At 33.2% G+C, this 121896-nt stretch overlaps 1 protein-coding gene and 1 long non-coding RNA gene across 2 annotated transcripts; both read left to right on the top strand.

The window, feature by feature from the left end:
- The first annotated feature begins 13871 nt into the window (after nt 1-13871).
- Nucleotides 13872-120614, top strand: TFPI (tissue factor pathway inhibitor). The gene is made up of 8 exons (XM_051986059.1): nt 13872-14176; nt 83102-83224; nt 93045-93242; nt 97219-97257; nt 100965-101141; nt 102832-102927; nt 119504-119683; nt 120345-120614. Exons 2-8 carry the CDS (start codon nt 83116-83118, stop codon nt 120446-120448), a joined length of 903 nt encoding a protein of 300 aa, XP_051842019.1. The 5' UTR covers nt 13872-14176; nt 83102-83115; the 3' UTR covers nt 120449-120614.
- Nucleotides 113893-117955, top strand: LOC127554489 (uncharacterized). Its single transcript, XR_007951997.1, has 3 exons — nt 113893-114501; nt 114608-114632; nt 117309-117955. It is a non-coding gene; the product is annotated as an uncharacterized LOC127554489 (long non-coding RNA).
- Nucleotides 120615-121896: the final 1282 nt, after the last annotated feature.

A 121896-nucleotide genomic window follows, 5' to 3' on the forward strand; every position in this document is an offset into this window, starting at 1 on the left:
TAAAGGGACCCAGCTAGCCCTTTATTAACTTTGAGGTATATTTTGTGTCAAAGAGAAGTTCTGGGAATGAAAAACTAAGTAGTTTTTTGGTACCAAGATATATGGTTAGATAGCACCAAGAAGCAAAAGAAAGAACGTAAGGGAAAACATTGAGACAAAATGAAATATTCATATAAGTAACACATTTTGTTTAAAAAAAATCTTAAAATGAACAAAATGTACCAAATCTCTTTCATTAGGGAAATGACATAGAGTAATGTTAAAATATGTTTCCTTCTTTCACTGTCGGGGTAACATTGTGAAATGTACATGTGAAAGTAATTATATAGCATTTCTAAACAGGGCAAAACCTACTAGAATCCAAATGCTTTGAAGTTCCTCTCAAAGGAAGCCAATCAATTTATTTGAGTGTCCAAACATGCTTCAGACTGAAATCTAAATTCATCCTACTTCTCAAGATGCCATAGACCTTCAGGAAGTAACAAATTTAAATAGATACTTGGAAACAGAGTAATTGTTTTCTAATGCCTTGAAGTATTCCCCCATGCAGATTCAATTCATGTTGTTTCTTGGGTCTTTGCCTTTACAAAAGCAGAATGTAAATATAGATAGAACTCTATATTGCTTTATACTTTCTTTGACTTTATTCAAAAGTCATATTTCTGTGAAAAGTGAAAAATAAATAGACCATAAAAAGGTATTTATTTAATGGTTCAAATTTTTAAATGACTTCAGGAATCAACACATGATAATTTCAGAAATGCATGGAAAAAACTAAAAAAAGAAGATAAAAAGGGCCACACTACCTGTGCTAGAAACAGGTGCATTAGAATTCAATAGGGGAGCCCAAAAGAAACCTAAAATATAATGAAAAACAAGAAAAATATAATGAAAATCAGCATTCAAATGATTGAAAATTAATCTTTCTGGGAAAGAGGTTGCCCCTATGAAGATGATTAGAATAAATTCTTCAATAATAAAATTATAATTAGGGAAGGAACTGACTACAGACAAGTTGAATTGTTAATGTATATTAAAATGGAAGACACTGTTTATTTCTAAATGCCAAAAACTAGGTGTCATAGAAAAGAATCCAATATATTAATTTGATCAAAAAGAAGAGAGACAAAGTTTGGTGATAGCCCCTGAAAGGAATTGAAAACTGCTTCTAGCTTATTATATTGTTATTTATTATATCAACACTATCTTATGTATGATTGATTCTCAGAAAAAGCTATTATTTTTGTAATTTTTATTGTGAGTTACAAGGGTCAAATTACTGTTTTTCTGTCTCTACTTGATGGCTTTCCTATATTTTGGGAAACAAAAACTTCTCACCCACTTTTCTTGGACTATGTGGAATACTAGATAACTATGGGATAGGTTATCATATAAAGCAAATCAAACTGCTAATACTATTAGAAGTCAAATGTACCCCCAAATGTGGAGTTCCTGACTGGTGTCATGAGGTGTCTCAGAAGAATTTTCAGGCTTAGACCCATCCCCATATCAAGGGGCAAAATTTATTATAATCACAATGCTGATTAAAGCAGGCTATATTCCAAATGAGGATGGTAGCAAAAAAGCAAGGAGCAAGCAGGTAAACTTCACTTCTAAGTCATAAAAATAGTAGATCAGTTACATTATTAACTGATCTACTATTTTTATGACTTAGAAGTGAAGTTGAGGAGGGGGTCAGATTCTTACTTAGTATGCAGGTGCTCTACCCAAAGGTATGTTTTTAGACCTGAAACACAATTAGATTAAGAGGAGGGCATTCAATATTGTATTGCATCTGTGTGAACTTTAGGCATCTCATTAGTGATGCTCTTCACCTCCAACCAACCCATTGTCACTGGTCATCAGGCTTTTATCTAACAACTAGCAATCTTTTGAACTCAGCATCCTGGCTATATAAGGTAAATTAAGGCAAGATAATCCAAGGGAAGAAATATCATTAGCCTAGAGTTTATACTAGATTATTTTCAAGTCCAGGTAGCCTTGTGTGATGACCCGTATTTAAAATCAGCAGAGTCAGGAATTCAGGTTAAGGGAAAAATCTTCAATCTTTATTCTCAGTAGAGGTGAAGAAGGATTGTGATAGCAATATGGGCAGCTGTGACAGGAAGCCAGCTAGCAGAAGGGGATCAGAGGTGAAGGGTGGTCACAATAGCAATGCGAACAGCTGTGTCAAGATGCCAGCCAGCAGTCTCTCTTTCCGCTTCCCTTTCCACTCCCCTGCCTCCACCCACCAAAATCATCATTTCCTATACAACACATCAGGACTTGCACAAAGAGTGGGCGGGGGCCATTCTTTCTCCAAGCGTATATTTTAATAGAGTATGGTCCAATTACTATTTAGCCTCACGTGCTTGGGACCTCAGTGCATCACCTCAACCCTCAGCCCATTACATCTCCCGCTTTCTTTTGTTTTAGAACACAGGTGATCATGCCATCCCTGACTCTTCAGGGAGGTCAGAACCCCCAAGGGGAAGTGATCACACCCTCCCTGACTTCTCAGGAAAGGAGGTGAAAGCACCGAAAAGGAGGTAATCACAACCCCCCTGACTTCTCAGGAAGGAAGGTGAAAGCACTAAAAAGGAGAAAATCACGCCTTCCCTGACACCTCAGGAAGGGAGATGAAAAGCACCAAAGGGAAGTGGGAGTTGCTAGTAGGTCTCTGGGCTGAAGGGTCTTATTAGAAACAGGTATGCACAAACCCATCAGCATGGGAGGTATTACACAAGCACATAGCAATAACACAGAGGCTATTAGTGATGACTCTCCCCACAGTCAGTACAAGCTTGATGTGGTGTAACAAACATGAATTGTACATGCAAGTAACGGTATAACAAACAATATAAATCAACATGGTGTTGTAAAAGATTGCCAGAAGTCCTAGAAGGAGAGTATGTAAACAGCAGTCACACGTACACCTTCTTCAGCAGCCAAAAGATAGTCTAAAACCAATCTATTGTCCATTGCTTCATATGTCAGGGAATCCAATGATCCCCCCAAGTTTTTGAAGTCCTGCAAAAGTCTTTTTATGTGTCAGGGAATCCAATGATTCCAGCAGATTTTGAAGTCCTGTAACAGTCTTATCATTTCTCAGAAAACCCAATGATTCCTGAGGGCTTTCAAGTCTTATATCTCAGAGAATCCAATGAATCTTGAGGGCTTTCAAGTCTTACGTGTCAAAGAATCCAGTGATTCCTGAGGGTTTTCAAGTCCTACAACAATCTTATCATGTCTCAGAGAATCCAATGATTTCTGAGGGTTTTGAAGTCCAACAATTTTCTATGTCCATGAGTCAAACGCCATAACTGCCACGCTCTTTCAATGGTGAACACAATCAGCAACAGAACCACCCAATATTTCTTGGGTCTTCTCCTTCATTTCAAGGATCTGCTCCATCTCTCTATGATGGGCAAGGAGAATATGGCTCATTGGCACCCATCTGATTCCTTCTCCACCTGTAGAGATACAAGCAAACCCTCTCCCCCAAGCAATTAGTCTATCTGGTCCCTTCCATTCACCACTTTCTGGGTCTCTCCACATCACCTGGCGATTATCTAAAGATAGGGGAGCTGCTTGCACTGGACACTGCTCTTCCGGTGGGTTATACAACCTGTCTGCCAGAGCCAGTGCATCTTTGTCAAAAATCAAGAAGTTAATGTATAAAGGGTTAGATTTAGTAGTTCTCTAGGGTTACCTGTGGCTCCCCCTTTCTTTGTGATGACCATGTATTTAAAATCACCAGAGTCATGAATTCAGGTTAAGGGAAAAATCTTCAATCTTTATTCTCAGTAGAGGTGAAGAAGGATTGCGATAGCAATATGGGCAGCTGCGACAGGAAGCCAGCTAGCAGAAGAGGATCAGAGGTGAAGAGTGGTCGCAATAGCAATGCGAACAGCTGTGTCAAGATGCCAGCCAGCAGTCTCTCTTTCCGCTTCCCTTTCCACTCCCTTGCCTCCACCCACCAAAATCATCATTTCCTATACAACACATCAGGACTTGCACAAAGAGTGGGAGGGGGCCATTCTTTCTCCAAGCATATAGATTAATAGAGTACTCTTTAGACTCACATGCTTGGGACCTCAGTGCATCAACTCAAGCCTCATCTTGGGGTATTACTATATTATTCCCTAAGAGTTGCATCACATGCATGTGTATACATATACATGTATGTATGTATGTGTATCAAACTGTGCATAGTTTTTCAAAACCAACAATAACCAATACTCAAAATTAGGACATTTAACTATCCGTAGTAAGAGGTCTTGTGTTATTATACATGTTATGCATATATAATATTATGATATTACTTATATGGTATAATAATATTATTTAGTAATAATTATATAATATGATCCAGTTTTTCTTTGTCTCTTGTTAATTTAATTAATATATATTAAATGTGAAACTCTTTTCATATTTATCTATCTTCAAAATAGGAATAACAATTTGCTAAAAAGTATTAGAACACCCCCATTTTTTCTTTTCTTTTCTTTTCTTTTTTTTTTTGAAAACAGAAAAGTTTTATTAGATGGAAAACCAAACACTAGTGCTGAGACTCCCCAGGACCAAGTACAGAGGACCCCTAGCCCAGGAGAGACTTCTGTTTGAAAACTACAAAGAGAAATCATGAAGAGGACTTAGGGTCAAGAAAGGACAGGTGAGGCACAGGAGCCTAATGTTTTCCTGTTACAATTGACTACAAGGCTGGTTGGGCCAACTTAGGGTGCACAGCTCAGCCAAGTGAAGCAGTGAATACCAGCAAACGATTTTGGGAGTGAGTAGGACTTTGGCCACTGCATGCCCCTGACTGGCTCCTTCAGCAAACAGGCTCAGCTTGTGTGCAAGGCACCTGCCTCTTGTTTTGGGTGGAGTCCTTGCAGCTGGGTCAGGGTATGACCCTGTTGAAGGATGGAGTATCTGCACACAATGCAGATTTTCTCATTATCTTCTCTACAGAAAAACTTCAAGCACTCTTGATGCTCAGGGCACCATCCCTCTCTGAGGGTCTGGGACTGCTCCAGGCAAGGCTTTAGCTTCTTGGCCACCTGTACCATGCTCTGCATCTTCCAGTTGGTATGGAGGTATGAAGGCTGGGATTTTGGAGGGAGGCAATAGCATCAGAAGGTGTTCCCAGAATCCTCTGTTATAGGGTCACTGAAATAGTCCTTACAGATTGGGCAGGTCAGGAGGTCCTATAGCCCTTGGATAGGCTCCAGTGACTTTTAGCTCCTTCACCAGCAAGAGTGCCACCATTCTCCATGTCTCTTCAAAGGCTGAGTTCCTCAGCTTCTCTATGCTGCTGCCTTTGCTGGCTGGGTCTGCCTCCAGGAAGGTCTACCTCTCAGGTTCTGGCTCCATGATTTAGAACAAAAGTCCATCGGAATCTCTTTCCAATTTCATACAATTCACAATCACTCTTTGGATATTTATCTTCTTTAAGAATAAAATTATGCAATTCCTTTAAATTGAAGTCAAAGGGACCATCATCCATGAATCTTTGCAGGCCGTGTTCTTCCACAAAAATTCCCAGCTTTTTGCTCATCTCATTTACTGTGAACGCAGTTTCTGTATCCAGAGACAACAGGTTCTGGACATTCTCCAGCGTGACCTCCTGTAGAGCTCCTTCTGAGAAGGGTCCAGGAGATCCCATTCCTTCTTAGTGAAGTCCACCACAACATCCTTGATTGTCACCAATTCCTTTGTGTATCTGGCTCCTAACTTCTTTATAACTCTCTCTGAGTCCCAACAGATCCAACCCAAAGCACAGGTCAGGTAAGCAGGAGAGACTGTGTCTGTGACATCTGGGAAGAGGGTTTCCGGATGCCTGAGGCCATCTCTCTGTTTTCAGGCTTGGGTCCTGTGCTAGCTGGGCAGGGACCTGCAGATGCAGAGACAGCTCCCAGAAGGCAGAGAAATCTCAACTATGAGAGAAGGAAGCAGAGAGATCTCAGCTCAGAGAGGAGATAGAGATCTCGGTCCGAGAGATGGAGGCAGAGAGATCCCAGAGAGAAGGAAATGGAGAGATCTCATCTCCCAGTGATTCTGCTTATGGCCCATTTTTTTTCTTTTCTGAGATACAGTGGTACTTATTATGCTTCAAATGGAACCATAACCTCTCTGATGTAAGTCTGCTCTTCACAATTCTTTTAAGCCTTTTCTTGATGAATGACTTTCATCCAATGTTTTAAAAAGAAAATTCTGATAGACTCTCACCCAGTGTTCTTTAGGCATTTAATATTTCTAAATATTAATACACTTCACTGACTTTTTATCTGTTGTCACTCCTCACTACGTAATTTGCCCACTTCTTTTTATGATAATAAATTTTGTGCTTATACTTCTGTGCAGTGGTATGGTGGTAAATTTTTAAAAATCAGCTCCTCTCACTCCAGCCAAAACTATACTCATGATATACTTTTAAGTTTAATCTACATTAATATTTCCCCATCATTATCTTAAGTCTAGTCTATCAAGTAAACAAATTAAGCTCTGATTTGTAACATTTATCAATTTCTATCATTTTAAAAATATTTATGCTAAAAATTTGACAATCAATAATTAGAAGCTAGCTTTACTAGTGCTCCCCTGATTTTTTCTATTTCTTGCAAACTAATTATTACAGGTAATATGTTGATGCCTTAATATGCCTAATAGTGACAATCATATTACTTGCAATGTTGAATCTTTGGACAATATAAATTTTCATGGTTCACAACTATATTGTATTTGGGGAATATTGTCATTAAATAGATATGTTTCTACTCATGGGAATAGATTGTGATCAATGTAAATGGTAATATAGAATTCTTTAAATGCAAAAAAGGATGGAAGTAGAAAAGCAAAAGATGTTTATTGATAATGACCAAAACAATTTGACTAGTATAATATTGGTGAGATTGTCAAATTAATATCTCTGTGTCATCAATTAGAATATCAACATTCTTTTCTCTTGTTCATCTCTGGTGAATCTGGATAATGAATCTCTTTATTTTTATCAATCCCAGTGCTTTTATTTATTTTTAAGATAATACCTGAAATAGACTTTATTATGCAGTTTGAGTCATAATCAATAAAGTATAATAAATTTAAATTAATATTAATTTCTAAAAGTTTAAGACATGAAGACATTTTAAGATGACTAAGAACAATAATTTCAGTATTTTAACAAGCCTTAACAACAAAATAAGGGGAAAACTTAAAGCATTTATAATTTCTAGCCCAAACTGGGCATTTTATATGAGAATTTTCTAATTGCTGGAGAGAATGTTGATGAAACTGTTTTCCTTATTGGCTATTTCGTTCCTTCATTCAATCACACAAGAGAATATATCCTCCTTCCTTCTATAGGATATTCTCATGCAAAAATTGCAGGTTTAACCAGAAATTTTATATTATATATTATCACCTTCATTTTACAGATGTGAAAACTGGCATTGGGAGAGATTAAATCATGTGCCCAAGGTCACACAGGTGGTAAGTGTCTAAGACATAAATCAAATCCTCTTTTTGATACTAGGTCTAGTATACTATCTAGGTAGGATCAAAATAAAAATGAGAACCCAGGTCCTTTTTACAAGTAGTCAAGTTTCTTGTTTTATTTTGTTTTCCCTTCAATATTGTAGTAAACTAGATAACACCTGTTTGAAGAGTAAAGATTCTTTCATCTTTCCCATTCTACATACTCATTACACTGACCTCCTAATCAGTCTCTCCAATTCCATTTTCAACTATTATGCAATCTCTGTTCTATAAGGCTTCTAAAATAATCCTACTGAGGCACAGGTAGGACCTTTCACCCACTATTCAAAATCTGTTGGTCACTGCCTATATTGCCTTTAAGATAAATCAAATCCCAGAGAATGGTTTTTAAAATAATAAATCAACTGATTGCAATTTTCCTTTCAAACATTCTAGTCTATTTCTTTTTTTGGGGGAGGGTAGCCTGACCAATGAGGTTCTTGTTCTAAGATCATGTACATTATATCATTCATGGAATCAGCATACAGAGAGATTTAGTAATAAAACCTGTTCTTGGGAATGCATAGTGGAAGAAACACTTGAAACAGAAAATGTTAAAAATGTGAGAGGGAAAGGAAAAGATCATTTGCCTTTAAGTCTAGAACCCTCACTGTGCCTATAACAAGCAATATGAGCAAGGGAAAATTGATTAAATTTAATTCCCTCACCTGATCACTAGATTCAGAATCAGAGGAGGGATATTGGCATACTACCTCTACTATTTCCTATCTCTGTAAATATGATCAAGTCATTCAGACTTGCCAGGTTTCAATTCCTTCATCTAAAAAAAAAAAAGTGTTGAACTAGAGGATCTCAATCTGTGATGTATAAAGTAAAGGATTTGGATTTAAATTTTTTTTTTATATAAATTAGACTTGGAAATGTTTATAAAATGCTGTCAATAGAGGGCAGTAATTAACCACAAATAGCACTATATGCTTCTCCATAAAATATATTTTTTTGTAAGTTTATGGGAAAAATGACATAAAACAAACCAGAGACCCCTCATCTCCAATCCAGAATCTCAGGTCACAATTCTGACCCTTTTGTGAGGACTTTTCAAAGAACCAATATCTGATTTGTTTGAACCATTCCTTCAGACACTTCAGTTTGGAGAGGGTTAGGAAATATTCTAGAGTATTTCAGAAGCTGCAAAGTAGAACTAAAATTGGGATGTCATGTTTCTCCTTTATTAAAGCTCAAACAATGCATAAGACTGGACCTACAAAGGTCCCTAGAAGCATAGATAAAAACTATGACAACTAATGTTAAAAGTTTTGGCTGCTATCCCTAAATGTGTTTAGAGATCAATTCTTCCTCACTTCAGATTTAATTTAACTGAGACAACATTTTCTACCAAATATGTAAAATTTTCTCAAATTAGCAACTAGAAACTAATGATCAGTTCTAAAGTTATCTAAGATTTAAATTGCTTAATACCTAGTTTTTAGATCCTAATTTACCCTGGTGTAAGACATCATGACATATGTAGTTAGAGCATTAGTCTATGAGTCAGGAATACTTGGGTCTAAATCCAGCCTCTGACCATATTAATTGTGGGACTTTGGCCAAACCACAGAAAGTCTTTGTGTCTCAGAAAACTCTAAAGTTATCATTTACTGAGAAAACGGAGCTGCACATTAGCAGGAGGCATTTCTCTAAGGGAGATCTCTATCCCAATGAAATTACAGATATAGATTAAAAAAAAAAAACTCTTCACCCAGATAAATAATTTTCTTTATTTCAATATTTTGAATTTATCATTTTTGTGTCATAGATTAATTTGGTTATTCTCAACTACAGTCCAAAATACAAAAGCTCATAAGAACAAGATTTTGGTCAAGATTATTTAATTGATAAGTAATAACAATTTTTTTTAAAATGCAGCTATATACTTCTGCTTTTTGAAAAGTATCCTCCTGGTTAATAATTTTCTTTTTTGAAAGATAAAAAAAAGTTTTTATTCAAAATTATTCTAATTTTTAAAGGAGGCAGCAGCTCTCCAAACTGTCACATTTGTCACTGAGATTGGAACACAGAAGGTATGATTATTTTCTTTTTTTTTTTTGATTATTTTCTTTAATTAAAGCTTTATTTTCAAAACGTTCATAGCAAATTTTCAACATACCCCTTGTAAAACCTTGTATTCCAAATTTTTCCCTTCTCTTCACCCCCTCTCCCAGATGACGAGAAACCCAACAGATATTAAAGATATGCAATTCTTCTATACATATTTCCACAATTTTTATGCTGCACAAGAAAAATCAGATCTAAAAAAGAAAAAAAATGAGAAAGAAAACAAAATGCAAGCAAGCAACAAAAAGAGTGAAAATGCTATGTCCCCATAGTCCTCTCTTTGGGTGCAAATGGCTCTCTTCATCACAAGACCATTGGAACTGTCCTGAATCATCTCATTGTTGAAAAGAGGTACATCCATCAGAATTGATCATTGTATAATCTTAGTGTTGCCATATACAATGATCTCTTAGTTCTACTCACTTCACTTAGTATCCTTGAATTCCTGGAGGATAACATCCTCTTGCCAAAGAACCTGGGAAATTTCAATCAACTTTTGTTTCAGCAGTGGCCCCCCTACCTGGTAAATCTCAGCTGAAATAGAATCAGCCTCAAAAACTTTGTCACGCAGGAAGAATCTAATAACATTCAAAATCTCTTCTTCAATTGCATATTCAGCTAGAGAAAGATTGACTACTATCTGTAGTAGTTGATCAAATACTACAATTTTGATCAAAATGTATCACTAATCAATATGACTCCATCATCATTGAGTAATTGAGATGCACTATAGGTCTTTGGACCATAAATAGTCTTCAGAATACCATAAAAATGTTTTGAATTACTGCTATTAGTATAAAACTGAACTTCATCTGTCTTCTTACTGAGACAAGAATCCTTCATCTCCATAAGCTTTATTTGTACTTGAATTTTGTTGGAGTTAAATTCTGCTTTTTTATAGAAGCATAAACTATGGTGCTAGTAAACCTGGTGGAGTTTATTTTTTTAATTGGTACAGTAGGTCAAGGTAAAAATTGAATGAATCAGATGGACATCAAAGGTAGAAAGAAGCCTTGAAAGGGGCTTGAGGGCTTACTAGTTTCTCTGATCACTCCCACACCCCACAGTGATAATTACTCATATGTAAATAATAACCTATGATATTATCTCACATGCTGTGGAGTAAATAGATAGATATAAATCCCTTTTTTGCCCATAAGAACCTAGGACTAAGATTTCCCAATCCAACAAGTCTTTGTCAAGATCATATTACATGCCAAACACTGAAAAAACTAATATGTGCAGATAAAACTATAGTCCCTGACCTCAAGTAGTTTAGATTCTAAGAGAGTACTACAACATATCAGGAAAAGCTGAAAAGGGTAAAGAAGGAAGTAGTTACATGAAGTCTGATAGCAAAGTTATGAGAGTCAGGAATTCATCATGGAAAGGACAAAGCAATATGATTGGCCTGGGTGTTTTTTTTTTTTTTAATGGAGATTCTCAAAGGAATTATCCATTCATGTTATCATGTTCTCATGAAAACAATAGTCCTACACTCCTCTCACTATACTATGTTGCCTCTTGCCATGACAGAGAGGTTGCTAAAAGAGAAAAAGAGAGACAAAATCTTAATTCATTAGTCCCTTCTTACTATCCTGAAAATATCTTTCCTTCTCTCTCCCCTCAAATAAGAACCTCTGTCTCATACATTCACTCTTCCATAAACAAACTTTTGAATTCTGGATTTCCTTTCAGTTCTAAATACATTATGATGATAATGGTGCTATTTTCCTTTCTTGCTTTTCATTTAATATTTCCATTCTGCCTCTTCTCATCCCTCCAATTAAGGAGGAAAGTAGATCTGATAAGAAACACATGCTTTAATTGTTCCCAAGTATATAATAGATTTTCTTAAATGCCTTGTTGATATTCTAAGATATCTCTATACTTAGTATGGTAACTTTCATACAGTGGGGATAAAATGGTATATAATATTTCTTGAATAAGTGAACTACTCGATCTAACAATGTTATTATTAATAGAAATAAGGTTAGCTGTACATTCAATTGGGAATATACTTGATTTCTACTAAGGCTGCTTTCTTCTCTTAAATAATTGAAAGGACAGTGGATTTGGAGAGCTAAATTTTGGGCAAGTCACAAATCTCAGAGCCTCAGTTTCCTAAATTATAAAATGATTTGACATAAATTATTCCTATTTTATTGGTTATTTATATTTATCTATTCCTTATAGTTTTAAAAGTATGATTCTCTAAATTTTCATGTATTAATGTTTTAATTTTATTGGGAGTAATCAATAACAAATATCCTGATCTGTTGTTTCTGAAATGCATCTTCTCTCTTGCCCTATTTTCAAAATTAATTCATCTCCACTTTCCTGTTTCCCATGAGTTTTCCAATATTACTGATAAAATTTCTATAATTATATCAATATGTTCTTGCAACACCTGAATTATAATTAATTTTAAATGTAAATTAAATTGTAAAGTCATGGGCTCTTTAAAATAGTAAGTTTTATGAGTTTTAATGAGAAGTGTGTTGTACTTGCTTCTTAACCAGTCAATTATTCACTTTTCAGTCTAAGCATTTATAGCTCAAAAATCAGCAGTCCCTACATATCTACATTAGATTTATTGTTTTCTTGATTGTCTAGATTGTCTAGATTAACAGTGTTAATAATATAGAATTAACTTTAAAATATATGTGTATTTTGCATATACACATATGTATATATATACAATACATATTTTCAAATTTTCAAATATCTTTATACACACATATACATATGTGTATTATATATGTATATTTTTCAAGAGTTGATTATTAAAATTTTTCAACAGACTTCTATGATAATGTTATAAATATTTATATAGCTGAGTAGCAGTCAATGGAAAGCTCAAAGAATGAAGTCATCACCAAATTGAAGGCTAGTTATTATTGTCATACTAGTAACTAATATTTATATAAGACTTTAAGATTTACAAAGTGCTTGTCTTCATTATCTCAACCTCACAACACTCCTGGTTTCAAATCTCTCTTGATCAAGTATCCAGTGGACATGAAGGTAAGGATTGATTGTTACTCATCCTTGATTAAAGAAGAGGACCAATGACATCACAGAATGATGTCTTGATTCATGTGTGAATTGAATGCAAGTAGACAGAGTTGCACAAAAATTGTCACACTCATTATCTCTTCCAAAGTCATCAGAGCCCAGTGGCAGGACAAAAATTAGCATGACTGGAAATGATCCAGGATGCAGTGACTGACCTTGACATGTTCAATGTCTGACCATGAGATAATGGATGTAACACATTTTAAAAACTTAAAGTGCTATAGAATTGCCACTTATTGTTATTATTCATAGCCTAGAATCACCAAAGCTCCAGTTTAAGGACTTCCTAAGACTACTCTCACACTTCTGCTGAACTAAGTAATATACATAGAACAAAAAGGGTGTGCTGGTAACATTTGGCTCTGAAAAGGACAAGCACTTTATATATATGCTTTTAAATTTAATCTGCATTACTTTTGCTTTGTTAAATCTAAACCATCCTGATGGATGTGTTTGCAGATATAAAATGCTGACACTAAAATTTGAAAATTTAAAAATGCATCCTCACAAACTGTTTAATAATGACTCCAGTACACTCTTAGATGAGACAAATGGTCTGTGATCCTGTTTCTTAATCTATAAAGCTGTATAAAGGATGACCTTTTTATATTCCTTCTAGCCCTAAATCTATGTTCCTATCAAGACTATAAGTAGTTTTAAAAAGGTGAATAAAAGAGAACTGGGAAAAATAACTTTAAAAGCTTCATTAGCTAGTGATTCAATTATACTGTATGTGTTATGTATTAACTGTTACGGTGATAACTCACAACTCGATGAATTTTTGTTTCCTCTGTAAATAATAATACTTATTATGTCTCTGCTCATGAGAACACCTTTTTCAAGATGTTATACAAAGATAAAATATGAAAATATAAGTAAACTGCTTTGAAAATTTCAAAAGTGATAGATGTGTGAGCTACTATTGTTATTATATGAGAGCAAAAAGAATATTAGAACTATGAAAAAAAAAGTCCTCCATCACCACCTCAAATTATTGTATATACCTAAAAACCCCTTACTAATGTATTAATAAGTTCCTTCTTAAAATGGTACAGAATGAAATCTGAATACAATCTGCCTTCCTGCTCTGTTTCCTTCATACTAGAAAGAACTCTTTTGAGAGTTTGGCAAAACAAATTAGCCTAAAATGCAGGCTGGGCTACAATGAGCTAAACAGGAAGCTCTGTTATTCCCCACTGTTGGTGATCACTTTGAAACTGAGCAACCCCTCTTTGCTCCAATAGACGGAAGCAACCTCTGGCTATATTATCTTCAAGTTCTTACCTCTCCCTTTCACTCAGCTCACAAGATCAAATTGCATTTCTTTCATGATTTTCTAGCACTCTAGCTGCCTGATTTGGTGAAAAAGGAAAAAAAAAAAAAAAAGCAGGTGATAAATCTCCTTTATGCCTGGAAGGTTAAACTAACTTCAACTCCGTTGGGGTGGAGGGAACCTTTCCAAGAAATTTCTACAGGAACTTTGCTGGTGAGTACTTGGTAATATTCTTTCCCTTTTTTATAAGAAATTCAATCGTCGTTTTGTTTTGTTTTTCAAGGCACGGGGTGGGGAGAAAGACTTAGAGACAGGGATAGGGAGAGGAAGACGACATGCATTCACAGGAATGAAAACTGATCCTCCCTTTGCTCAAAATAAGCAGACATTCAAAAGTAAAATCTAGCTTTTGGCATCTGAAAATTTGAGCTTTTACTCTTACAGAAACTGAGAATGTTCCTTTACTCTGAAAAATTTATATTCTTATACAGATGGGGAAATGGTTGCCTGTTAAAATGTTCAAAAATAAGATTTAACCATGAAAAAAGTCCAGGAAGTGTGATCTTTTACTTTTCGATGTTGAATAATTGCTTTAATGAAGAATCGTATTTCCCTTAAATAATGCCAGCCTGTATTTTGAACTGAAAGATTATATTCTTAGTTTATGGAGCCTTCTGTGTGGATGAAAATGCTTTGGGGAATCCTCTTCAACTTGTTGAAATGAATTTAGTGTCATTTCAAAATTAAGCATAATCTCCAAAATGAAAAGTTTTGTAAAAATATGAACTAAAATTTCTAGTGATAAGTTAATTTTCAGAGTCAAGACATCTTCATTATGATAATTAAGCAATGATTAAGGATGGTCCAGTCCTTAATTTTGCAGTCTTAAAGCAGAACAAACGAAAGCAAAGTGTCAAGTAAAATTGATAATCATGAAGTTAGAAAGACCTGAGTTCTATTCCTTCCTTTAACATATACTAGTAACAGTGACATATCACTTAATCAGTGCCTGAGGCAACTCCCTAAAACTGGAAATATAGATCAACATCCTATGAGCATTTATTCAGACTAAGAATCCCTTACAATGAAGAAATCATAGATCTGGATTTTTTCCAAAGAGATCAAATATGATTTAAATTAGTCCTTTAGTTTGATGTAACACAATATGAAAATATTCTAAGTCTCTTGGGCTAAACATAACATAGCATAGATTCAGCTAGTATGATATATTATAGTAATAAAAAAAAAGAAAAGAAAAGAAAAAGCCAAACCACTGAACCAAACAGTTTTTTGATTTTTGAAGAGAGTTCATTCTATTTAAAAATTTAGAGAAGAGAAAAAGTACCAAAAAATGTCAGAGAACCAGTTCAGTGTGAGAAAAAGAAAAAAAGAGAGAAATGATAAGCAACAGAGTCAATATGACTCAGTGCTCTGGAAATTAGTCACAAAATGACTTTGGATAATAACAACATGATAGGAACCTAAGCCCTCCTTCCTGAGAGTCCAAAGGGGCAGCCAAGGAAGGAAGCAGACAAGCAAGATAGTCACATTTGTAGTAAAAGTACACTGTGTTTATGTCACAGGAGAATGAAAAGATCAGGACACCTTTGAAAATCCAATAGAGCAGTGGTTCTCAAACTTTTGTTTTCATGTTGTTAAAAAACTATTGAGGATCTGTTCAAAGAGTTTTTGTTCACATGGGTTATATTTATAGCTATTTACTATATTAGAAATAAAAAAAATAATTTTGAATTTGTAGACCCTCTGAAAGGGTTTCAGAGACCCCAACAATTCTTTGGACTACCCTTTGAGGACCACTGCATAGAGGTTTTAGATCTCCAAAATTCTTTTTTTTACAATATGTATAGGAATTCTTCAAATTCAGCAAATAAATAAAAAAATTCATTGTGCAGTTATATCTTATCCAAGCTTACAATAAAATTCAAAATAATTGAAGAAAAATGAGAAAAAATGAAGCAAAAGATGATCTTTTTGGAATCTATTAGATAAAACTCATTGCATATTAAAAAGAGTTTATTTTGGTTATGTAAATCATGGTAAAAAATATGTAATGTTATGTTTTATGATGGACAAGGATTTACCACTGTTTTGATACTGGTTTGTTATTTTTAAAAAATACATTGCTTTATTATGCTCTATATAATAAAAATCAAAATATTAAAGATAAAGCAGGATATCAAATTTACTAGAAGAAAAATTGAACCCAAGGTCTATCTCAAAAACTTATACTAAGGCCTGACTAATCAGTTCCTAATTAGGTGGCTTATGACATCAGTTGTTGATTAAAAGAATAAATCTATAACTTTTTTATAATTACTTGCTTTAAATTATACTAAGTAATTTAACTGAAAATCTCTTTTAATTAAAATATGTTTTAAAAATATTTATATAGGGTCAGTTAGATGGTGCAGTAGATAGAGCATCAGCCCTGAAGTCAGGAGAACCTGAATTCAAATATGGCTTCAGACACTTAGTACTTCCTAGCTGTGTGACTTTGGAAAAGTCACTTAATCCCAATTGCCTGGGCAAAAAAATAGAGAGAGAGATCGTAATCTACTAGGATCTCAAAGTTTCAACATCTAGGTTTGGAACCATACAAAATACTTGTCCTCTAATCCTAGTTCCAATGCTTTCTAGTCATGTGTATGACAGAAGGATGTCACTTAGTTTTTAAAGTATCCATTTTCCTTGTAATGCAATCCATTGATCTATTCATTCTCATGTTGACATTTTTAAATATTTATTTGGAAACCTCCTCTCTGTATCTGTGCTTTCCTACTTCCCTAGGTGCCAGCTATCCCCAAGTGTTCCCACTTCCCCACTTCTCAAGATAAGTAAACATTTCAAACTCCATAGTCCCAGTTAAAATTTCTAGTCTGCCACTTGTCAATCACATGACCCTAAGATAACATTAGCAAAATGCTTAACACAATTCATGGTATATAGTAGGCATTTTAAAAAAGCTTTTTTTTCTTCCTAGTGGTATAGAGAGTATAGAGAAACAGTTTAGCTGCTGCAGGGAGGAGGAGAGGGATTAGGAAAATTTTTGTGTAAAAAATGAGTGAGACTTGATCTGAACCTTGCAGGGAAGTAGACATGGTGAAAAAGAACTGCATTCTAGGCATGCAGAAAAGTAAATGGCAGGGTACCAAAGGATAAATTATTATGTGTATAGTACAACAATAGGCTTATCTGGTTAGATTATAGAGTGTTTGCAGAAAATCAATTTTCAAAAACACCCCAAAGTTAGTAAAGGAACAGATTTAGATGTTTGAGTCTACAAGAAATAAAAAAGTCAGTATAGTCTATATATCAGACTTGAGGAAAATTATTCTGGTGCTTGTGTTGAAGTAGATAAGAATAGAAAAACTTGAAGTTGGGTGACCAAAGAAGAAAATATTTTAGTAGTCCAAGAGAAAGGATGTGACCTAAGGTGATCGATTCCTGAGTGAAGAGGAGGGAATTAAAACAAGAGTATTGTAGAGATAGAAATGATAAGATTTGGTAAAGGGCTATGTTTGGAGTAAACTAATAACAATAAAGAATGATGTTAAGTGAAAACAGAATAATTGAAAGAATATTAGTATCCTTGATGGTAACTCGCAAGTTTTGATTAAGGCTGGATTTAGGGCAAACATAAGGAAATATATTTTGGTTATTTTATATTCTATATACACTTTGCTACACAGAACTAATAATAATAATAATTATATATATACTTTAATATTTTAGTTTCATTGATCTAGAAATTCCCTTCACTGTTTACTCATAATCTATTCAAGTCATTTTAGGATTCTCAGAAATCTTAAGACTTCATATTTTGCAGTTACTATTGCTATACTTGGCTGTCCATTTGTTATCTTTCATTCTTAATACATGAGTAGTCCATCTCTCAGTCACCAGGGTTATTTACTTATTGCTTAACAGATTAGGAAACCAAGTATCATAGGGTTTGAATTATGTGCTAAAGATCACGCAGCAATTTGTGGAAAAGTTAGAATTAAAATTCAGATCTCCTTCTTAAAATTTCTTTGCCCTCCACCCCCTTTTTAAACAACATTTTAATTTTTTTTTTTTTAGTAAATGTTTTTATTTTCAAAACACATGCATGGATAATTTCTCAACATTAATCCTTGCAAAATCTTGTGTTTCAATTATTCCTCCCCTTTCCTTACTCCCTCCCATAGATGGCAAGTAATCCAATGTATGTTAAACATGATGGAAATATATGCTAAATCCAATATATGCATTCATATTTATACGATTTTTTTTTGCTACAGGAAAAACTGAGAAAGAAAATAAAATGCTAGCAAACAAAAAGAATAAAAATGCTGTTCTGAACCACACAGTACCTACATTCTCTCTCTGGGTGTAGATGGCTCTTTTGATCACAAGATCATTGGAACTGGTCTGAATCATCTCATTGTAGAAGAGAGCCATGCCATCAGAATTGATTATAGTATAATCTTGTTGTTGCCATGTACTATGATAGCTTCGTTCTGCTCATTTCACTTAGCATCAGTTCATGTTAGTCTCTCTCAAATCATTCTGCTGGTCGTTTCTTACAGAAGAATAATATTCCATATCATTCATATACTATAACTTATTCAGCCATTATCCAACTGATGGCTATTCACTCAGTTTCCAGTTTCTTGTTATTACAAAAAGGGCTACTACAAACATTTTTGCATGCGTGGGTCCCTTTCCCTCTCTTTGGGATATAAACTCAGTAGAAACACAGTTGAGTCAAAGATATGCACAGTTTGATAACTCTTTGAGCATAGTTCCAAATTGCTCTCCAGAATGGTTGATCTATTTTCAATTCCACCAACATATCCTCCAACTTTCATCATTATTTTTTTCTTGTCATCTTAGCCAATCTGAGAGATGTGTAGTGGTATCTCAGAATTGTTTTAATTTTAATTTCTTTGATTAATAGTGATTCAGAACATCTTTCCATATGATTAGAAATAGTATTGACTTCTTCATCTGAAAATTTTTTTCATATTATTTGACCATTTATCAATTGGAAAATGCCTTGAATTCTTATAAATGAGTCATTCTCTACATATTTTAGAAATGCCTCAGCATTTATCAGAATGCTTAAATGTAAAAATGTTTTCCCAATTTATTGCTTCCCTTCTAATCTTGTCTGCATTAATTTTGCTTGTACAAAAACTTTTTAACTTAAACTTAATATAATCAAAATTATCTATTTGGTATTCAATAATGAATTCCAGGTCTTCTTTGGTCACAAATTCCTTCCTTCTCCACAGACCTGAGAGGAAACTATCCTATGTCCTTCTAATTTGTTCATGCTATCACTCTTTGTGCCTATATCATGAATCCATTTCAACTTTATCTTGGTATATATGATGTTAGGTATGTTTCTGCCTAGTTTCTGCCATGATAGTTTCCAATTTTCCCAGCAGTTTTTGTCAAATAGTGAGTTCATATCCCAAAAGCTGGGGTCTTTGGGTTTATCAAATACTAGATTGCTTTAGTTATTGACTATTTGTCCTGTGATCCTAATCTATTCCACTGATCGATTACTCTATTTTTTAGCCACTACTAAATGGTTTTGATGATCAATGCTTTATAATATAGTTTTAGATATGGCACAATTGGCCACCTTCATTGGCATTTTTTCCCATTAATTCCTTTGAAATTCTTCATCTTTTTGTTCTTCCAGATGAATTTTGTTATTTTTTCTATATCTGGTAAATATTTTCTTAGAAATTTGATTGGCATGGTACTATATAAGTAAATTAATTTAGATAGTATTTTATTGTGTGTAGTGGTGGTCATATAGTTTCTGACTTTTTCTTGGCAGAAAGACACCCAAATATTTTATATTATCAACAGTTATTTAAAATGGAATTTCTTCTTGCTACTAGATTTTGTTGGTAATATATAAAAATATTGATGATTTGTATGGATTTATTTTGTATCCTGCAACTTTACAAAAGTTGTGAATTGTTTCTACTAGTTTTTTAATGGATTCTCTGTGGTTCTCTAAGAATACCATGATATCATTTGCAAAGAGTGATAATTTGGTTTCCTCATTACCAACTATAATTCCTTTAATCTTTTTTTCTTCTCTTATTGCCAAAGCTAACATTTATAATACAATATTGAATTGAATACAATATTGAATAGTAATAGTGATAGTGGGCAACGTTGTTTCACCCCTGATCTTATTGGGAATGATTCTAGCTTGTCCCCATTATATATGATGTTTAGCTGATGGTTTTAGAGAAATACAACTGATCATTTGAAGAAAAACTCCATTTATTCCTATATTCTCTGGTGTTTTTAATAGGAATGGGTGTTGGATTTTATCAAAAACTTTTTCAGCATCTATTGAGATAACCATAAGATGTTTGTCAATTTGGTTATTGATTTAGTCAATTGTCTAATAGTTTTCCTAATATTGAACTAGCTGTGAATTCTTGGTATTAATCCTACTTGATCATAGTGAGTTATCCTGGGGATAACCTTCTGTAATATTTTATTTAAGATTTTTGCATTAACATTCATTAGGGAAATTGGTCTATAATTTCCTTTCTCTGTTATCATCCTACCTGGTTTAGGTATCAGCATCATATCTGTGTCATAAAAGTAATTTGTAGGACCTCTTCTTTCCCTGTTTTTTCAAAGTTTATATAGTATTGGAATTAATTGTTCTTTAAATGTTTGGTAAAATTCACATGTAGATACATCTGGCCCAGAAGATTTTTTTCTTAGTGAGTTCATTGATAGCTTGTTCTATTTTTTTTTCTAAAATGATATTATTTAAGTAATTTATTTCCTCTTCTGTTAACCTGGACAATCTATATTTTTGTAGGTATTCCTCCATTTCACTTAGATTATTAAATTTATTGACGTATAGTTGGGCAAAATAATTCCTAATTATTGTTCTAATTTCCTCTTCATTGGTGGAAAGTTCTCCCTTTTCATGTTTGAGACTACCAATTTGATTTTCTTCTTTCCATTTTCTAATCAAATTAGCTAAACGCTTATCTATTTTGTTGTTTTTTTATAAAACCAACTCCATTTTATTCATTAATTCAATAGTTTTCTTACTTTCCATTATATTATTCTCTCCTTTTATTTTTATAATTTAAAATCTGACATTTAATTGAGGGTTTTTCATTTGTTCTTTTTCTAGCTTTTTTTATTTGTAAGCCCAATTCATTGCTTTTCTCTTTCTCTATTTAATGTAAGTAAGCATCTAGAGATATAAAATTTCCCCTAATAACTGCTTTGGCTTCATCCCACAAAATTTACTATGTTGTTTTATTATAGTCTTTCCCTTGTATGAAGTTATTGATTGTGTCTATGATTTGCTGTTTCAACTACTTTTTCTTTAGGATTATATTACTTTGTTTCCAATTAATTTTTGGTCTATTTCCCCCCTAGTCTTTTACTGTATACAATTTTTATGGCTTTGTGATCAGAAAAAAAAATGCATCTACTATTTCTGCTTTTCTTCATTTGACTTTGACATTTTTATGTCCTGATGCATGGTTGATTTTTTATAGGTTCCATGAGCCATTGAGAAAAAAAAAATATTCTTTTCTGTCTCCATTCTATTCTCTCCAAAGATCTATCATACTAGCTTTTCTAATATTTTGTTTACCTTCTTAACTTCTTTTTTATTTGGTTTGTGGTTCAATTTATTTAATACTGAGAGAGCAAGTTTGAGATCCCCCACTAGTATAGTTTTGTTGTCTATTTCTTCTTGCAATTCTCTTAACTTCTTCTCTAGGAATTTGGATGATGTACCACTTGATACATATATGTTTAGTATTGATATTGCTTCATTATCTATGGTACGCTTTAGCAAAATATAGTTTCCTTCCTTATCTCTTAATTAGATCTACTTTTGCTTTTGCTTCATCTGAGATCAGGATCACTCTCCCTGCTTTTTTTTTTTATTTTACCTGAAATATAATAGATTCTGCTCCACTCTTTTACCTTTCCTCTGCATGTATCATTCTACTTTAAATGTTTTTCTTTTAAACAATATATTGTAGGATTCTGGCTTTTAATATAGTCTGCTATCCACTCCTGTTTTATGGGAGAGTTCATCCCATTCATGTTCACAGTTAAAATAACTAATTCTGTGTTTCCTGCCATCTTCTTTACCCTAAGTTATGCTTTTCTCTTTCCTTTCCCCATTCCCTCCTCTTCAGTATTTTGCTTCTGATCACCACCTCCCTCAACCAGCTCTCCCCCTTATAGCTCCTCTCCCTTTCTTCTCCCTTTCCCCTACTACTTCTCTTTTCCCTTCTATTAGCCTCTTCCTTTCTTTTCCCCTTTCCCCTCTCACTTCCCTATAAGGTGAAACAAGTTTCTCTGTGAGACCAAATATGTCTGATAGTCTCTCTTTGAGCCAAGTGTTATAAGAGTAACATTCAAACAATGTTCCTCCCCCTCCCTTCTTTCCCTCAATTATAATAGGTCTTCTTTGCCTCTTCATGAGATACAATTTCCCTCATTTTACCTCCATTTTCCTCTTTTCCAGTACAATCACTTTCACATCTCTAATTTCTTTTAAATATTATCACAATAAAATAAAATTATATTTATACTCTAAGTATACACATAACAGAGATATAGTTCTCAAGAGTTCTTTGCTTTTTACCTCTTTATGCTTCTCTTGAGTTTGGTATTTGGAGATCAATTTTTTTTTTTGTTTGGCTTTGGTCTTTTCATCAGAAATAAATGAAATTCACTTGCATCATTGGATGATGAAGATGAACATCTTCTTCCCTAAAAAAAAAAAAATAATAATAATGCTTAGCTAGATAGTTGATTCTTGGCTGCAACCCAAGTTCCTTTGCCTTTTGAAATATCAGATTCCAGGCCTTTCTATCCTTTAAGGTGAAAGCTGCTAGGTCCTGGGTAATCCTGATCCTGGCTCCTTGATATTTGAATTGTTTTCTTCTGGCTACATGCAGTATTTTCTCCTTCATCTGATAATTCTGAAATTTTGTGATGATGTTCCTTGGAGTTTTCATTTTGGGGTCTCTTTCAGGAGGTGATAAGGGAATACTTTCAATGGCTAATTTGGCTTCTAGTTCTAGGACATCAGGGCAGTTTTTCTTGATGATTTACTGAAAGATGATTTCTAGGCTCTTTTTTTCATCAGGCTTTCAGGAAGAGCAGTAATGCTTAGATTGTATGTCCTACAGATATTTTTCAGTTCAGTTGCTTTCAAATGAGGTATGTCACATTTTCTTCTCTCTCTCTCTTTTTTTTTTTTTTTTGATTTTGTTTGACTGATCCTTGAAGTCTTATTGCATCATTCACTTGCATTTGTTCAATTCTGATTTTTAGTGTATCATTTATTTCACTTATCTTTTGTAGCTCCTTTTGTATTCAGCCAATTGATTATTTTTTTATTTACAAAGCTTATGCATGGGTATTTTTTCCAAAATTGACTCTTCCATAACCTTTTGTTGCAAATTTTCCCCTCCTTCCACCCACCCCCTCCCCTAGCTGGCAGGCAGTCCAATACATGTTAAATATGGTGAAATATATGTTAGATCTAATATATGTATACATATTTATACAATTATCTTGTTGTGCAAAAACAAATCAGATCAAGAAGGGAAGAAAAAGAAAAACTGATAAAGAAAACATAATGCTAGCAAATAATAACGGAGAGAGTGAGAATGCTATGTTGTGTTCCACAGTCTATTCTCACGGTTCTCTTTCTTGACTACACAAGTAGAACTTGTGTGAATCATCTCAATATTAAAGAGAGCCACTTCCATCAGAATCAATCATTATATAGTCTTGTTGTTGCATTGTATAATGATCTCTTAGTTCTTTTCATTTAACTTAGCATCAGTTCATGTAAGACTCTCTAAGCTTCTCTGAAATCATTCTGCTAGTCATTTCTTACAGAACAATAGTATCCCATAGCATTCATATTCCATAATTTATTGAGCCATTCTCCAATTGATGGACACCCACTCAGTTTCCAGTTTTTTTGCCACTACAAAGAGGGCTGCCACAAACATTTTTGCACATGTGGGAAACTTTCCCTCCCTTAGGATCTCTTTGGGATCTAATCCCAGTAGAAACATTGCTGGACCAAAAGATATGCACAGTTTGATAACTTTTTGAGCATAGTTTCAAATTGCTCTCCAGAATGTTTGGATCCATTCACAGTTCCACCAGCAATGTATCAGTGTCTTAGTTTTCCCACATCCCCTCCAACACTTGTCATTATCTTTTCCTGTCATCTTAGCCAATCTGAGAGTTGTGTAGTGGTATCTCAAAATTGTCTTAATTTTCATTTCCTGATCAATAATGATTTGGAGCATTTTTTCATGTGGCTACAAATCATTTCAATTTCTTAATCTGAAAATTGTCTGTTCATATCTCCACCATTTATCAATTGGAAAATGGTTTGGACTATTATAAATGTGAGTCAGTTCTCTATATATTTTAGAAATGAGGCCTTTATCAGATGCTTTGGATGTAAAAATGTTTTCCCAATTTATTGCTTCCCTTCTAATCTTGCCTGCATTTGTTTTGTTTGTACAAAAATGTTTTTAACTTAATATAATCAACATTATCTGTTTTATGATCAACAATGACCTCTAGTTCCTCTTTCCTCCACAAATTTCTTCCTCCTCCATAAATCTGAGAGGTAAAGTACCCTATGTTCTTCAAATTTGTTTATAATACCATTCTTTATATCTAGATCATGAACCTATTTCGACCTTATGTTGGTATATGGTGTTAGGTGTGGGTCTATGTCTACTTTCTGCCATACTAGATTCCAATTTTCCCAGAAGTTTTTGTCAGATAGTAAATTCTTATCCCAAAGGGTGGAGTCTGGATTTGTCAAATACTAGATTGTTATATCATTGGTTATTTTGTTATGTGAACCTAACCTATTCCACTGATCAAATTCTCTATTTCTTAGCAGTACCAAATGGTTTTGATGACCAATGCTTTATAATACAGTTTTAGATCTGGTACAGCTATGGCCAATTGAATTTTAAATGAGGTGGTTTCATTCATTACATTTTTTCTATTTCACAAATTCTGTTTTTCAACAAATTAGTTTCTTTTTCATATCTATTTTGTAACGAGTTATCAAATCTGTTTTGTAAGGAGTGATATATTTTTTCCATTTCTTTAAGTCTATTTTATAGGGAGTTTTCTTCAGATAATTTCTGTTTTTCCTTCCCCATACCCTCTTGCAAAGATCTCATTTCCTTTCCCCATTTTTCTTCTAGCTCTCCTTTAAGATCCTTTTTGAAATCTTTCAAGAAAGTTTTGTGAAATGGGGAGCTGCTTATGTCATCCTTTGGGGCTTCATCTGGATTTGATTTTCCTTTAGGAACTTCAGATTTTGAGGTCTGTTCTTCTATCTCTCCATAAAAGCTGTCTTTGTCAGAGTTCTTTTTGCTTTCTTGCTCATTTTGAGATCTGCTCTTATGAGAAAGGGACAACAGTGCTTTAATTTGCTCTGGGACAGTTCTGTTGACTGACTTCTGGTGTTGGGAAATTGTGATCAGGTCCCGCATTCTTCTGGAATCACTGGCTTACAATTTGCCTTTTATATTTGTTTTGGGGTATTTTACTACAAATCTGTTAAACCAAAGGCTTGCAACCAGGACAGAGTAGTATAAGAGCCTCACAGAAGATTGCCCAGTGCCTGGATGACACAATGCTCTGGCTCCCTGCCCCAGCTCCTTGCCCCAGAGTCTGCTCTGCAGACTGTCACTCTACCCGATTGAAACCAATCTCTTCTGAAGTTCTTCCATAGTTTCTTCTTCTGGAAATGTGTTGTACTCCAAATATTTGTGGATTCAGAGGTTTAATCTTAATCTTAACTGGTTTGAGAAAAGGTTGGAGAAAGTCAGATACAGTCATGTCTATTCTCCACCATCTTGGCTCCATTATCTATATCTAAGATATCATCATAGGAAACACAAAGAAGCTTATTAGATTTTCTTGGTTTTGGATTCCAAATGAGAGGTCATAGAAGGCTCAAAGAGAAAGGGGGAAAGTGGAACTGAAATAGATCATGACTAGTTCCTACCTAGGAAGAGGAATGTGCGTGCATGTGTGTGTGCTCTAACAGGTCACTTCCATATAATGTGGCTCCCACACTACTCTGTGAAACATGAAATAGGCAGAATAGCTTGGGAGAGTTTTGTGAGCTCTGAATCAGAACTCCACATAAATTAGGAGGTGGAGATAAAAATGTTGCAAGTTTCTGACTCAAGGAGTTCATAGTAACATCGAATTATAATTTTTTCTTATTTAAAGGGACTATAGAAACTGACATGTCTAATCACATACATAATTAAGTACTTCTTTAATAATATGCCCAACACATGAGTAATGTGGCTTAGTATATAGAGCATGGCTCTGAAAGTAGGAAGACTTGAGTTCAAATCTGACCTCAAATATTTAACAATTATTAGCTACATAATCTTAGGTGAGTCACTTTATCCTGATTGCCTTGAAAAATAATGATGATGTTAATAATAATATACCCAACAAGTAAGCAATATTTTTCCCTTCAAGACATCCTACAAGGAGGAAATTACTTATTTTTAAAGGGCCAATTCTATTTTTAGGTAATTCTGATTAATAGGCAACCTTTACTTGCCCTAAGGTAATTTGCCATCTTACAACTTCACTCATTGTCTTTTATTCATCCCTTTCAGGGAAAGCAGAAAAAATCTAATTATGTGATAGCTCTCAAAATTTTTGAAAAATAGTTATTAGGTCCCTCTAAATCTTCTCTTCTCCAGTCTAAACACATCTTATTTGTCTTCACAAAAACTATCCCAGAATTATTTTATTATTTTTCTTTTCTACTCCTAGATATATCTAGGAGTAGCTAATATTTAGTTCTCTAGACTAAACATTGTGCTCCTCATCATTGATAAGTATGGGTGAACTGTTTTTTCTTTTTATTCTGGGTCTGCCTCCCTTAAGAATGGTTAGGAGAACATTAAATTGAAGCAGGATGAGGGAAGCTGACATGTAAGAAAATATAAAAGATTTTGGGACCTATAAGATATAAGTCATCCACCTGAGACATTATTTGAAAGAGTTTAATTTCTGAGCAAAGGACTCAAAACACAGGAACAAAGAGAAGCAAGCAATTATACAATGATCAGTTAGATAACATGAGATCTAGCCAGAGAATATAATGCTGCTGTGAAATATTAGAGCCCCTGGAAAATACAGTAGAGAGACACTTCATACCATGTGTTTGAGAGACTAAATACTCTACAAAATAACTTCAGTGAGGGGTTACTGACCTACAGATTCTGTACACTGGTTGTCCATAGAAGAATCAAGAAGAATACCAGGTGAATAGGAAGAAAGAAATGTAGGAAAGGTGAGGGAAAGAGTCCCATGAAAATTCCATTATTTCATTTCAACATCACAAAAAAACTGAGAAGTTGATTATTGAGTGTCACATAGCCAATTTATGTAAAAGGTGGAATTAAGGGCAGAGATTACCCTATGCCCTTCTTTGTATCCCTAGCATGAATAGCACAGTGCCAGACATGTCTTCGTGCTTGATGCTAGTTGCATGAATTACTTTTTGGCTCAGAGGATGGCTCTCTAGCTACTATGGCCAATTACCTTTTTCTATCAGGAATGATAAATTAGCTTAATGTGTCTGAAATGGAACAAATTTTTGTTTCTTCAGCATATTTTTCCCAAAACTTCCAAAATTAGTGACTCACTATATGCAGTTACAATCCTATGGTGTTTTGTGAAAGGTCTAAGATTGTTTTCCCTGATAGTATTCTATTCCAGCACCCTTGTAATTCTCCTTTTCCTCTTCTAGCACTATCAAGGATATTGAAAGAAGATTTGGAAAAAAAAAAGTCATTGTTTTAAAAACAACAGTGAATAAAGTTGTGCGTGCACACACACACACACACACACACACACACACACACCCTGATATGGAAAGAAACAGTGAAGTTTATGATACCACAGAATGTTATCACTGATACTGGGACTTGGAAAGTAGTGTATCCATAAGGTATGTTTAGTGAGAGAGATAAGTTTGAGACCCTTCTCTTTTGGAGAAATCCATTATAGGAGAGTCTCTTGCCAATCACACACTCATCCATTAATTAACAAATATTTATTAAGCACTTACAATGTGTTAAACACTAGTAGTACAGGTGATAGAACACTAATTCCTGATTCAGGAAACCTAGGTTCAAATCTAGTTTCAAACACTAGCTATGTAACCTTATGTAAATCATGTAACTCTATTTGTCTCAGTTCCTCATCTATAAAATCAGCTTGAGAAGGAAATGGCAAACCATTCCAATATCTTTGCCAAAAAAAACCCAAATGGGGTCACAAAGAATAACATATATGAAAATGAACAACAACAAATCTTACTACAAGTCCAGTAGTCTATAAACTTTACCTTTCTGTCTCTCTCTCTTCCTTCAAATGATTCTGCCTATCAACCATTTGTTCCTGAGTTGGATTCCACTATGAGTGATTTAATTCCTTTTTGCTGATTCTGTTTATTTTTCTTTCCCCTCAAACACATCTTTACTGTGTTCTTTTAATGTTTTGGCCATACAATTTAGAATAAAACAAAAGATGAAAACTTGGGCTCTAAAACTTCTATTTTTTTTTGGTTTTCTTTTCATTGACTTTAAAAAGGTGTTAAAGAGAAATGTTATCAATAATTATCTAGCTAATCATAAGTAATTTTCAATTAATATCAATTGAATTTTAGGGAAAATTATGTAAGTAGAGTAAATGAGTTAGAAAGAAAGCAGAGGGAACTATAGAGTGAGCTAAGGAAAAAAACAGGGAAAATGGTGATAACTTAGTGGACAGCTTCTGAGAAACTGGGTGGTAGGAGTGGTGAATTTTACCTTAGTGAAATTATGAAAAAGAGAGGTAGAAGGGTATAGAGCATAAACTCTGCTTACATTTCTTATTCTTCATTCTGGCCCCAGGGCCTTCCCTATGTAGAAATAGGAAAACTAATCTAGAAATTATGTGATCACAACTATTACCACTTGAATTCATTATATCATAGCTTTTTAATGCAATAACTAATGCAAAAGGGCAGTTCCCACATGACAAAATTTATTAGGAAAATACTTTATACGATGTCAGACATGACAAAATGGTAATAATTCTATATTTTGAATTAGAATTCCTGTTTGAATTCCAAGTATGTCTTTTACTAGTTGGATGACTTTGAGCAAGTTCATCCATCCTTCTTGGCTTTACTTTTCTCATCTAAAAGATGGAGATCCAACTAGATAGTAATGAGGCAATTCCACCTAAAATTGTATAATCTTTATGTAGATGACTCCCTAGTATATATATATCCAGCCCTAGTTTGAGACACTCAGTATTTTCTTCTTACCTGTAGAATGAAATATACCATTTGAAAATCTGGCGCAAAACCTCCCTTTCTGTATTTGCTGTTTATTACTTTAATGTCCTCAATATTCTAATCAAACTGAGACAATAAATATGACATATCACTTCACAAACCATCCCTGGAACATATTAGGTACTTGTTCATTGAATAAATAAATAAGGAAACATAGGGACACATGTCAAGAATTTACCAAATTGTCTTCTTTCCTTTTTCATAATCTAATACAAATCTGCTCCATCATTTCAAAGAATGAGTCTTCATCACTAATCCTGAGGGACAGAAGGGCAATAATAATAGACACATTTCTCCTAAAAAAAACTTCTTAGAAAAATGTAGTAGAAGTTGGAAAATTCCAATGAAATAAAAATAGGAAAATTTTGGTTCCAATTTTGGCTACATCATTAAGTTTTTATATCTTTGTATACATGGTATTCACTTTCTTTGAGCTTTAGTTTCATTATCTGTAAAATGAATTTGTTGGATGAGATGATCTTAAAAAGGATACTTCCAACTATAAGTTTCTAGAGACTCTTAGTTGATTTTATGAATGTCACAATCAAATAGAGAACTCTCAGTTTTAATACTTGATATGAAAAATCTTAGTCTTCATATAAAGTTCACTTCTCTTGTCATTAAAAAAGTATACTTTTTTATTTTCCTATTTAAAAAAATTGATACATTGCCTAGATTCTACAGGATGATTGTAAAATTGTTCTCAAAAAATTGTGAGGAACAGTACTTTAGTCTCATTCTTAATGAAGCTGATCTCAATGAAAAAGATACAAAAGGAATTTCAATATTACAAAAATAAAAAGACATAAATAATAAATAAAAGAAAAAGTTGCTTTCAGAAGAAGTTATGTCTATGACTTTGATATTAATATTTAATATTAATTAAAATGAGTTTTAACTAAATTAGAATCCAGGCTGGGGAAGTATCCCTAAAAGGAAACCCTGCTTGAAATTGAATTATCTCTAAGCAAATGATTTCTAAATTTTTATGTTTAACCCTAGCCTGACTTTTTCATTTGTTCACCTAGAGAGTCCTTCTTACTCTCTTACTAGCGTAAAAGAACCATTATTCTATTTGGATTTTAAAGTTTTACAATCATTACAACCTATATTTCTATTGATAATGCACATTACTTCTTCACATATTATTTATCCCAATTAAGCTGTATACTTGCAGTTCCCTAAACATAATATTCTATCCTCCATCTCCAGAAAAAAGGCCAGAGTCATCCATCTGCACCACTTCCTCCCCATGATGATTTTTCCCAACTGATCCTTCTAAAGGCCCCTGCCTGGATAAATACCTAGACACCAGGATCCATTTTGTATACTAGTTTTTCTTGTCTAGCATGTATTCTAGTAGAAGTTTCAGAGTTGGTGTGGATTCTGAGTTTAGTCCATTCCCTAGGGATCTAGGGCTAGTTGGGTGGCACAGTGGATAGAGTCAGAAAACTCAGAAGTCAGGAAAACTTGCACACTTACCAGCTATGTGATCCTAGGCAAGTCACTTAACCCTGTTTGCCTCAGTTTCCTCACCTGTAAAATGAGCTGGAGAAAAGAATGACAAATGACTTCAATATATTTGAGAAGAAAACCCCAAATGAGATGTCAAAGAGTTAGACATTACTGAAAAGACTGAACAAAAACAAGTAGGGACTTGATTGTCAGATATCTATTAACCCTGATATCCACACATATACACCAAGCACCTCATCTAATACCAGATCTTTGGAAGCAGCCCCTTAAACTAAGACCAGAAGTTTGACTTTAAGTTCTACATCAAATACATATTCTCTCTGCTTGTGCTCTTAGAAACCTGGTTCTCTCCAAATATATATATATATATATATATATATCCTATCCTTAAACACTATCTCCAGGGTTTATTGCTCCTCTTATTTCTTCCACCTTAATCCCTTTCCCATCCCCAAACCTATAAAGGAGGAATTGATAGACTACTTTCTCTATATTGCTGTGGTTAACCTCATAATTCTGCATCTTGTAGAATATTCACTCCATCCATTCAAGATACTATAGTTAAAATAAACTGATTACCTGGAAATATTCTCTCTTTCTTCAAGGATCTTAGTGATTATGGAACTACCATAGTAGAAAATGTATATAAAATTTCCTTCTGGCTTGTAAAGCCATATCTTGTAAGATATGTAAGATTTCAACCAGAAGAAAAATAGTAGGTAACATATATCTTCTGAAGAGAATGGTTTCAAGCAAAGGCAGAGGTAACAAAGGAAGAGTTCATTTAGGTGATGGTTTCATCCATTTTTTATTGTACAGTAGAGGACATGAAGAAAACAGTGTGGCAATTCCAATGGATGAATCATGAAACATTTTACTCTTCCCCCCCTTCCCCCAAGACAGGATGCATAGTGAGGTTTATATTTTTGGATATGTCCAATAAAGAATTTTTTCTTGCTTGACTATGTTTATTTGTAATCAGAGTTTACAGTTTTTGTTTGTTTTTTAGTGAGAAGGGGGAGTTGGAAGAGAAAATAGATTTTTGTTAGTTGAAAAAAGTAAAGAATTTTCAAAAAGATTATTAGTATGTAATAAAAGTAGAAAAGTAGAAAAGAAAAGTGCATAAAGAGAATTGATTTCTAAGCCAAAGATTTTGGACTTTTTTGATATGCAATGAGAAACCAATTAAGGTTTAAGAGCAGTAACTGAAATAAGATGATTTTGTAAACATATAAACTATATGTCAGGTTGTTTGAATGCCTGAGCAGCCACAAGGACCTGAGGCATCAAAGGGAGGAAGAAATGTGTTAATTAGGTACAGGGAAACTTGTTGGAAAATGACAGGAATTAAGAACAGAAAAATAAATGTGGGAAGTAGGGAAGGACATTAAAGCAGAATTAATCAGGATGATGTAATTATAAAATGGGAATTGAAAGGAACAATAGAAATGGGGGGGAGGAAGTGTTTGTGGTTGCTCATAGGCCAGAGCATAGTGCACATTTTCTTGAAGAATGCTACCTTAGAAGAACTGAAAATTTACAGTTCCCCAGAAGTATCTCTGAAAACAGCTCCACAAACCCCCTGAAGTTTGGGATTGCTCAATCTTTACCCTGGAAGCTTTTAACGAGTTAAAAGCCAAGAAATTGCTGGGGAAATGAACAAACAACAAGAAAAGAAAAAAAAAAAAACTTCTGACCATAGAAAATTACTGTGGTGACAAAGAAGAAAAAATACACACAAGAAGAAGATAATAAAATAAGGTTATAGCTCCTATATTCAAAGCCTCCAAGAAAAATGTGATTTGGTCTCAAACTGTGAAAAAGCTCAAAAAGGAAAATCAGGTAAGAGAGGTAATGAGAAAACTGGGAGGAGAAATGAAAGTGATGTAGGAAAATCATGAAAAATGAGTCAACATATTGCTAAAGGAAACAAAAAGAACCTGCTTAACAAAATTATATTTTAAATACAGACTAGGCCAAATGGCAACAGAGATACAAAAAGTCAATGAGAAGACGAATGCTTTAAAAAACAGAATTGGCTAAATGGAGAGGGAAAGGCACAAAAATTCACTGAAGAACAAAATCTTTTAAAAAGTAGAATTGGACAAATGTAAAAGGACTTACAAATGTTCACTGAAAAAAATAATTCCTTAAAAATTAGACCTGAGCAAATACAAGCTAATGACAATGGGAAATCAAGAAACAATAAAAAAAATGATAAAAAGTCAAAGGTAGGTGAGGAAAAATTAACACATTGTTGCTGAAATTATGAACTAATTCAACCCTTCTACAGAGAAATTTGGAACTTTTCCCAAAGAACTATAGAACTACACATAGCCTTTGATCTAGTAATTCCATTATTAGGTTCATATAACAAGAGATTAAAGAAAAAAAGGAAAATGTTCTATTTGTACAAATTTTTTACAGATCTTTTCTGTGGACAAAGAATTGGAAATTGAAGGGATGCTTTCAATTGGGGAATAGCTGAAAAAAATATTGTGTAGAATTACAATAGAATACTATTGTTGTATAAAAACAATGAACAATATGCTCTGAGAAAACCTGGAAAGATTTCCACAAACTGAAGTGAAGTGAATATACCAGGTTCAAAGTAACAGCAATATTGTAAGTTGATCAATTGGAAATGATTTAAATATTCTCAGGAATACAATGAGCCAAGACAATTCTGATGAAACTCTGATGAAAAATGCTATACATCCCCAAAGAAAGAACTGATACTATTTGGATATAAATTGAAGAGTTTTTTCTTTCTTTTTTTATTTTTATTGAGATTTTTTTTTTGATCTGCTCTTTCCTTCACAACATGACTCATATGGAAATGTTCTATGTGACTACATGTGTATAACATATATGGAATTGTTTGACCTCTCAGAGAAGGTGGGTGGGGAGGAAGAAAATTAGTCAATGTGTAACTCAAAGTCTTAAAAATTATCATGATTTTTTTTTCATGTAAGCCAGGGACAATAAAATACTAAATAAATGTAAAAAGAAAAAAAAAGCCTTGGGAAAAGAATGGATGGTATTTTCCTTGAATCATCAGTCTTGGGCAAATAGGTGGCACAGAAGATAGAGTGCTGGGCCTAAAGATAGGAAGATTGAAACATTTATTAGCTGTTAAACCCTAGGCAAATCACTTAAGGCTTTTGCTTCTGTTTTCTCAGCTGTAAAATGAGTTGGATAAGGAAATGACAAGTCACCTCAGAATCTTTGTTCTGAAAACCTCAAATAGAGTCACAAAGAGTCAGGCATGGCTTAAACAATTGAACAATAACAACATTTCAATATTTGTATTTTCATTTTTTTGGTCAATTTTGATACATGTGAGGTAGAACTCCAGAGTTGTTTCATTTATATTTTTAAATTATTAGTGGCTATTTTAAGAATAGCTTTAGGTATCTTCTGTTGATTAGTGTCTAGTCATATCCATTGAGGTTTTTTTTTTAATAAATTGGAATCGATTACATATATTTCTTGGAAATTTCACCATTATCAGACGTTTAGGACAAATGTAAAAAATCTGTTTTCTTTGAGAAGACTTAATTGTTATAAGATATTTATTTTTTCTAATGAAGGGTAGGAGAGAGAAAAATATATTTTGTTTGTTGGAAAAAAGTAAAATTTAATTTGGAAAAATAGTAAAAGCTATAATTGTAAATTTAATGGTAATCCATATTTTGTCATTCTTTAAGGTTTATGCAAAACTTTTCCCTCTTAAATCAACCATATACTGTTAGAAAAGTATGTATTAATATTTTCATTTTACAAATCAGTAAACTGAGGCCTGGGAGGTTAAATGATTTTTTTTCCCTATAACCACAAAATCTGTAAGTACTGAAGCTATAATTCAAACTCAGTTGCCACAGATGCAAATTCTCTGCTCTCTTTTATATTACAGTGCCTTTTTGTATGCTCTTACCAATTAATTAAGCAAGCATTTATTTGGCATCTTTCTTGTGCCAGATAATGGAAACACAAATATAGAAATGAGGCAATTGTTGCCCTCCAGAAACTCACATCATATATATATGTGTGTTCATTGAATAATAAGTAGTTAAAACATTCAGAAAGAAAACTACTCTTGTAGTATTAGTTTTATATAATTTATTTCTTGGGGAAACTTCTTTGTTAATCAGCTAAGAGCATGAATTATTTCTATTGTGTTGTTATTTTAAGCAATATATTATTAGCCAACAAGGAAAGTACTTTATGGTCAGAAACAGAATATGTGGTGTTATATTCTCTGTAACAGAGCCATGTACAAGCTAAAGCTAAGTCTCAGCCTTCTATCTAAATATGATGACGATAATATTGTCACTATCTGTATCCTGAGGGTATGTGAGAAAATTCCATGTAAAATGTAAAGTGCTATGTTAATGTGCATTTTTTGAGATTATTATTATTGAGTCTTCAGTTTGGCATCCATTGAGTTCTGTCAATGTTGAAGTTCTTAGGGAATTAATTTCATATTGCTTAATTTCCAAAAAAGTATGATTTCTGGGAAACAGAAAGTGGTCAGCCTTAAGGTAGCCAGCTCACCAGAATATTGGCAAAACTCCTAGCAAACTAAAGTCAAAAGAGTGCCAATAGGCTTTGCTTCAGTGACCTGAAATCATCAATGTTGACTTATTCATCAATTGATTCAGAATGTGTTGTCCTGTTTCATCCTCATGTTTCCATGAGGATGCATAGTCATTGGGACCAGATGAGCCTTTGAATAATTTAACATAAGATGTTGCTTACTTTATGGCAGAATTGGAAGTTAGATAGGGAAATGCTGATTTCTGTATTGCCATCCCTAACACCTTTTGGATTTCTTCATGAGTAATGCAAGGGGATTAAGTTACATGACTGCTACAGTCCCTTCCACACTCTCAGCATACTGTTTTAGGGAAAAAAGCAGTGAAGATACAATTCATTCTCTAAAACTTGGGTGACAGAAAGTTCACACATGACACTGTTAATTTCTAAAAAGACATGTCTATTATTCATCAAGGGTAGAATCATGATAAGCCAGACTTTACAAAATTAAGAGCATATTTACACTCTCTGCAGTTCTAATCTAAGGCACTTGTTGATGGCCAGATGCCTTATTATTTGAAAAGAGACAAGATGATGAAAAGGGGTTGTGAGGTATGGAATAGGAAAACAGAGGAGTTGAGAATGGGTGATTCTATTTTCTCTTTAAAGTAGAAGTCAATGTCTTTTAGTGAGTATGGAAAGAAAGGTATGGTGAAGAAAATTTATATGCAAGCAATCTAAAACTAATGATAGAACTATAACAGGACATAACCTCAGAGTTCATCTTGGCCAATCTCCCAGTCTTCAGGTAGTAATAATTTACTTAGTACCATAGACTTAAGAGTTGAAGGAATCTCAGAAGCCAGTGATTCAAACCATATTATTTATTAGATGAGGAAACTGAGATTTATGGCAGAGGTGGGGTATAAATGACTTGCCCAAGAACACAGGCAAGATTTAAATTCGGGTCCCCAAAGATTATAGATATATTAGTATCAGAAACAGGATATAAACTCAGATCTTTCTGTTCTGAATCCAATGATCTTTCCCCAATACTTTGCTGACTCATAGCAAATTATCTGAAATAATGTATGTAAGATATTTTTATAAACCTTAAAGTGATACATATTAGTTATTATTTTTATTTGTTGATATTATTTTCATTATTTTCCATATAATTAGTTGGAACCTATTTAAATATTCTATAAAAAGAGACCAGTTTACACAAAGGTAAAACTTGACCTCATGACTCATTCATTTACCTTGTTATACAGGCTATTAATTGGTTGATTAATTTATTAAGTAAGATACTTGTATGTGGTTTATAGAATTCCTAGAAAATGTTAGGATTTTAAAATTTTAATTAAAACAAGTTTCATCTTAGCAATAATTTTCAAACATCACATTTTTCCCCTAATATCTGGTCCCATGATTTTCTATGCTTGTGTAATAAGAAGGCAATAATAGGAAATATGTTCATATGAATAATTAGGTTAATAGATTATAATCTTTAAGGAGTTTATTGTTTTTAATTTTTATTGACACTGCTTTAATATTCCATTCCAAGCAATAAAACTAAGTGATGAATGCAAAGATTCCCCATTTTTCTGAGCATCTTTTACATCTTAACAGAAAAAGTTTGTAGTTCTACCCAGGCAAAATTATGCCTACTTCACCAGCATCCAATTCCAATCAGACTTTCTTTCTCAGATTTTATAGGTTGCCTCAAAAGTATTCAGCTTTCCACAATTCCCAAACTATTCTCTTCCTTACATTATAAAAGCTCTTGGTACTTCAGCTTTTGATAATTAACTGGGAAAATAATGGTAAATCAGCCTGACTTTCAAATCCCACAAATTATGCATACCTGCACATGCACCTAAAAGGTATGAGCTTTCATGTTTTTCCTTTTTTATTCTTTTTTTTTTTTTGTACAGCAGAATGGTTACATAGATACATATACTGCTATTGGATTCATATATATATATATATATATATATATATATATATATATATATACATATATATATATATATATATATATATATATATATTTACCATGTTTAACTTATATCACATTACTTGCCATCTAGGGATGCAGGTGAGTAGAGGGGGGGGGATTGAAACACAAGGTTTTGCAATGGTAAATGGTAAAAAATTATTTTTGCATATGTTTTTGAAAATAAAAAGTTTTAGTAAAAAATAATAAATAATAATCTAGTCAGGAATTATCAGCTGGCTTTTTTGGGGGGAAAGGGGGATAGTTACTTTATTAAAAAAAGAAAGAGGAAAAATATTAAAAAGTTTAAAAAAAGATTCATAATAAATAAATAATAAATAGAGAAATTAAGGCTATAATTAGAAATAATTTTGCCCAATGATATGCTAATAAAACTGACAACTTAAGTGATTTCAGTGAATATTTACAAAAATGTAAAATAACTACATGTCAAAAATAATAAAGTTAAATGATCCAATATCAGAAGAACTTAAAGAATTTCAGGACGAGATGAATTCACAAAGGAATGCTATTTAACATTGGAAAAAAAAACAACTAATTATATTGCTACAAAAATTATTTGCAAAAATAGCAAAAGAAGAGATCCTATCAAATTCCATCTACGACACAGATATGATTTTGATACATCATTCAAAAAGAGTCAAAGCAGAAAAGAAAACTAAATAACAAGATCCCTAATGAACATAGAAAAATGCAAAATAAAGTATTAATAAAAACAAAAAAGATAAAGCTTTTTCTTAAAACTATTAAATATTTATTATTGACTTAAAATGTCTACAATAACCCTGTTCATTTCATTATTGTCATTATATAGGCTCCTAAAGAGAAAGGACTGTCTAAATTACTATATATAGTACCAAATAATCAGTGAAGGAGGAGATGCAGAAGACAGAAGAGTAAAAGAAAAGGAGGAGAACGAAGAGAAAATAAGAGAAAAAAGGAGAGAGATAACATGAAGGAGTAGGAGAGAAGAGGATTACTTTTTAATATGATATCAAGATGAGTTCATACATTTTGTTCTGACAGAATCACATTTAGCAATGTCTGATTTTTTTAAAATACTTAAAGGAAAAGAAGTCCTTACAGCCAAGGAATGTAATGAATCACTTTGTTCTTTTTATTTTAAAGTGGCCAAAAATAACAAAATGAAGTGTGATGATAAAAAAAAAAAAATAAACTCACTGGAGTTTATTTAATAGGTGAGTAAAATGGTCAGACGTGCTTTAGAAAAATAGCTGTCAATTGTTAAGAAGTTGGTTTGGATAGTGGATACACATGAGAGAGGGAGATCAGTTAGTAACTATTACAATAATTTATTCAAGAAGGAATGAAGTCAGGAGCAGCTAGATGGCACAGTGGATAGAGTACCAGCCCTGAAATCAGACCTGAATTCAAATCTGGCCTCAGACAGTTAACACTTCCTAACTGTGTGACCCTGGGCAAGTCACTTTAAAAAAAAGAAAAAAGTAGAAGGGATGAAATATTGAACTATAGTGATTGCATGAATAGAGAGAAAGAGGAGGTTGTGAGAGATGTTATGGTATAGAAAGAATAAGATATGGCAAGTGATTGGATATGAAAACCAAGATGACAGGAAGATTATATATTTGCATCACTTGAAGGATGGTAGTTGGGAAATTCAAATGAAGAGTTGATTTGGGGGAATAGATGATTTCTGGTTTTGTCATGTTTAATTTGCTAAATTTATAAAACATGAAATTTTAAATGTCTAATAAGCACTTGGTAAGGGATTGATGCTCAGAATAAAGACCAAGGCTGACTATATTCATATACAAATTAGCTTTACAGAAATAATGTCTAAGCTCAAGATGTCAAGAAGTCAGTGGGATCTAGGCATCAAGTATAAATTACTTTTTCTAGGAGGTTTGATGTAAAGGAAAGAAGTGGCAAAATGTGGAATTAGCTTGCTAGAATGAAGGGGACAAGTGAAAAAATTGTAAGAATAGAAGAGATCAGAATATCTTTGTAGGCAGCAGAGAAAAAAATTAAAGAGAAACTGGAGAATAAAGCAATACACAAAGGGCAGAAGAGGAAAAAAAACTAAGCAGAAAGAAGCCTCCCCTTAAGGCTGACTTTTCTATGTATTCCACTTATCTAATCTTTAAAGACTATAGAAAAGAAGGAGCAAAGGGTGAATGATATAGAGTTTAAAATTATTACTTTTAGAAAGGACGTAAATCATGATGGGTGATTTTTGTAGTACATGCCAAAAATGGAAAGAATGGATGTAAGATAAGTGTGTTGAAGTGACAAAATTTAAAATAGTCACAAGGGGGCAAAATACTAAAAAACTGATAAAGATTAAAATGATTGTCATGCAATAATAAAGGCCCAGCTTCAGTAAGAGAAAATAAATTTGTAATAAATCTAGTCAGTTTAGTTGTGATAGTTCCTCCAGTATTACTCAGTAGTTGCAGAATAAGTATGGAAAAGATGGATAGTTAGGTTGATTTTTCTCTTCTTATTCCACTCTAGAGCTGGAGTTTCTCAAAATATCTTAGCCTATAGGACAAGCAAGCAAACGATAATAATGTTATAGGATACTATATAACTTGAGTTGTTCACATTCAATTACATTATTGAAGGGGAAAAAGTTAGGTAAGAGGATGGTGATAGTGATGAGCTGGAGATCATAATGAAGATAACAAATTGGGTTTAGAAAAGTGAATCAAAAGGAGAATTGGAAAAGCAGGAGTTCTGTGGTAAATTAGGAGGAGGGAAATATTTTGGGTAGAAAAAGAATAAATTTCATTTTGTCCATCTAGAAAATGTCATTCATCAGGTGGATAGAGATGCAAAGACTGATGAAATCAGAACTAGTAGAGTCTTTAGAGAATAATAAATTGTATATTGAAGTCTTTTGAGGGCGTATTTTGAATAGAAAAACTGGGAGACAGGGACTGAACTACCTTACTAAGGAATGATTTAGAAGTTGGTTGATGATTATGAAAAAGATCTGGATTGAGTGCTAAAGATGCCTATGGAATTATAGTGGAAAAGGTGTAATCTAAAAGCCAATTAATAGCTATTTGTAGTAAATTAGAAAATCACAAGGAAATTATATTTATATATTTTATTTAAAGTAATATATTCAATATGTTGCACTAGTAAGTCTTTAAAGAATGATTTGTTTACATTGTGGTATGATCAGCTATGAATGATATTGCTATTTTCAATAGTACAATAATCCAAGGCTACTCTGAAAAATTTATGATGAAAACTGTCATCTATACCCAAAGAAAGAAATGATTGTGTCTTAATACAGATTGAAGTATACTTTTAAAATTTTATTTTTCTTGAGTTTTTTTTTGGAGGGGGGAGGTAGGATGTAAGAATCCTTTTTTTTTTTTTTTTTTAACAACATGACATATATATACACACATATATATAAACTTCACATTTGCCTTCTCCATTGGGGGATGATAGGTTAGGAAGGGAGGGAGAGAATCTGGAATTCAAATTTTAAAAACAAATGTAAAAAAAAAGTTTTACATGTAACTTAGAAAGATAAATTATAAAAAGAAAGCAAACAAAAAGAGCAACTTGCTTAAAATGCTGTGTCTTTCTTTTTTGGTAACATCAAAAAAGAGCTAAAACAAGAGCTCCACATAATTACATGATGAAAATCAATTCTAAGTATTTGAGTTGGTTGTAGTTTGATCCTCTAAATATGGCTTAATCACTATAGGAATTTGTCCTTTTCAACTTCAGACCTTTATAAGTTATCTCCTTGTGGTTTCCATTTCCTATTGAGAAGGAAAAATGCAAACTGAAGTGATTGCTAAAATTTCAAATTTAGATTAACCTATGTTTAGACTAATTTCATTATATATACTCAGGTTGTAGTATGAGTGAACTTCTGTAATCTAAGCTCAGGTTTAGGAGACTAGGTGGACTTTTCAACCAATCCACTTTCAGATGAAATTAGCTGTGATGTGAGCCAGAGGACAGCTGCCTTAAGGCTTTCTAACATGGATGTATCACCAAAGGGGTGGGGAAGTATTTTTAACAATAGCCAAAATATCATGTTATTTACATTCACAGTTTGAATTAACACTATGTTTAGAAAAAAAGAAAACATTTGTAGTGTTTGAGACTCAACATTGAACTGACAAGGTTAATAATGAAAATGATGATAAATCATTCTAATAATAAATTGTGAACAGAATAGTGTGGAAGGATGGACTCTTTCTAAAAACAAAAGTCTTTCTTAATTATCTAATAACTACTATCTCCAGAATAGACAAGCAAAAAGAAAATAATTTCCCCTCTAATTCTCAAGATTCTTCTGAAATTAATTTTGTTTCATATGACCTAAATAAAAAGTTTCAGTTAATAGTGCCTTAAACAAAGTTTCTTTTCTTTTTTTTTTTTTTTTTTTGGCAAGCATGTTTTCACACATTCATAATCCCAACTGCTAGGAAGGCTGAGACTAGCTGATTTTGCCATAGTTCTGAGCTTCAGGGGAATATATTATTAGGATATCAATACCAAATGCAGCATTGATATGGTTATCTCCTAATAGCAAGGTGGCCACCAGGTTTTATAAGGAGGGGCAAAAAGGCCCAGCTCTTGTGCAGGTCAGAGACATAAACTTAAGTATTATAGCCTTGATTTGAGTCCTAATCTACAAAAAATGTCTTAAAGAATTGTCATCACTCTGAAAAGTAAAATCTTATCATGTGAAACAAATTTCTTTTTATATGATTTTCTTTAAAGTAAGAAAGCTAAGATAATTTTGTCCTTTTATTTTTTATTGGTATCATAGTAAAGTCCTACCAAAATAAGGCTCAAGAGATGACTCAAAGTCTTAGGAATGTGTAATTGCAGAGAAAGTTAATAAATAGATAAGAAGGCTCTGTATGGACTTGTTAGAATTTGGAAAGTAGCAGATGTTAACAGACAGATTGAGGTTCCCCTAGGGAAATGTCCTAAATATTTGCATTCCCACAATGTTTCTCTGTTACACCCCTTTATAAAATGGTCTTTTCCCTCAGAAGAAAAAGCAGTGTTCAAATCTCTCACTCCTCTGCTTCTACTGAGGTAGTTCTAACTTCTAGACAAAAGATTTTGCAACTAACTTAAAGGGAAGTGTGGTTTAGCAGACATGCCACTCTGTAGTTGATTTTGGTTTTTTGCTTGGGTTTTGTGAATTTTCCATTGGTATAAACTGCTCAAGAAATCAATAGTTTAAAAAGCAGAATTTTAGAATATAAAAATGACAAGGAAAATATTGATATCAAAGAAAAGAAATGCATTAATTTTTTTTTATTCTAAATTTTATTCAGGTACAATCTATATACTATCCCTTTCTTTTTTTTCTTTTTACATCCTGAAGCATTAGTTTTACATTTATCTTTTTAGGTTAAGAGAGAACTAAAGGATACATTAGAGGTGATCTAATTCAACTCCTCATTGGAGAGATGATGAAACTATGGCCCAAAGAAGTTAACTGGTCTCTCCAAAGTCACAAGGATAGGAAGTTTTAGAGACAGGATTTGAATCCAGGTCCCCTGGCTTTACTTTACATTGTGTTTTCCATTGTACACTTTTTTTTTGTATTTGTTTTGATTTAGTATTGGCCAAAGTCAGGTAAGTGATAGAAGAGATAGAACCTTGGACCTGGACCCAGCAAACTCTACATTCAAATGCAGTCTAAGACACTAATTAGATGTGTATATTTGGGAAGTCTCTTAACCAATATTACCTTAGTTTCTTCCTTTGTTAAAAAAAAAGGATAAGAATTGCATTGACCTCACAAGGTTGTTATGAGGATCAAATGAGATAATATTTGTAAAGTATCTCGTAAAGATGTATACATACATATATACATGTATATATATATATATAAAGAGAGAGAGAGAAAGAGAAAGAGAGAGAGAGAGAGAGAGAGATGCTAACTATTATTTTATTTTATTTTTTGCTGAGGCACTTCAGATTAAGTGACTTGCCCAAGGTCATACAGCCAGTACGTGTTAAGTGTCTGAGGCCAGATTTGAACTTAAGTTCTCCTGACTTCAGGGATGATACTCTATCCACTGTACCACTTAGATGCCCCATATTCTAGCTATTATTGCTAAAGAATAGTGTGTATCTTATAGAGTGCAACTACATGGCACAGTGGATAGAAAACTGTCTGGGAATCAAAAAGACTCATCTTCCTGAGATCAAATATGATCTCAGACACTTGGTAGCTGTGTGATTTTTGTCTTGTGACTATTTGTGTGTATTGTCAATTAACCCTGTTTGCTTTAGTTCCTTATCTGTAAAATGAGCTGGAGAAGGAAATGGCAAAGCATTCTGGTATCTTTGCCACAAAAACCAAGTTGGACAGCAATGAAATAATAACAACAACAGTACACACCATAGATAAAAGAACTGAAAAGCCCAAAAGAGGCATCCAAGTTTCAGTAGAAGAGTAGGCCACAAAAAAATCAGTAGTCCTGAGTGTAGAGAATTAATATATAGCAAAAGAATAATGTTGAGATTTTTGCCTTGATCAGAAAAAAAAAATAACATACCAACTGGATTTTTAATCTTTTTCATTACAGTGGTTGTCTATCTTGTTTAATTATAGAATTTGAAAAAAAATTAAATAACTTTGAGCTACCATGAAATAGTCAACATACTGTGGAATGAGAGCAATTGTTTAGGATTTTGAAGTTTTCCAGATTTTCTTTTTTTTCCTAAGTATTATGAGTATCATTTCCCAGGAAATCATAATATTCTATCACAAACATATATCACAACTTATCGAACCATTCCCCAATTGATGGGCATCCCCTCAATTTCCAATTTTATTGCCTGAGAGGAGAGCTGCTATGAATATTTTTTGTGCATATAGGTCATTTTCCTTTTTGTCCACCCAAATCTCTTTTGTTATTCATGCCTAATAGTGATGTTGTTAGGTCAAAGGATCAAGGATATGCATGGATTTTGGGCACAAATCATATCTTTTTATCCTTTGATGTTTGGGGCATAACTCTTACATTTTATGAATTTGACTTAGTTCCCTCTGTTTGAGAAATGAGATTTTATTAGAGAAACTTGTTCCAATTTTTTTAAACAATTGCTATTGCTAATCATATTTTCCTCCATTTGTTTTTTCTCTCCTTTCACTGTGCCTCCTCAAAAGTGTTTTGCAACTGACTACTCCTTCCCTCAATATGCCCTCTATTTTATCACCTTCCCCCCTTTCCCATGTTGTATTCCCCTTCTGTTTTTCAGCGTGCTAAAAAAGATTTCTATATCCTGATAGAGTATTTATGTTTTACCTTTTGAGTCAATTTTGGTGACAGCAAAGTTCACTTACTTCCCCTCTCCTCCCCCTCTTCCCTTTTATTGTAAAAGCTTTTTCTTGTCTCTTTTTTGGGAGATAATTATCACCATTCCACTTCTCCCTTTCCCTTTATCCCAATACATTCTTCTTTTATCCCTTAATTTCATCATTTAAAAAAATATATTATCTCTTCATATTGAACTCACACATGTGTGCTTTATTTATATATACTCCTAGCTGCCACAATAATGAGAAAGTTCTAATGAGTTACAAGTATTATCCTCCCATGTAGGAATATAAACAGATAAATTTTATATCATTTTCCTGATTGCCTGCTTATGCTTCTCCAGAGTCCTATATGTGAAAATCAGATTTTCTATTCAGCTCTGGTCTTTTCATCTATTTCATTGAATGACCACTTTGTTCTCTGAAGGATTATACTCAGTTTTGCTGGATAGGTGATTCTTGGTTGTAATCCTAGTTCCATTGCTCTACAAAACATCATATCCCCAAACCTCTAGTCCTTTAATGTAGAAGCTGCAAAAGTTTGTGTTATCCTGACTGTGGCTTGGCTATACTTGAATTGTTTCTTTTTGAATGCTTGAAATATTTTCTCCTTGACCCAGGAGTTCTGGCATTTGGCTATAATATTACTGAGAATTTTCATTTTGGGATCCCTTTGAGAATGTGATCAATAGATTTTTTCAATATATACTTTACCCTCCAGTTTTAGAATATCAAGATAATTTCCCTTGATAATTTCTTGAAAAATGATGTCCATGCTCTCTTTTTGATTATGACTTTCAGTTAGAACAATAATTTTTAAATTATCTTTCCTGGATCTATTTTCCAGGTCAGTTGTTTTTCCAATGAGCTATTTCACTTTTTTCTTTTTTTTTTTTTTTTTGGTCTGCTTTATTGTATCTTGATTTCTCATAAAGTCATTAGTTTTCCGTTAGTCCAATTCTATTTTTGAAGGAATTATTTTACTCAGTGAGCTTTTGTACCTCCTTTCCCAATTGGCCAATTTTGCCTTTTAAGCATCATTTTTGTCATAACTTTTTGTATTTCCTTTTGCACCACTCTCAATTCTTTCCCTAATTTTTCCTCTATCTTTCTTATTTGATTTTCAAAGTCCCTTTTGAACTTTTCCATGGCCTGAGCCCAGTTCTTATTTTTTTTGTCGAAATTTTGAATGTAGGAGCTTTGATTTTTTTTTTAACATCTTCTGAATGTGTAGCTGTAAGATCTAGTGTGCTAAAGCAACATCTAAGGATTGAGGTTGGGGACTATGAGCCTGTGCTGGGACTGCACACCACATTCGCATCCCATTGGCACAAACCCTCTCCAATGACCTTCCAGGTCCTCCTGGTGTACCAGAGAGAGGTCCAGGAGCCTCCAGCACTATTGCTGATTCAGTAATCCTGTCTCACTGACAATGGGATACCAGCTAGGGCTGGGGCCAGAGCTGGGGTGTGTTGACACAGCCTGTGTTGGGATTGCACACTGGGCTCCCAAAGACCTTTTCTGATGACCTTCTATGTCTTCTTTGGTGTCTCTGGGCTGGATATAAATTACCAGTATTCCCACTAATTCAGAGATTGATCTGGGGTTGGGGTCAGAGCAGGCTGGGGCTGAGGTTGGGTCTGAAGCTGCACTGGATCAGCCTGCACTGGGACTACATAGTGGACTCTCACCTTGATGTCACAGACCTTTTCTGCTCACCTTCTAAGTTGTTTTCAGGTGGGAAATGTTCTATGCAATCTTTGGGGGGCATTCCTGATACTCTAAATTTGGTTCAGAATCATTTGGTTTAAAATAATTTGGAGTGACTTGAGGGAGAGTTTGGCTGAGTTTCTGCCCTTACTCTGACATCTTGACTCTGCCTCAGGACTTTGAAGTTTTCAAAGAAATACAAGGTATATACATTGTCTTTTTGATCATCACAAGAAATCTGTGAGTTAGGTTGCTATAGGTGTTATGATACATTTTTTTAACAAATGAAGAAACTAAGCCGAAAAGACAGTAAGCCCATAGTCACACTGAAATCAATGACAAAAACAGAAGTGCACCAAGGACACTGTTCTTGTTGAGTCAAGCAGTTTTTCCTCTGTATCATTCTTATTAAATTTAGATAATATGGAGTGAATGGAAAGAATTTCAAATGGGAAAATTTGACTACATATATGTTTATATTAGTACTTTAACTCATACAACCCACCTTTACATCACTGATAAAATAGTCTTTCTGAAGCAAAGTTCTGATCATGTCACTCAAAAACCTCTAGTAGTTCAACATTTCCTATTGGATAAAACACAAACTCTTTAATCTGGCATCTTATGCGCTCTGGCTTCATTCTGCCTTTTCCTCCATACTTTTTAATGTTTCTCTTTTTACACTCTGTGTTCCAGTCAAGGCAGATTACTCACTTTATCTTGAACTTGTTCTGACCTCTCCTAATTTTATGCCCTTGTAAATTATATTCCCTCCTCCTGGAACATTCTCTCTCCTGTGACCTATCATTTCATCCATCCTGTTGACTGCTTCAAGCCAACTCAAATGCCACCTGCTTCATGAAGCCTTCCTCCAGGGAACTTAACAAATCAAAATTATATGATTCTGTGATTTTCCTAATCTCTGCAATTAGAAGTAATACTTTCTTCACTGAATTTTCTTAACCACTCTGACTTCTGCTGTATATCCAATAATTTTCTACCTTGTATAACCAAATTAAGGGGAACTAACTGGGGACAAGAAGTAATGTTGTTATAGTTGTATTTTGTGACATTAATGTTTGTGTGTATGCACATGTGCTTCTATTGATTCTAGGGTAATTCAAAACTCTGACCTTAACCATTTGAAATCATATGGAATCTTGACTATATGAAACCTCTAATCATTTCTTTGCCAGTTGTATGCTATATGCCATATATACACATATTTCATTGCTCTCTTTTGTTATGTTTTTAATACTGCAGTTTGTAAAAATTAAACTAATCCCAAAAAAGAAAAAAAATGTAATTCTTAAAAATCACATTCCAATGACTTTTAAAATTATTGCAACAGCTGTTGGTGTGGGAAAATCACACATTTTAAGTATCAACTTTCAAGTCAAGCCCCACAATGAAAGAGGAACATTTATAAGAAAAGGCAAAGATAGTGGTCAAAGCCAAAAATTAATGACAGCATCTGACAAAACATGCAGCAAAATAGCATAATTAATCATCTGAAAGCAAGCATAAACTTTGACCTGACCACATGAAAGGCAATTATTTATTTTCCTACAGTATGGCAGAAAAGCTTCTTGAGGTTGGAGGAATATCAAGAAGATTATTAAAATAGCTGGGAGAGAGAAAAGCTTGTAAACTGTTGCTATGAAATTAAAACAAATTGTAAAACAAATTTACATGCCAATAAGAAGAATGGATTTTTAATGGTTGAAAAGGAGAATTTTAGCTGATGAAATTTTATTTTTTGCTCAAGGCTATACTGAAAAATTATGTTCAGAAGAAATCTAGATGAGCCTCTAAGATCAAGCATCTTCATGAAAATGCAAAACATAGTTCTTTTTTAAAATAACTTTTTATTGACAGAACCCATGCCAGGGTAATTTTTTACAGCATTATCCCTTGCACTCACTTCTGTTCCGATTTTCCCCCTCCCTCCCTTCACCCCCTCCCCCAGATGGTAAGCAGTCCTTTACATGTTAAATAGGTTACAGTATATCCTAGATACAATATATATGTGCAGAACCGAACAGTTTTCTTGTTGCACATGGAGAATTGGATTCAGAAGGTATAAATAACTTGGGAAGAAAAACAAAAACACAAGCAGTTTATATTCATTTCCCAGTGTTCTTTCTTTGGGTGTAGCTGCTTTTGTCCATCCTTGATCAATTGAAACTGAAATAGCTGTCTTTATCAAAGACATCCACTTCCATCAGAATACATCCTCAAACAGTATCTTTGTTGAGCTATATAATGATCTCCTGGTTCTGCTCATTTCATTTAGCATCAGTTCACATAAGTCTTGCCAGTCCTCTCTGTATTCATCCTGCTGGTCATTCCTTACAGAACAATAATATTCCATAATGTCCATATACCACAATTTACCCAGCCATTCTCCAATTGATGGGCATCCATTCATTTTCCAGTTTCTAGCCACTACAAACAGGGCTGCCACAAACATTTTGGCACATACAGGTCCCTTTCCCTTCTTTAGTATCTCTTTGGGGTATAAGCCCAGTAGAAACACTTCTGTATCAAAGGGTATGCACAGTTTGATAACTTTTTGAGCATAGTTCCAAATTGCTCTCCAGAATGGCTGGATGTGTTCACAATTCCACCAACAATGGATCAGTGTCCCTGTTTTCCCACATCCCCTCCAACATTCTGCATTATCTTTCCCTGTCATTCTAGCCAGTCTGACAGGTGTATAATGGTATCTCAGAGTTGTCTTAATTTGCATTTCTCTGATTAATAATGATTTGGAGCATATTTTCATATGGCTAGAAATAGTTTTAATTTCTTCTTCTGAGAATTGTCTGTTCATATCCTTTGACAAAACATAGTTCTTAACTCCCACTCTCATATGTTTTGCTTCTAGTGGCTGTGAAAGTCTTGTCTCTATTGAGAGAATAGAAATATACAAGGAAGCACACTTGTTCAGAAATCCCCAAATACAAATAGAATATTTTAGCATATCACACCATACTACACCACTTATCACAAAAAAACTGAGAAATTTGTCCAAGAGATAGCAATAAATGTATTCCAAAGACCCCAAAATTCTTATTACTTAATATAAATACTTATGAGATATAGTCAAGCCTAGACTTTAGAAAAAAATTAAGTGTAGTATATCTTCTATTCAATGGTATAATAGTATGAATTTATAATGAAGAATTAAAGAATGTATGTCAAAATCTATAAACTCAATGCCAAATCATGTAATACAAGTATCTATGATGAAAGAATATGCTGTATATACCAAGTTTTGTTTTTTCAATATAAGAAATTATAGTGACATTGTTACTTCCACATTCAAATCCCCATTAATGTAGTTATTTTGTAAATTTTTACTCACTCTAGTTGACTGTAAATTCTTTGGTTATAGACACTATATTTTCATTTGTATATTCTCATCAATTACACCTTTTATATAGCTTCTCTTTATGAAATCTGCCTTGTATTGAATCACATTTAGCCTTTCTATATTTATGTAGGAAAGATGAATTATTTTAGAAAGTACACCAAGGAATATGACCTTGCTATAAAGTTTGCTCTACACTTCATACTTGAGCTAAATGATACCAGTTTATTAGTCAAAAAAAAATTTATGATACGATAGGGCAGTCATATTTAAATGCTGGATATTCAAAGACTAAAATGAAACAATTCCTATTATTAAGGAATTTGCATTATATTGGGAGGAGACAACAAATACATGTGTGTCTTTCTGTATACATCCATGTATGTGTGCATATATGTGAATAATACATATACATATTGCATATGTATGTGTAGGCATATCTACATGTATGTATATAAATGTACAAGATGAAAAAGAAAAACTAAGCACATAGGAGTTAAAAATAAATATGATAGGTTTCATGTAGAAAATGCTATTTAGGTTTTTTCCTTTAACAGAATCTTTTCTTTTCTTTCTTTCTTTTTTTTTTTTTTGGAAAGGAATGATGAAGAAGGTGACATGTTTCAGACAGATAGCACAAAAGAAAGAAAATAGAAGACGACATGTCATGTTTGAGAAATAGAAAGTCAGATTAGATGGACTACTGGGCTCAGGAAAGGAAAAAAATGAAGTTGTAAAGAAAGGTTGATATTGGCTAAAGAGGTTTTTGAAGCCAAAAGAAGCACTTATATTTTATCTAGAAGCAATAGAAAACCACTGGAGTTTAGTGTGAGGAATATGGGGAATTGGGGAAATATGTGAAGCAATTATGCCAAAAAAGACATCATCGAAATAGTTTAGGCAAGAGTGTGGGAGACATGGATTATGGCAGTGACAGGATGAGTAGAAAGAAGATGTCAGATGTGACAGTTATTGTAGAGGTAGAAATGAAAAGATTTAGCAAATAGATATGTGGGGAGAGAGGAAGAAGTAAAGAGGATACCAAAGTTACAAAGCCAGGAGACTTAAAAAATGATGAAGTTCTTTTTCTTTCCATTGAAATATATTCTTTACTTTTTATTTTTTTAAAAAGTTTTTTATTGAAGCTTTTTATTTACAAAACATATGCATGGATAATTTTTCAAATTGACTCTTGCAAAACCTTTTGTTCCAAATTTCCCTGCTTGCCCCCAATCCCTCTCCTAGATGACAATTAATCTAATATATATTAAATATGTTCAATTCTTCTATACATATTTCCACAATTATCATGCTGCACAAGAAAAATCAGATTGAAAAGGAAAAAATTAGAAAAAAATAAAATGCAAGCAAACAACAAAAAGAATGAAAATATAATGTGTGATACACACTCAGTTCCCACAATCCTCACTCTGGATGTAGATGGCTCTCTTCATCACAAGCCTATTGGAATTGGCCTGAATCATCTCATTGTTGAAGGGAGTTGTGTCCATCATAATTGATCATTGTATAATCTTGTGACTGTGTACAATGATCTCCTGGTTCTGCTGACTTCACTTAGTATCAGTTCATCTAAGTCTCTTCAAGTCTCTCTGAAATCATCCTGCTGATTGTTTTTTATACAACAATAATATTCCATAATATTCTATACCATAACTTATTCTGCCATTCTCAAACTAATGGACATCTACTCAGTTTCCAGGTTTTGCCAATACAAAAAGGGCTACCACAAACAGTTTTGCACATATGGGTCCTTTTCCCTCCTTTATGATCTCTTTGAGATACAAGCCCAGTGAAAACACTGCTGGATCAAAGGATATGCACAGTTTGATAAGCCTTTGGGCAGAGTTCCCAATTGTTCTCCAAATGGTTGGCTCCATTCACAATTCCACCAACAATGTATTAGTGTCCTAATATTCCCACATCCCCTTCAACATTCATCACTATTTTTTCCTGCCATTTTAGCCCATCTGAAAGATGTGTGGTGGTATCTCAGAGTTTTCTTAATTTGAATTTATCTGATCAATAGTGATTTAGAGCATCTTTTCATATGATCAGAAATAGTTTTGATTTCTTCATCTGAAAATTGTTTGCTCATATTCTTTCACCATTTATCAATTGGAAAATGCCTTGAATTCTTATAAATCTATACATTTTAGAAATGAGGCCTTTATCAGAACCCTTAAATGTAAAAATGTTTCCCTAGTTTATTGCTTCCCTGCTAATCTTGTCTGCATTAGTTTTGTTTGTACAAAAACTTTTTAACTTAATACAATCAAAATTATCTATTTGGTATTCTGTAATGAATTCCAGGTCTTTTTTGGTCACAAATTCCTTCCTTTTCCACAGATCTAAGAGGCAAACTATGCTATGTTCTTCTAATTTGCTTATAATATTACTCTTTGTGTCTAAATCATGAATCCATTTTGACTTTATCTTCGTATATAGTATTAGGTGTGGATCAATGCTTAGTTTCTGCCATACTAGTTTCCAATTTTCCCAGCAGTTTTTTTTTTTTTTTTTTTTTGTCAAATAATGAGTTCTTATCCCAAAGGCTGGAGTCTTTGGATTTGGCAAACACTAGATTGCTTTAGTTATTGACTATTTTGTCCTGTGAGCCTAATCTATTCCAGAGAATGACTACTCTATTTCTTAGCCAGTACCAAATGGTTTATATGACCACTGCTTTATAATATCACTCTGCTATAAATATGTTTCTTGTAAATAACAAATTGTAGGATTCTGGTTTGTAATCCAGTCTGCTATCAGCATTTGTTTTATGAGAAAGTTCATCCCATTCACATTCACAGTTAAAATGACTAATTTTATATTTCTAAACATCTTGTTTTCCTCCGGTTATACTTTTCTTTTTCCTTTTCCCCTTTCCTTCCTTCCCAGGATTTTTTTCTGACCACTTCCTCTCTCAATCAGTCTCTCCCTTTACAATCCCTCCCTCTTTATTATACTTTTCCTATTCTACTTCTGTTCTCCTTTCTATTACCATGCCCCTTTCCTTTCCCCTTTCCCCTCCTACTTCCCTATAGGGTGAGACAAGCTTCCCTATGAAGCTAAATATATCTGATATTCACTCTTTAAGCCAAATATGATGAGAATAAAATACACACAATGCTCATCCCTCTTCTCGCTTTCCCTCAATTGTAATAGGTGATTCTTGCCTTTTCATGAGATGTAATTTGCCCCATTTTAACTCCATTTTCTTCTTCTTTCAGTAGAATCTCCTTTCCTCCCCTAGCTTCTTTTTTATAGCATCACAATAAAAATCAAATTATACCTGCAGCCTCTAAGTAAACTCATAACAAATATTCAGATCTTGAGTTAAACATATCATCTTCCCATATAGGGATATAAGATTATTAACTTGTAAAAAAAGTTATTTTTCTTTTTTACCTTTTTATGCTTCTGCTGAGTTCTGTATTTGAAGATCATATTTTCTACTCAGCTCTTCTTTTATCATCAGAAATATATGAAATTCACCTGTTTATTAAATATCCATCTTTTCCCCTGAAAAATATTTGATTCTTGGCTGAAATTCAAGTTTCTTTACATTTGGGAATATCAGATTTCATGCCCTTTGATCATTTAAAGTGGAAGCTGCTAGATTCTGAGTAATCCTGATTGTTGTTCCTTGATATTTGAATTGTTTCCTTCTGGCTCCTTTCAATATTTTCTCCATCATCTGAAAATTCTGAAATTTTGCAATGATTTTCCCTGGAGTTTTCATTTGGGGGTCTCTTTTAGGAAGTGATGGGTGAATTCTTTCAGTGGCTATTTTATCCTCTGTTTCTAGACATCAGGGCAGATTTCCCTGATGATTTTCTGAAAGATGATGTCTATCTTTTTTTCATCATGGTTTTCAGGAAGTCCAATAATCCTTATATTGTCTCTCCTTGATCTATTTTCCAGGTCACTTGTTTTTTCCAATGAGGTATTTTACATTTACTTCTATTTTTTTTCATTTTTTTTGTTTTGTTTGATTGATTTTTGAAGTCTCATTGAATCACGTACTTCCTCTTGTTCAATTCTAATTTTTAGTGAATTATTTTCTTTAGGTAGCTTTTTTAAAAATCTCCTTTTGCATTTGGTCAACTGAATTTTTGAATTTGGTGTTTTGTTAATTGATTTTTTTTTCCATTTCACAAATTCTATTTTTCAATGATTTGGTTTCTTTTTCATATCTATTTTATAAGGAATTATATGCTTTTTTTCCATTTCATCAAATCTATTTTTAAGGAATTTTCTTCAGATACTTTTTTCTTTCCTTTTCTAAACTCTCTTACCAAGTTTTTATTTTCTTTCCCCATTTTTTTTAAATCTCTTTTAAAATTCTTTATTTATTATTGTCTTTTCCTGTTATCTTAGTCAATCTGAAAGATTTGAGGTGGTATTTCAGTGTTGTTTTAATTTGTATTTTTTTAAGCAATAGTTATTTAGAGCATTTTTTCATGTAACTACAGATGGCTTTAATTTCATCATCTGAAGATTGCCTAACCATATCCTTTGACCATTTATCAATTGCTAAAAAGTCACTGTAATCTCTGTGCTAATATTTTATTTAAGAATTTTAAATTAAAATTCATTAGGAATATTAGTCTGTGTTTTCTTTCTCTTTTTGGCTCTCCCTGGTTTAGCTATCAGTACCATATTTGTGTCATAGAAGGAAGGACTCCTTTAACTATTTTTTTCAAAATAGTATACACAGTGGAATTAATTGTTTTTCAAATGTTTGGTAGAATTCACTTCTTAATTCATCTGGAGATTTTTTTTCTTAGAGACTTCATTAATGTCTTGTTCAAATTCTTTTTCTAAAATGGGACTTTTTTTAAAGTAATATATTTCTACTTCCATTAATAATGAATGTAAACATTCATCAAATTCAGTTAAATTGCCAGATTTGCTGCTATGTAGTTGGACAAAATAGCTCCTAATTATTATTTTAAATTCTTTTTCATTGGTGGTAAATTCACCTTTTCAATGTTGATGCCTGGTGATTTATTTATTTTTTCTTTCCTTTTTCTAATCAAATTAACCAAATATTTTTTTCCATAAAACCATCTCTGAGTTTATTAATTAGTTCTATAGTTTTCTTAGTTTCAATTTCATTAACCTCTCTTTTGAGGTACAGAATTTCTAATTTGGTATATATTTATTTTTATTTTTTATTACACCCTTTTATTTTTAAAACATATTCATGGATAATTTTTCAACATTGACCCTTGAAAAACTTTACGTTACAAAATTTCCCCTCCAATACCCTAGATGGAATATAATCCAATATATGTTAAACATGTTTAAAATGTGTGTTAAATACAATATATGTATACATATTTATACAGTTATCGAGTTGCACGAGAAAAATCAGAACTAAAAGGAAAAAAAATGAGAAAAAATGCAAGGAAACAACAAAAAGAGTGAAAATGCTATGTGCTATCCGTGCTCAGTTCCCATAGTCCTCTCTGGGTGCAGATGGCTCTCTTATCAGGAGATCATTGGGACTGGTCTGAATCATCTTATTGTTGAAGAGAGCCATGTCTATCAGAATTGATCATCATATAATCTTGTTGTTCCTGTGTACAGTGATCTCCTGGTTCTGCTCACTTTACTTAGTCACGTCATCTAAGTCTCTCCAAATCATCCTACTGATCGATTCTTATAGAACAATAATAGTCCAAAACATTTATATATCATAATTTATTCAGCCATTCTCCACTCAGTTTGCTCATCCACTCATTTTTCATTTTCTTGCCATTATAAATAGTCATTGACTACTTTGTCCTGTGAACCATTGATTGACTACTTACTCTATTTAGGCAGTATCAAATGGTTTTGATGACCCCTGTTTCACAATATAGTTTTAGGTTTGGCACTGCTAGACCACCTTAATTGGCATTTTTTTCATTAATTTCCTTGAAATTATTGGCTTTTTGTTCTTCCAGAAGGACATTGCTATTATTTTTTCTAGAGCTGTGAAATATATTTTTTGGCAGTTTGATTGATATGGCACTGAATAAGTAGATTAATTTAGGTAGTATTGTCTTTTACCTCAGGCTATTAATGAACATTTGATATTTTTGTAATTGATAAGATCTGATTTTATTTGTGTGGAAAGTGTTTTGTAATTTTATTCATATAGGTCATGACTGCCTTGGCAGAAAGACTCCCAAATATTTCATATTATCTACACGTTTCAAATGGAATTTTTCTTTATATTTCTTACTGCCAGACTTTGTTCAAAATATATAAAAATGATGGTTTATGTAGACTTATTTTGTATCCTGCATCTTTACTAAAGTTGTGAATTGTTTAAAGAAGGTTTTAAGTTGATTCGCTAGGATTCTCTAAGTATACCATAAATTAGCAAATAATGCTAATTTGGTTTCTTCATCACCTACTCAACTCCTTCAATATCTTTTTCTTCTCCTATTGCCAAAGCTAACATTTCTAACACAATTTTGAATAATAATGGTGATAGTGGACAACCTTATTAGGAATGGTTCTAGCTTGTCCCTGTTACATATGTTGCTTGCTGGTGGTTTTAAATAGATGCTACTGATCATTTTAAGAAAAATTCCGTTTATTCCTATATTCTCTAGTGTCTTTCATAGGGATGGGTGTTAGATGTTATCAAGTGCTTTTTCTGCATCTATGAAGATAATCATATGATTTTTGTTAGTTTGATTATTGATTTAGTCAATTGTAATAATAGTTTTGCTAATATTGAATCATCCCTGAATTCCTGGTATAAATCCTACTTGCTTATTGTATATTATCCTGGTAATGACTTTCTGTAATCTATTTGCTAATATTTCATTTAAGATTTTTGCATCAATATTCATTAGGGAAATTGGTCTATAATTTTATTTCTCTCATTTGACCCCAACTGATTTCAGTATCAGTACATATCTGTGTCATAAAAGAAATTTACTAAGTCTCCTTTCTCTATTTTTTCAAATAGTTTGCATAGTATTGGAATTAATCATTCTTTAAATGTTTGGTAGAATTCACATGTAAATCCATCTGGCTTTAGAGGTTTTTTTCCTTAGGGAGATGATTAATAGCTTGTTCTATTTCTTTTTCTAAAATGCGATTATTTAAGTAATTTATATCCTCTTCTGTTAATCTGAGCAATCTACATTTTTATAGGTATTTATCATTACACTTAGATTATGAGATTTATTAGCATATAATTGGGAAAAAATAACTCCTAATTATAGCTCTGATTTCTTCATTGGTAGAAAGTTCTCCCTTTTCATTTTTGATACTAATAATTTGATTTTTGTCTTTCCTTTTTCTAATCAAATTAACTAATGGTTTCTCTAGTTTGTTGTTTTTTTCATAAAAGTAACTCTTGGTTTTGTTTGTTAATTCAATAGTTTTCTTGCTTTCAGTTTTATTAATGTCCTCTTTTATTTTCAGAATTTCAAATTTGACATTTAATTAGGATTGTTTAATTCATTTTTCCCTAGCTCTTTTTTAGTTACAAGCCCAATTCATTGATCTCTTTCTCGATTTTATGCTAGTAAGTATCGAGAGATATAAAATTTGCCATAATAAAAGCTTCGGTAGCATTCCACAGATTTTAGTATGTTGTCTCATTAGTGTCATTGTCTTTGATAAAATTATTGATTGTGTCTATGATTTGTTGTTTCACCCACTCATTCTTTAGGATTAGATTATTTAGTTTCCAATTAATTCTTGGCCTATTTTCCCATTTTTATTGTTTGTAATTTTACTGCATCATGAACTGAAAAAAAAATGCATTTACTATTTCTGCCTTTCTGCATTTGATTTTGAGGTCTTTGTGACCTAATATATAGACAATTTTTTTATACAGCTTCCATGTACTGCCAAGAAAAAAGTATATTCCTGTCTGTTTCCATTCAATTTTCTCCAAAGATTTATGATACCTCACTTTTCTAAAATTCTATTTGCTTCCTTAAATATTTTCTTATTTATTTTGTGGTCTGATTTATGTAGTTCTGAAAGAGATCCCTTAATAGTATAGTTTGCTGTCTAAATCTTCTTTCAGGTCTATTAAATTCCCCTCTAGGAATTTGGATATTATACCACTTCATGCACATATATTTAATAATTTCATTATATATAGTACCTTTAAGTAGGATATGGTTTCCCTTCTTATCTCTTTTAATTAGATCTAATTTTGCTTTTCCTTGATCTGAGATCAGGATTGCTACCCTTACTTTTTCTTTTTACTTCGGTTGAAGCATAATAGATTCTGCTTCAGCCTTTTATTTTTACACTGAAGGCATCACTCCACTTTAAATGTGTTTCTTTTAAACAACATATTGTAGGATTTTTGGCTTTTAATCCAGTCTACTATCCACTTCTGTTTTATGGGAGGGTTCATCCCATTCACATTCACAGTTAAAATTACTAATTTTGTATTTCCTGCCATGTTGTTTTCTCTCAGTTATACTTTTCTATTCCCTTGGCCCCTTTCCCTCTTCCCCAGGATTTTGCTTCTGACTACCCTCTTTCCTTTTGCAGCCCCTTTCTAATACCTTTCCCTTTCTATTTATGTTCCCTCTTCTATTAGCCTCTGCTTTTCCTTTCCCCTTTCCCCTTCTGCTTCCCTATAGGGTGAGACAAGTTTCTCTGTGAAGCTAAATATGACTGATATTTTCTCTTTGAGCCACATCTGATGAAAGTAGGATTCACACAATGCTCATCTTCCTCTATTCTTTCCCTCAATTGTAATAGGGTTTTTTTGGGGGGCCTCTTCATGATATGTAATTTACCCCATTTTAACTTTATTTTCCTCTTTTTGCAGTAGAATCCCTTTTCCTCCTCTAATTTCTTTTTTTTAATAGCATCACAATAAAATCAAATTATGCCTACACCTTCTAAATATACTCATAACAAAGATATATATTACAAGAGTTAAACATATCACCTTCTCATAAAGGTATATAAGGTTTTTAATTTGTAAAACAAAGTTATTTTCTTTCTTTTTTACATTTTTATGCTTTTCTTGAATTCTGCATTTGAAGATCAATTTTTTTTTTATTTCGTCCTCGTTTTTCATCAGAAATAAATGAAATTCACCAGTTTGAATGTCCATCTTTTCTCCTGAAAGATAATGCTCAATTTTGCTGGATAATTGATTCTTGGCTGCAATCCAAATTCCTTTGCCTTTCGGAATATCAGATTCAATGCCCTTCAATCATTTTAAAAACGAAGCTGCTAGGTCCTGGGTAATCCTAATTGTTTCTATTTGCTATTTGAATTGTTTCCTTCTGGCTGCTTACAATATCTTTTCCTTGATTTGATAATTCTGAAATTTAGCTATGATGTTCCTTGAAGTTTTCATTTTAGGGTCTTTTTCAGGAGGTAATGAGTAAATTCTTTCAATGGATATTTTGTCCTCTGACTCTAGGACATCAGGGCAGTCCAAATTCTTCCAAGAGAGCCTTGTGAAATAGGGACCAACTCATATCATCCTTGGGGGATTCATCTGGAGATGTTTTGCCTTTAATTTTAATGTCTATCCTTCTCTTTCTTCATAAAAGCTATTTATGATCAGAGTAAGTTTTGCTTGATGCTCATTTTTTAAAGGTTGAGGTCTGCTCTTAAGGCAAAGGAGTGATAGACATTTTAGATTGCCCTGGAGCCAGTGCTGCTGACTGATTTCTGGTGCTGAGTAGGCATGCCCATGTTCCTCATTTCTCTGGGGTTCAGAGGCTCACTACTTGCTTTTTGTATTTCCTTTAGATGTCTCACAGCTAATCTGCTGCACCACTGACTTGTAACCAGGATAGAGTAGCATAAGAACTTCACAGTAGATTCCCCTGTACACAGAGACTGCAATACCCTGTCTCCCTGTACGGGTTCCCTGTGTCTGGGGTTGACCACTTCCCCCATTGCCTGATTTAAACAGACATTTTGCTGAAGCTCTTCCAAAGTATCTTCTTTTTGAAATTTGTTATACTCCAAATATTTGTGAGTTCTGTCACTCTAAAACAAGTTCAGAGGCTTGATCTAATGTTGATTTGAGGGAAATTAGGAGGAACTCAAAGATGTGGTCTACTTGCTGACATCTTGTCTCTGCCCTCTAATTTGGTATTTATTTTTTTTAAATTTCTTCTAGCTTTGTTAGCTGCATGCCCAATTCACTGATTTTCTATTTCTCTATTTTATTCATGTTGGTATTTAGATACATAAAATTTTCCCTAAGAACTGTTTTGGCTAAGTCCCATGGGTTTTAATATATTGTTATTCTCCTGGATGAAATTATGGATTGTTTTTGGGAATTTTTTTGACTCATCCTTTGGAATTAGATTATTTTATTCCCAGTTGGTTTTTTATTATACCTTTACCTGGCCTTTTAATGAATATAATTTTTATTGCCACATAGTCTAAAAAAGATCCATTTACTATAACAGCTTTTACACATTTGATTTTGAGGTTTTTATGCCTTAATGTATGGTCAGTTTTTGTGTAGGTGCTATGCACTGCTGTGAAACAAGATGTATTCCTTTCTGTTTTATTTAATTTTCTCAAGAGGTATATAGTATCTAGGTTTTTTAGGATCCTATTAACCTCCCTAATTTCTTTCTTGTTTATTTTATGGTTAGAGTTGTCTGATTCTGAGAGAGGACGTTTAAGATGTCCTAATCATGCAGTTTTGCTGTCTATTTCTTGCTATAATTGGCTTAATAACTTCTCTAGGAATTTGTATGCCCTACCACTTGGTCCATATAGATTTAATATTCTTAATTCTTCATTGTTTATGGTACCCTTTATCAAGATGTACTTTCCTTCCTTATCTCTTTTAATTGTATCTATTTTTACTTTTGCTTTATCTGTGATTAAAATTGCTATCCTGCTTTTTTTACTTCAATTAAAGCATAATAGATTCTGTTCCAGCATTTTACCTTTACTCTGTATATTCCTTTTTCTGTCAAATCTGTTTCTTGTAAACAACATCTTATAGAATTTTGTTTTTTTAATCCACTCTGCTGTTGTTTTCTCTTTCAGAGGAAAGTTTCTCCCATTTGCATTTAAAGTTATGATTATCAGCTGTATATTTGTTTCCGTTCTATTTTCTCCACTAGATATATACTTTTGTTCTCTCTTTCCATCCTGTCCTTAGTAAAGTTTTATTTTCTCTTGAACTACCCCACCCACTATCTTTTCTTCTACCATCCCTCTTCCCCTCTCTTTCTAGTGTTTTTCTTCTTTAACTTAACTTACCTATTACCTTACCTTCTACTACCCCTCTCTTACTATTTTTTAAAAAGTTTCTGCCCTCCCTTCTATCCAGCCCCTTTCATCTTTCTCCTCTTACTTTTTTATAGGGTAATATAAATTTCTATACCCAATTGAGGGATTGTTACTCCCTCTTTGAACCCAAACTGATGAGATCCAGCTTCAGACAATTTTATCCCTTTTCCTTCTTTCTCTCCTTTCTAATAGACCTTTTGTGCCTATTCATGTGATCTAATGTGTCCCATTATACCTCCCTTTTCCTTTTCTTTCAGGAGAGTCTTTCACCCCTTAATATGTTTTTTCTTCGCTATCAACACATCAGAGTTCATTCCTAGCAACATCCTCTGTCCATGTGATGCATCCTTTGGTTTGCCACAGTAACAGAGTCTCAAGAGTTACAGATAACATTTTACCATCTAGGAACTTAAACAATTTAATCTTTAATAATACATATTTCCCCCTGTTTACCTTTCTATGTTTTTCTTCAGTCCTATGTTTGAAGATTAAACTTTCTGGTTAGTTCCATTTTTTTCCAATGGAAATGATTGAAAGTCTCTTATTTCATTGAAGATCCATCACCAACAGTGAAAAATGATGCACAGTCCATCTGAGAAATTAATTCTTGGTTGTCATCCCAGGTCATTTGTCTTCTGGAATATGATCTAAACCCTCTGATCCTTTATTTTAGAAGCTTCCAGATCTTAAGTAATCCTGACTGTTATGGCTTGATATTTGAATTGTTTTTGTCTGGCAGCTTGCAGCAGTTTTTTCCTTGAATTTGTGTTTTGGAATTTTACAACAATGTTCCTTGGGATTTTCCTTGTGAGATCTCTTTCTGAAGGTGATTTATGGATTTTTTCCATGACTATTTTTTCCTCTGTTTCTATAATATCAGGGCAGTTTTCCTTGATGATCTCTTGAAGAATGCTATTTATGCTCTTTTCTTGGTCATGGCCTTCAGGTAGACCAATAATATTTAAATGGTCTCCTCTGGATCTTTCTTTCCCAGTCAGCTGTTTTTCCAATGAAGTATTTTACATTTTCTTCTGTTTCCCCATTTGTTTTGGTTTGTTTTACTGCTGCTTGATGAATAATAATCAGTAGTTTCCATTTGTGCCATTCTAGATTTTAATGTGTGATTTTCTTCATTTAGAGCTTTTATGTTTTTTCCATGTGGTTAATTCTACTTTTCAACTTCTTATTTTATTAAATGGATTTTTTTTTCTGCACTTGGCCAATTGCATTTTTAAAGAATTGTCTTCCTTTTCTTAGCTGTTGATTTCAATACCTCTTGAATTACTCTCATTTCTTTTTTTTTCTTCCATTTATCTTATTTGCCTTTTAAAATCTTTTATGTGAGCAATTCCAAGGAAACTCTTTGAGCCTGAGATCAATCCATATCTCTCTTTTAAATTTCCTCCGTGGACATTTTGTCCTCATCTGAGTTGGTGTTTTGGTCTTCCCTGTCACCATAGTAGCTTTCTCTTGTCAAGTTTCTTTTCTGTTTCTTGCTCATTTTCTTTCCTTTTCTTTGAGTGTTTCCTCATTTTTTTTTTTTTACTTTTAAAATGGAACTCTGCTTCTGAGTAAAGGAGGGCTGTCCCAAGCTTTCTATGAAGCTCTAAGTCTTGGCTTTGAGAACAGGTCTCCCTAGTGTTTGCTGGGGGTAGGGGTGGGGGATAGTTTTAGCTACTCTTTCCAGGAAACAGCCTCATTTCCCAGAATTTGCTTTCTCAACTGGAATTAGTTTGCCCCACTGCTCTGCTCCTCTATAAAGCCATGGTTGAGGGTCTCCTTTGCTTATCTGTTGTGATTAACACCCTCTCACTGGCTTTCCCAGACTCTGCCTGGCCTAGGCTAAATACCCTTTTCACCCTGTTAGACTTATCTTTCCAAATGTTTCTCTAATCTCTCTTGAGCTGGAGATTGGTTTCATTCCATCAGACTCTGTTCAAAGGCTTGTTTTCATGTAGTTTTCAAGGGAACTTAGGAGAGCTTGAGCATCTTCATGGCTTCACTCTTCCATGTTGACTCTGGAAATTTGAAGTTTAATGAAGACTAATTAACATGGCAGTATATTCAAGAAGAAAAAAAAGAAAGAATATGATTATAGACCTATACAGAAGGCTTAGTTTTGGCTAGGAAAAAATCTAATATCAGAGCCTGGAGGGAGCAAGGGGTTTTGAGAGAAGATAAAAAGAGAAATCTCACATTTAATGTTTTCAATTTTCTCAGCAAAGACAGAGACCAACTCTTTAGGCAGGATGGGAAGAGGGTAATATGTGAGAGGTTTAAAGAGAGAAGAAATATTTTGGAATCAATTTTTTTGAGAGTTGGATAGGGAATCATTTAGGGGTGGGTAAAGGAATTACTTTGATTTGATAAGAGCCCCATTGAAAGTAAAGAACATAAATTATTAATATACTCAGGTAACATGCCATCATCCAACTCTTTTCAACATCATGAACATAAGAATGTATAGGGGTTTGGTAAAGAATAAATGACAAATATAATGAATTCAAGAGATGAGGAAAGAATATAATATAACTGATTAATCTGAAGAAAGAAAAAAAATTGTCAGAGCACAGTCAAATGCCTCAGAAAATAGGGAGAAGGGGGCAGATTAGAAGTCATGGTCAGACCATGATTTCATATTATTCTACCTCTACTTATGCTTTACTTTTCCTAAGCCTATTTTTGGTCAAGGAATCACAACATCTATGGATAATGGTCAAATACAGATGTTACTAGTCCTGTGACTGGCTAAGATGAAGTGAAGAAAGTGTAGGAAAATGTATCCCAGCCATTGAATAGATGAGAAATGGTAAGTGAAACTAAGCATATTTTAGCCCAATAAAAGAAAGATATATAGGGATTGTAATAGCTGTTTTCAAGTATTTGAAGTAATGTAGAAGAAGGCTCCAGAGGGAAGAAGTTGAACTGATGGATTTTAAATTCTACAGAAGGATCAATAGGCATTTTATTCCATTAGTGGGATAGATTCTCTCATACTTCCTATTACATAATTCATCTCTGATGAATTCCAGATTAAAACATAGATGGATGGAGAATAAGAGGGAAAAAGTCTAGGGTGAAGGAAAGTTTATTCAATATGGATCAGTGATTAAAAAGTACATAGAATAAGGTACATGGGAGGGATTAAGGAAATTGGCATGAAAGAATGGAAAGATGAGGATCAGGGACTGTTTATGTGGATTAAGTGATAGGAATATGAAAAGTAATTGAAGGACTTCCGGTTAAGATGGCGGAGAGGAGGCACACAGCTGTGTAGCTCCACGTTTTCTCTCACTATCCATTTCATTACAAGCCTCTGAATTAATGCTTGACTGAAAAAAAACCCACAAATAGTTACCAAGAGAAGCCATCCTTGAGATTCACCAGGAAAGGTCTGTTTTTACTGGATGGCTGGGACGGTTTTAGATCGGGCGCAGGCTGAGGGCAGTGGCAGTGAGAGCACGGGAGCAGACTGGAGAGGGTGTGGGGAGTGATCGCAACCGTCTCTGTGGGGAGAGCTTTGCTACAGGACTGGATACTTTTGCCCTGAGGGCAGCAAGTCAGCAGCCCAGCAGAGAAGCTAAAAACACCAGGGGTGAAGAATACAACCCCAAACAGCTGGAGGCTCTCAGGACCTGGCCACCCCCACACACACAGTGACTCAGCACGCTCTGGGATCTCAGAGCACAGGCGCAGCACAGTAGGGCTAGGGCCTCACTGCTGCCCCCCGCAGTCTGTAGAGGAAGCTTGGTAACACCACCCAGCCCCTCCCCCAAAGAAAGACTCCAGTTTTTTCTTCTTTTCTTTACTAGTTTGTCTTTGATTATTGGACAGAATGAGCAAGAAACTGAAGAGGACTTTAACCCTTGACAGCTTCTATACAGATAGAGAGCAGACTCTAAATCCTGAGGAGACTAAAAACAGACACTCTCCAGGTGAATCCCCAAAGGAGGAGATCATCGGTTTCTCAGCACAGATGAATCTCATGGAGGAAATTAAAAAGGCTCTCACAAGGGAGCTAGAAGAAAAATGGGAAAAGGAGAGGGAGGCTTGGCAAAAGAGCCTGGAGAAGTCAGTTAAAGAGAGAGTGGATAAAGAAATAAAATACTTGAAAAATAGGATTGGTGAACTGGAAACAGAAAATGGTTCTCTAAAAAACAAAATTGGTGAAATGGAAAAAAATTTCACAGAACAAAAGAACTCAATGGGACAATTAGAAAAAGATTTTAAAAGAGTGAAAAAAATACTTCACTGAAAATCAGAATTGAACAATTGGAATTGAATGACTTGAGGAGACAAGAAGAATCAGTCCAAAAAAAATCAAACAATGGAAAAGAATGTGAAATACCTTCTAGGGAAGACAACAGACCTGAAAAACAGATCCAGGAGAGACAATCTGAGAATCATTGGACTCCCAGAAAAGCATGATGAAAAAAAGAGCCTGGACACTATTTTCCAGGAAATTATCAAAGAGAACTGCCTAGAAGTCATAGGAACAGAGGATAAACTAGACATTGTAAGAATTCATCGATTACCCACTGAAAGGGATCCTAAAATCAAAACACCAAGGAATATAGTGGCCAAATGCCAGAACCCTCAGACGAAGGAAAAAATATTGCAAGCGGCTAGAAAAACCCAATTCAAGTATCAAGGAGTCACAATAAGGATCACCCAGGATCTAGCAGCATCCACACTAAAAGATCGAAGGGCCTGGAATATGATATTCTGAAAGGCTAAGGAACTTGGTATGCAACCAAAAATAACTTACCCAGCTAGAATGAGGATCTTTTTCCAGGGAAGAAGATGGACATTCAACAAAGTAAGCAAATTTCATCTATTTCTGATGAAAAAGCCAGAACTTAACAAAAAATTTGATCTACAAATATAGAACTCAAGAGAAATCTAAAAAGGTAAAGATTAATCTTGGGAACTATATTTCGGCTATAAAGATGTATAAAGAATACATGTATACCTTGTTCTAGAAACTGATGTGGAAAGGACATTGTACCAGAAAAAGGGGGAAGTGGGGGTAGTATATCTCATGAAGAGGCATAGGAAACCTATTATATCTGAGAGAAAGAATGGAGGGGGATGAATATAGTGGGTATCTTACTGCCTTCAGAATTGGCTTTAAGAGAAAAATTTTAGACATATTCAATCTATGGTGAAACTTCTCCCACATCATTGAAAAGTGAGAAGGGAAAAGTGAAAAGGGAAGGAATAAGCTAAGCGGAAGGGAATACAGAAACAGAGAGGGAAAGGGGTTAAGATAGGGGGAGGAACTCTAAGGTGAGGGGAGGGATACTAAAAAGGGAGGGCTGTGAGAAGCAAGTGGTGCTCACAAACTTAATACTGGGAAGGGGGGTAAAGGGGAAAGAAGGGAGAAAATCATAAACCGGGGTTAACAAGATGGCAAGTAATACAGAATTGGTCATTCTAACCATAAATGTGAACGGGGTAAACTCCCCCATAAAGACGAAGTGGTTAGCAGAATGGATTAAAAGCCAGAATCCTACAATATGTTGTTTACAGGAAACACACCTGAAACGGGGAGATACATGCAGATTAAAGGTAAAAGGTTGGAGCAAAATCTACTATGCTTCAGGTGAAGTCAAAAAAGCAGGGGTAGCCATCCTGATCTTAGATCAAGCTAAAGCAAAAATTGATCTAATTAAAAGAGATAAGGAAGGGCACTATATCTTGCTAAAGGGTAGCATGGATAATGAAGCACTATCTATATTAAACATATATGCACCAAGTGGTGTAGCATCTAAATTCTTAAAAGAGAAATTAAGAGAGCTGCAAGAAGAAATAGACAGTAAAACTATAATAGTGGGAGATCTTAACCTTGCACTCTCAGAATTAGATAAATCAAACCACAAAATAAATAAGAAAGAAGTCAAAGAGGTAAATAGAATACTAGAAAAGCAAGATATGATAGATCTCTGGAGAAAATGTAATGGAGACAGAAAGGAATACACTTTCTTTTCAGCAGTTCATGGAACCTATACAAAAATTGACCATATATTAGGACATAAAAACCTCAAACTCAAATGCAATAAGGCAGAAATAGTAAATGCATCCTTTTCAGATCACGATGCAATGAAAATTACATTCAACAAAAAGCCAGAGGGAAGTAGACCAAAAAATAATTGGAAACTAAATAATCTCATACTAAAGAATGATTGGGTGAAACAGCAAATCATAGACATAATTAATAACTTCACCCAAGAAAACGATAATAATGAGACATCATACCAAAATGTATGGGATGCAGCCAAAGCGGTAATAAGGGGAAATTTCATATCTCTAGAGGCCTATTTGTATAAAATAGAGAAAGAGAAGGTCAATGAATTGGGCTTGCAACTAAAAATGCTAGAAAAGGAACAAATTAAAAACCCCAGTCAAACACTAAACTTGAAATTCTAAAAATAAAAGGAGAGATCAATAAAATTGAAAGTAAAAAAAAAAAACTATTGAATTAATTAATAAAAACTAAGAGTTGGTTCTATGAAAAAACCAACAAATTAGACAAACCCTTAGTAAATCTGATTAAAAAAGGAAAGAGGAAAATCAAATTGTTAGTCTTAAAAATGAAAAGGGAGAACTCGCCACTAACGAAGAGGAAATTAGAGCAATAATTAGGAGTTACTTTGCCCAACTTTATGCCAATAAATTCGACAACTTAAATGAAATAGAAAAATACCTCCAAAAATATAGCTTGCCCAAACTAACAGAGGAAGAAGTAAATATCCTAAACAGTCCCATCTCAGAAAAAGAAATAGAACAAACTATCAATCAACTCCCTAAGAAAAAATCCCCAGGACCAGATGGATTTACATGTGAATTCTACCAAACATTTAAAGGACAATTAACTCCAATGCTAAATAAACTATTTGAAAAAATAGGGATTGAAGGAGTCCTACCAAACTCCTTTTACGACACAGACATGGTACTGATACCTAAACCAGGTAGATTGAAAACAGAGAAAGAAAAGTATAGACCAATCTCCCTAATGAATATTGATGCTAAAATCTTAAATAAAATATTAGCAAAAAGATTACAGAAAATCATCCCCAGGATAATACACTATGACCAAGTAGGATTTATACAAAGAATACAGGGCTGGTTCAATATTAGGAAAACTATTAGCATAATTGACTATATCAATAACCAAATCAACAAAAACCATATGATCATCTCAATAGATGCAGAAAAAGCATTTGATAAAATCCAACATCCATTCCTAATAAAAACACTTGAGAGCATAGGAATAAATGGACTTTTCCTTAAAATAGTCAGGAGCTTGTATTTAAAACCATCAGTAAGTATCATATGCAATGGGGAAAAACTGGAACCTTTCCCAATAAGATCTGAAGTGAAGCAAGGTTGCCTACTATCACCATTATTATTTAATATCGTATTAGAAACACTAGCCTTGGCAATAAGAGTCGAGAAAGATATTAAAGGAATTAGAGTAGGCAATGAGGAAACCAAACTATCACTCTTTGCAGATGATATGATGGTATACCTAGAGAACCCCAGAGATTCTACTAAAAAGCCATCAGAAATAATTCATAATTTTAGCAAAGTAGCTGGCTACAAAATAAATCCCCATAAATCCTCAGCATTTTTATACATCACCAACAAAACCCAACAGCAAGAGATACAAAGAGAAATTCCATTCAGAATAACTGTTGATACAATAAAATATTTGGGAATCTATCTACCAAAGGAAAGTCAGGAATTATATGAGCAAAATTATAAAAAAGTCTCCACACAAATAAAGTCAGACTTAAATAATTGGAAAAATATTAAGTGCTTTTGGATCGGCCGAGCGAACATAATAAAGATGACAATACTCCCTAAACTAATCTATTTATTTAGTGCTATACCAATCAGACTTCCAAGAAAATATTTTAATGATCTAGAAAAAATAACAACAAAATTCATATGGAACAATAAAAAGTCGAGAATCTCAAGGGAATTAATGAAAAAAAAATCAAATGAAGGTGGCCTAGCTGTACCTGATCTAAAATTATATTATAAAGCAGCAGTCACCAAAACCATTTGGTATTGGCTAAGAAATAGATTAGTGGATCAGTGGAAAAGGTTAGGTTCACAAGACAGAATAGTCAACTATAGCAATCTAGTGTTTGACAAACCCAAAGACCCTAACTTCTGGGATAAGAATTCATTATTTGATAAAAACTGCTGGGATAATTGGAAATTAGTATGGCAGAAATTAGGCATGGACCCACACTTAACACCATATACCAAGATAAGATCAAAATGGGTCCATGACCTAGGCATAAAGAACGAGATTATAAATAAATTAGAGGAACATAGGATAGTTTATCTCTCAGACTTGTGGAGGAGAAAGAAATTTGTGACCAAAGATGAACTAGAGACTATTACTGATCACAAAATAGAAAATTTTGATTACATCAAATTAAAAAGCCTTTGTACAAATAAAACTAATGCAAACAAGATTAGAAGGGAAGCAACAAATTGGGAAAACATCTTCACAGTTAAAGGTTCTGATTTCCAAAATATATAGAGAACTGACTCAAATTTATAAGAAATTAAGCCATTCTCCAATTGATAAATGGTCAAAGGATATGAACAGACAATTTTCAGAGGATGAAATTGAAAATATTACCACTCATATGAAAGAGTGTTCCAAATCATTATTGATCAGAGAAATGCAAATTAAGACAACTCTGAGATACCACTACACACCTGTCAGATTGGCTAAGATGACAGGAAAAAATAATGATGAATGTTGGAGGGGATGCAGGAAAATTGGGACACTAATGAATTGTTGGTGGAGTTATGAACGAATCCAACCATTCTGGAGAGCAATCTGAAATTATGCCCAAAAAGTTATCAAATTGTGCATACCCTTTGATCCAGCAGTGTTTCTATTGGGCTTATATCCCAAAGAAATACTAAAGAAGGGAAAGGGACCTGTATGTGCCAAAATGTTTGTAGCAGCCCTGTTTGTAGTGGCTAGAAACAGAAAATGAATGGATGCCCATCAATTGGAGAATGGCTGGGTAAATTGTGGTATATGAATGTTATGGAATATTATTGTTCTGTAAGAAATGACCAGCAGGATGAATACAGAGAGGACTGGCGAGACTTACTTGAACTGGTGCTAAGTGAAATGAACAGAACCAGGAGATCATTATACACTTCGACAACGATATTATGTGAGGACATATTTTGATGGAAGTGGATTTCTTTGACAAAGAGACCTGAGTTTCAATTGATAAATGACGGACAGAAGCAGCTACACCCAAAGAAAGAACACTGGGAAATGAATGTGAACTATCTGCATTTTTGTTTTTCTTCCAGGGTTATTTATACCTTCTGAATCCAATTCTCCCTGTTCAACAAGAGAACTGTTCGGTTCTGCAAACATATATTGTATCTAGGATATACTGCAACATATCTAACATATATAGGACTGCTTTCCATCTAGGGGAGGGAGTAGAAGGAGGGAGGGGAAAATTGGAACAGAAACAAGTGCAAGGGATAATGTTGTAAAAAAAATTACCCTGGCATGGATTCTGTCAATATAAAGTAATTATTAAATAAAAATTTTAAAAAAGAAAAGAAAAGAAAAGTAATTGAAGTTAGTTGTGTTTTAATCATCAGGGTAGTGAGATTGCCAGATAAATTAGAACATGAAGCTTAGAAGTTTCAGGTTAGAGTCTTACCAACTTTCCTCTTTGGAAAATCTAATACATTTATGTTAGCAGATTATTGACTACTTTATTTTTTTTTCTGTGACTACCTTGCCTTTAATACTCTATTTGGCATCTTCCCCTGTTAAAGATTATTTGTTGTCCTTTTAAAGTCTGTGAATGGCTATGAAAACCATCTTGCTTTCATTTCCTAAAGAAATAATTTGGTTTTTTTCTATTCCTAGTGATTAGAGTTCAAGAAAATCTCACCTTTTTCAGTGCAATTTGACCAGATATAGATTTTCCCCCTAATCCTAAATGACATTTGCCTTCAAATATTTGAGAATATCATTCCTATTTCATTTCTTTTGCAATCTGAGGAACACAAAAGGAGCTCATTATCAATGCTGATCTGGAATTATGCCCAAGAGGTTGTCAAGCTGTGCGTACCCTTTGATCCAGCAGTGTTTCTATTGGGCTTATACCCCAAAGAGATACTAAAGAAGGGAAAGGGACCTGTATGTGCCAGAATGTTTGTAGCAGCCCTGTTTGTAGTGGCTAGAAACTGGAAAATGAATGGATGCCCATCAATTGGAGAATGGCTGGGTAAATTGTGGTATATGAATGTTATGGAATATTATTGTTCTGTAAGAAATGACCAGCAGGATGAATACAGAGAGGCTTGGAGAGACCTACATGGACTGATGCTAAGTGAGATGAGCAGAACCAGGAGATCATTATACACTTCGACAACGATATTGTATGAGGATGTATTCTGATGGAAGTGGATTTCTCTGACAAAGAGACTTAACTGAGTTTCATTGGAGAAATGATGGACAGAAACAGCTACACCCAAAGAAGGAATACTGGGAAATGAATGTGAACTATTTGCATTTTTGATTTTCTTCCCGAGTTATTTTTACCTTCTGAATCCAATTCTCCCTGTGCAGTGGGAGAACTGTTTGGTTCTGCAAATATGTATTGTATCTAGGATATACTGCAACATATTTAACATATATAGGACTGCTTGCCATCTTGGGGGGGAGGGAGGAAGGAGGGAGGGGAAAAAATGAAACATAAGTGATTGCAAGGGATAATGTTGTGTAAAAATTATCCTGGCATGGATTCTGTCAATACAAAGTTATTATTAAATAAAATTAAATTAAAAAATATATATATATTATATTAATAAATGCTGGCAGGTTTAGAGATTTCATAATAATTTTATTTCCTTCAAAATTGTGGAATGGGCTAGATGATCTTTCACTTATTCATTTAACAAATATTGATCATGCATATGCTATATGCATTACAGTGAAGAAAATTCATTTCATAGTCCACGTTACTCTGTTTAATTCTGTATGTAATTTGGGGCTGGTGAGATAAACAGCTTTGGTGGGGGGGAATGGAAATACTGTGTTTTAAAATAAAAGTAGTATTTATATGTCAAAATTTTTGTTAGAAGCATTTTTTAAAATTTCCTTAAATAAAAGCCTTTTTTTGAAAACTGGAACCATTTTAAAAAACTATAATTCATTATAGAACCTAGAGCTAGAACTTTGTATATAGTTTAATAGAGTCGTACAGAATTTGCTGATTTCCATATTTGTTAGATGTTTAAAGGTACTTTGGGTTTCATTGCAATATTATAAAATAAGATTTCACTCTCTATTACTCCCTATTACTTGCAATATTTTTTCACAGATACACAAAGCTAGAAAGGTTTTCATGTCATTTAGTTCATTTTATACCTGAGAAATGTAATACACTAGAGTGATGTCTCTTTTTTCAACAGCATAATGAATGTATTGGTGTTATAAAGACTAAGCTTAAAGTGATTTTGGGATGGAGAAATCTACTTTTTACCATGACAGCCAATATTCTCTTGGAGAAATCTTATTATTGTTAATAAGTTTTTCCTAATATCAAAATGGATTCTGGTTCTCTCTCTGTCTCCCTCCCTCTCTCTCTCTCCCTCCCTCTCTCTCTCTTTTTTTCTTCCTCTCTTTCTCTTTCTCTCTCTCCCTCCTTCCCTCTCTCTATCTCTCTTCTCTCTCTCTGTAACATCATTAAATAATATATTTTTGCATGAGAAAGAATATTAGAGGTCAGCCATCTGCCTATCCCTAATTTTATATGTAAAGAGACTGAAATTGAAAGAGGACAAGTGACTCATGGAAAGTAATCTGGCTAAAAAATGGCATATCTAGAAATTGAAACCAAATTTTCTGATGTCAGATTTAGAATTCATCAATTCTACTTCTAGCCTCTCCAGTCATATTCTTCCATGTAACTTCAGTAATTGAAAATGGCTACTGCATTTCCTATAAATCTTTTTTTTTCCTCAGCTAAAACAGGTTAGTTTCATCAGTCATTTCTCATGTGTTATATTCTTTAGTTTTCTAACTACCCCAGCACCTTTCTTTGTCTCTGGGTACATTCCAATTTGTTCATTCTTACTTTCCTTTTTTTGGCTGGAGCAAAAACACATGACCTGGAATTACTTTGGTCTCTTTTTGTTGGAATCCTTACTAACTGCTAAGTAATTAGAGTTGATCTAATCTTACAAGAAGATGTTTTGGGCAGAACCTGAAACAAGGTACTAAGTAGAACTACCCATAATCCCTCTCTCTGGAAGGAGCATAAATAGGCCAACGGGCCAGTCGGAGAGTGCTTGAGAGAGGAAGACGCTACAAGTCGAGATTTCACCGGAATGACATGAAGACTGGAGCTGGCTGGAGGCTGAAGAAAGCAGAGGCAGAGGCTGAAGGACCAGACCTTTGGATTTAAAGACATTTGGAGAGAGCTCTTGGAACCAAGCAGAGAGATAGGCCTCTAAGCTAACCGGGCTATATTGAGATAATAAAAGATCTGAACTTTTATCACCTGGCTGTGTTTTGAGAAGAAAAAGTTCACAACATTTTGGCGCCCTGAACGTGGGACAAACAGACCCCTCAGTGGATTTCAGTGGAAAAGCTCCGATCCTGATTCAAGTGGAAAAGCCCCGATCCTGATTCAAGTGGAAAAGCTTCTGATCCTGATCCAGTGGAAAAGACTTCAACCCAGAAATTAGGGTGAGTGCAACAAAGAAATTTTGTTAGAAGAGTTAAAGTAGAATTTCATCTAAGATGGGACAGATATTTAGAAAACAGCCTGTTTCTGTTCAAGGAAAATGTTTAGAGAGCATTGTCAAAGTTATAGAAAGCCAAGGTTTAATTATAAGTTTACAGCAAATCACTGAACTTTTACAAACTGTAAAGGACATATGTCCTTGTTTCTCTCTTGATAAGGAATTAGATCTAAATGAATGGAAATTGGTTGGAGAGGATCTTTGTCAATTCTATGATAAAAATGGGCCTAACTCAATAATTAATACATATAATGTAATACAATTGGCTATAAGAAGTTATTTAAGTGATAGAATGATGAAAAGGAAAGTACAGGAGGAAGTGCCAACTTTACTAGGTGAAAAGGAGGACGAATCAGATGAGAATGGAGTTAATTACAATTCTGAGTATGATACTTCACAGAAGGAGGAATTAGGTGATTCCACATCTCATGACCCTCCCCCCGCAATTAACCCTTCATGGGTAGAACAAGGGGGAGGGAGAGAGACAGAAACACAGTCAGCTTCTCCTGTAAAGCAGAGTTTGACAAGATTAGAAAAAGCATTAATTAAAGCAAAAAATGAAGGAGAAGATATATCTGATTTTATAAATGCATATCCTGTGATTGAAGAGCTCAACTCCTCAGGTCAAAAAAGGAGAAGATACACTCCTTTTAATTTGGAAGAAATTAAAGATTTGAAAAAGGGTTGCACTCTTTATGGGGCTACATCATCTTATGTGAAGATGTTACTAGATAATTTGTCTTATGAAATCCTAACCCCGAATGACTGGAAATCCATAACAAAAACTTGTCTAGAACCGGGACAAAATTTATTGTGGCTTTCAGAGTTTCATGAATTATGTAGGATTCAAGCCCAACGCAATAGGCAAACAGGAGCTATTGTACAAGTTGCTTTTGACCAACTAACTGGAGAAGGTCAGTATGCAGAGAGTTCAGAACAGATTTATTATCCCATAACAGTGTATGAGCAAATTTCTAAGGCTGCAATAAAAGCTTGGAATTCTCTCCCTGGACAGAAAGATGGAAATAATGCTTTCACAAAAATAGAACAAGGTCCCAATGAACCTTTTGCAGATTTTGTGGGACGTTTACAAACAGCTGTAATAAGAACCATTGGAGACAATGCAGCAACAGAAATAATGACTAAACATTTGGCTAAGGAAAATGCCAATGAGGTTTGCAAAAGAATTATATGGGGGCTAGACAAAGATGCTCCTTTAGAAGAAATCATAAGACGCTGTGCCACAGTGGGCACAAATGCTTATTATGCCCAGACTATGATGAACATGGAAAGACAAGGTCCTTCTTGGCAGAGAAATTCTAGAGAAACTCGTAGATGTTTTCAGTGCGGAAAAATTGGACATTTGAGAGCTCATTGTAGATATGGAGATAGAGTGAGAAGACAGGGTGAGAGAAAACCCAAAACCCCATGTCCAAAATGTAACTGAGGCTTTCACTGGGCCTCTAAATGTATATTGACCCAGAGGAATGAGAGGCAGGGCCCAGCTCTAAAGTATCAATCAAAGGACAGGTGGGGCATGATAGCAGCTGAGATTACACCCAGAGAGACTTTAGAAATTCAGAACTCTGATGTCATCAACCAACAGAAAAGCAATCAGGATTACAGTTGGGAAGAATACAGGCCTTTTAAGACAACAAGACAATATCCAATGCAAACAGCTCCAATGTAATTACCAGATGATGAGGAGAAATCCCAAAAGTGGTAAATAGAAGAGAATTACATAGGTTAACTGCTTGGGGAAGAGGATCTGCTTATATTTCCACAGGTGGAAAAGGAATCAGATGGCTAACAATGAGACTGTCAAAAGAACTTTAAAATCTTCAGCTTTCAGTTCCTGAAAAACCAGCAAGAATCACTGGATTCCCTGAGATGAAAAATTGTTGATGAGACTTTTGCAGTACTTCAGAGCTTACAGGAATTATTAGATTCCTGGCGCATGAACTAATGGACAATGGATTCCTTATGGACTATTTCTAGGACTTATGGACATTTGTAAATTTTCAGGTCGATTTATGTTGTTACATTACTACTAGCCTGTGTTATATTACTATGTGCTTATGTATTTTAAGCAATTGCAAGAATCATTGGATTTCTTGAGATGAAAGATTGCTGATGAGACTTTTGCAGTAGTTAAATTTTCATGTTGATTCATGTTATTTGTTACATTACCACTAGCCTGTGTTATATTGCTATGTGTTCATGTAAATTATGTATAATGCCTCCCATATTGATGGATTTATGTATACCATGTATATCTGTTACAAAGTTCTGGCCCATATTGATGGATTTATGTGTACCCCCTCAGAAACCCCCTATGTTTTAAAACAAAAGAAAGGGGGAGATGTTGGAATCCTTACTAACTGCTAAGTAATTAGAGTTGATCTAATCTTACAAGAAGATGTTTTGGGCAGAACCTGAAACAAGGTACTAAGTAGAACTACCCATAATCCCTCTCTCTGGAAGGAGCATAAATAGGCCAACGGGCCAGTCGGAGAGTGCTTGAGAGAGGAAGACGCTACAAGTCGAGATTTCACCGGAATGACATGAAGACTGGAGCTGGCTGGAGGCTGAAGAAAGCAGAGGCAGAGGCTGAAGGACCAGACCTTTGGATTTAAAGACATTTGGAGAGAGCTCTTGGAACCAAGCAGAGAGATAGGCCTCTAAGCTAACCGGGCTATATTGGGATAATAAAAGATCTGAACTTTTATCACCTGGCTGCTTTTTGAGAAGAAAAAGCTCACAACATCTTTTGTTGCTTCAAATTTAATAATATACAAAAAACAATTTACAAACTTTAGAGCACTATATAAATGCAGGCTCTTATTCTTCATTAGATTCAATTCCTCCTTCTAATTCAAGGATAATCATAATAATTTGTATCTGTACAGTGCTCTGAGATTTGCAAAAGGTGTGTGTGTGTGTGTGTGTGTGTGTGTGTGTGTGTGTGTGTGTAAAATCTCATTTGGTCTTCATCCACTGAGTTAGATGTCATTATTAATCTCATTTGACAAATGAGCATACTGAGGATCAAAAAAGTTAAGTGACTTATTCAGAGTTATTCAGCTAACATTTCACATAAGATATAAATCAGTGACTCCTTAGCTTCGCTTTCTACTAAGTCAGAAAAAGTCATGATTACAACTCACCATAGTAGCTATTAAGTATCATCTAGCTACTGGGATAAGGATCGCAAAAACTAATGATGAAATTGGACAGCAGATTGGAGGAAAAAAATGGTATACTAAAATAAAGTACAAATTGACAAGTGACAGTTATAAAAGATCACATCTTGAACAAATTAGAGAAATATGAGGGAAAGTATCTATTTGATCTATTGATAAAAGTTCTTAACCAAAAAAGGAATAGAATGTCATAGAAAATAAAATAGATAATTTTGATTATATAAAATTAAAATATTTACATAAAAAATCCAATAAAGCTAAGATGTAATTAACATGGAAGAAAACTTTGCAGCAACTTTCTCTGAGAAAAACATCAGTTCCAAAATATATTATGTACTAATTCCAATTTCTAAGAATGAGACACACCCACACCCACACCCACACACAAGAATATGTAAAAAAGTAATTATTTTCTCTTTTTTCATATATTTTAATTTTTAATATTCTTTAAATTGACCTTCAAATTTCCTCCTTTCTTTCCATTCCTCCCCTACCTACTGAAAAAGCAAGGATTAAATCAGTTATGCATGTGAAATCATGCAAAACAATCCATATTAGATATTGTTAAAAAAAAAAAAAAAAAAAACAAAAAGGAAAAAAATGGAGAGAGAAAACAATACTTCAATTTGCACCCATAGCTCATCAGTTCTTTCTCTAGTGGTGGATAGCATTTTTCATCATGAGTCCTTTGGGATTTTCTTTGATCATTTTATTTATCAGAGTAGTTAATTCTTTTACAGCTGATTTTTGTTGCAATATCATCATTATTATGTACGATAATCTTCTGGTTCTGCTCACTTCACTTCAGTTCACATAAGTCTTCCAGTGGTATTTTTTTTCCTTTTCTTTTCTGAAACTATTCCCCTTGTCATTCCCTATAGCACACCACTACTCCATTATAATCATATGCCTCAAGTTGTTCAACCATTCCCCAGCTGACTGATAGGAATTCTTTCAGTATCCTCATATTCTTCCATGTAACTTCAGTAATTGAAAATGGCTACTGCATTTCCTATAAATCTTTTTTTTTTTCCTCAGCTAAAACAGGTTAGTTTCATCAGTCATTTCTCATGTGTTATATTCTTTAGTTTTCTAACTACCCCAGCACCTTTCTTTGTCTCTGGGTACATTCCAATTTGTTCATTCTTACTTTCCTTTTTTTGGCTGGAGCAAAAACACATGACCTGGAATTACTTTGGTCTCTTTTGTTGCTTCAAATTTAATAATATACAAAAAACAATTTACAAACTTTAGAGCACTATATAAATGCAGGCTCTTATTCTTCATTAGATTCAATTCCTCCTTCTAATTCAAGGATAATCATAATAATTTGTATCTGTACAGTGCTCTGAGATTTGCAAAAGGTGTGTGTGTGTGTGTGTGTGTGTGTGTGTGTAAAATCTCATTTGGTCTTCATCCACTGAGTTAGATGTCATTATTAATCTCATTTGACAAATGAGCATACTGAGGATCAAAAAAGTTAAGTGACTTATTCAGAGTTATTCAGCTAACATTTCACATAAGATATAAATCAGTGACTCCTTAACTTCACTTTCTACTAAGTCAGAAAAAGTCATGATTACAACTCACCATAGTAGCTATTAAGTATCATCTAGCTACTGGGATAAGGATCGCAAAAACTAATGATGAAATTGGACAGCAGTTTGGAGGAAAAAAATGGTATACTAAAATAAAGTACAAATTGACAAGTGACAGTTATAAAAGATCACATCTTGAACAAATTAGAGAAATATGAGGGAAAGTATCTATTTGATCTATTGATAAAAGTTCTTAACCAAAAAAGGAATAGAATGTCATAGAAAATAAAATAGATAATTTTGATTATATAAAATTAAAATATTTACATAAAAAATCCAATAAAGCTAAGATGTAATTAACATGGAAGAAAACTTTGCAGCAACTTTCTCTGAGAAAAACATCAGTTCCAAAATATATTATGTACTAATTCCAATTTCTAAGAATGAGACACACCCACACCCACACCCACACACAAGAATATGTAAAAAAGTAATTATTTTCTCTTTTTTCATATATTTTAATTTTTAATATTCTTTAAATTGACCTTCAGATTTCCTCCTTTCTTTCCATTCCTCCCCTACCTACTGAAAAAGCAAGGATTAAATCAGTTATGCATGTGAAATCATGCAAAACAATCCATATTAGATATTGTTAAAAAAAAAAAAAAAACAAAAAGGAAAAACTGGAGAGAGAAAACAATACTTCAATTTGCACCCATAGCTCATCAGTTCTTTCTCTAGTGGTGGATAGCATTTTTCATCATAAGTCCTTTGGGATTTTCTTTGATCATTTTATTTATCAGAGTAGTTAATTCTTTTACAGCTGATTTTTGTTGCAATATCATCATTATTATGTACGATAATCTTCTGGTTCTGCTCACTTCACTTCAGTTCACATAAGTCTTCCAGTGGTATTTTTTTTCCTTTTCTTTTCTGAAACTATTCCCCTTGTCATTCCCTATAGCACACCACTACTCCATTATAATCATATGCCTCAAGTTGTTCAACCATTCCCCAGCTGACTGATAGGAATTCTTTCAGTATCCAATTCTTTGTACCTACAAATAGATATGCTATAAATATTTTTGTATATAATGGTCCTTTTCCTTTAAAAATGTTTTTGTGGTATATATTTACTAGTTGTATTGCTAAATTAAAGAGAATAGACTGAATACACACATAAAAATACACACACACACACTCTTCCATTTTGAACCTACTCTGATGATAGTATTAAGTATTGCCCACAACCCCTTCATTTTGCCTTCTACTATCAAAGCTCTTCCTTGCACATTTCTTTTAGTGAAATGATTTACTCCATTCTACCTCTTACTTCCCCCCTTTTCCAGAGTTTGCCCCTTTCTTATTCTCATCTTTTTTTTTTAAGATCATTCCAACATAAGTGACACACAATTGTGTCTTTTGTCTATGTAGATTGCTTCTAATTACACCGATAATAATAAAGTTTTTAGTAATTACATATATCATGTTCTCATATAGGAATGAAAACAATTTGTTGATTTTCTTATGATTTTTTTTTTACCTTTTTATGCTTTTCTTGAAGCTTCTATTTGTAAATCAAATTTTCTATTCAGCACTGCTCTTTTCATCAGGAATTCTCTATTTCATTAATTTCCATTGTTCCCCAGAAAAAATTATATGCAGTTTCTCTGAAGGTTATCTTTTATGATTTGACTTGCAGAATATTATATCCAACTCCTTTAACACAGAAACTACTAAATTTTGTGTGTTCCTGACTATAGTTCCCCAATAAATGATTTTTTTTCTTTCTGCCTGCTTGCAATATTTTTTCCTTAGTTTGGGAACTCTGAGAGCTTTCATTTTAGTATTCCTTTTATTTTAGAATTTCTTTCAGTGTGTTATCAGTGAATTCTTTCAATTTTTACTTTACCCTTGACATCTAAGAAATTGAAGCAATCTTCTTTTGAAATGTTATGGTTAGGCTCTTTTTTAATCATGATTTTCCAATAATCTAATAATTCTTAAATTTTCTCTCCTTGATCTATTTTCTAGGTCAGCTTTTTTTTTTCAAATGAGATATTTCACTTTTTTTTCATTCTTTAGACTTTGTTTATTTTTTTTAATGTATCATACAATCATTAGTTTCCCTTAATCAAATTCTAATTTTTAAGGAATGATTTTCTTTAGTGAATCATTGTACTTATTTTTCCCTCTGACCAATTCTGCTTTTAAAGAATTCTTTTTTTCAGTGAATTTTTGTTATTCTTTCACCATCAGATCAATTTTGTTTTTTAAGTTATTATTTTCTCCAGTATTTTTTGTGCCTCTTTTACCAAGTCATTAAATCTCTTTTCATAATTTTCTTGCATCACTCTCATTTCTCTTTCCATTTTTCCTCTATCCCTTTTATCTCTTTCTTTAAATCTCCAAAAAATTCTTGCTCATTTTCCATCCTATTTGTTCATTTTGAATTTTATATTAAAGCTAATCTAAAGTGCTTCTTGGAGCTGAGACTCATAAATGCTTATGGTCAATAGGGTACCAGCTGCATCTATTACCAACAATGTCCCCTATTACTTTTTTTTTCTGACTTGCTATCCAATCCCCCCATAAGCTTTTAAAGTTGCTTTTACTGCAGTCTTAGTTACCTCTGAGGCTCCTACTATATGTACTTGGGGCCAGCTCACACCGTGGTTTAATAGATCTCTCTTACTGACCTTTTAGGTTGTCTTGTATTGGAAAAAAAAAAAAAAAAAAAACTTCACCCTCCTTTTCTTGGCCCTGCCAGTCTAAAATTCTATTTGAGACATTATTTTAAATTTTTTTCAGAGGCAAATGTTGGGAAAATTTTAGGGGGTTACTGCCTCTAATTTGACAAGTTGGGTCTAATCCTGGCATTCTTTTCAAGTGAAGAAACAATAGCTATCTTTAACCATTTGAGGGGGAAAAAGGAAAAAAAACTTTCAAATCAGTACAAATTAAGGAAATTTAAATTAAAGCAATTCCAAAATGCTACCTTATTTTCATAAGATTGGTAAAGATGTTTAAAAATAAGATGACAAATTTGAGGAGGGTTATGGGGAAAAAAAGCATATTAACATATTATTACTGAACCTATAAATTGCTATAATCATTCTAGAAAGCAATTTGATTTAATATAATATACTAAACAGTGCATCTTCTTTCATTCAGCTATACCACACATAGGCCTATATCCAAAAAGAGAAAAGAAGTATGAAAAAGTTCTATTATATAAAAATATTTATGCTCCCCTATATTCTTCACCTGCATACCTCCTCCATGTTATACATGTTACTAACCTTAAGTGAGAGTCTAATTTTCCCCTACTTAAACATGTTTCTTTTATTTCTGAATTTTATTTTTCAATGAAATGAAAGCAAATGGTGCCCTATTTTGCAGCTTAAATCTGCACTTCATTGGAGCATTGAGATGACAGCTTGTCACCTGGCATCACCTTCACAAGGAAATTGGTCTAAATAAGACAACTCAAGAAGCCACATGAAAAAACTGCTGAAAAGGGACTAGTCAGAGTTCTAAGTAATTTCATTTGGGAGTATGCTGGATGTCACCCAACTTTTAGAAAACAGAATTAGCAAAAACAGAAATATATGTAAAGCAAATGAAAAGTGAATGAGAAAATGGATGTCTGAAGGTTGGAAAACCTCAAAAGAATTCTTTGAAAATGAGAGCCCACTTTAAAATTAAAAAAAAAAAAAAAACAACTTGAAGATTAGAGGAAGAAGAGAAGGAAATAGCAAAATTAGATTAAATAGAAAGAAGAGATTGTATAAAATATAACAGGAACAATAGGAAAGGTTTGAAGTGAGAAAAAATATTTTCTCTGCTTTCATGAGAGCTGAAAAATGTTAAGTGTTTTTGTATTGACCCATAGTGAATAATTAATCCATGAAATAGCAAAAAAGACACAAAAGATTTAACTGAATTTAAGTGAACACCATTCCTCAAGATTCAGTATTATGAGTTGTCAGAGGTATTATTACCAAAGGGTTAATAGACAAAAATTGTAGGGAACTTGTTTCTAGTTTAATTTTGCCAATAATCTTTATTACCTTAGGGGGAAAAAAGACAAAAGACAAAACAATCTTCATTCCTCTGAACCTCAGTTTCTTAAATGTAAAATGAGAAGTCAGACTCCTTCATTACTAGAAGTGACATATAATTATTATCAATATAGCTAAATATGTGTTTACATTGTTTTTGTGTATATGTAATAGAAAACATTAATGTTTTGCTAAAATTAGGCATGTAAGTGTATTTAAAGTTTGAATCATATTGTCTGTATATGACTTGTTTATATTGTATATAAGGCACATACTGTGAAACTATGGTTTTATTAAAAACTTTTATTTATAATGTATATATATAAAATATGTTTTAGAAATCATCAGCAAGATGAAGAAAAGGCACATGCTTGTGGCTACCGTCTTCTTACTGCTTAGCCATGCCACTTTACCTCTGGATGCTAACTCTGAAGATGAGGAAGAACAAGGGGATATTTTAGGTAAAATTTTAAGTTATTTAATATTTTTCTGATCAAATTCTTAGCAAATATTTATTTTTATTTAGTGAATTTCAATTCCACTGTATTAGCAATTATATTCTGGCTCAATTTAGCTCATATATAGGCTACAAAGAAAATGAAGAAAAGAATTCAAATAAAGACAGTTTTAGCCTGAGTAACTACTATTACTTTACTTGCTGTGGTGTTGTTTTTCATTAAGGGAGCTGGGTGGCACAGTTGATAGAGTACTGGACCTGGAGTCAGGAAGATTGGTCTTCCTTAGTTCAAATTTGACCTCAGGCATTAATTCCCTCAATTACTCTAGATTAAGCCACTTTACCTCAATTTCCTTATCTGTAGAATGAGCTAGACAAAGATATGGGAAACCACTCCAGTATCTTTGCCAAGAAAATCCCAAATGGAATCACAAATAACTGAAATAACCAAAACTACTTTTCCTTTAGCACTGGGGAAAACTCATTTGAAGATAGCTGGAGGAAGGAAGAGGAGATATAAAAAAATTAAGTCTTCAATGATTTTATTTTTCCAATCTTAGGATCTGATGAGATATTTGGGGATGACTATTTTTCAGGTCTGATCATCAGCTTTTGGTGTCTACCTGTCACCTAACTCTCATCTGTAGCTTCAAAAAAACCGTAGAATGTACAGTAACTACACACTAATAAAAGTGTTTCGGATGGTGACCTAAGCCTGATTGAGGCTAATAGGTCTCAACCCTATCAGTGAATTAGGAGGATGTCTATCCACAAGTACTTGAAGACATCCCCTAACAGAATGACTGGATGAGAATAATTTGTTCCAGTGGACATGGAGGCAGCTGAAACAGACATCAAAAATAGTAAGGTCTTGCACTGCACCCCAGGCTAACACCATTTGTTTTGAATTTAATCTTGCCAATAGACATTGGTGATGCTGGAAAAAAGAGTGAAGCTCATGATTTTGTGCAACTCTGCCTCACTTAAATCCAATTCATGTATAAGTCAAACCATCACCCCAAATCATCCCATTATGTCTTAGGTTCTCTTTAAAAATCCTACATTTTTAAAGACTAACCAATTTAGAGAATAAAATAACTAAAACATTAGATTAAATATTGTCCATGGATGTCAATAATGGAAGGGTACTTTAAAATGATTGAGAAAGCATTCTGAAAAACTATGAGATATTGAATTAGTTGCTATCTAGGGGAGCTGTTGCAGGGAGGAAAGGAGAGAAAATTTGGAACACAAGGTTTTGCAAGGGTAAATGTTAAAAACTAATATATTTTGAAAATAAAAAAGCTATTATTAAAAGAAAAAGCTATGACACATTAACCAGAATGGGACAAGAAGAGATAATAGAAAGTGAAAATTGCCAGAAATCTAGTTAAAATAGTTTGCTTTTCATTATCTGTCTAAAACTTATATTATATATTTTTTAAAATTATGGCATACCCTCAGTAACTAACTTTTTAAAAGTCATGTTTACATGAAAATTGTCAGCACTTTGCTCTACTTAATTGAATTAAATAATGAAATTCAATTCAACTTACTAAATATTTACAAAGCACTTATTATGGACAAGAGCAACTAAGTGTGTAGTAAATAGAGTGTTAGTCAGGAGTCAGGAAGATTTATCTTCCTAAATTCAAAACTAGCTTCAGATACTTATTAGCCTTGTGACCCTGGGATTGTTACTTAACCCTGATTGCTTTAGTTCCTGATTCATAAAAGGAGCTGGGAAAGGAAATGGCAAACCCTTTTAGTATCTTTGTCAAGAAAACCCCAAATAAGGTCATGAAGAGTCAGATATGACTGAAATGATTCAATAACAATAACAAATTATGGACAATGGACAGCTGGGTGGCATAGCCAAGAATGTCAGACTTAGAGTCAGGAAGACTCATTTTCAGTTCAAATTTGGCCTCAAACACTTATTGTATAACACTGAACAAGTCACCTAGCCCTGTTTACCTCATTTCATCATTTGTAAAAATAATATGGAAGGCAAGAAAACCCCAAATAGGATCAGGTTGAATATGACTGAATGATTGAACGACATATTATGAACAATATAATGTTATAGTCTTAATAAGAGATAACACGGTAGAGTGTTGGCCTTGGAGACTGGAACATTTCAGTAAGATACAAATCATATCTAATCCTAAAATCCTTGGCAAGTTATGAAATCTCCATGTGCCTCTGAGTTATTTAACCTCTTTTTGCTTCAGGGAATTTCCTGGAATATATCTACTAAGCACTTATCATTAGCACTTAGTGATAAGTGCTTGCTTTATACCCAAGAATCTCTTCTTTGGGGAAGATAATAATTATCTGTAGCTCTGTTCCTGAATTAGGTTATCCAGATTTAGGAAAAGAAAACTTTTTTTTTTCTTTTAGATTCTGGATCCTTTAACTTCTTCCAAGAGTTTTTCTCTTCTTTTAGAACCCTTTCCCTAAGAAAATCTTGTTACCACTTCACACACTCTCTCTTTTAGTCAGAAGTCTGAAGCAAACCAGTTCTCTTCTCCCGAGCTCTCACTTACTCTTCTCTTAAGTAGCACAAAGTTGAGAAATATTTCTTTCCAGGAACAAAGAGAATCTTAGGCAACTTTCATAGTTTGAGGCAAGGGAGAAGTCCAGATAGTAATGCTGACAAGCTTTGTGCAAAGAGTATGGAATTTTGAACAAAAAGACCTAATTTCAAATCTTGACATTTCATTTTACTGTGTACCTTTGGGGCTAGTCTGAGCTTCAGCTCAGAGCTTCAGATTCACCTCTATAATATGAAAAATTTCTCTAAATGATCTCTAATGTTCTATCCAGCTCTAGATTCTATGTTGAGAACTTGATAATCAGCAAGCATTTATTAAGTACCTTAGATGCAAGATGCTATGCTAGATATTAAGGATACCAAAAATAAATGAAGGAAGGAAGGAAGGAAGAATGAAAAGAAGGAAGGAAGGCAGGTAGGAAGGAAGGAAGAAAAAGGGAGGAAGAAAGGAAGGAAGGAAAGTAAGAAGGAAGGAAGGAAGGAAGGAAGGAAGGAAGGAAGGAAGAAAGGAAGGAAGGAAGGAAGGAAGGAAGGAAAGAAGAAAGAAAAGAAGAAAGGAAGGAAGGAGAGAAGGAGGGAGGAAAGAAGGGAGGGAGGGAGGGAAGGAAGATAGGAGGGAAAAAAAGAAGGAAAGGAGGTAAAGGAGGGAGGGAGGAAAGGAAAGAAGGAAAAGAAGGGAGGGAGGAATAGAAATGATCCTCCAAGAAGCTTTCATTAAGTTCCTGAAAAAAGATAGATTGATAAGGTTAAGCAAGTACACCTATGTTCAGGTTTTAAAAAAAGAAATTTATTAAAAAAAAAAAAAAAAAAAAAGGTTCTACCTTCCTACATTAAGCCAATTTATAAGTGTGTGTGTGTGTGTGTGTGTGTGTGTGTGTATGTGTGTGTATGTGTGTGTGTGTGTTTGTGATAAAAAAAAGAGTAGAAACCTCAAGGCTAATCTGTCGCATGTAATTAAAATTGTATGTGTATATTCTAAAATTTAGAATCTTCTGTTAAAAACTATATATTCATGGTACTATACTACCACCTCGTGGCCATGACCCAAAATAGCAGGTCCAAATAATTTTAAGAGGTGACTATAGCAAACAATATTAAGGTAGTGAGTATTAATTTGCATTTGACAAGGCTTATAAAAAGAAAAAAAAAGTCAAACATCAACTACAATTGGAATATCACATAGCATTTTTGAACTTCTATAATGAGCTCATATATTGTGTATTTTGGCAATCTATATAAGTACATGTACAAATATGTAAAATAAATATAATGAAAAGTAGTTAAGGACACTTAGAAATTTGGGTGATCAAGAAATGCTTCCTGTGAGAGATAGTGCTTCAGTTGCATCTTGAAAGAAAAGAGGGTTCTATGAAACAGAGGTAAGGAGAAATTAAATGAAAGGCAGTCAGTACAAAGATAGGCCATAATATATCATAAAAATTACAGAGGCCAATTTTTCTTTATTGCACAGAGATGGAGGGAAGTGAATGTCCTTTGAGATTAAGAAGATAAGTTGGAGTCTAGTGAGGTAGACTCCAACAAAAACATACAGTTGTCTACAACATTGTCACATAGGCATCTGAGGGCTTAGATTCAAGAGAGTTTTGAAGGTTGAAGTGATAAGATTTGGTAACTGACTGGATATTTAGGGTAAAGGAGACAGAGGAATAGGGTATAATGCTGAGGTTACAAATCTGATGTTGACTTTAACAGGAATAGGGAAGTTTGGAAGGGAAGAAGGTTTAAGAGGAAATATATTAACTTCAGTTTAGGACATGCTGAGTTTAAATTCTTTCTGGAACATCCAGTTTGAAATATTTGATAGGCTGAAGCTTAGGGGAGAGGCTGAAACTAATATAGAGATACAAAATACATCTGCTTTACAGATGATAGTTACACTTATGGTTGCTGATGAGATTACCAAAAGAAAGAGTGTAGAGGAAGAGGGAAAGAGAGCCTAGGAGAGAATTTTTGGAAATATCTACTATTGGAGACAGTAAGATAAGTAAATAAGCCTTTATAATATGTCTACATTGTGCAGAGTATTGTGTTAAGTGCTGGAAATACAAAAGCAAAGCAAAAGACTCTTCCTACTGTTTAAGGAGTTCTCAAGAGGTGACAATAAGTAAACAACTATGTAAAAACAGCATTTATGCAGCATAAATTGGAGTGCCTTCTCTATACCACATTAAAGTGTTTCAGGAAGAGCTTCTCATAGAAGATGGGATTTTAGTTGTGACTTGTAGAAAGTCAGGAGACAGAAAAAAGAAGGGTGAGTATTTCAAGTATGGGTAATAGCCAGAGAAAAATGTCTGGAATCTGGAGATGGATTTTCTTCTGCAATGAACAACAAAGAGAACAATGTCACTAGCTCACAGAGTGGAAAGTGAGAAGTAAAGCATAACAAAACTAGAGAAAGATAGAGGGGCACAAGTTGTGAAGGGCTTTGAAAAAATCCTTCAAATTGAAGATTTTTTTTATTTCATCTCGTAGGTGATAGAGTCACTGGGCTTTATTGAATTGAGAGTGATATAGTCATATCTGCATTTTAAGAAAATTATTTTGAAAGCTGAGTGGAGAAAGGATTACAGAGAAATGGATGATGATCAAAGAATAAAAAGGAGACTGAGAAATGGTCAGATGATAGAAAGAGAACTAGGAGAAAAAAGTGGCAGAAAAATCCAGAGAAAGGTAAACAAGAAGGGGGAAACACAAGAGAAAAAAAAGAGAGAGTGAAAAGAAAAGAAACAAGAAGGGGAAAAAAATAAAACTATTTCTCTCTTGTTAGAAATTATTTCAGTTGTTTTGGGTTTTTTTTTTATATTTTTACAAATGCTAATAATTTTCCTTAAAAAACCCTAAATTAATGAAGTTTAATAATAAAAAAACATTTAATATTTTGTTTGATTAGTCATTAAAACAATGCCTTGCACTTGAAAAGAAAGCACATCTATGCTAAGCATCCTTTGTCATTGTTGGTGCCTGATTGTATCAGAGTGATTGCATATAGTAGATGTTTCTGTTTTCTTAGAATCTCTAAGAATCTTCCCCTCCCAGATTGATTTTTTTCCTTTTGATTAGGCCATTCTCTGCCTCTTTTCTTACCTAGCCTTGATCATTGAATGGGCAGTTACCTCAAAATTGAGATCTGTTAAAAACCTTAGCTTAAAAAGGCCAAGATTTCCCATTACATACAAATCCATCTCTAATGGCTCTGGAAGAGAAAGTGGAGGTAGTGACTTTGCAAATGCTTCCTCACAAAGCTAATTCATTTACATGTTGTGGCATCACCTCCCTGATGTCATGGTCTTCTTCAAGAAGTAAAAACAAAAACAAACAAAAAAACAACAATTTGCTATTTCATTTACTTTCTGAAGTGAATGTTCCATGAAGGTAAAAAAATGATGTTTCTACTAATTCCCAACTTACCTCTAGGATCTAGCTCAATGTTTCATACACAATTTGTTTCCAATTCCTTGCACAATGCCTTGAAAAATATAAAGATACAATATATTTTTTTAATTTTTATTTAAATGTGAAGGATAAAATCCCTTTGTTTATCACCAAAACAAAATGTATATATGTTTGTATGTATACACATATAATATATGTTATATATGAAAGAAATACCAATTTGAAATTTTTATGAAAATGACAAAATTTAGGATAATTATTTTGTTGTTAGGAAAAGGAAAGGAACAAAGTCAGCTGGAATAAGATATGGGAAAAAAATCTTTATGTAATACATTGTTGAATCTACAAAGAATCTTAAGAGCATTTTCTATTTTGTGTGCATTTCCTTTTTTCATTTAGAATATGGAGAACTGTATGAGTTGATATTGCCCTTAATATATAAGAATCTTTAGCCTGAAAAGCTTAAGGAATGTGTGTATAGGAAATATCCATTTAAATTGCTGCAAATGAAAAGGAAAGGTAGTTCTGTGTTAATTGCCAGCTGCTTTGCTATATTGACAATTTTTATTTAAGCAAAATACTTACAAAAACCATCCAAAAGCTCAAGAACACTTACTTTAATTATTTCAGAAACATGTACAATTTTATATAAAGAAGTATATAAAACCCAAGAAAACTTAAGGAAAATTAATTTACATCTCATTTTTGAAATAAAATTACTTTAGAGCTAAGGGGATAGTTTCTTGCCTATTCCAAAGCATATTTTAGTAGTATTACAGTCATCCCTCATGCTAAAGTAATGGTATTTTCTTTTGCTAGTGTAGGTATGTGTTTCCCATGTGTTCATATAGGTCCATCTAAATGTGGCTCACAGGGATGCTCAAATAGCTATCTCTGTACATCATCAGGATAAATGATATACCCTATTACATGGGAGACTTTGATCTCTATCTACTCCCCTTCCTCCACCAATGTTATTAGGGGGAATAATTTTAGGAAATAAATTTTTGATTCAACCTATTCTCCTGATTACTACTCCTTAACATGGAAGGAATGCCTCATGATATATATGAAGACTATAACATATAGTAAATATATAACAAAGTGAAATCAGAGAAGTTATAAATGTTAGGTTATACTAGACAATACAAAGAATAACTGAGGTGTCCCACTAGAATCAAGATATCTCAAGTCAACCAAAAAAAGTGACAAAGGGTGTTTCAGATCTCATCCAAGGAAACATTACTTGAAATCTTTAGTAATGAAAGTTGGGAATAAAGACATGTCACCATATTCTCTACAAGTCATATTCCTGAAGTCTTTCACTCTTTTCCAGAACCTCCCCCTAAAAAGATACTTATAAAGGGCTGAAACTCTTAATGGAGCACTTAAGACTAATTACCTATTGGACAAAAACTCTATTAGCATATGTTTGGAATTTCTCTTCTCACAGTTGATGCTAGTTCAATGCTTGGTTAAGAGAATTGTAGGTAAGGTGGAGTGAGAAAGGCCAGAAAACTTCACTTGGCCTCAGGATGAGGAGGTGAAAAGTGTGGAAATTTGTGGAGATTCTGAACTCTAAAATCAAGGAAAGATCCTTGGCAAAATTCCTGGCAGTTTTGTCCATCTCTTTCACTTCTCCCACCTAAAGACTAAGGACTTTTGCTTATCCTGACTCTAGATGATTCTGAGTCCTACAAGGAGCTAGTCTGGACTTTATAGATACTGAAACTACATATCTTCTCTCTTGGAAGCTATAAATTAGGGGGGGAAAATAGGATTTCTTTTTTCCCAAGCTTATGCCAAATTTAGCTTCCACTCAGGCAAGGAGCAAACTGAGTAATTCTCTACCAATTTGTTTGACATCTGAAATAGAGAAATGTCAAATATAATATAAGAGACTATTTCTATTAGATACAACTAATATCTAGTAGATACTGGATATTAGAAAACAACTAGATGTTTTTATGTAAAAAGATGGGGCTTAACATAAGTAAAATCATGCATGTCTGGGGTTTCAAAACAAAAATGAGGAGAAGTAAAGGAGGAACAAAGGTGCCCAATGTGCAAAAGTCAATCAGATACAAGACAAGTAACTTATTCTTTCATAGAAAGAAATGCTAAGTAGAAAATAATAATAACTTTCATTAACAGAATCAAAATGACAAACAGGCTATGTTATAAACAACTTATAACTACGCTTACTATTGACTAAAAAGTTAGTATCTATTTCTCATAAGGACATAAAGTAGTTTGCAGAACTTAGTCATTTTTAATTTTATTCATCTGGTCATTATCTGATCAAGAAACAAGCTTAAATCAATCATCTCCCCACTGATGGACCTCCCCACATATCCTCTACTATCTGTTGTTCTAAGGATACAATAGTTGGGATCCTTTCAGAACTCATAAAACAATCTTGGATACATCTGCCAAGTGATAGTTGTTGACCTGTATTCAGGAAAGAATAAACAAAAACTGCAAAGATATCAAGAAACATCAACCCAAATGATTGAAGTGTTACTGTGATCCAAGGTAAAGAAGAATTGACTTTTTCTGCCTCTTACTGGGATTACATTGTGCTACCTGGGTCCAGTCAGGATCTTTCTCTCTCCTTTAAAAAAAATCCTCTGAGTCATCAGTTCTGGTTAAGCAGCCAGTAAAGAGGACTCTTCCTCATTTCTCTTTATTATAAATAAGACACCAAAGCTCCTACTCAAGTGACTATAATATATATCAGACTCTACATTCACAGTAAATTTTACATCATTTTTATATCAATTTTCAGATGTCCTTTCCTACTTTCCATCATTATTGTAATCTTTATCAATAGAATACAGTTTAAACTCTACCACCCACCATAATTCTAGCTCTTTTCTTTGAAGAAGTTGAGAATGTCTGTCAAAAATTTAGAGAAATTTAAAGAGCACCTCAGGCCATATACATTTTAGATATAAATCTTGCTCTATGTTATTTACAAAAAAAATGTCTTATTCAAAAGTAAATTATGTGTGATCATTTTAATATTCCCTTACCTCTATTCATAGTCTTTTGTGCTCAGTTAAAATAAATGAATATATATTGGAATGTCTATGTTTAACATTTATGTCTTGTTTAGCATTATTGATGCAATGAGTTATACTTTTATAGAAAGATGCTGTCCTTAAAGGGCAATTTGACTTGTCATTTCATCATTGTTTCATAATTCTGATTTCTTGCACATTCTAAAACATCATTCAACTAATCATTTTTGTGCAATGATTCTAGGGAGGAAAAGTTGTTGCTTTTATAAATTGGAAGTAAATAACTGTAATTTTCAGTGACGATAATTCTTTTCTTCCTGATGGATACTTTTATAGCAATATTGTATGATTTTTCTAGTAACTTATTAATGATAATATTTTGTTTATCAGATTGAAAATGACACCTCTTATGACAAGAATGTCAATTTTAACTAGAATACATAACTGCACATGATGCTTTCAGAAAGAAAAAAAAAAAGAAAACTGGAATTAGTTACCTGAACTAATGCAAAGTGAAATGAGCAGAAACAGAATATTGTATACAATCATAGCAATATTATATAATGATCAACTATGAATAATTTAGTTCTTTTTAGGAATACAATAATCTAAGACAATTCAGAAGTACTCATGATAAAAATGCTGTCTAAATACAGAGAAAGAAATTATGCATTTGGGATGCAGATTAAAGCATACTTTTTCATTACTTTATTTTTCTTGATTTTCAAAATTATTTGCTTTCACATGTTGAAGACAACATAAATGAATGAAATAATATTGCCAAACAAAATGTCATGCTGTCATTTTTTCTTCCTCATTCTTCCTTTTAGAGATGTATTTACCACCACCAAAACTTATGCGATCAAGTTGTGCCTACAAAGCTGATGAAGGACCATGTAAAGCGATGCTAAAGAGATTTTTCTACAACATTTACACTCAACGATGTGAAGAATTTATATATGGCGGATGTGAAGGCAATGAAAATAGATTTGACAGTCTGGAAGACTGCCAGAAACAGTGTTTAGCAGGTAAATTCCTTGTAAAGTCTATCACTAACTCATGAGATCATAGATTTATGGGTTAAAAGAAATGTAGAAATAGTGAGACCAATCTATTCATTTTATAGAACATTCCTGATATTTCAAGAATACTTATAATAATTCTGATTAGCTTCTAATCATATATTTTTTTTCTGCAGCTGCCCACAAAAGGGGAAAAGCAAATATACATTAATATAACTTTTTTTACTACTGAAACACTGATAATGACATTCTCAACAAAGACTTCTTTATCATGGAATAATAGACGGGAAAATTTAATTTGCAGTGTCAAATATTATGCCTACACTATTATGCCAACAAAAACAGAGGTGTAGTGAACTATCAAACACTCCTAGCTGTATAACCTGATTGCAGTGTGTAGTGTGGATAACTCCTATAATAGCATAGCCATCTTGCTAGCAGCTAGAAAAGAGGCCTTGTACATTCCCATTCCAAGACTTTTAGAAGGTAAACTTTAAGAAAAAATAATGGAAGAACTAGAGAATGAAGTTCAAGAATTTAAATATATATATATATATCTTAGAAATTTGGAGAGAAATGATTTTTATGCCCTGGGATTGGGAAGATAACTTTATGAAAAACCAAATGGACATAGATATTTCATTATACATGGATGATATTTTTATTTCCTTTTCAAATAATGGAAATAAGAAATGTCACTAATCTATATGATTCAACTTAAACTATCCCTATTAACACTATAGTGAACTATATCACAAAAGAGTGCAAAGGGAATGTTTGTTTGTTTGTTTTTCTACTTACCCTTCTTTATCCATGAGAGAAAGCTGGAAAGAAGTGGTACAAATGTGAAAACTATGAAAACAAAGGTGAATATCTAAGAGAAATAAGCATTTGCTTCTTTACTATGAGTCCCTTCAAAATATTTAATCTTCTTTGTATTATGCATTCTCTTACCTCTACTGATGTCAAAATTATCTCTTTTAATCATGAATCTTGAGGGGGGTGGAGCGAAGATGGCAGAGTGAAGCCAGGAAGCTGCTTGAGCCCTCCCAATTTCCCTCCAAAAGCACATGAAACCAAGCCTCTTAACAGAACCTGACAGAATTAAACCACTCTTAAGTTCAAAATAGATTAGAAAGATTTCAAAAATATCAGTTTCACTGGGGTGAAAGAGGTATTCAGCCCAGATCAGACAGAGTCTGGAAAAACAAGTGAGAATGTTTTAAATATAACAGATCAGCTACTCAGATCCTTGGTGCTGCCTCAGTAGAGAAGCAGACCCATGAGGCAATCTCCCAGTACCACCTCAGGAAACAAATTTGGGGAATCCAAGATTTTTTCTGGAAAAAACAGATAAAGCTACCCCCTGCTGGAAGCAAAACACCAAACATAAGGAGCCCCTGTGCTCAAAGTCAAGGCTCAGAGCTACACAGGAAGCTTTGGAGAATGCCCCTTTTACCCCAGGAGCAGAGTTCAACCCTAAAAGTAAAAAGAAAAAAAGAAATACAAAAAGAAAAGGAAAAAAATGATCAAGAAACACAAAAGAACTTTAACCACAGAAAGCTACAATGATGACAAGGAAGACTAAAACACCAACACAGATGAGGATAAAATATCCAGAGAGGAAATCTCAAAGAATGATATGAATTGGATTCAAGACCAAAGAGGCTTCTTGAAAATGTTTATAAAAGACTTTAAAAGACAAATAAATAATATCCCATCTAGGGATATGAAAAGTTTAAATAACAAATAATATATATTTCTCCTGTTTACCTTCCTCTACTTTGCTTGAGTCCTGTGTTTAAAGATCAAATTTACTGTGTAGTTCTGTTTTTTTATTAAAAAAAATATTAAGTCTCCTACTTCATTGAAGATCCATATCCTCTCCTGAAAAACTCAGTCTCGTTAGGTAGTTAATTCTTGGTTGTAAGCTCAGGTCCTTTGCTTTCTGGGATATGGTATTTTAGTCACTCTGATCCTTTATTGTAGAAGTTGCCAGATCCTGGGGAATCCTGATTGATGTTTCTTGATATCTGAATTGTTTTTGTCTGGAAACTTGCAGTATTTGTCCATGATATTGTATTTCTGGAATTTCACAACAATGTTCCTTGGGTTTTTTTTGTTTTTGTTTTTGTTTTTTAATGAGATCTTTCCAAATGTGATCAATGGCTTCATTCAATAAGTATTTTCTCTTCTAGAATTTTCTAGAACATTGTGGCAGTTTTCTTTAATGATCTCTTGAGGAATGCTAGACAGATTTTTTTTTTGGTCATGGCCAATAATTTTTAAATTGCCTTTCCTGGATCTGTTTTCCAAGTTGGCTGTTTTTCCAATGATATATTTCATATTTTTTTCCATTTGTTCATTCTTTTTAGTTTGTTTGACTGATTCTTGCTGTCTCACAGAGTCATTACCTTCCATTTGTCCTGTACTAGTTTTTAATGTATGATTTTCTTCAGTTAGTTTTTGTACCTCTTTTGCTACTTAGTTAATTCTTTTGAAGATGTTTTCAGTCATTTTTTTCCCTTTCTTTTCCTAGTTGTTGACTTACTCTTGCATACTTTTCATTTATTTTTTTTTATAATCCCTCTCTTATTTGCCTTTTAAAGTATTTTATGAGTACTTCAAAGAAGACTCTTTGGGCTTGAGATCAATTCATATCATTCTTTGAGATTTCTTCTGTGGATATTTGGTACTCACCTGAGCTGGTGTTTTGGTCTTTGTCACCATAGTAGCTTTCTTTGGTGAAGGTTATTTTCTGTTTCTTGCTCATTTTCTTTCCTTTTATTTTGTTTTTGTTTTTGCTTTTGCTTTTTGCTGTTATGGTTGAGCTCTGATCCTGGGATAAAGGGTGCACCATCCCTATGCAGCTCTGAACTTTGGCTTTGAACTCAGAGGCACCTTATATTTGCAGGAGGTAGCTTTGCCTGCTCTTTTCAGGAAACCATCTGATTTCTCAGAGTTTGTCTTCTGTGCAGGTGGGGACTGTCCCACTGATCTGCTCCTCTACTGAGTCAGCTTGGAGGGTCTTAGTTACTGATTTGCTGTGATTAAGATCCTCTCACTGGCTTTCCCAGTGTCTATCTGAACTTGGCTGAACATCCTTTTCACCCCAATGAGATTTATCTTTCTTGAAGTTTTTCTAGTCTATCTTGAGCTGGAGAGGGGTTTCATTCCATCAGACTCTGTTCAGTGACTTGGTTTTAGGTGGTTTTTGAGGGAAACTGGGAGAACTCGAGCAGCTTCCTGTCTTTACTCTGCAATTTTGGCTTCACTCCTGGAATCTTGTATCACTCTTTATTCATTTTCCTCTCACTTTCCTTTTTTTCTTAGAGAATCATTTAAAAATTATATTTAAAAAATCATTCTGAGGTCCTCAATCTTATTTACCTCCATCATTACCTCTGACATCATTAGGGTTCCAAGGAGAAACTTGAATAATCTACTTCATTAGTAAATAAATCAATAGTTAAGTAAGTGGCTTTTTTAAAATTTTATTTTAATTTTTAAATGAAATGAAAAGTGTTATTAAAAAAAAGACCAAAAAAAGAAATAAAATCTTTTGAGTGAATATTTGGAACTACAATTAGTAGCTTAGTACATCAGTTTCTAAGCTCACACCCAAGTATTGCTTTGATTTTTTTTTTTACCACATGATAATGATGAAAATATGTTTAAACTGATTGTACAGGTATAATCTATATTAGATTTCTTGTTGTCTGGGAGAAAAGAGGAGGCAATAGAGGGAGTAAGAAACAAATAATGAATGTTGAAAACTATTCTTACATGTCATTGGAAAAATAAAATACTATCTAAAAAAAGAGTCAATCTATCTCATTACCATGTAATAATAAAATGGAAGGACAAATCTGAAAAGTAACCAATAAATTAGACTATAAATGTAGGGTATTAGATTATAAAATTAATTAATAGTAATATATTTGACTTAGATTATAATTTTTATATTTGTTTTGGTTTGTAGAATACCCATGGAAGACTGTAAAGACAAAATTTCAACAAGGTAAATTAACTTTTGTGGCTTATTAAAATGGTTTATGTGAAAATTGCCTGTCTGAATTTCTGGTGTGGGAATAGGAGATTAAGCTAATTTTAATTCCAAGTGGCATTTGAAATTGAAATAATGACAAATGCTCTAAATTTAAATAAGTGCAAGGTATTTTATTATACATTTAAATAAAATAAAATGAAGCCTAAGAAGAGACTAGGCTTTAAATCCTGCCTCAAATACCTATCTGTTGTAATTGTTCTTACACTTTTTCATGACCCAATGTGGCGTTTTCTTGACAAAGAATTTGGAGTGATTTATTTCTACAGATTATTTTACAAATGAAGAATGGAGGCAAAGAGTGTTAAATGACTTGCTCAGGGTCACACATTCAATAAGTGTATAAGGTGAAATTTGAACTCACAAAGATGAATCTTTTCTGATTCCCAGCTCAAAGCTCTATCCAGTGTGTCACCTAACTGCTCCAGTTGTATGGTCATAAACAAAACAATATTTCTGAGCTTAAATTTCCTCATATGCAAAACTAGGATACCAACATGCCTTAAGTAGTTTCTTCCATAGAGCCAGCAGGAAGATCAATTAAGATCATTTATGTAAAGTATCTATAAGTCTTTGAGTAATATATGAATGCTATCTAATGTCTGTCTCTGCATGATAAATATCAGTATCTTACTATTATCTTCAGGATTAAATATAAAACATAAAGTTCAAATGTGATTCTTAAAACTTTTTATAATTTTTCTCCCTTCTATCTTTATTATTTTCTTCCATCTTACTCATACTGAAACTGCTATTCCATGAACATGACACTTTATATCCCAATTCTTGTTATTTTCAGTGACTATTTCTCCTCCCTGGAATTTTCTCACTTCTTATCTCTGATTCCTGGCTTCCTTAGTTTCCTTTTTTCAAAAGCTTTAACAAACAAGATCTTTTATATTTCATCTTGGTGGTAATAGGGTACTGCTTCAATTGATTAAATTGTGGATCATGATCAGACTTGCACTTTAGGAAGATCGTTTTGATAGCTGAGAAGGTCTGAACTAAAATAGAGGACACTTGAGGCAGAGAGACCAACCAATAATCTACTGCAGTTTCTTCAATTATATGCCAACAAAACTAATTATGAACATTTACCATAATATAATTCCCCTTAATAACAGAATATTAAATAGAATACTTAAATAATCCTAATTTAAAATTGTTCACAAATAGATGGATTTAAAAGTGAATTCTATCAAATATATAAATAATTCCAAGACTATGTAAGCTATTTGGAAAAAATAAAGGAATGCCAAAAAATTTCTTACATGACCCAATTATGATTTTGATATGTAAAAGAGGGACAGCAAAAATAGAAAGAAAATGATATATATTTTTCCCAGTGAATGTGAATGGGAAAATTTTAAGTTAGACTATAGTAACATGCAACAAAAATCTTAAATTATGACCAGGCATGATTTGTGCCAGCAGCAGAGCTGGTTCATCAGGAAAACTATAAGCATAATTGTCCATATCAGTTATAAAACCAACAAAAAAATCATATGATCGTATCCATAAATATAGAAAAAGCTTTTCATATAATAAACTTATTCCTATTAAAATCACTAGTCACCACAGGAATAAATGTTGTTGTTGTTGTTTCCCTTAAAATGATTAATGTCTTTTTAAACCAAGAACAAGCATTATGAATAATTGAGAGAAATTCAATCTTTCCCAATAAGTCAGGGTGAAACAAGCATGTCCACTCTGCCCATTATCATTCAATATTGTAATGCAAATTCTTTCTGTAGTACTAGGAACAAAAGAAAGGAACTGAGGAATAAGGATTTCCAATGAGGGGGAAAAAATTATCATCTTTTGTAGATGATATGATGGTATACTTAGAGAACTCTGGAAAATCAACTAAAAAACTAATTAAAATTAGTTACAAACTTTAGCAAAACTGCAGAATATAAAATAAACCCACATAAACCATCAGCCTTTATATTTATTGTCCCCCAAACCAGTAGAAATAGAAAGACAAATTTCATTTAAAATAACTACAGACAAAATATTTACTTAGGAGTCTACCAGTGAAAACACATTCAGTAACTATACAAACATAATTATGAAACACTTTTCATATAAATATGTATCTAAACAATTCTACAGGTCTTAATTGCTTGTTCCTAAATCAAACCATTATAATAAAATTGGCAATTCTACTTAAATTAACTTATTTATTTGGTGACATATTCATTAAACTACCAAATAATTATTTTATACAAATTAAAAAGAATTTCATTTGGAAGAGCAAAAGTTCAAAGAATACCAAGAAAATCAATGAAAAAATGTGAAGATGAATAGCAGTACTACATTTCCAACAATATTACAATGAAAAAGAGAAAGAAAAAGAAAAGAGAAAGGAAGGAAGGGAAGAAAGAAGTAAGAAAAGAAAGGAAGGGGAGAAAGGAAAAGAGAGAAAATATATACAGAAAGGATTGATACTATTATCAACTACATATGATACCAATAGCAACTAAGGCTAAAGATGTCTTTATTCATATAATTGTGTTAGTGTTCCACTCATTTTGTAAACAAAGCCAAACGTTCAGATTTCTTGGCTATACTTTGATAGAGTGGGTCTGACCTGATTTGCATTACAAAATGAATACCAATGTAATTCAACTAGTGCTCAGAACCTCTGAGAAACTCTGCAGTCTGCAATGCTATCATTCTACTTGGAGTTCAATCAAGTATCAAGACAGTAAGGGTTACATAAAAATGTCACAGGAACTCTTGCCTGCTCAAACTCTTAATGCTTCCTTCCATAGTGCTCTTGTTAAATATCAGATACACTGTGTTTTATAGGTAGCAAACTCTTCCCACTCTATCCTTTCCATTGTGGACTGCTATTGATGCTGTAACATAAATCAGCATTGTAAGTATCTTTCCAAACAATCAAAGTTGTTGAATCATGCCCTCAGTAACATACCATATCTTAATTATGCTTAGACTATTAATGGTCAAAAGACAGAATAAAACAGAGTTCAAGAATCGAGTATGAAGGGCCAGATAATATTTCATCTGGCCCTTTTTTCCCACCAAAATATCATCTTCTATCAATAGTGGGAAGTTGAATGGTAGTCAAAATATGCCTAAATAATTCATTTCATAAATTGATTAACATTTTTTTCAGGCCAACATAAACTGATTTAATATTACCCATTTTAGCCTGATCATGTTGGCAATCTAAATACATTCCTTTTAAAAGTTTATCAGTTTAGAGATAGAAAGAACTTGGAAGATGAATTAGTTAACTAGTCTTTATTTTACCCATGAGGTAACTTAGTAAGTTATTTTACTGTATAGATATAGCAATTGAAGCACTGAGGTGCTAATGATCCATGTTACATACGGTTACTTTGATAACAGCTAAAATTGAACATCGGATTAAATGACACCTTATCCAATGTTGTTCTACATGTTGCCTATAAATCTGAGGATTTTATTGCAAAAGAGAGGATCATTTCAAGTTCACTAGTCAGAATTCAGAACTAGATATAAGTTGTTATATTTTTCATTTTTCATTTTTTTATTATTTTTCCTACAAACTTCTTGGAAATTGAAATTTTCTTGCTATTCTAAGTCCTAAACTAAAACTAGTGCTATCATTATAAACAAATCCAATCGTCTTATTATTATCATCATTATTCTAGAAAAGCCTGAAATCTGTTTTTTGGAACAAGATTCTGGAATTTGTCGAGGATTACTTCCCAGGTATTTCTATAATAATCAATCCAAACAGTGTGAACCTTTCAAGTATGGCGGGTGCCTAGGCAATGCCAACAACTTCGAATCATTGGAAGAATGCAGGAATGTCTGTGAGGATGGATGTAAGTTGATTTTATGTTGTACCATACCTTATTTTTAAACATATTAAAGGCATATAATAGAAATTAAAAGTTTTATAGTATTCCTATTTCTGGTTTAGCTATAGAAATAAATTTGAACCTATAGCTTATCTTGAACAAATTAGTCTTTATCAAAATATCTTTAGTGGATCCATCTTAATTTTAGAAGAAAATACAAAATCTTCATTATGACATTCAAAAATTTTCATATGACTGCTTCCCACTTATCTTTCCACACTAATTTTATATTATTTCATTTCGTACACTATTTATTCCAGTCAAATTGGCTTGATATTTATTCCTTACTTATAACGTTATAGTTTCTAATTCCGAGTCTTTGATTAAATTATTCTCCTTTTAAACTTCCTAGCTCCCTTCTAAGGACAATGTAGGTGCCACTTATCAAAAAAAATAATTTTTAATACCCTCAAATGTCTCACTTCTTTTTTTTTTTGAAACAATTCTATATTTATTGACAGGATGGATCTTAAAAGCAAGTTCTTCTAACATTAAGTTTACTGGTCTATTAAAGTTTATTAGGCAACTGAAGGGAAGCATGAGTGGTATTAGGTAGTTATTACTACATTCTAATATGCTGACACATTGACATGCAGAAAATTAGAAATCATTTTGACAAATCCTATTGTTAAAAATCCATCTCAACTAGATCCTAATGAGGGTGCCTGTCATTGCTTCTTCCACCTGATTATTGGCATTATTTTCCTTCACACTTTCTCCAATTCAGACAAACTGACCCTTTTGCTGTCCTTCACACATAACATTCTTACCTCCATACCTTGTACAGTCTCTCACTAATTCCTCAAATGCACAATCTCCTGAAATCCTTAGAATCCTTAGCTTCCTTTGAAGGTCAGCACAAAAACTACTACATATATGAAACCATTCCTTATTCTCAGACAACAATGCCAACACTTCCCCAAAATATTTTATATATATATTTATTGTCCCCATGCTGTCTTAACTTCTCGCCCATCAAGATTGCAAGCTCCTTGAACGAAGGATCAAAATAATTCTTTCTTTATATTTTCAGCACCTGCAAAAGGATCTGGAATATAATAGGTGCCTTGATAAATGCTTATTGATGGATTAATGTCTCACTTCTTGAAATAAATTTGCATAATTTTATAAATATTTTATTTTTACTTCACACTGTATGTCTTGTATACTACATAAACTGGAAACTTTTTGAACTTATGTACTGTTGTTTGTGTGTCCTCATCTACCAAATATCTAGCACAATGTTCAATACAAAATAATTGCTTATTTAATATTTGTTACAATGAATGCCCCGTGGTATTTGTAGTATGTATTTTCAAGTTACTGGTAATTATTGAGTCAGGTGAAACTGCATGTAACCCTGTCAATAGGCAGTTTTATAATATAGATTCATCAGTTTAGAGATAGAAAGAACTTGGAAGATCAACTACTTAACTAGTCTTTATTTTACCCATGAGGTAACTCAGTCATTAAGTGACTTGCCCGGAGATCTAAATAAAGAAGTTTTCAAGTAAAAAAACAAACAAAAATAACAACAACAACAAACAAACCTGAGTTGTTTCTTCTCACTACTACTATGATTTTCTTACTTTATACTTATATTAGTAAGCTGAGATGATGACTAACTTTTTATTCTTGTGTGGAATTTTCCTAGTGGTTGCCACACAAGTAGATCATGGTGAAAAAATAGCAGATCCAGCAAATAATATCTCCTCAACGGCCAAGCCAACTGAAGTTTGGAAACTTTTTGGTAAGATTATGCTGCTGAGTTGTTGTTTTTTACCAGTACCAGAAAATATAAAAATATAAATATTTATATATAAAATCATAGATTCCTAAGAAAATTGCTTTCAATAACTATATGTAATTATTCATTTCCTTCAAATAGTCTAGCATTTGATGCCTATCATTAAAAGACTTCACATTTGTTGAATTTATTAATGTATTTTAAATTATGAACTGGTTCTTTTAAACTGATGTTTTTCTCCCTAAATCATTAAGTTCCTTTTAAAAAATATTCACAACAAAGTTGGGTGATTCTTATATCTCATTCCTCTTTAACCTTCTTTGATTGAAAACACAAAATGAATAATCTTCCTGCATTCATCTTTTGTAATATTTTGTTTTTTACCTTTTATTTGGGAAATCTCCAGTAATTGTATGCAAAAAGGAGAGGAAGCTATGTCCCAACCTAGAAAGCAATAGAAAACAGGAGAAGAAAGAAGGAGAGGGCTTATTTTTTTTTCATTCCTCTCCCCTGGGTTCTGAACTATGCAAACTTACATTGGCTAAATGCCATTACGTAGTGATATACAAATAATTTATGGTTTTATCCATGAAGATAAAGGATGCATTTCACATAGGTATAAGGTCATTACTAATAAGTTATAGAACCAATAGGTTTTAGATTATATATAATTAAGAACATTTCCACAAAATCTTAAAGCATATCTTTAACTCTTTTTAAGCTATTTTTGCTATTTTGCTTCTCAGGGAGCAGTATTTTATCCAATGGGGATAAATTTGCTAACATTCTTCTTGAAATGACTCCAAAAAGTGTTAAACATCTTGAAGTGAATTTAAATTTGTATGTTATTAGAGCAAAGGCAGAGAAGTAGAATTTTTAAGTCTTTCCTTGGTGTACAGTAGTATAAAATATTTTAAATAATAAGCTATTTAGAATGTTATCTGAATATATTGGTAGTTAATTTTTTGAAAATATTTTTCACTGGCCTAAATTTTGGGATTCTACCTTTGGAAAAAAAATGCTCTAATCTTTCCAAAGACAAGAAACTAACCCAAAATACAGTTTTCTTTCTAGGTAGGTACATGACCAAAAAAAACATGTAAAAACCTTATTTATTTCCAGATGAAGGACTGATGCTTTTCCTTGTGGGATTTACAGGCTTCCTATTCTAATGGGCAATGTAAATGATGGCAAATAATGTGACATATTCTCACTTTTTGGATAAGAAACACAGCATGCTCCTCTAATCCCTCCTTCCTATACCCACCCTTGAATTTGCTTCCTTGTATAGCTAAAAAAAAAAAAAAAAAATCAGGTAGTATGTGCAACTATGTTTTGTTTTGTTTTTTTGGGTGGAGGGACAAAAGAGGGTGTATGTATATATGAAGTTTGGGTTCCTTTTTTTTTTTTTTTTTTTAGTACAGCATCTAAGAGGAAAACATTCTGAAACTGAGTTCCCAAATAGGTTTGCTACAAAAAAATGAAAAATGAAAATCTTATAACAATGTCACAACAGGCCCTGACTTTTATTATTCCATCATATACTGTTTTATGCATGTGTATAGTAACACCATGCCAGTGCATGCAAACAAAATTGATTTTTAAACATTATTCAAATGGATAAGAACTCCCATCATCCAGATCAATCTATAGAAAATTTACTATATGTATAAGCCTGTGAATTCTTACAAAATCAGCCTTTGCTAATTCTGAAGTAGCTAAGCTTTAGATAAAAATGAAAGAGTATTTATTGCACTTAAATGTTTTAATTAGCTATTGAGAATATGGCTATATAGAGTTCTTATTTAATTCTTTTTCTTTAACTCTAACTTAACTGAAATTGGAAATGGTATCTTAAAAGATATTTTATTATGATCCACTTACTTGTCTGTCAAGAGTATTTCTATGATGCTCGTCATATATTCTAGATACCTTGAAGTACTATATTTCCATATCGCTACCTTCAAACTCTATTGGAAGCCCACCTTTCCCTAATTTTTTTTCTTTCTCCTAAATGTCTTCATTCTTGCTTCTTCTAAATTCCTACTTTCACTGTATGAATTCATACCTTCATTATTTCTTATATTTAGATTGCTATAATAGCACACTAGCTGACCTTAACTTTAGGGTTTTTTTTTTCCTTTCAAATTCATTCTGGACATTGTTACATGAATGACCATAAACATTGCTTTCATCTAGCCATTCTTTTGCTGAAAGTTTTTTAATGTCTCCATATTTTCTAGTATATTACATTACAAAAGAAAAAGCCTTTTCCTGATTTTCAAGTTTCTCCATAATCTGCCCCAAGAATTTATAACAAACTTTATTTCTGATTATTTTTCAACAACCTGCCATCCAGTCCCTTCATGAACTTATGAACACCATGTTCATTACATTCATGTTCATGCATTCTTTCATACTATTCCAATCAAATCCTGACCATCCTTTCAGCATATGATTCTATGCTTATTTCTTCCATGAAATCTTCTTTCACTGTTGCTACCCTTATTACTTTCTCATCTGATCTTTAATAAAATTAATAATTTGTTCTTAAATAATCATATAGTATATTGTAATCATATAGTATCTTGTTTTTACTTGCTACTCTTTTCATGGTTATTAAGTTTATTTTCCCAGTGAGACAGAGCTCCTTGAAGGAGTAAGTCTTTTATTTTATTTATTTTTGTTTGTTTTCTTTGTTTCTTTTGTTTTTTCTTTATTTTGTTTTGTATTATTTCTTTGTTTTTTTTTTTTACTATATCCTCTTCATTCACAGAATAAACAATCAGCAAATCTTGATCCATTTTGTAATCCACAGTTAAAATAAAGACATCAAATGATGGTTGGAAGAATGCTGATCACTTTTACCAAGTCTTTCTGATGGCCTTCTGCAGTTGCATATCATTATTCTTCTTAGGAATCATATAAAATCATAGAGTTTGAAGGGACCTAAGTGGATAGAAATCCTTCTACTCTATCCAAGACCTTCTCTGGAATATCTTCATCCTGCCTCTTCTTGACCATCTTCATTGAAAGGGAAGTAACTACCTCACCAGGAATGCAATTAAATTGCAGATATTTCTACTTCTTAGAATAATTGGATGGTAGTTTATGGACACACAAAAGTCTGTGCTTGCAGTATTTTATCTGTCCTTAATAGAGCAAAGTTAATGTATTTCTAGTGTTTCATTAATAAATTTTGGATATTTGCCAAAATATGAATATTTCTTTTGTGTCCTGTATTAACCAAGGATTAACCAACAATACTTTGAACTAACAATGATTCTATGAAACTAAATCAAGCTAGAATTGGATATTTATAAAAGTTACTTGAATTATTGCATAGTCTCTATGGTATTAGACATATTTGGAATAAGAGTACCCACAATTAAGCTTTGACTTTGATACTTATTAGCTATATAACTAAGAACATGTTGCTTAATATATTTAAACTTATCCATTTTACAACAAGGATATTAAAATCTGCATTATCTGCTGTGAAGTTATTGTAAGCAAAGTACTTTGAAGTATTAATTACAACAAAAAACGATTATATTACAAAGCACTTTCAGGTTTACAAAATATAATAAAATTATTTGATCTTCAAGACAGTACTATGAGAGACCATTGATAATTAGACTAATTTTGCAGTTGAAGAACTTAACTAAGATGAGAAGATTTAAGTAGCTTGCCCAGGAACCAAGAATCTGATGTTTGAACTAAGACCTTCCTGACTACAAGTCCAGTGCTTTCCTTATACATCAAACTGCCTTTTTGTATAAACACTGAGTATTTTGCATTTGTTTTTTGTTGTTACTATTAAGAAATTAAAAATAATACCTCATACAAATAATCTAATTCAGAAATCAGTAAGCCTACACTTTGATAAAAATGTATGTTCTTTGTATATTTATATCCCTAGGTTTTCATTCAAAATGAAAATATATGAGATAGTACATTAATGTTCTAGCCTTCACTCACTTCTCAATCCTTTGCAATCTTGGTTTATTCCTTATCACTCAAAAGAAATTGTTCTCTTAAAAGTTACCAATGATCTCTTATTTGTCGGAGGTCTTTTCTTAACATTAATTTCTTAATCTATCCATTGTATCTGACTTGTGATTTCCTTGTTTTCCTTCTGAATACTCTTTGTTCTTTTGTGTTTTTAGGACGCTACTGTCGCTTGGTTCTCCTTACACCTCTCTTGTCACTTATCAGTCTGCTTTGTTGGCTTATTCTCTGTGATTATTTTAAAAAATTCCAAGACTCATAGTTTCTGAGTAATTTAATCATTTTATTGATATGGCTAGCATGTTACTGATTTTTTAAAAATGGTCTCTTGATCATCTCACTTAAACCAAGGATCCCTAATAGTAGTGAGTTCACAATGGCGGTAATCAACTCTGATTGTTTAAAACAATGGAAAGTGTGCTATCTTAAAATGAGGGTCTTCGGATAGGTAACCCCGTGTCATCCAAATTTTGGTCACAGAGACATCAATTTCCATATTTGTCTGAGAAAAAGGGAAAAATGCACATTTCCCCATCAGATCTCTGAGCAAACAAAATGAGCACAAAACAATTTCATTTGCCCAAACTTAGAATTGCTTTTACTGTCTAATTAGACTGTCTAATTAGAGCTTAGCTTGAATAAATCTTCAAGATATATTTCCTATACTAGTTAGTTTCTGGATAAGGAAGTAGAAAATGGAAAAAAAATGTTATTACTAGTTGCAATAACTAGTTATTAAATACAAGAGAGTTATGTTCATTTATTATACAGCTATATAACATACTACTCTTTTCACTATGGATTTACCTAAAATTAGATCACCTTTTTTTCCTCTACACTTTGGATAAACTCATCAGCTCCATGGATTTAGTTATCATCTTCATAAAAATAACTTATAATTCTGTATATCCAATCAAATCTCTTTCTTAAGTTTGTCTTAAATTACATTTAAAAATGTATTTCCTAGAGATCTCCCAAACTCTATGTGTCCAAAAGCATTTGTCTTTCCCCAAAACCTTTATAGCTTTAAAAAAATTCCCTATTTCTGTTGAAGACAGCTTCATTATTTCAGTCTCCTGGTTCATAACATCACTTTAGTCCTCCACTTCTCATATGACCTTATCCTACATATCCAACCAACTCACAAATCTTGTGGTTTCTCATATTTCTCGCACAGCATTTCTCACATTTAACAATTTATCTCTAATCTCATAGTTTATATCTAAATTTAGGCAATTAGGTACCATAGCGAATGGAAGAGTGGAATGGGAGTCAAGAAGAAAGACCTGAATTTGAATCATGCCTTAGATACTTAATGATTGTGTGACTTTGGACAAGTTGCTTAGCCTCTTGGTCTTAGTTTCCTCATCTGTAAAATAATGATGATAATAATTACCTACATCTCAGAATTGTTGTGAAAAATCAGAAAGGTGAATAAATGAAAGAAAAAGAAGATTAAAATATTTTTAAGCTCTTACTTTTTGCAGAGCATACTGGTAAGCACTGTAAGTAAGTAAGTAAGTAATGTAAGTAAGAAAAGTTGTCATTTCCTTCTCAAAAAGGATATCATTATTATAGGGGTTGGTGAAACTCAAAGTACAATAAACATGCTAGCTATTACTTAGGCTCTCACATTACTCTTGCTTATATTATTGCAAAATATTTTTAGTATTCTAAGCTGGTTTTCTTGTTCCAAATTTTTAACTACTGAATCAAAATTTCTATACATTACTCTATTTTTTTTTAAAGTGGAGATCTAAATATCTCCTACTCAGTCAACTGTATTCATATTGTGTTGCCTCTAGAATAAAACAAGCTTCTTTATCTAGCTTTTAAAGCCCTTCACAATTATTATTCAACCATTCTTTCAAGGATCTATCACTATCATTTCATCTTTCATACTGCAAACTAGTAAAACTGTCTTTTTGTCATAAAGAATAACATACTTTCCTATATATACCTTTCTCCATCTTTTTAAAGTGGTTATTCTAACCACTTTAGATCATTCTGTTCTTATTCTATTCATAATATTATATATTTTTTTAATTTAATTTTTATTTAATATTTTCCCCAGGTTACATTCATTTTTTTTTGTTTTTAAGATTTTTGAGTTCTACATTCTCTCCCTTATCTCTACACACAATTAAGAAACCACATGTGAAGCTGCGTAAAGAATTTCCATAAAAATCAAGTTATAAAGGAAAATAAATCTCTAACTCTAATGAAAATAAAACCCTCAAGAAAAGTTAAGAATGAGGAAAGAGTTGAAACACAATCAGTTCCTTCTTGGATTTGGATAGGATTTTTCATCATAAGTCAGTCCTTCAGAGTAGTTGTGGATATTTGTACTACTGAGAATAACAAAGTAGTTTATAGCTGGTCATCCCAGAACATTGCTATTACTTTGTGTTCAGTATATTTCACTTTGTTGATAAGGGACTTTCCAGGGTTTTGTTTTTGTTTTTTCCTTAGAGCCTCACACTCATTATTTCCCAGAAAATAATAATATTACATCAGAGAAACTTGCTTCAAGTTTTTTTTTTACAATTATTATTGATAATTGTATTTCCTCCACCCCATTTAGTCTTTCTCTCCTTTTACCTTGTCCCATCTCAAAAGTGTTTTTGCTACTGACTACTCCCTCCCCCAATATGCCCTCTCTTTTATCACCCTCCTTTCCTATATCCCATCCTTCTCTTTTTTTTTCCAACAGGGTAAGAAATATTTCTATATCTCTTTTGAGTGTATATGTTATTTCCCATTTGAGCCAATTATAATGAGAGTAAGGTTCATTCACTCACCCTTTCCTCCCCCTCTTCCCTTCCATGTAAAAGCTTTTTCTTGCCTCTTTTTTATGGCAGATAATTTGCACCATTGCACTTGTCCCTTTCCCTTACTCCCAGGCCATTCCTCTCTTACTCCCTAATTTCATCATTTAAAAAAAGATATTATCCCTTCCTAATCAACTCATACCTTTCTTCTCCCTTCCTCCCTCCCTCCCTCTCTCTCTCTCTCTTTCTCTCTCTCCTCTCTCTCTCTCTTCTCTCTCTCTCTCTCTCTCTCTCTCTCTCTCTCTCTCTCTCTCTCCTCTCTCTCTCTTTCTCTCTTTCTATCTCTCTCTCTCTCTCTCTCTCTCTCTCTCTCTCCTCTCTCTCTCTCTCTTTCTATCTCTCTCTCTCTCTCTCTCTCTCTCTCTCTCCCTTTTTTCTGTATATACATACACACCTTCTAATTACCATAATAATGAGAACTTTCTAATGAGTTAAACATATCGTTCTCTCATGTAGGAATACAAACAGATAAAACTTATTAAGTCTCTATGATATTACTTTCCTGATCACGTCCTTATACTTCTCCAGAATCCTTTACATGAAAATCAAATTTTGCATTCAGTTCTTGCATTTTCATCACAAATGTTTGGAAATCCTTTATTTTGTTGAATGAGTACCTTTTCCTCTCAAGGATCATATTCAGTTTTGCTGAATAGGTGATCCTTGGTTACATTCCTAGCTCAATTGCTTTTCAGAATATTAGAAGCTGCTAAATCTTGTGTTATCCTGACTGTAGCTCCACTATACTTGAATTATTTCTTTCTGGATACTTGCAATATTTTTCTTGATTTGAGGGTTCTGGAATTTGGCTATAATATTCCTGGGAGTTTTGATTTTGACATCTTTTTTAGAAGGCAATCAGTACATTCTTTCAATTTATATTTTACTTTCTGGTTCTAAAATATCAGGGCAACTTTCATTGATAATTTCTTAAAAGATGATGTACAGGCTTTTTTTTTTATCATGACTTTCAGGTAGATCAATAATTTTTAAATTTTCTTTCCTGAGTCTGTCTTCCAGATTGGCTATTTTTCCAATGATACATTTCACTTTTTCCCCATTTTTTTGGTTTAGTTTTATTTTATCTTGATTTCTTGTAAAGTCATTAGCTTCCATTTGCTCAATTCTATTTTTTTAAGAAATTGTTTTTCTCAGTGAGCTTTTGTACTTCCTTTGTCAATTGCCCAATTTTGCTTTTTTTAGACCATTTTCCTCCTCATTAGCTTTCTGTGTCCTTTTGCACCTCTCTTGATTCTTTCACTAATTTTTCCTCTATCTCTCTAACTTGATTGTAAAGTCCCTTTTGAGCTCTTCTATGGTCTGGGTCCAATTTTTATTTTTCTTGGTGTCTTTGGATATAGAAACTTTGACTTTGTTATAATCTTCTGAGTGTGTTTTGATCTTCCTTGTCACCATAATAACTTTCAGTGGTTAGAAACTGTTTTGTTTTATTTTCTGCTCATATTCCTAGCCTATTACTGTACTTTTAACTTTTTGTTAAAGTAGAGCTCTGTTTTCAGGGTGGAGGATGCACTGTCCCAAGCTTTTGTGCAGCTATTTTCATTAATCTTTCTAGGAATCTGACCACAAGCACTCTTTTCTGCCCCAGAGCTGGAAGGTAGGTCCCTGCCCTATTGTAGCTATAAAATCTAATGTTCTGGCCAGGTTTGGACTCTACTTACTACTGACCAATGCTGTACTGGGACTGTTCACCATACTCCCACTCTGTTGCTACAGACCCTCTCCACTGACCTTTCAGGTTCTCCATGGTCTCCATGCTGAGAGGTCCAGAAGCCTTCTCCACTGCTACTGATTCAGAGGTCCCCCTTCACTGTTGCTGGAGTCTAAGCCAGAGCTGGGCTGGTTCTGGGCCTGTGCTAGGACTGTACACTAGGTTCCCACTCTTGTTCCATGGATTTTTTTTCTGCTGACCTTCCAGCTCCAGTTTAATGTCTGAGCTCAGATGTCTAGAAGCTAGGAGTACTGCCACTGATTCAAAGATCAGCAGGACTTGGCTGAGGATTGGACTGGGGCTGCACAATGGAACTTTTCTGCTGAGCTTTTAAGTTGCTTTCAGCTGGAAAATGTTCTACATTGTCTTTTTGGATGTTCTGATATTCTAACATTTGTTTTATTATTTAAAGGAATTTGGAGCAGTTTGGGGGAGAGATTGGACAAGTTCCTGCCTTTACTCTGACATCTTGGCTTTGCCTCTATTATGTATCTTCATTTAAGATATATCACCAGCAGTAAAAAAATATATTAAAGTATAAATTAAATACAAAATAAGTATACATGTCCAAACTGTTATTTTGCTGTACAAAAAGAATTGGACTCTGAAATAGTGTACAATTATCCTGTAAAGGAAATAAAAAATGCAGGCGGATAAAAATATAGGGATTGGGAATTCTATGTAATGGTTCTTAGTCATCTCCCAGAGTTCTTTTACTGGGTATAGCTGGTTCAGTTCATTACTGCTCCATTGGAACAGATTTGGTTCATCTCATTGCTGAAGATGGCCAGGTCCATCAGAATTGATCATCATATAGTATTGTTGTTGAAGTATACAATGATCTCCTGGTCCTGCTCATTTCACTCAGCATCAGTTCATGTAAGTCTCTCCAGGCCTTTCTGAAATCATCCTGTTGGTCATTTCTTACCGAACAATAATATTCATATAACACAATTTATTCAGCCATTCTCCAATTGATGGGCATCTACTCAGTTTCCAGTTTCTGGCCACTACAAATGCCATGAATATTCTTGCACATACAGGTCCCTTTCCCTTCTTTGGGATATAAGCCCAGTAGTAACACTGATGGATCAAAGGGTATGCACAGTTTGAGCATAGTTCCAAATTGCTCTCCAGAATGATTGGCTGTATTCACAATTCCACCAACAATGTATTAGTGTCCCTGTTTTCCCACATCCCCTCCAACATTCCACATTATCTTTCCCTGTCATTCTAGCAAATCTGACAGATATCTAGTGGTATCTTAGAGTTTTCTTAATTTGCATTTCTCTGATTAAAATTATGTAGAGTTTCATCTCCATTCTTAATGCTTCAAGAAGTGCAGAAATTAATCCCTCAGATCCCCATTATTTGCTAACTGAAAAACACAATTGTGGCTTTCTGATTTAATGGATGCTTTGCAAATCATCTAAATATTACATATCACTATTATTATTTTATCAAATTATAACTGGGATGATACTTTCCAGAATATTAGAAGAGCAAGAAAAAAACTGTTCTTCATTAAATTAACTTGCATTTCTCCTTTCTACATTTTCTAATATATTACATTTTTTGTAGGAAGATGGAAAAAGCAAGAAGAATTCAGCAACATATTTGTCATGTGATGTGAAATTAATCTGTTTATTATACCACTTATCATAAAATGTCTCAATCAAGCCAACTACTTCACCATTTATCAAATCAAAGTTGACTTGATTTAAATTGCATTTTGTAATTCTAAATTTAATTCAGTGCAATTAAAAATAAACTTTTTTAAGTAGTTAAAATTTAAATTATTAAATTAAATTAAAATTAAGAATAAACTTTTACTTAAAGTTAAATAGTTTGATTAAAACTATTATAAAAGAATGATAGCATGATGTAGGAGATAGAGATAATCTTGGAGTCAGAATAGCTTAGGCTGTAAGTCCTATGTCTAATATACACTAACTCTCAGATCTTGGCAAGTCTCTTTACTTTTTGGTGCCCCAGGAAGGTTCATGAAATTGTAAATTTCAGAGTGCTATTTTGTTTTGATACAAAGGTTCTCCATATTGACAATTACCTAAACCAATGAAATCATGGAATAAAGTCCTTTTCTCTTCTTCTTTCTTTCTTTGCTCTTCTTCTTCATCTTCTTTATCTTCTTCTTTGTCATCTTCTTCATCTTCTTCATCATCTTCATCTTTGTCGTCATCTTCTTTGTCTTCTTCATCTTTGTCTTCTTTGTCTCCATCTTCAGTCTTCTTCATCTTTGGTCTTCTTCATTTTCTTCTTCTTCCTTTCTTCTTCTTCTTCTTCTTCTTCTTCTTCTTCTTCTTCTTCTGCTGCTGCTGCTGCTGCTGCTGCTGCTGCTGCTGCTGCTGCTTCTGCTGCTGCTTCTTTCTTTTTCTCTTCCATCCCCTTCTCCTTTGCTTCTCCTTTTCCTTCTCCTCTTTTTCTTCTTTCTTCTTCTTTAGCTTCTTCTGCTGCTGCTTCTGCTCCTTCTCCTGTTCTTTTCTTCCTCCTCCTCCTTCACCATTAAAACTACAATTATTACTACAACTATCACTACTACCACCACCACCATTACTACTATAGCTATTACTTTTACTACTAATTCTATTGCTACAATTATCATAATATAGAATGAATATAAAGGACATAAAAACCTTCTATATAATTGAGCTGAGCTTTCAATAATGAGTTCCAGTTGTTTATTTTCATTGGGTCATAGAAGTTACATTTGGGAAAATAATCACACAATCAGAGTTTTTAACCTTTTCTCTATTATGAGCTGTCAGAAATCAGAGACCATCTTGTATTTGTCTATATCTTCCTTGATCTATATAATCCTTCCAGGATTATATTCTCTTTTTCTAAAACCTTAGAAACTTTATTGAATTTGTTGGATTTTATCAAGAAAATCTTCTTCAGAGACAAGTTAATGAGTTCTATATTATGCTAAAGATGATAAATCATTTGACTTTACATACTTCCTTGGTCACAAAGCAAAACCAGGTTAGTGCTTTTTTATTGTATCTTTAGATTTCACTAAATATTAAAATAGAGATCAAATTCACACTTTTGTGTGACTTAAAGACTTTTCTGTTTTCTTTTTTTATAGATACTATAGTGTTGATGTTAAAGAGGTAAGTCCATGTGTTCCTCTAGTACCAAGCTAATGTTCCAACATTTAGCAAGAAAAAATAAACAAAAATCTCCCACTAAAATAACAACCGTCACAACAACAGTATTTCATGTCTAAGGAGTTCATTATCAGGAAGTCATTGACAATCCTCTATAATGCTCAGAGGATCATTTCATCTTTAATTTATCGGAAGGACCTCTTAATGTGATTCTACTAAGATGGTCATAATTCAAAAGTATGTGAGGGTTACATGGTGGTTGGTGGTGATACTAATTAGACAATTGCTTTCTCAACATAAAATATACCATATTATAGATTTGGACAAGAAGCTAGATTGCTTAGATGATAGTCTTGGAGTCAGGAAGGCCTGAGATCTATTCCTGCTTCATTAGCTATGCCATTCACCTCTTTTGCCACAATTTCCTTATCTTTAACAAGAGGTTAATAATAAACCTACTTCACAGGGTTCTTATGAGGATGAATGAGACAAATATAAAACACTTTGCAAACATTAAAGTGTCTGTCCCACAACACTTCAGCCACATTCATATTATGACTACATTAGTAAAACCACCTAGTAGTTCACATCACATGGTAAAAGGAGAATTCTATTGATCTCTGCTACTTTGGGAAATTTCCAATGTAGTAAAAGTTCACTATGTATGTACCTACTATAACTTGCTCCTCTAACCAAAATTGATAAGCTGGCTGAAATGGATATTGGTTGCCTCTGCCCCTAATCCCATTGATGTTCTTTCTTATCCTTGCTAAGAACCAAAAGAAATAGAAGGAAAGCAAGAATAAACTGGTAGTTCTATTTTCACACTAAATTCCTCAACATTAGGATTGTGGAAATATGATGAAACAACAATTTATTTTCAATATCTTTTTTCACTTGTGTTTTAAATAAAATATCTGCCAGCAGTAGGCTAGAGATGCCAAGATTTAGCCTTATGAAAGTCACAGACTTAATATGACCTGTTGGATTATTTGCAAAAGAATTCAGACAGTTTCCAAGATCTGTCCTTCCAGCTGAAGGAAGTTTGGTTCCAACTTTCCCTAGTGGATAAGGTGCTGACACTTTTAAATATGGGTTCAAATCCTACCTCTGACATACTACCTATGTGATCTTGGGCTAGTAGGCATTAGGTTTGTCATATTTAAAATGGTGGGTTCATCTCTATCACAAAATGAGGAAATAATTGGAAGACTTAGGTGGATGTTGGAATACACAGGAGAGCTGTTGGAATACATAGGAGTCACCTGACAGTGGCTGCTGGAGATCCACCACAGAATGGATCTTCCCTTGTGAGAGGATGATACAAGGAGTTTGAGAAGCAGTTGCAGTTCTCTGACTGAGAGGCTGTTGCATTGTTTGACATCTCTCCTCTTCCTTCTACCTCCAATTTATCTCATTCCCAGTCCACAACACTTATGTCAGTAAAGGCTGCCTTGCAACTCCCTCAGATGTTATGATTCACAGCTGTGGAGGCTCTCAGAGAATTGGCCTTGTCTTTTAACAGGTGGAAGACTATTTAAGAGTTGGGTAATGGTTTTTAAAAGCTCCTATTAAAGGAGTACAAGGTCTGACATGCCCTTAGCTCAGGGACACACCATATCTCTGTAGCTTTAATATCAAACCCAGCAAATTTCATAATGCTGATTATTATTTACACCACAGTAGCTCATCACAGAGCTCATTAAGGTATGCAGGATCATTACCTGCATCAGTGGAAGGAATATGTACAATAATGACAGATTCTTAAAATATATATTAAAATATTAATTTTATAAATGAGAGGTGACAAAGAACTTTGAGGGTAGATGTGTAAATATGTTTATTTTAATTATAAATATATGCTTCCAGAAAACTCCCATAAGTTTTCTTGCAACCCACTATCTTATTGTTTTATTATATGAAGAGGTGCAAAAAGAACTGCACTACTTCAAATTTTCTTAATTAAACTTAGGGGTACCTTTAAATCCCTTATTCTATACATTTCAAATATAACCTGATATTCCTTATATATTTACATTAAATGAATTTTATCTAATATGATATTTTGCTAATAATCCCCCCTCATCTTCCTGCCTGAAGAATAAATTCCCACCCTTTAAATTTAAATTTTCCCGGAACATAGGAGCACATAAAAATTAGCTTTGATTTTAGCACATTTAACATTTCATTCCAATATATTTTAAAGTAATAAAAGATTGAAATAGATAGCTAAATGAGGTACAACATAATAATAGAATACTATACTTGGAATTAAGAACACATGTTCATATACCATATATGTGAGATTTACAAGCTTTGTGACTGGTCAACTTCACTAAGATCTCTGAACTTTGCTTTTCTTATCTGTGAAATAATGGTATATATACTTCACAGATGGTAGTATATACTTCACAGGATTGTTTTGAGGATCAAGTGAGACATACAAGGTGTCCCAAAGTCTTGATGCCATAATAGCTTAAAACTATTCTAAATTTTTTGGAAACTTTTTATTTGTACTGGGTTTTGCATTATCTTTAAGCTCTATCAAAATGATTACTATTATTATTATTATTAATTTTGCTACTATGTAAAACTCTATAGATTAATATAAAGGGAAGGTTGGGAAACATTTGCAAGTCAATTTCAGAATTGTCTCATTATTTTTCTTTTCTCTTGCAGCCTAATCCCTTGAGGTTTTCTCTCCATCAGTCAGCTTCTTCCTTTCTGACTCTGGCTATTTTTGGATCCTCAAGTTCCATGCCCCATCATTACTGACAACTTGATAAACCCTCTTCATTTACATTTGACATGCTGTAGCTCACCTAGGGGAAGACTTCTGAAGTTTCCCCATCTTCTTTCCTGTCTGTGCAGTTTATTTCCTTGATTCTTGATGGACATTTCCCTCTCTTCAAAGAAAGTACATATTTCCTCTCAGGGAAAGACTTTTTCAAGAGATTTAATTGGTCTCTTCAAACTGAGACTCCTATTCCCCTCTTCATGGAGCAAAGGTATCTCCATTTTAGCCTTTGGCACATTTTCTCTTCTGATTCTGAAGAAGGCCGATGGTTCCTTCACAAACCCAGAAGTTCTGATAATAGCAGCTTTGCCATTGTCTTCTCTTCTGCCAAACATCTAACCATTATTCAGATTGAAACTTCAGTTCCTTCTTGTTTCATGTAAAAACACTATCAACAAGGCCAATAATTTTTTCAGTATGTCCCATTGTGAACTCTGAAAAGCCAAACCTAACAGCACATTACTCTTTACATATTTGCAATCCTCATGGACCATTCAGAAATTTCTTTAAAAGATTAAAATATTTGTGACATACCATGAATACAGATTTTAGTCATTATTCTCTGTTTTCTTGTTTAGAACATTAGAAAATCATTTTAGTTTTATACATTAACCAAAACTTTTGTAAATGAAAAAGAGTAGGGATAATGATTTTTCACTAACTTTTCACATTTTGTTGTATGACCTTTAATGAATAATTTTAGTATTAATATATACTATATATTATTACATGTAAATAATTATATGAATATATAATTACTACTGATAATAATAATATAAAATAATTATTTTTGTCCAGGAAACATAATTATAGCACTATATTTTATAATTTCATTCTCTTTTGTATGTTCCCAAAATGGAAAGCCTTATTTTGAAGAATACTTTTAGGGAGTATGAAGCTTTTTTTTTTTAAAGGTCTAAATGTTTGGATTTTCTTTTTTTTAAATAATTTTTTATTGATAGAACGCATGCCAGGGTAATTTTTTACAGCATTATCCCTTGCATTCATTTCTGTTCCGATTTTTCCCCTCCCTCCCTCCACCCCTTCCCCCAGTTGGCAAGAGTCCTTTACATGTTGAATGGGTTGCAGTATATCCTAGATAAAATATATGTGTGCAGAACTAAACAGTTTTCTTGTTGCACAGGGAGAATTGAATTCAGAAGGTATAAATAACCCGGGAGGAAAAACATAAATGCAAGCAGTTTATATTCATTTCCAGTGTTCTTTCTCTGGGTGTAGCTGCTTCTGTCCATCTTTGATCAATTAAGGCTCTCTTTATCAAAGAGGTCCACTTCCATCAGAATACATCCTCAAACAATATCATTGTTGAAGTATATAATGATCTCCTGGTTCTGCTCATTTCACTCAGCATCAGTTCATGTAAGTCTCGCCAATCCTCTCTGTATTCATCCTGCTGGTCGTTCCTTACAGAACAATAATATTCCATAACGTTCATATACCACAATTTACTCAACCATTCTCCAATTGATGGACATCCTTTCATTGTCCAGCTTCTAGCCACTACAAACAGGGCTGCCACAAACATTTTGGCACATACAGGTCCCTTTCCTTTCTTTAGTATCTCTTTGGGGTATAAGCCCAGTAGAAACACTGCTGGATCAAAGGGTATGCACAGCTTGATAACTTTTTGAGCATAGTTCCAAATTGCTCTCCAGAATGGCTGGATGTGTTCACAATTCAGTGTCCCTGTTTTCCCACATCCCCTCCAACATTTTGCATTATCTTTCCCTGTCATTCTAGCCAATCTGACAGGTGTGTAGTGGTATCTCAGAGTTGTCTTAATTTGCATTTCTCTGATTAATAATGATTTGGAGCATATTTTCATATGTCTATAAATAGTTTCAATTTCGAGTATGAAGCTTTTATATGCCTGTACAATTAAGTGAAATGTGCTGCTCATCTCTCAATTGCAAATAATTCTTTTTAGGTTATTCATAAAAATTCTAGAAGAAAGTCTATGAGCAACATGTGATCTTTAAATCAATGTATTATAATGGGAATATTTAAGCATGATTACATATCTTATATTTCTAACCATTTTTTAAAATATTCTTAGAATTTTACGGCCCTTCTTGGTGTCTGACTCCTGCAGATAGAGGACTTTGCAAGGCCAATGAGAAAAGATTTTATTTTAATTCTGCAATTGGAAAATGTCGTTCTTTTAACTACAGTGGATGTGGTGGGAATGAAAATAATTTCATTTCTAAAAAATCATGTCTCAAGACTTGTAAGAAAGGTATGAAAATCCTTTTCTAACATAAATGAAAATGTCTAAAGAATTGTATATATTTTATAAGCAGATTAATGAGAAAATTTATAAAGAAAAAGTTTTGGATGTTATTACATGAATAGATATAAAGTAAATGCAAAAAGTAGGAGCTTTATTTTTAAAAAGAAGAAGAGGAGGAGGATGGAGAAGCAGCAGCTACTTTCTATTCTATTCCTATCTAAGGAAAATCTGTCATTACTAATTGAAATAATTGTATCATGATAATCAGTTGTCTTAGTGGTTTTCTAATAATTTCTGGCTTTTAAAAATTCAAGTTCAAATGAATGTATCAAAGATTATCTATTTTCTTGCTCAAATTAACATTAATTTCTTGCAGGAAAAATATAAAAGTCAATAGGACTTTCAGTCACCTCTATAGCATGTTATACTTATTTAATTCAGGACATTTGTGAGTCCTACCACAGCAAATGGTAGGCATACATATGAAAATTCTGTTATCCATCTCTCCAATAATAATATATAATTATTTATTTTAATGATTAATAATAGATAATTATTATAGATCAGTATTAGATAATTTAATTTTTCTGATGTTATTTCAAAAAATATTTTGATTTAAAGTTGACCAGCTTTATATAAATAGCATTTATTTTTGTTCTTCATATAGGTTTTAGTAGACGAGTTAAAGGTGGATTAATCAAAACCAAGAGAAAAAGAAAGAAACAACCAGTGAAGATAATATATGAAGAAATCATTGTTGAAAAGACATAGCTTCCTTGCAAAATAACATGAGATTGAAGGCAACCCATTATATGATATTGTACTTGCAAAATGCAGAATGGATTGCAGTTTAGACAAATTAGCAAAAAATAATTCCTTGATTACACTCTAGAAATTTATTTTAATCATACTGCAATAAATGATTTTATAAAATGTAGATTATCTACAAATTATCTAATTGTATTTTTCATAGTGCTTAATTTTTTCTAATTAATTCACAAATCATTACCACATTACTCAAAAGCCTAGTATGTGAAATTCAAAGTGATTTATGTTATATTTTGTTAATCCATTTATGTAACTCTTTCCAGCTAATAGACATCATCTTCTAAACTCTCCTTTTTTCCTTTTTTTATCCTCTAATTGGGTTAACATTTCTGATATCAAGCATAAAGAATTATGCTTCCTTGAGCTTAAATTTATCTATTGAGCCTTTTTTCCCCCTTTTCCCTCAAGGGATTAGCCAGCTATCTTATAAATTTGAATATGGCCAGTAGTAATAGATTTTACCAAATGTACTTGTCCCTGTGTATTTTTCAATTTTAGTCCAATTTTAGTAAATTTTAGTAGTTTCAATTTTAGTAAAAAAAAAAAATCAAGATCCAAAATTGTCTTTATTGAAGCTATGTCAAGGCACAGAACTAACCTAAACATTGTATTTAATATCCAAAACTTGCAGGAATTCTCCAAACAGAACAAATTAATTCATATAGTTGACTCCATTCTTCATGTCAACAAAGTCAAAAGCAAAAAAAAAATTATGGAAAAAGAGGTGAGATTAAAAAAATTAAGAAAATATCATATTTATACTTTTAGTTCTATGAAATTCAATTTATTTACACTATCAAAATCTCATTTCCCTGTTGACATTTACTCATGTAGTTTTATAGATTATGCAAAAAGTATTTTGTTGTATTTACATTAGGTGAAATAATGTATATTACAATCAAAAAATATCAATAGTGAAAAAACAATTTAACAAATTCCTATACCTCATCTTTCATTCTCATAACTCTACCTCTATACAGATGACTTCCAAATCAACATCTCTAGGACTCATTTTCCCCCCAATTCTTCTCTGAAATTTTCCAACAAGATAAGATGTCCACTATGATTATTGCTATAATTAAATGCTTTTTTTTGCATTTTATCTTCTCATTTTCCTCCAAAAATGATTACACATTTTAATTTTCTCATTCCACATTTAATTGCCTCATGTTATTATAATTCTTATAATTACCCAAGCTTCAAACATGAGTCAACTATTTCTCCCTTTATACTGAATTGATCATCTATTCTTGACTCTTTTTCAATAGCAATGTCAGTTGTGTCTGTCTTTTCTATTCTCACTGACAGCTTATTCATACCTATGATATCTCATTCTAACTCTCACAGTCTTAGAATTGATCTCCTTGATTAGATTATCTCTAATATATTTG

Source organism: Antechinus flavipes, chromosome 3 (genome assembly GCF_016432865.1).
Source record: "Antechinus flavipes isolate AdamAnt ecotype Samford, QLD, Australia chromosome 3, AdamAnt_v2, whole genome shotgun sequence".
Classification (NCBI taxonomy): Eukaryota; Metazoa; Chordata; class Mammalia; order Dasyuromorphia; family Dasyuridae; genus Antechinus; species Antechinus flavipes.

Coding starts and splice junctions, on each gene's coding strand:
- TFPI (XM_051986059.1), top strand. CDS start 83,116: ATGAAGAAAAGGCACATGCTTGTGGCTACCGTCTTCTTACTGCTTAGC. Junction 101,142..102,831: donor GAATGTCTGTGAGGATGGAT/GTAAGTTGATTT, acceptor GAATTTTCCTAG/TGGTTGCCACACAAGTAGAT. Junction 102,928..119,503: donor TGAAGTTTGGAAACTTTTTG/GTAAGATTATGC, acceptor AAATATTCTTAG/AATTTTACGGCCCTTCTTGG.